Source organism: Dipodomys spectabilis, unplaced genomic scaffold (genome assembly GCF_019054845.1).
Source record: "Dipodomys spectabilis isolate Male_0828 unplaced genomic scaffold, ASM1905484v1 ptg000783l, whole genome shotgun sequence".
Classification (NCBI taxonomy): Eukaryota; Metazoa; Chordata; class Mammalia; order Rodentia; family Heteromyidae; genus Dipodomys; species Dipodomys spectabilis.
The window spans coordinates 13,112,905-13,234,800 of NW_024871460.1; the positions used below are offsets into that span (position 1 = coordinate 13,112,905).

General features: G+C 39.0%; 2 protein-coding genes across 4 annotated transcripts; one reads left to right on the top strand and one right to left on the bottom strand.

Annotated features, from left to right (window-relative positions):
- Positions 1 to 25,774: 25,774 nt before the first annotated feature.
- On the top strand, positions 25,775 to 91,231 carry Sybu (syntabulin). 2 transcript variants are annotated; one of them, XM_042673016.1, is made up of 7 exons: positions 25,775 to 25,835; positions 27,513 to 27,717; positions 49,594 to 49,797; positions 79,196 to 79,298; positions 85,030 to 85,233; positions 86,781 to 86,930; positions 89,391 to 91,231. In XM_042673016.1, the coding sequence occupies exons 1-7, from the start codon at positions 25,812 to 25,814 to the stop codon at positions 90,493 to 90,495; spliced, it is 1,995 nt and encodes a 664-aa protein (XP_042528950.1). In that variant the 5' UTR covers positions 25,775 to 25,811; the 3' UTR covers positions 90,496 to 91,231. The 2 variants fall into 2 exon arrangements, with proteins under 2 accessions (XP_042528950.1, XP_042528949.1); XM_042673015.1 differs by having other exon boundaries at positions 25,806 to 25,835; positions 27,516 to 27,717.
- Positions 91,232 to 98,381: 7,150 nt separating this feature from the next.
- On the bottom strand, positions 98,382 to 120,063 carry Ebag9 (estrogen receptor binding site associated antigen 9). 2 transcript variants are annotated; one of them, XM_042672934.1, is made up of 7 exons: positions 119,983 to 120,063; positions 112,260 to 112,357; positions 110,408 to 110,486; positions 109,474 to 109,632; positions 107,205 to 107,312; positions 103,367 to 103,458; positions 98,382 to 100,969 (listed from the first exon to the last, which is right to left on the bottom strand). In XM_042672934.1, the coding sequence occupies exons 2-7, from the start codon at positions 112,340 to 112,342 to the stop codon at positions 100,849 to 100,851; spliced, it is 642 nt and encodes a 213-aa protein (XP_042528868.1). In that variant the 5' UTR covers positions 112,343 to 112,357; positions 119,983 to 120,063; the 3' UTR covers positions 98,382 to 100,848. The 2 variants fall into 2 exon arrangements, with proteins under 2 accessions (XP_042528868.1, XP_042528869.1); XM_042672935.1 differs by lacking the exon at positions 119,983 to 120,063 and adding an exon at positions 119,570 to 119,587.
- Positions 120,064 to 121,896: the final 1,833 nt, after the last annotated feature.

The window sequence follows — 121,896 nt, forward strand, 5'->3', positions numbered from 1 at the left end:
TACTGTCAAAAGTTCTCCTAAGTAATAATGTGATTTAGCCAAGTTTGCAATCCAATTGCCTGAAAAAAATCACATTGCTTGTAATGGGAAGATGGCTCAGTGGTAGAGTGCTAGCCTTGAGCTGAAGAACTCAGGGACAGAGCCCAGGCCCAGAGTTCAAGCCCCACGATAGACAGAAAAGAAAAATTATTTTGGTGGTGGGCAGGATGAGGAGGGGAAAAAACTGGGAGAAAGCAAAGGAAGGGAGTGACATTGTCCAAAAAGAAATATACTCACTACCTGACTTACAAAATGGTAATCCTTCTGTACATTACCTTAATAATAACAATTTTTAAAGCAAGAAACATTCTCAGGACTCTGATCTTTGGATCCCCACTCCATGGGGAGTTTATTTCATTGCTTTTCTTTCCTTGCTTTCATTTAACTTTTATTTTTTATTTTTTTTGGTTGGTCGTGGGGCTTGAACTCTGGGCTTGAGCGTTGTCCCTGGGTTCTTCAGCTCAAGGCTAGTGCTCTACTGCTAAGCCACAGGACCACTTCCTCCTTTAACTTCTAAATAAATTTGCTTTATCTGCTTTAAAAAAATTCCAACCTGGGCAGGAAATTGCATGACATGCTTATCTCCAAAAACCAGAAGTGAAGCTGTGGCTCGCGTAGTAGAATAGCTAGCCTTCCTTGAGGGACACACACACACACACACACACACACACACACACACACGCACACACACACACACACACACACACACACACACACACAGAGCAAAACAAAAAACAAAAGCAAACAAAAAAACCCCATAAAACTCAGGGACAGCACTAAGGCATGAGTTCAAGCCCAGAACCAACACACACACACAAGCGCGCTCTTGCACTTCCTTTAAAAATGTTCTTTCTAACTCAGATTGAAATAGTATGTACTAAGTGATTTATCTACTTTCAAGACAAATCAGGGATTAGGAATTAACAATAAACCCTCCAATCAAGTTCCAGAACAGGATGATACAATACAGAGAGATGCAAATACACTTAGCTTTGAGAATGAAAAGAAAGATACTTTATCTAATCATCAGTGCATTTGCAGTCAGCTTTTGAAAAATAAAATGCCTCTTTGCTTTTTCTTAAATAGAAAAGATTTATTCCTGTTCCATATCTAAGTATATCTGTATCTATATATAAGAAACTAGTGTTTAGTTATTCAGAAATGTGTATCGCACTTCTGTCTTCTAGACATCTCAGTCTGTAGCTTAGAAAATATCCAATCCAATCTCCTCACGTAGAAATAAAAATGGTTAGACAACTCTTACATGTACAGGGGTACTGCAAGAATTCAAGGGATAATGCATATTAAGATTTTGCATGGTACCTGACACACAGTAGGTCCTTAATCTAAGCAAGTTTTCACTTTCTTCAGCATACTGATTTTAATATGAAAACATCCTGGGTTTCTGAGTGTAGTGACTCAAGTAATCCGAGCCAAGTGGGAAGTAGAGATTCAACATGAGGCCAACCCAGCACAAAAGCTCTTCAGTCTTTTGAGGAACCTCCAAACTGCTTTCCCAAGTGGTTGAACAAGTTTACACTCCCACCAACAATGCAGTAGAGTTCCCTTTTGGCCACATCCCCTCCAGCATCTGTTGTTTAATAATTAGAGTTCTTGATTATAGCCATTCTAACTGGGGTGAGGTGGAATCTCAATGTTGTTTTGATTTGCATTTCTTTTATGGCTAGAGAGGTTGAGCATTTCTTCATGTGTCTATTGGCGATTCTTACTTCCTCTTCAGAGAAGTCTCTCTTTAAGTCTTTAGCCCACTTATTTATCGGGCAATTGTTTCTTTGAGGATTTGTTGTTTGGGACTTAATTTTTTTGAGTTCCAAGTATATTTTAGATATGAGACCCTTATCCGTTTATGGGTAGTGACGATCTTCTCCCAATCCGTGGTTTTTCTATTGATCTTGCTAGCTATGTCCTTTGCCATGCAGAAGCTCTGCAGCTTCATGCAATCCCATTTGTCCAACCTTTCTTTGATGTGTTCAGCCTGTGCCAAGGAAACCTAGGGTTTCTCCTATTCCTTCCTGTAATGTTTTCAGGGTGTCTGCTTTGACTCTGAGGCCTAAAGAAACATAGGTCCCATGGTTTCCCTTATTTGCAATAACTAGTGTATGTCTGGGACAAGCAGAAAAGGTCAAAAGCTATGTACATATGACCAGATAAGATGATGTTAAGTGAAGTGAACAACAAGATAGGGACACAAGTGGTTTTTTATTTTCTTGCTATTGTTTATAATGTATTTATAATGTACCATGTGATTTTTTTTGTTGCTTTGTATGTTCCTCCCCCACAGTATAACCCCTATTTTCACTGTATTCAATGTTGGTGCCCTGCATCTTGTATGTACACTTCGCTAATTTGGGGAGGGGAAGGGAAAAAAACAAAACGCTTAAATAGAGATATAGGTTGACTCATTGTAACAATGAGATGCACAAGACACTATGTTGAAAAACGAACATTACAATTTAGGCTGGGGCTGGGAGTATAGTTGTGGATCCCCTAAGGGATGGTAGGGGAAAAACAAAGGAGGAGGTAGCAATGCTTGTTAGGAAATGTAATCATTACTTTGCTCATGTAACTGTAACCCCTCTGTACAGTATTTTTACAATAAAAATGTATTAAAAAAGAAAAAAAGCTCTTGAGACTCCATCTCAATCAGTGGCTGGAAGCTGTGATTCACACCTGCCATCCCAGCTACAGAGGCACAATGGCTTGTTGCAGTAGCCTGCACCTGCCCTCCAATGACAAAGGGAAGCACAAATAGGAGGATCACATTTCAGGCCGATCTGGGCATAAAAGCAAAGCGATAACCAACACAAAGTAACTAACGCCAAACAAAAACAGGAGGAGTGGCTGAATTGGTAAAGTGCCTACATAGCAAGTGAAAGCCCTGGAGTATGAATTCCAGTATCACCAAAACTATTAGGTCTCAATTTGTACTTTTGTTCTTTTTTAAGAGGATTAAATCAAAGCTTTGCCTGGAACGTAATGTGTACTCTTCTCCATTCCTTTTAAAATAATCAAGGCATCTAAAGTGATTGAAAATCAGCTGAAACATATGACTTATTTTTATTTAGAAAAAAAAAGGTCAAAAAAGGTAAAGAGCAACAGCAACCTTTGTCTTTATTTTGGTAATTGGCAAACGTGCTGGATATAGCAATCCATATCATCTGAGTATTCTCATTTTTTAATTGAATAGTGTCTAGGGATTCCCTTACATGTATTATTTTTAAGCTGTCTTGAATTCTTAGTCCTACTGTATGACCATTGTCACCTATTAAGACAAAATCATGAAAGAATCTGTGAACTGATAGCATATGCATGTAACACTTACATCTGTCCAAGCATATGCACACTTGAAGCTCTCCTTCCCCGAAACTCTCACAAAGGAGGACAGAGTTTCTCCATAACATATCCTCTAAAATCTTAGCCCATTCAAATGTTTTTAAACAGTTGGCTACCAAAACAATCCAATAAATGCCAAACTGACACTATCTTAATTGTATAGAAAAGCTCATTACTTCCCAAGTGCTATGTCCACAGCTCAACATAATAAATAAACATCAAAGTTGGCCTGGTGCCCATGGCTCATGCCTATCATCCTATATATTTAGGAGGCTGAGGTCCAGAGGATCATGGTTCAAGGTCAGCTTGGGCAGAAACATTCATGAGATTCCATTTCAAAAAAATCACTTGCCAAGCCAGGCACCGGTGGCTCATACCTGTAATCCTAGCTACTCAGGAGGCTGAGATCTGAGGATCGCGGTTCAAAGCCAGCCCAGGCAGGAAAGTCTGTGAGAGTGTTATCTCCGATAAACTACTAGAAAACCAGAAGTGGCACTGTGGCTCAAGCGGTAGAGCACTTGCCTTGAGCTGAAGAGCTGAGGGATAGCACTCAAGCCCTGAATTCAAGCCCCATGAACCACTAAGTTCAAACCTTTGTACTGACAAAAATATGCATCACAATATATTTAAACAATTTCTAAATTCAATTATTCTAGTGAATGTTTTCTTACAGTAACAAGTATGAATATAGTTTCAATATATGTCCATGTGAGATAGTGGAAGAGGTTACTTCTACACTTTTATCTCTTAACTTTTTAATATTTTGTTCGTTACTGAAACTTTATGAAAAATGCAATCTAGTAATACAGCAAACGAGCTTTGTATTTCTATTTTGAAATCATAGCATTCACATTAGTACCCTTTCATTTTGATTTCATAATGAATTTTTCCAAAAGATTTATACTAATAACCCATTTTTAATTAAAATAGTGGAGCAGCATGATATCCTCACTTTTATGATTAAATATTTATGAAGCATCAAGAGCATTTCAGTGTCTATTACTTAACTCATAAACCTTAGACAGCTATGTGTGGTTGCAAAAACTCTAAATTTAACTTCAATAAGTAAATGAACAAAGTGATATGACCTCTCTCAATAAGTAAATGAACAAAGTGATAATTTAGTTTTGTGTTTCTTGAAAAAGCACACATTTATGAAACACACAAAACAAAACTAATTTGAAACATCTCAAATGCTGTAATTACTCAAATTATTTTAGGGTGATGTTGTAGAAGCCTAATTCATGGGCCAAGAATTGAATCTGAGTGGAAGACAGAGCCCACTGTGGCATTACTGTAAGAACTCAAGAAAGACCTTGTGTCATCTTGCTGGAAGACACTCTGTGAGGTTCAAGCTGAGTCTACTTCTCAGAGGAAACATCTGAGAGAATGTGCTTGTGAATATATCCCCTCTATCTCTAATGGTATGTATGAATAATGAATAAGAAGCTTATGAAATATGCACTCAAATAGCCTGCTCCTTGAAAAAAAAACTATGCCACACCCATGATTAGGGGGAAGGCTGCTGAAATAAATTTGTCTCAAATTTAATTACTTTACAACAAAATGTAATGTTCTGCATTCAGATTTGGTTTACGATATCAAAAAAGACTCATTTCAGGAGAGGAAAACTAACAGTTATGAGAGATAAATTTTGAAAGTGAAATATTCCTTCTTCACGTCTTCATTCAGTAGTATCCACAAGAACAAAAAAGAAATTACACAATAGTCTCATAAAATAATATTACAGGAAATATTATACCATAATAATAGTCAAGAGGCACTTAGAAATTGAGGTTGTACATATGAACATATTTTACACTCACATTTTTTTACTTTTTGCTAGAAATTTTATAAACACGAAAATCCTGATTTTTAATTTTTTTGCTTTAGAATAGAATTTAAACTACTTAATATTCCATCTTGACCTTTATATTGTTATATTGATGCACATATATGTCAACTAATAATAAGAATAATAAAACAGAATCTAATTTTAACATCATGAAAATGAATAATGATAATTCTGTTACCATTACTAACCTCTTATTTCTTTGGGCTAATGCTCCATACATTTAACTAAAAACAAATGTGAATTGTGATGATGAACGTACACCAATTAATTGACAGGTTAAATCTCCTTTGGCTGCACATGCACAGACTGATTTCATAGTACACCCATGTCCCCAGGATCCAAGCCAATCTTATGTATACAAAGACAGTTATAATTAAGGAACAGGCTCACAAATAAATGTATATATGGAAACTCTAAAATCAATAAGTAAATTCTTAGTATTAGCCTCTGGGTGTTTTCATTTTCCTTCGACAATTAGTGGAAGAAAAGTGAAGAGGAAAGAATCATCCCAAAGCACTTTTTTGTTGGCATAAGTCGGTACATATTTCTCTTATTTATATTCCAGACATAAAACATGCTGTTTACATAAAACCAACAGAGAGCTAAATCTGATATGACAATAAGATGTCTCCCAGTTCAGGTTCAATACATTGATATATTTGTAGTAAGCTACTTAAATCCACTGTATTCAATCTTATTTTATAGTTGCTTATGACAGAACAAATATGTTCAACCTTATAGATCAGTTGTTTTTATAGAGTAATTAGACAAGTCAGACAAATGAACTTGCTTTCCCAGGGCCTGCAAATATTTTGCTCTCTTTCTAGTACCTTTTCTTTCACAGGCACTTTAAGTATTTGACATGTGGGTGAATTTCACTCCATTTGTTCTTCAATTTTGATGTAATTGAATTAAATATATACTAATTATTTTATAAAGTAAATGTAATAGAAATTAAGAAAATATTCAAGTTAATAAATAATTGAGATTGGGTTACCAGCCATTCTTTTGAAGAATTATACAAAAAAATAAAATATTTACCATTCTGTGTTGCCCTGGCAGAGTCTGAACTGCACTCACCTTGAGACCTTCTAAAATACCTTCATCCTTGCCAGCAATAATCTGAAAGCATAGGATACTGTTTTACTAATTTTAAATAATAACATGAAAAATATGATTATTCCATTTATATTTCATGTTGGAAAATCATGGGATGATATCTTCTTCCTACTATTCTCCTAGTATGTGTACATACTTAAATGGTAGAATTACATTATATATATTTTTACAGTATTTTGTTTTGGTTTATTGGCGGTACTTTGGCTTGAACTCAGAACCTCACTCAGCTTTATGGTTTGGGCGGTCTTCTATCCCTTGAGCCATACCTCCAGCACTGCTTTTTTGTTGCTTATTTTGGAGATTGAGTCTCACATAATTTTCTGCCAGGGGCTGACTTTGAACCACAGTCCTCCAGATCTCAGAATCCTGGAAGCTAGGATTGCAGGCATTAGCCACAGCACCTCATTTGTTTAAAGTCTTAAAGAAAGCACCTGATGAAAAATCAAAATAATAGTAAAAATAAAATAGTTAAGATGTGTTAGAGAAAATTCTTTAAATTGGCCATTTAGTTGACCATTTAGCAAGAGTCCTCATATCATCAGAGCATACCAGTATTCCCTTTGTGCCAGATGAAATTGCTGGCATGTAACTAGAGCCTTGTTCTAAAAATATTTGAATCTTTAAACACTAGAAGTGCACATAATTCATTGAGCTGTGAAAACCAAGGAGACAGCAGATCCACACTACCCATCTACTTTTACCACCAGGCCAAGCCTGGAAAAACTATCTGTCGCTCTGTTAACTTGAATAAAACCCTATCTGTCTCTCTCTCAACTTGAATAGCTGTTTAATTAAACTTTCTCTCTCTCAACTTGAATAGCTGTTTAATTAAACTTTCTCTCTCTCCCAACTTGAATAGCTGAGTTTTATTAATCTAAATGAGAACATGACAAGATTCCGCAGTTTTGCCAAAGAGTCCATTAGCCTCCTTGAATTAAGAGAGCTGTATAGTGTTGGACCAACTCTCACTAGAGTTGCCCAGAGAGCAGAATGAACTTGAGCCTTGGCATTAAAAATGTATGGATATAAATGCCATTGCTTTCAACAAGTTATGTGAACATTTTGCGTTTCAAGTACCTTAACTATCAGATGTAGGTCATAATATCCACCTCAAGCGAGTGTTAAAAATTAAATGAGAGAACATTCATTTAGCAATAAAATGGTAGTTATTATCAGTGCTTAGAATAATGACTTCAAGGTGCATTTTTTAAACAGATAATCCAAAAATAATAGAGAACGGTAGTTTTATATATTGTACCAGAGCCATCCATCTGGCCCTTCTCATTTACCATGTTTCTTCTCCTCATATTAAACTTGTCTGTTTGTGTAGTCATTTCAAAATAAGCTTATAAACTAAAAATCTGAAATATGCTTGTAATACTTATAACTTATTAATCTTACCATTCTTTCATTTGTGCTTGTGTGTTTGTGTGTGTGTGTGTGTGTGTGTGTGTGTGTGTGTGTGTGTGTGTGTGTGTGTGCGCACGTGCGCATGTGCATGTGTGTGTGCACGTCAGTACTAGACTTGAACTCAGGGTTTCTCACTTTTTCAACTTGCTTTCCCCATGTGAGTCTACCACTTTATCCACATCTCCAACTCACCTTACTATTCATAAATTTTCCAAATTTTATACATGACAAAAATAGATTTTGCTAAAATGCTTACTAGTATGTATTTTAAGAGACAAAGAGAAATAAAAAATTTGTTGAGGATTTTACTTCACCATAGCATTTTATACAAAGAGAGGGGCCTTAGGACCTATTTAAGATACACATTACCACATTTTTGTGGCGTTACTGAAAGATACCAAATTGATGGCAGTGACATTTCAGTAATCTTCTTTATGTGGGGATCACAGGTCAGTACAAAAAACAATTTCAGTAACACCCTTGAACTGTGTCCAAAGGGTTCAGGCTGCTGTATCTTCCTATTCTCTGTTGTAATAAATGATTTTGTATGAAAGCTGACATTCCCTTTATGGTACAGCAATTCCCGGTAAAAATGAGGTAGGGTATTAACCTGGAAATCAGAGAATGAGCTAAAATAAGATCATTGAAAATGAGAAGGCAGGACACAAAAGAAATCTACAATCCACTTTCCAAAGGCTGTGAACTCTTCGAAAAAGAAGATATTGGGTTTGTGCTCCGATATTAGAGCTCAAATGATACTTTGAATATATAATTTTTGGACATTGAATAGAGTACTTCTTTTCAATTGAGGATAATCTTGTCTCCTAGGAACATTGGATAATGTCTGGAGACATTTTTGACTTGTCATGACATAACAGAGGTCAGGGGAGGTGAATGCCAATGGCTTCATGTAGGTGGAATCTGGAGATGCTACTGAATGCCCCACAGTGCTAAGCACAGCCCCCACACACAAATTACCCAGCTCAAGATGCTAATCATGCTGAGATTCAGAAACCCAAGAATAAAGCCAGGAACTTTCCCAGAATATGTTGTGTTATTGGATTTTTTCCATTGCTAACCCAAGTCCCCATTGGTGCAATTGCACGCTCTACTTAGGAAAAGGCGCCTTGGCATCGATCTTCCTTTCTGAAGCAGCAGCTTCTCGGAGCTTCCATGTACAGAATGTACCATCGACATTCAGTTTCTAATGGAGGGTTAACATGTGCTTTGGAAACTTAACAAGAAATGTGCAAGCTCTCTGTGAAGAGAATTGGTGGAACACAGAAACTGAACAGCAGGCTTGTAGTTTTTCCTCTACCAAAATGGCCTTAGTAGATTAAAAAATGAGAAGTGTGAATCAAATTGCTTTATATTTTAAGTAGAAGCATTTGGGAAGCATTGGGAGAATGCCTCCAGGATATGAAAACTTCACGGTTACAGGATGACTTATTTAGAAATGTGATGAAGTGTGAAGAAATTTCACTAGCAGGAGGAATCATTTAAATTTCTGAAAAGCAGGAATAGTTTCATAGAACTACATGGTTACAGATGAGCTGCCATAGACATTGGAGCCTTTGTCTAACCCACTAACTTTTCTTAAGTAATTAATAATCCAGAAGAGCTTGACTACAATTAATTTACATTAATTAACTGCTTTGCAGAAGAAAACAGAATGTGTTACCTTTAGTCTAATTTGTCTCTTCTAACTCTGATCAAACCATGAAACATAAAATTTAAAAGAAGGAAGTGTGTCTTAACTACTTCATCTTAAAGAAATTCAAACTTTGGATCTTGGCAAAAGCTATTAGAGAAGTTTCTCCAAGTCAATCCCACTCAGTCCATCTGAGTAATTCTAATGTATAATCCTTGCCACCCAGTGGAGACTCACTAAACATGAGCTCAATGTGCACTTGAAATTCTCTGAGTTGAATCCTACTATGAACTTGGATGTTGAAGAGCAACCCCCCCCCCCAAAAAAAAACCATCACTTAATCATTTTTAAATTAATTATGTGTTTAAAATACTATTTTCTTGGTGCTAGTCCTGGGGCTTGAACTCAGGGCTTGGCTGCTGTCCCTGAGCATTTTTGCTCAAGGCTAGCACTCTGCCACTTGAGCCACAGCTTCACTTCTGGCTTTTTGGTGGTTTATTGGAGATCAGAGTCTCATGGACTTTCTTGCCCAATCTGGCTTAGATTCACAATCCTCACACCTCAGCTTCCTGAGTAGCTAAGATTACAGGTGTGAGGCACCAGCACCTGGCTAACATGGTAAAATTTTGAATGTTTTAAATTAAATAAAATTCACTGTTCATTTGTTCCCTTTGTTTTTTTTAATCAATGTTTGCACTTTAAAAATGTGGAAGTGTATGTATAGCTCATCGGGTTGCACTGCCCTGGACTAGTGAAGGTTTAAATGAAGTAATCACTTTCATGGTCAAGAAAATGTTTAAGAAATGACACGGTGGAAAAAAAAATTCTCAGACTTGGTTTCCTAGTCACTTTACTGTGGAGCATCAATTTCTCAGTGTTAAAGCCTGGTTGCTCCATTCCTGCCCCATAGGAACCTTTTGATTGCTCTACAGGTTCTTCTAAATCCAAACCACTCCTACCGGCACTGTACATTTTGTCTTTCTCAGGTCACGGTGTCTGTCCCTTGGGTTGGAAGACCTCATTGGCTCATCCTCATCACCTTTCTGAAAATCTGTCTTGAAATAGTCCTCCTTCATAATGGCTTTCCCCAATTGCAAGAGGCCTCTTTCTCTTCAAACCGCAGCATTGAACCTCCTTTTCTCCTACCTCCAGGATGACAGATGTTACATTTCCTCACAAAAGAGAAAGGCTTCTTGGTTAAATAAATCAGCTAAAGAAGAAAATGTAGTTAAATCACTGTCTTTCGTGAAGGATAGCTTAGGGCCCATGATAGCTTAAATCTAGAGTGAGAACTTTAAAGACTTGTATAATATGCACCATTTCCTAAATCTTTTTGTCTTCATTGTCTTGACAATGAAGCACATTGAGTGACTTGGCACAAGAGTCCCTTTCAGCAGGTAAAAATGTGAGTCTATCTACATCATTGAAAAAGTCATCAATGACCACTTCTAATGACCACTATATTTATTGAACAACAGTACCTTTCCATCCCTGATTTAAAAACAAAAACCAAAACTTAAGGGTTTTAATCATACAATTGTTATATGTGGGTAAAATTACTTTATTAAAATTACTTTATTAAGTATTACATTATTTGGATTTAAGATAAGCCAAGCAGTAAATGCAAAAGGTTCTAAGATTTTTTTCAGTGCTAACATGACTCATGGAGCCTTGTACATGCTAGGCAACCACTCTATTACTGAGCTACATCACCAGCTAACCACTGTAATTCTTCCCTTGGGTGTGCTTATAATCCCAACTACTTGAGAGGCTGAGACAGGATGGTGAGTTTGAGCTGAATCTGGGCAAGATAGTATTATATCCTCATCTCAAAAACTGAAAAACAGTTTCAGAGATTGGAGTGGAAATGTCTTTTTCAATTTCCACATTGTGTCTCAATTGTTTAGAATGTTACTAGCTATGACCACATTTAAAACACTAGTTTTTATATACATTTCTAACATACATCTCTCGATAACTTATATTGAATCGTCCCTTTTGGTCTTTGTGAATTAAAAACCACAGTGGAGTTTGCAGAAGCAGGCTTAACAATCGCAAAGAAAACAGATGGAATGAATTTTTACATAATAAAAATAGGACAGGCAAAGCCTATCTTCATATCTTTCCATTGTTAGTATTTCAGCTTCAAAAACTATGATTGGTACAAAAAAATCCCAAGTCCAAGTCCAAATAGAGTCTGGAGTTGCCTGAGGATGCTAGCCAGCCGAAAATTTATTGTACACTTTCTACTCATCAGTGAGCTATTAGATCTATGAAGTTCAAGACCAGCTTTGACGATGGTTATGAAGACCCTATCTCAAAAGCAAGTGAGGCCTGAGAGTCTATACTTACAATCCCATATACATAGGAGTCTATGGTAGAAGGATCTTAGCAAAGGCTTAGATTCTATCTGAAAAATATTAGAAGCAAATGAATGGAGGTATGATTCAAAAGGTATATTACTTGTCTAGAAAGCATGAGGCCCCGAAGTCAGTCCGCAATACAGGGAAAAAAATTAGAATTGCTCTCTCCAATGGCATCTTTCAGAGTGACAGAGAGTCTGGCTATTGGCCACATCCCTTCATGAAAAGTGCTGTAGTACCCTCCAGAGGATTAAGAAAGGGCTACACCTGGTACATTTAATGGTCTACTGTAAAGGCAGCATCTTCCAGTAGGACCAGACAAAAAGATTCAAGCCTTTAATCCTAGCTACATAGTAGAATTGAGGACTCCGTTCATAGTCAGCCAAGACACAAAACACGAGGCTGCATCTTACTCAATGCCTTGGCATGGTGATGCACTCCCCCCATCCCAAGCTACAGACGAATCACAATGGCTGACACAGTGTTGTACCTGTGTCATCCCAGAAACAAAGGAAAGCATGAAGAAGAGCATTACACTCCAGAGTGGCTGAGGTATAAAGCAAAACCCTATCTAGAAAATAAGGAACATAAGAAGGAACTGGCAGAGTGGCTTAAGTGGTAGAAAACCTACTTAGCAAGTAGAAGGCCCTGAGTGCAAACCCTAGTACTACCAAAAAAAAAAAAAGGAAAGCATTCTCCATGTATACCAAAGCTTTTCAAATCTGTGCATGACATTTGTAGGGTCTATATAAAGATTCATCTCAGTGTTTAACTTCATGGGTTATAAACATATAATCAGCAAATAAACAAGACTTTAAAAGATACAGAGATCTTAACGGGTATGTTTATTAATCCCTCTGAAGAGTTGCTACAATTAAATCATGTGCATGCCTTCCCAGTTGGCAAGAGAATGGAATTGCTCAAAGGCTTCAGATTGAAAAGCCTCACACAGCTCTCTAGGCATGAAGTTTGGCAGTGGTGCTGAAAAAATACAAAGACAAATTCCCAAATATTTATCATATGATTTGTATTCTGCAGCCATTCCCAGTTTCAATGGCAACAGTGGAAAGGATGAAGTCAGATTTCGGGAATAGAATTGCTTGAGCAAGGACATACATATTGAATACACATTTCCAAGGAAGGCCAGAGCTGCAGATCTGCTGTCAGCCTTCCTTACTAATGCTTACTACAACAAACAAGTTTCCTTTAGGCAAAACCCCACCAGAAAACCCTGGCTTTGAAGGAAATATTCCTCCTGGTTTAAACAAAATAGAATTTTATGCTTAAATCTCCACTGCAAATTCTTTCTCACCATATTTTTTTAGAGAAGTGACCATATAGTACACAGTGATAGCAGAACTGCAATAGAAATTAGCCTATTTCATACCATTAGGGAATTGTTTGTCTACTTAGTTTCTTAATATTTATAGAAACACACTCTGAACAACAAATTCAAGGAATTCAGCTAAAGAGGAAAACAAGATGTGTAATTTTTCACTTGATCACATTCATAACAAAAAAATAACTATTTTTCTGTATTAGTAAATGGGGTTCCTTTGTTATGCTTTTATGTGTACTTATTCTTGGTTTATGCTATAATTTAGAGCTGGAAATAGTGATATCTCTATATTAATATTAAATAGCTCATGTATTAAAATATTTTACTTTTAAAATAGCCATAAGGATGAAAGTATGGCTCAGTGTTTGGTGAGGTTCATTATTTACCCTTTTACTCTATGCCCCTACTACAGTTCAAACATTGCTTAAGCCACTGTGAAAAGGAACAAAATCAAATAAGAAATCACCTATTTCCATAATCAAGGCAAACTATTTCAAGTCTCCCCATATTTACTGGACTTCTTGGTAAATAACAAGGATTCCGTTTACATCAGTTGAGTCAATAAAATCACTTATTTACAAAGAGTCTAGAAATGAAGGGAAGAGATTTGAATAGCCAAAATATAATAAGACAATTCTTAGGTGAACATCAGGGAAATTATGTATTTATTGTTTGCTTCATCCCACACAAAATCGAAGATACTTAATTCTGTATCAGTTCCCCATCCTCCACAGTTTGGTCTCCAAAGCATTGTCTCCTGCAAGAACCCTACCATTTCATCCCTTTGGGCTTTAGGGCTTTGTTTTTTTTTTGGGTCTCACACTTTTGCCAAGTGTCAGCCTCAGACAATGTTCTTCCTACCTGTCTTCCCCAAGAATGCCACCTTGCCTAGCCATATTGCACACATCACAATCTTCCCATAAAGATATTTCTGAATTTAGAATGCTGAGAAGAGAACCAATGACATTAGAGCAGATAGGAAAAATAGTAACTTATGTGTAAAATTTCCAGGTATTTACTATGGGAACTGCACACACATTGAACTTAAATACCCCACATCTCTATACTTAGTATCTAGTATCTCAAGCATAAAAAGTTGTTTTCACTGTATTTGATGTTGGTATAATTTGTGGAGGGGAAGGGAAAAAATTGTTTAAATAGGGATACAGGTGGACCCATTGCAACAATGAGATGTACAAGATGTTATGTTGAAAAATGAACTTTACAACTTTGGCATGCAGTGGGGGCAGGAGGAGGGGGGAGATGGGAAGGGATGGGAAGGGGAAACAAGGGAGGAGGCAGCAATGCTTGATAAGAAATATACTTATTACCTTCCTCATGTAACCCCTCTATACAGTATTTTCACAATAAAAATAAAATAAAATAAGAAAAAGGCCAATCTCAAAGTATTTTTAAAGCAGGTTTATAGTACGAGGTTTGCCAGCATTCTCCTGCTTGAATAATAATTTATTGTTCCAAGTTTCAAAATAGAGCTACTTAAATCATACATACATTTGAAAATGCTGCATTATCCCAAGTTTATTTAAACAATAAACATACGGCAATGTTACTCTCCAAGTAAAATACAAATTTCAGTTTCTTTTTGGAAAAAAATCCTTCTCTGGAATTTTTTTTGATACTAACAGCCTAAAATATGTGTCAGGATAAAACAGAAGGAAAAACTGTAATAAGGAATCATGGGAATAGTTTTTCAAACAGTATTCTTTGAATTCTCTCTCAAGAGAAATGAATCTATTAAAGATAATGAAGCTAAAATTAATATTTTATAAAAGAGAAGATAAAATAAATATGTTGTTTCTATGTCAAAAGCTTTTCAAGTTATATCAAGCTGGAGATCATTATGTCATTTGGTCACTTCAAAATTATTTTGAATTGTTGTCCAACACATATTATAGACACAAAGTCATACACAGCTTTTCTCATATCTTTAATATGACTTTACCCTTCTGTCACAGTACACCCATGTAGTTCCAGAAGAAAGTGTTTGTAAAGCCAGAATTCACTCTCTCTTCACCTTTATTTTTGTATTTTTTAATTTTTTTAATTTTTTATTTTGCCAGTCCTGGCACTTGAACTCAGGGCCTGGGCACTTGAGCTTCTTTTGTTCTACCACTTAAGCCACAGCCCCCTTCTGGCTTTTTCTGTTTATGTGGTACTAAGGAATCGAACCCAGGGGTTCAAGCATGCTAGGCAAGCACTCTACCACTAAGCCACATTCCCACCCCCACATTCTCTCTTACCTTATCTTCAATATAGGAGTAAATTCTCTGACTCTAAGGAAACCTAATTTAAAGAGTCTAGAATTGAAGGGAAGAGAGTTACAGATAGCCAAAGTATAACTCTGAAAGGAAAAAGGGACTAGACACTTAGTGGTGGTAAAGACTGAAACCTGGAAGGAATGTTGTAGGAAGAAAGAACATTTGTAAAGCCTGAAGAGGACTTAAGCATAGTAGAGCAGGGTGTGTGTTGGGGGGGGGGGTGTTTTTCGTCCATGCATGTTTATGAACTTTACCTTGAGGATAGTTAGTAAAGAGTATTGGAATATTTCAGGTGTGGCTGGAGAAGGTAGGGTAGGGAGAAGGCTGTGATCAGATCTGAACTTTAAAAGAGGCGGTTCTGCCTACAGTTTAAAAACTGGAGTAAACAGACAAGGCTGGAGGCCAAATTAGAAATCCAAGCAGGAAGAAATAGTAAAGAAATGAGCATATTCTAAAGATAATTAGGAGGTAGGATAGATTCTTAGGTTCCAATCCAGATATCACCTTCCTGAGAAGCTAGGATTACAGGCAGGAGCCACAGACTCCAGCATTCTTCCAAGTGCTATATGTGCATCCATTCACCTCATCGTACTGACAAAATGTTAGGTACTGTGGTAGGTAGTAAAATTACTCAACTTTATAGGTAAGGAATTTTTTTAATTGGTAATTTCCCTTAAAATACAGAAAATTAAGCTGGCGCCGGTGGCTCATGCCTGTAATGCTAGCTACTAACAAGACTGAGATCTGAGGGATGTGGTTCAAAGCCAGCCCAGGCAGGAAAGTCCATGACACTCTTATCTCCAATAAATGACCAGAAAATCAGAAGTGGACTGTGGCTCAAGTGGTAGAGCGCTAGCCTTGAGCTGAAGAGCTGAGAGACAACACCCAGAGTTCAATCCCCACGATGGACAAAAACAAAAACAAAAACAGAAAATGATGGGATCCAAAATTCGAGTAAAGAAAGAAACAAAACTTCAGTTCTAAGGGGTAGGGAATAGGAAGTATGGGACAGTGCCACATGAATTTGTAGGCATGGTGACAAGAGTTCTCATATCTTTGGTTTGATCTGTCACCAGGGGGGCACCTGCACTGTGTGAGGAGAGAGGCAGAAGGCTGATGGATTTCAAATGTGAGAGAGTCTTAAATAAACCCTGTGGTAAACAACAGAGAACACTAACTAGAGAAGGTAGAAGAATAACTTGGGGCCAGCACTGTAACAAAGAATGAGCAGCAAGACCATCTGTCAGAGGGCTGTGAGGTTCTTCCTGCAATGAGCCTCAGGTCAGATGAAAGACAGTGCTGTTGAGAATCTCCAAAAAAAGTCCTCAAAGTCAGCATGCGGGATCCACCACTGACTGAAACACAGAAAACCTTGGAGGCACATGCAACAAGTTGGAAGACGGAGAAGAGCCAGAAAGATAAGGTGGGGGGCAGGGGAGGAGAAAGTAAAGGTGTGGATCCATTTAATTAGCACTTATTAGCACTTTCTTTAGAAGTAGAGTATCATTATACACAATAAATCAAGTAAATGGGGAATGAATTGTTTCCAAAGGTATTTTTAAAACAGAGCTTGGTGAGCAGGGTATAGGAGAATTCTTTGTATTTTCCTTCTTACTTTTTCTATACGCCTAAAGCTGCTAAAAAAATTTAAGTCTATTTATGTTTTAAGTGACCAGAAATGTGACAAGGCAGAGGCCATTTTAATATCATTTAAAACCCCAGAAGGATTAATCTGCTATTTGGAGGAGGATGCATGTTATTGTCTTGCTCAAATAGAATCATAGCTTATCCTCTTCAGGGTCATTGTAAATTGAGGAGGGGAAGGAAAAAGGAGGGAGGACAAGAAACCTGTGGATGAATTCCAAGTCTGTACCAGGACTACACTGGGCCTATTGTGGGTGTTAGACAATTTAATCCACAAAACAATCTCAACTAGACGGATGGATGGATGGATGGATGGATGAATGGATGGATGGATGGATGGATGGATGGATGGATGGATGGATGGGTGGGTGGATGGGTGGGTGGATGGGTGGATGGGTGGATGGATAGACCGACATATAATGACACAGCAATGCAGAGATGCTACCTAAAACTTTTCTGGACTTTACAGGAAAGCAGAAGCAAAGCATTTGGGGATCATAGTCTACTGACAATAGCACCTGCTTCACACCTACCTACATAATAGCTATTCTGCTCATTGGCATCCAGTTAATAGCTTTGTAGCCTTACATTTTGTTTTTTTCTTTTCTGAAATAGTGCTAAGAAAGGTTGAATAAAGGCACTATTAAGCCTTGCACAAAAGAATTCTGAAATACCATGATAAGCACTTTGGTACAATTACGATATACTAAAAAATGAATGATAGGAACGAAAAACATTCTGTGGGCTGGGTATCAGCTAGAGGAGGATGGTAAATGAAATGAGGATGAATATTGTGGAGGTACTTAATTTTATTTGTATATCTGAAAATGGAACAATGAGACCTGTTAAGATTATTTTAGAAGTGGGGAGAAGGATGAGGAGAGTTGATGAGTGTACAATGTATGAAAATGTCCCAATAAACCCCCATTTTACAACTTACATGTAATCATTTTTTAAGATCTTTAAAATAAATCATCTCCAATTTTAAAAGCAGAGTTGTGTTATTGGAAACCAGTGACTGTACAGTGAAAAGGACAGTTCACTAATGAACCAATAGGTGGCAGTGCAACATGGTGGTCTTAATTTTTTTAACCGTATTGTTGATTAACCAATACTTATTTAAACACCACATATTTGTGCTTGATGCTGCAAAATAACCTTTTCATCTTTCAAAATTCATTTCAAACCTCGCCCTAGGAACCTCAGACCCTAATTTATAAACTGGCAAGTCCTCAGGATCTATCACCATGATACCAACACACTGACAAACCATTTCCATTAAGACCTTGAAACATGCAAAAGACTGTGGCTCAGAATAGGAGCAAAATAAACACTGATATATAATTGGATGAATGAATGAATGAATGATGTCTACACATTTGTCATGCCATCTACTATAACTTTTAAAAATTTTACTTGTGGAAGGAAAAGTCCTATCAACACCTTTTTCTAATGAGAAATGCACTTTCCTTCTTTATCTGTCATAAGTCATAGGGAGAAGACATAGTTTCTTTTAACAAAATGAAAATGAAAGTCTTTAGAATGAAAACAATGATAAACAAATAGGGGGGCATACATTGTGGTTGGAATAGTTTGACCCTGAAGGAGAAGGAATATTTATTAAGCTCTAAACATGTGCCAGGCAGAAATATGAGGCTTATCTAATCCTTATAACCATATTATAAGCTAACTACTATTATTAAGCCCATTTTATAGGTGTGAAGATGAAGCTCAGAGATCTTCATTTGCCTAAAGACATTAGCTGGTACAATGAGATCTTTCTTCCTTTTTGGCTAACCTGCCCTTACCACATGCTGAGTCCAGGAGGGGTTAAACAACCTGACTAAGGTAGTACTGTCAGGAAGAAGCAAGAGCAATTTATGTCTAGATCTACCAGCCTCAAGCAGGCTTAGTGTTTAATCTGACTACATTTTCTCATCACAGTTCTCTTCATACAGTTGCGATGCTCATCTCACTTTCCTGCTCTCCTCTGGGTTAGCATTCTCAATAGCTAGACTTCTTAATAGAAAGGAATCATGAGTGCCTTTCTCCTAGTCCCTGAGATGAGGTTGCATCTTCAGGCCTAGCTATGCTAATTCTCCAATAGAACCTCACTCTGAAACTTCAGAGCTGTTCAATCTCCATCAAGGCCATAGACCCAGGAAGCCCTGCAGGATATTCCAAGCTTCCAGTAACAGCCCCAGGCATCTGTCAACATGATATGATGGCTATCTCTGTCAGAGAACAGACAGAATGAGTTGGCAAACAGGGGACATTTGAGTCTAGCACAATCATAGAAAGAGCCAGAGGTGATGCCATCAAGAGGCCTCAGATGTCACATGTCACTTAGAATTTTATTCTCACATTAACAGTGTTGTTTTGAGGTACAGTAAATAAGCCTGAAAGAAAATAAACAAAAATATTAACAGAATGAATATGGAGTCATTGATGTTAGGACAATGAATAATGAGATTTTTTTTATTTTCCAAAATATTGATGATGTGATTTCAGAGCCTTAAAAAAAAGAGTATTAAATTTATTTTTAAAGCACTATTTTTTAAGCAAAAGAAGACGCATAGATGAAACAACATAGGCCAGATTCCCAAATTTTAGATTTATTTTCCTACATTGTTTTCTATAGAGGAGTAGCCAGGAGCCAGGAGGACACAGCAAACCTGTTTGTTTGTATGTTTTTCAGTGAGAAGTAAGGTTTCACAAATAAAGGAAAATGGTTCACAGAAATGGTCCAGGATGTGAAAATAAAGTGGCAATTAGAACTGTCCTCAGCAGGGTGGGTGAATGCATCCATAATAATTCAGTGTACATATGTGAAATTGGAACTAGGTAAATTGAAAGGATGTTGGGGTTGGGAGAGATGTGGGAGAGGATGAAAGAGATGACATTGACCCGGATGTATTGTAATCACAGACTGACATGTTCCATTGAACACCCCCCCCACTGTACAACTACTTAAGGATAATAATAACAATAATCATAATTCAAAAAGTACCTGTTCTTAACAGGAGGTCACAAGTTCAAAGTTAGCCTGTTCCACACAGCAAGACTCTGTCTCCATACCCCACCTCCACACAAACAACAACAATAATGGCTGTCTTCAGTTCTCCAGCTGCAAAAGTCATCTTGCTCTCCCTCTCCTTCCTGCTGCCTCCTTATTCATCATCCTCTTAGCCCCCAGCAACCCAACTGGTCTCCTGTAGATGCCATTATAGCACTTGGTCTGTAAGGAGCGTTTTCTCTGCTTCGCTATAATGCTCTGGTTCTTTGAATAGACAATCTCAAAATCACTCTCCCTCCCCCTCCATCTTTAGCAGCAAAATAAAATACAAAACAAAACAAAACTAAGAGTATTTGCCAAAAACGTGGTTTGAGGACAAGCATAAAATCATGGTCCTGAATACATGATGGAGAGCAGATCATTTTCAAGTCGATCAAATCTAGTTATAGGTCTGCTTTCTGGCAAAATAAGAGTATAAATCTCCTTTCTAAGCCTAGACTGCTATGGATGCTAAAGGAACTCCTGAACATTTTAGCTTTAGGTACTGGCTTTGCTTCTGCTGTATCTAACAAGAGTCCTGGCCTCCTCTCCTCCTCTCTCAGGGTAGTTTGCCTGCTGGGTGTAGGCAAATTTCCACTGCCCTTTTCTTACCTCTAGATCTGTCAAGGAATGAAGATGCTTCTCAATAAGGCCTAAATTCAAACTTGTGGATTTAGGCCTTCTGTGCCTAACTCATCGATAACTTCCTTTGCCTTTTCCGTCACTCTGTGAGGCCAACAGATTGTCTAGTCATCCTCAGCATTTCATTAGGTAAATGGCAAGACTCAGTCTTTCCTGCCTAACAGTAAGCCCCACGCTTGCACTGTCCAGAGACCTTAATTAGCAATCATGCTAATCTATCACCCCGACAAAGCTTTACCTATTTGATCCACCTGTGTTCCTATTTCATTTAATACAACCATTGCACCTATGTTTTGGCTAGTTCCTTGCCCTGCGCTCACCAATGGACAAAAGGCCACAAACATCAGATAGCATGCTTTGGGAAACTACCTTCCGTCTGCTTCCCGATCAGACAAGCAGAGAAAGATACCCTCACTATCCTTCAAGGCCCCGAGCCCCAACCTATCTTCCCCACTTGGACTTTTTCTTCATTTCTGCTCTTCACTGAGAAGTGCCTCTGACTAAAAACTCATTTGCAGAGCGGAGATAATTGGCACACTCTGAACCCAATGAATGTTCACGACGCCCTGCCTCAGGTTACCCACTCTTCTTTCTGCCCCAAATACTCTCTGGGCCCTCTCCTCAGGGAGTGATCTTGCATAATCCTACTCATTACCAGTTTTGCAACATCAAAATATCTTAACCACATAGTAACAATAACACACATACAATAAGAGGAGGGATGATCACTCACACATGCTCTTACGTGAAAACAGGCAGCTCTCTCCCTGGTAAGAAAAATATGGGTCTCCACCCCACCACAAAAAAAAATCCCAGGATGCCCCAGAATGCAGTTTCTTTTCTTCGTGACGTGTTGTAAAGCACGTCAGCTGCTCCCTGTTGCTGTGCAGATCACCCAACATCGGGTCACTGAGAGAGACGGCAGCGCTTGCTCGCACAGCTGATAGGATTAGGAGATGGTGCTTTGTCAGCCCTGACTGAGTCCAAGAAAGCTCCAGCATACGCAGGTGAGATGTGAGGATGGGTGGATGTAGAGGACTAGGATGTGTTTCGGTTGTGTGGTACAAAGACTTCCTCAATGCATTTGTATTGTCTTTTTGTGAAGTTTCCAGTTGTGGGGGGTGAAGGGTTGCCAATAAAAATCCTGTCCTTTATTGCTCATCTGGCTTCAGGGATTAGCCACTTTTAGACCTCATAGAAATTTCAGAAGCCTTATATACGATTATATATATATATATATATATATATATATATATGTACATATGTGTACATAGAGAGTTCTGAAAATAGAAAGTTTTGGGCATCTGAAAAGGTATGAATCCTAGAATTACCAATTTTGTAAAAAGAATCATATAACTTATCCCACATTTAGGGCATAATTTTATAAAGACATTTCTTTCCTCCAAACCTATAATGATCCCCTGGTTCCCTTGTTTCTTGCAGGGTCTGGATATGTTTGTCAATTATTATCTTTAAGGGCTCAAGCCTTTTAAATAGTTGATAGACTCTATAACCCAGCAAGACACTCATTTTTCAAGAACAGCCAGACAATTAGAATGAAAAGACAGTAGGTATTTAACTAGAGAATTAAAATTATGCATAAAAATATTGTAACGCAGATGAGAAATGAACACATTATGCTGTATTGGATTATATCCCTTTGATGATGCAACCCAGATGTTACAAGACATTGCTCTTAATGACATGAGAAACACTTGAATGAAATTAAAAGCAGCAGAGATATTATCATTTGTAAAACTTGCCTTTTAGAACAGCAGAAAAACAGGCTTGGGTTCCAAAAGTACAGAGCTAAGAGACGTCTGAACACTAAACCATCAGCCTTTCCCTCGGCGAGGTTGCTATGGTGACGGCAGAGCTACTGCACAGCCTCTCACAGCCTGCACTTCTGCAGTAAAGGCTTTCACTGAACACATGTTGGATTTTTTTTTTTTTAGGAATACACCCCATCTCCAAAATACAAAGACATTATTGGTATCTGAGCATTTGTTAAACACAAGTTGTATCTATGTTCTTTATACTGTGCTCACTGGCCTCTGCAGAGGATCAGTGCTCATGCAGTCATTCCTCTGAGAGTTGTACATTGGTGCCTACTGTATGGCAGGAACGATGCTAGGCCTACTTAAAATCAAGATCATGACACCTCTCCTGGAGGCATACACAGGTGTCTTATAAGTAGGGGTGGTTTCTTGGGAGGAGCTGTCTGAAATAAAACTCATTTTTAGGAGTTGAGAAGAAGGGTGGAATGACTGGAAGAAACACTCTAACCAATGGGACAAGCTTGGGCAGCAGTCTAGTCTAGACGGAAAGAATGTGAATCAAACGAAGAGCAGAAGGGTTATAGCTTCAGCCACTTGGCATTTATGTGTGGAGGAAGACCAGTGGGAGAGGGAGGAGGAGCTGGGGAGAGGAAGGAGTATTTATAGCGAAGTAGAGAGGAAATGAAAATGGACAGGTAAACAGAGCATCCAAATCATTAAAGGCCTTGATGCTACATTAAGGAGGATAGATATTACCCAGAGGACAACAGATTAGTGTTTGAGTGGAGAAATGGGACTTTATTTGGCCTTCCATAAGTCTTGTGGAAAAAATAAAACCAATTGGAAGAAGGAATGAGAGGTAAGATTGGAAGTAGGACCACTTTAGTTAGACCATTATTGAAATAATCTAGGGTGATCACAGTTTGACTTCTAGATGAAGATGATGGAGATGGACAGTGGACAAGAGATCAGATTCAAGTTTTTGTTGTCAAGTTAGCATGAACATCACAGTACAGGCATGTTGTGGATGATGGAAAGAGAGAGATGAGGTAGAGTGAACAGGAAAGATGTCAGGAAGGAGCCTGAGGGTCTGACTTTGACAACTTAATGCAGTATTTCTGCCACTTGGTCCTCGGACTGGACATTTTTTTTACCTTAATAATTCATACCTTGCCCTGTGAGGGCACCAGCACATAATTGTGTGTATGTGGTGTGTGTGTGTGTGTGTGTGTGTGTGTGTGTGTGTGTGAACTCAAGCCATGGGCACTGTCCCTGAGCTTTTTTGATCAAGGCTAACTCTCCCACTTCAGCCACAGTTCTACTTCTGGTCTTGTTTGTTTGTTTTGCTTGTTGTTTGGGGGTTTGTTTGTTTGTTTTTTGATAGTTTAGTGGAGATAAGTGTATCACAAGCTTTCCTTCCCTGGCTGGCCTTGAGGCTTGATCCTCATATTTCCTTTCAAATTTCCTGAGTAGGTAGGATTAAAGACTGGATCCACCAAAGCCTAGCTCCTGGCACATAATTTTGAAATAATACAGTCTATTATGCTATCATCTTGGATCATCATTTTCATGAGATCCATAATTGAAACAGATTTGGACGTACAAAGGATGAATTAATCATCCTCCCTCCAAGTAAACAATCCTAAAATTTCTAGTCTTACCGCTAAAGACAGCTGATTAGACTGAAAAGAGAGGAAGATTTATGGAATTACAGGCAGAGAGCAAATTGATTCTGCTAATCCTGTAGGTTTAGGATCTCTCTGGCTGGACTCACTGCATGTTCCAAGGTTGGGATTGAGACACAGAGAAAGGGGTGGTAGGGATCAGACTGTTTACTGCCCACACTGCTAATGAGAATAAAAGAATTTGTAAGTTATTTTACATTTTGAACTCCATTACTAGAAGAAAAGATTGTTAAGTCAATCAAAAGGGATCCATCAATCAATGGGGTAAATCTACACCCTCAATTGGACAGGCTTTTTAAGGGCCTTTTTTTTCTTTGGGCAAATTTATCTACATCACAAATGCTTTTTCTGCCTGTCACATAAAAGGCATCAGCCAACACCCGACCACGTGGACCTGACCTAACCATCCTTTGGAAAGCTCTCAATCTGCTGGGTACAGCTGTTTGCTTTCCCTCATCTAATCCTCAGCTACCCTCGAGGTGGGTATGATCATTTTCCCCCACTTCACCCAGGAGAAACTTGAAGTTCACAGGGGTCAAGACCTTACACATGAAGGCCCTCAGCCTGGAGGCTGTGGCATGCTGGCTTGAACTTGGCTTTCTGAGCTCAGGAGCGGTACACACACACACACACACACACACACACACACACAGAGAGAGAGAGAGAGAGAGAGAGAGAGAGAGAGAGAGAGAGAAAGAGAGAGAGAGAGAGAGAGAGAGAGAGAGCAGGGGCTGGACTTCTTCCAGGCGGTGGAGGGCGACTGTGGGCACAGCTGGGTGAAAGGCTGTTGTCCCGGTAAAAACGGCCTGGCTTCCCCAAGGCGCAGGGAGCCTTGCCAGCCTGGTTCCCCCCCCCCCCCCCCCCCACCGCGTCCTGCCTGTGTCGCTGGGCTGCGCGGCCAATCCCCAACCCCCAAGAGACCCACAGGCCTTTCAAATCCCTAATCAAGATGCCAGGTCAGCCCCGCAGCCAGGGACTGGGCTGGGGTCCGGGAGGGAGAACCCCCAGACTGGGTAATTATTGTAATTTACTTATAAATGGAGATGAGCCGGAGGAGGGGAAAAACAAACAACTTTCCTTCTGTCTCCATGTTGGCTGTGGGTGACGTCGCAGCTGATCTCAGCCTCGCCATCCAAAGAGCACCCCCAATCACACCTGAGACCAAGGGTGGGTGCAAGGCGCAAAGTGGGGGTGCGGCACCTGTGGGCTCCTGGGTGTGGGGGGGGGGCGGGGAGGGACGGGGTCGGCTCTCACCCGGAGGGAGGGCGCAGAGGGGAGGGGCCGGGCCGCACTGCGGATCCCCGCGGGTGGGGCGCAGCGGGGTGCGTGGGGCGGCTGACCCGGGGACCCACAGGTGAAGGCGCGGGCGGGGCGCGGGCGGCCGGGACACCACGTGTCCGGAGGGCGGGGCGGGCGGGGCGGGGCGCGGCGCCCGCGGAGCCCAGCGCCACCGGTGGCGGCGGCGGTGCGGCGCGTCGGGACCGCAGCCGCCGCCCCGCAGCAGCCCCGCGGCTGACACCCGCGTCCTCGTCCCGCGCGCGCAGGTGCCTCCTCCTGGACGGCGGCGACGCGAGCCGGCGGGCGGCGGCGACGGCGTCATGGGGCCCCTCCGGGAAAGCAAGGTAAGGAGGACCCTTGGCGGGCGGTGGGTGGCAGGGTGGCGGGGTCCGAGACGGGAACGAGACGGCAGGTGAGTGAGCATTGCGGGGCGAGCACTGGGGCAGAGGTGAGACGCGGAGGGCTGGGAGAAGAGGGAGGGGGAGGGCGGGCGGAGGGCGGGGCGGTCATTTGCTTATGGGATGGGAGGTGGCCCTGGGTGCGGAGATTTGGGGAGGGGAGGTCGAGTCAGGGATGACTTCAGAGGGTAACGAATCCTATCTGGGGAAACTGTGGGATGGGGGGGGGGGGGCAGTGTCGGCGATCGTAGGTGTGCGTGTGCATCTAACACGTTGGTGACTGAGGAGCGAGGACTCCAGCCCGTGAGTGACCCAGCATTGCTCGGACTCGGCGCGGTGCCCAGCCCGAGCGGCCGGCGTGGCATACCTGCTGCGCGCCTGCTGCCGGACGTGCGGGGCGGGTCCCGCGGCCGGTCCCGCGGCGGGGCGCGGCTTGGCGGCTCCGGGAGAGCGTGAATGCCTGAGCGGCCCCGCGCGCGTTCCGCGCGCGCCCGGGGGGTCCCCTCCGGTGCCGGCGCCGGGGCCGGGCCGCCTCCCAGCGGGCTTGACTTTGGCCGTGACCCCCGGGCGGGTGGTGACCATGGAAATGAGCGGGAGGTCGGATTGAGAAAGGGCGTCTGTGACCCGGGCCGAAGCCCTCTCTCCTGCAGTAGCAGAGGTTGGAGGGAGCCTGGAATTTGGAGAGAGGGGAGGGGAAAATACAAAGCTCCTCTGAGGAATTGGTGTTCGCAAGGCCGGGTGGTGGTCATCCTGAGAGGCTTTCTCTGTTCTAGATCATTACAGCAAGCTAGGCTCCTCTGGGCCTCAGTTTCTTCATCTGTAAACAGGGACATGCATTAGTCCAGCCCCCACCCCACCCCACCCCACCCCGCCAGTGTTGCAGCCTCAGCGGTGGAGAGCAGAGGAGAAAATCGGAAAGCCTGGTCAGAATCTGACTTTTGGTGCCTGTGTTTAAGGCAACGCGGGGTATTGAATGTTACTTTTTTTTTTTTTAAGCAGAGGGAGACATTTTTATTTTATTTTTATCTCGTGGGTACCTAGCAAGGAAAACAAAGCTACATGTGATGTAAGAGCTTGGGGCCATCTTCCTGGGTATTGGATTTGTGTTTGCTTTTCTCTTGGCAAGGAGCCTTGTATACCAGGATATTAATGAATAATTAAGGTCCTGTCCGGAAGAGGAGGAGGGATTTTAAAGTGTGTGTGATCCACCAAGAAAAAAAAGATGTTTCGATCTAGGAGTCTTTATTTATTTATTTATTTTGAGAAGATGGGGGGAAAAAAACACCCAAAAGTCAAATTGTCACTATTAATTTAGGAAAAGGCACACTAGAAATCTAAAGGAAATAACTTAACTGGCCAGAGTGTGATGTGAGTGGGTGAAGGACCTAGGGCGGGTGGTGATAGATAGAAAAACCCGATGTGGGGAACGCCCTGGGGCGGGGAGTGGGGGAAGGGGGGGATGCTGGGGGAGGTATACACACAGAGGAGTAATGGATTTGGGGGGAACTCATTTCAGTTATTGAGATAAGGATCACACTGAATCTTATTCAGAAATGTGGCTTCTTGGAAACTAGACAGGAGTGGACTGTGGGAAACAGAGTCTCTTTATTTTCTAATTTTGAGAAGGAGCAGAAAGCACAGCATCATGAGAAGGAGATTTCCCGAAGTCGGATTCCTCGCTTGATTCTTCGGCCTCATCTCCCTCAGCAGCAGCACAAAGTATCCCCAGCCTCCGAGTCTCCCTTCTCAGAGGAGGAGAGCAGAGAATTCAATCCCAGCAGCTCTGGGCGCTCAGCGAGGACCATTAGCAGCAACAGCTTTTGCTCAGGTACAGTAGCCACTGGAAGACACCATAGCAGGAAGCATATGCCTGTAGGTAGACTGTAGGTGGATCAGGCCGGACCACGCAGATGGTTAGAACTTCCACTGTTAGGATGACTTCTGCGGTGAACTTTTCTGATTGTTTTAACCTACACATAAAACAGGTTCCTAAGGCTGAGATCTGAGGATCTCCATTCAAAGCCATCCCAGGCAGGACAGTCCTCATGAGACTCTTATCTCCAATCAACCACTCAGAGACTGGAAAGGGCACTGTGGCTCAAAGTGGTTAGAGCTCTAGCCTTGAGCAAAAAGAGCTCAGGGACAGTGCCCAGACCCTAAGTTCAAGCTCCATGTCCAACAAACAAACAAACACTCACAGATTCAACCTATTGGAATTTTGTACTTGTTTTAATACATTATTCTAGTTTATAATTTACACTTGAAAATCTAACTTTTTGTTTCTGTGACTGCTTAAGCAATGTGTTTTTTTGTGAAATGTACAAGTGTAGTAGACTGAATTTTATGCTAACCACCTTCATAAGTCTTTGTGTTTAATATGAAGTCTCCAACATGAAGTGACATCTAATAAATGAGGTCAAGGACTACAGAGGATGTGATTAAATGGCTGGTCTTGTAGTTTACAGGAGAAGAACATGGGTGTTGTCATGTGGGAGGCCTGATTGTGGGCAGTGCTGGAATCCTTGACTCTGCTACTACTTACTGCTATGTCACTTGGAGCATGTCGCTTAAGCTCCAAAGCTTCAGTTGTTACAACCATAAAATAGGATATTAGTGGGTTAGTATAGCATATACAGGTTGAATAGCTCTTATCAGAAATGTTTGGAGACATAACTGTTTGGAATCTCACATATATTTTTTTAATTTCTAATTTGGAGTCATTTTAATAGGTGATGAAAGTCTTAGGGATGGGAGCCAAGTCTAAATACAAAATTGACTTGTGTTTCTTATACATCTAACATACATGGCCTAAGGTAATTTAATGCAATATTTTGCCTGGAATCTGTGACATGTGTCAGCTATAGAATTTTTCACTCATGGCCTTAGGTCAGTGCTCAGAAGCTTCCCGCTTTAAAGCATTCTTGATTTAGGGTTTTCCTATTAAGGAGCAACCTGTAGAGTTGTTATGAGGTTTCTATGAGACCAGTTATCCTAATGAACCCCTCGGCAGAACCTGGATTATAGAGGTGTTTAATAAATGATGGTTTTTCATAGGCTGAGCTATGATTTCCATTGGCAAAAGCTAATGAAGTTTTACATAGCTCCTCGAGGCACCTCCAAGATCACTTGACAGGCTTTGTCAAGAGAATGAAGCATATATCTTACAAGGATGTGTATTCTTTGAAAACTCTTAGGAGTTTGGGTAGTATCTGAAGGAGTCATTGGCTTATAGTTAGTAAAGGGTGTCTAATAGTGGATAAGGTTTATTTAGAACTAATTTAGGGAACATATTGTTTGAAGATGAATGCCCATAGAAGGCTCCTGTGAATGGAGATGCTGTGATTAATGTTCTAACTAAGCAGATCCAACATTCCACAGCATTGAGTGCTAAAAACTACATATTTCAAGTCCTTTTATAAGTATAGCTTTGGATTTATGGCATATTTCCACAGAGTAATTTCCTCCTACACACAAGTTGTATTTTAGAAAAACTGTGCTGCCTGCTTTTATTTATTTATTGCACTATGAAACCTTAAATTCTCTGCTTGGTTCTGGGGGGAAAATACAGTTTTAAATGTTATTGTCATTTAAATGATAGAAATCTAGTTGCAAATATTCTTCCAGGGGGAGCAAAAAATACATAAAAAGAAACCAGTATTCCTGACAAGCTGGAGCAGTTAAAGTTTCTAGAATCATGAGCTACATTTACAGAATGTAGCTGTTTCCTTTAACTATGTTCTAGAACTCAGGACTCAGTCATTCAAGCTGATACTGCTGTGTTTACATTACACAGTTCCAAATTCATTCTTGATATTCTCTCCACATAATCAGTTTCTCTGTAACTAACTCCAGGGTGAGTAGAGTTATCAGATTATAGAAAGTTGACTGAAACAATGCCAAAAAGAATCCAAAGATATGATCAGAAGCTATAAATGTAAACCAAACTGGGCACCAGTGGCTCATACTTGTAATCCTAGTTACTCAGGAGACTGAGATCTAAGGTTCATGGTTCAAAGCCAGTTCATACAGGAAAGTCCATGAGACTCTGATCTCCAATTAACCACTAAAAAGCCAGAAATGGAGCTAGGACTCAAATGGTAGAGCACTTGCCTTGAGCAGAAAAGCTCAGGCCTTGAGTTTAAGCCCTAGGACCAGCACCACAAAAAACAAAAGCCAAGTAAACCATTAAAATTATTAATTTTGGTTATGAATCATTCTCTCCTAGACCCATTTCCTAAAATCCTTCCCTCTTCCCAGAAGACTAGCCTCCCACCTCATCCATAATGGTGTACATGAACATCGAAAGTAGATATTGATCCATCTGCCATTAACTAACTGAGAATTCAGTGGCAGAAACATATAATTATGGGTGTCTGTAAACCAACCTTTCAATTTTTAGCTTTGCACTCTGTCTTCAGATAGGCTTCCTTCTGTTCCCAGACCTCTCTCTCCATCTTCCTGTGTTGGCCATTCCCCAAGGTTTGGCTCTGATACCTTTTCCTTTCTTGCTTTCCTTTCCTGCAGAGCTCTGATGAGCCCTACAAAGGCTTCTGAATGCTGAGCGACTAAAATTGACAGCATCAAGGCCTTTGGGGGCATGTTAATGATGCTTTAGGAGGTCAGTCAGTGGGTGGGAAATAAATGGGTTTGGTTCTATGGGGAGCACTAATGCTGCAGGCAGTGAGGTAGAGAATGTAAAACATGTCCAGCCAGCAGGGGGAAACAGCTGGTTTTATTCCAGCTCCCCAACCCCGCCCCCAACACTGAAGCCACAATATGCCTTGCTTAATCATGGCAGTTAAAAGAGACAAGATACAAACATTAACACAAATGTTAAAAATGTCATTCTCTGCCAGAATGAGACTAAAATAACTTAGAGGTGTCTGCTGGCACCAAAGCTTCATAGTCTTGTAGGTTCAACTCCCCCTAGCTTATGTTCACTAGAAATCACCACACTCACCACTGTGAAGGGGGGGGGGGGGGCGGGGAGGAATGTGGAGAGTTAATGGAATTCATACAATCAGAGAGAGGAAATACGGAAGATGTTACCCACACACTCTGAAATTTAATTTGAAAACTACATTATCTCTTCCCCAAATCTGTCTCGAAGACACGAATTATAATAAGCATCATATGTTCTAAAATATCCATTTTTGAAAGAAAATGTCATGAGTGAATAGCTAAGGGTCTGACATTTCTATTACATACAAATAAATATTCTTATAGTAGATGATACTTACACTTTGACCAAATAACTGACAACTCTGTATCATCTAGCTCCCCAATCCCATAGGTTTGGTTTCTTTTTCCTTACACTTTTACTGATTTGTGAAATTGAAAGACTGGCACCATTTCCAAGTGACCTGTCCATCTTTACCTACTTTCTCCTATCCCTCCCCCCTACTCCACTGCCTCCTTCTCTTCTTCCCATGGGAGCCCAGGCAAGGAACATTTAATGACTAGATATTCTATATGCTAATTTGTATGTTGTGTTTATCTCATTTCAGAGGGTAGGAGTTGTGTGTGACCTTTTGCAATACATTTGGGGTGTGTCCCCAAAGAGCTCTCCTTTGAATAGCTGCTTATTGGCAGATTCTCTGGGAAGATTTGTGTACATTGTGTGCATTTCTCCAGCCTGAGAGTTTTTGCACTTGAGCCTCATCCTAGCATGAAAACAGTCCATTCCTTACGGCTTCTATTCCATCTCATCACCTTGACCTTAATTGGATACAGTGAAGTTTATGTTTTACTGGAGATCCGGCCTTATTTTGTGTGGATAGCAAGTACAATATGATATGTAATATATTATATATAATATATATACATATATACACATAGTATATAATAATAAATATATATCAGAAAAGGATGAGGGCTTTATTTAACTTAAAGAATGTATAGGAAGTCCTGTGAGTAATAACTTAATAAAAATAAAACCCCTCCAATTACCCAACATTTATTCCCTCATCTTTCATGAGAAGTAATAAGTCTCACACTTATAATGTGTGTTCTGGGTGTGGTCCATTGAATGTAGACATCTATTCATATTTTTCTTTTCTTTTGTTGTTAGTAATGAGTTGTGTTTGTTATCAAACCATGACCTCAGCCTCTATTAGAAAAGCTGGTGACCTGGTGAGCATGAGCGGTAAACATCAGTCACCTGGCGTGGTTAGCAGCATGCTGTGCATTTCTCTTTGCTTAGTTGAGGCAATAATTACCCCTTGGAACTGGGAGGCTGATGGATTGCTGGGTTTTAAGCTCATTCTCCTTGGGGTGCCTTGTAAACATGGCAGGTGGAACAAATTATGCATATAGAACCCTGGTTGTTTTATGGGAGACCAGTAAATTTCCTGAGTTATTTTCATGTTTCTAATATGCTCATACAGATACATGGGCAGGTTTGTCAGTTGCATTCCAAAAGCACATACCCAGTCAAGAAAAAAAAGTAGTCAAAATTAGAAATACTTTTTTTCTTTGCAGTCTAATCTCCATCAAGGTGTTTGTGGAACGTGTCTTGGGGAAAAAAAATCTTTCTTTAAATGCCAAAGACCTAGAGATAATTGTTGTTGCTGTTTGTGGGCAGAACAATTAAGGCAAATTATAACCTGACTGCTGCCCTGCTGGGGCATGACAGAGCCTCCAAAAACCTGCCGGCTTTGCCAACCAAAAATACTTCTGCTATGCTTTTGTCTAGTTGAGGAAAGTTGGCATTGAGATGGAGTGAATGTACTCGTGAGGACTGAGATGAACTGCTTCAAGTGAAGAGAGCTGCCGTACCAAATTATCTCTAATTGAATGACTGCCAACCTACTGCAAATTGGAAAACAAAGACTCTAAGAATGTAGTATCACCCTTTGAGTGAGGGACAGAGGTGCTTGTGCATTAACGTAATATGCTTCAAGGATTTCATTACTTCAGCCACAGAAATACATTCTTGATGAGACAGGTTACAGGTGATGGGTGCATAGGAAGTATTTCCTTGAGACTATGGTAACTGCAATTAAGACAGGAACAAATTCATTTTTCCTTTCAATAAAATGAAAATCCTCAGCGGTGGGGACTGTGAACGATGAGAGGGATGGAGGTTTGCCCTTATCTAAAGGTAAAGTATGATTCTTAATCTGAAACTCATTTGCATTATAAAACATGCATCTTTTTATTTGCATGTCACAAACATTTAATATTATGGACATCAGGATAAACTTTGCCAATATTTTTAGTATGTCTTAGCCAACTAGCTTTCTTATTCCCTCACTCCTAAACAACAAATGTCCAAATAAATGCCAGCTCTAGGATCTCTACTTTCACCATTTTGTACTATTTCTTTCAGAAGAAATCCTAGCCAAGTTTATAAAGTGATGACTCTTTTCATGTTTGCTCTCACTACATATATATATATATATATATATATATATATATATATAATTTTACTTTATTGTTATTATAGAGGTGATGTACAGAGGGATTATAATTATACGAGTTAGGTAATGAGTACATTCCCTTTCATATACTCTTCTGTTTCCTCATCTACAATATTCATCTTTATGGCAGTGTTTCCTTGTTTCAGAGTATGTGGTCTGTCTACTGGAGAATCATTAGCAAATCATTGTTAAAATTTGTATAGTGCAGCCTCACTGTAAATCCATCATCTTGGAACGATTGTCCACATGCATGCTAAAGTCTAAGACTCACTGCTTTGTAGTTTTTGTGTTTAGGGTAAAGTATGAGGAAGATGAGGATTCTACCCAAACTGGTACCACAGGATGAGTGAAGATCAAAGATGACAGAAATGCTGGCAACAAGCTCTTTAAGCCAGTGGCCAAGGGGCAAGGAGAAATTTCTCTGTATCCCTGGAACTTATAACTGTTGACTTTATAATGATAAGTTTTAAGTCATTTCTCATGGCAATGATATTATTTATTTCTACATAAGGGATTTGTTGCAAGTGATAGAAAGGTAAAGAGAGAGAGAACAGATATTCTTGCTTTACTTTCTATGCAATTCTCTCTCTGGATTTACTATCTCCACCCACACTTTACTGTACCATTTTCTGTCTTTGATATTGGGATGACTTGGCACACATTGCTGTGAGTACATTGGGCACACTAAGAGTAGATTCTAAGACTGGATGGCTAGATCTAATAAAGGAGAAACTTAGACCTGGAAGTTTTAGGACATTCCACATTTTACAACATTGTGCCAACACATAGTTGTACAGTAAGTATAAATTAAGTTCCTGCTAAAGACTTTGGAATTGTTCTAAGACTCGAAAGATGAATGAAAGAAAAGGGTTGGAAAAATCATTCATCTTACTGCCTTGACACCTGACAAATGGAATAAGAAATCTTTGAATGTGATGCCCACACTGATACCTTTTATTCTTGTTTTATGTCCCTGTCCCTTTCACTCACACCCAGTATGCAAACATCACACACACACACACACACACACACACACACACACACACACACACACACACACACACACACATTCTTTCTCTGTAATTTGAGCTTGCTGCTCTGCTCATTATCAGCATTGACCACTCACATTACGTAAGGCCAATGATGCAAAGACAGAGCATTAATTAGCATTTTTCGTAGATGAACTTACACAATGGCATCAGCAGATCTGAGTTAACAGCACAAAACAGACTAATAGGACTAATGGTATAAGTACATTTGTTGAGCATCTTTAATCTGAAATCTTAAGTATTCCAAAATTCCAAACTTTTAATAGTCTTTAAACATTCCAAATTTCAGAAAAATACAACTAACCATCTTGGATAATAAATGCATAACCTATCCAGATCAGAGTCAAAAGCAAAGGATCCAATTCAACATCCAGGTTCAGTTTGCCTTGCTCTGTTTCCTCCATCGTGGTTAGCAGACCTGGTTTTATGTCTTCTTGTGTTACTTGGCTCCTCAGTAGATGGCACACTCATAAGGAGCAATATTGTCTCCTGTATGATAAGGGACTTAGAAGTATTTGCTTCTGAGTTCTCATAGTACAAGAGACAATAAGTGACTTGAAGCTTTGATTAACATTAAGGAGTTTGTAGAGTTTTGTGAAAGGCAGAATTCTGAGAACAGGACAAGTTAAGAGTTCTTATTTGATAAAATGTATTTAGAATGGGCACTATCATAGTCATTTGACAACACGACGAGACAACAACTCAGTATCCAATTTAATAGTTTTCTTAAATAAAGGAAATCTTCCTATCTTGATTTCAGCCTGCCAAAATGTCAAGAACAGCCAGGGCCCAGTGCTGTGGAAGCTAGGAGAGAGACCTCTTGCCAATAAGAAAATCAGGGTGGGGGAATGCTTTCCTGAAGAAATGGCATGTAGGTGAGATTTTTAAAAGACTTATAAGAGTTTGAGAAGCAGAGTGTGTCATGAAGGCAAAGAGATCCACGTGTGAGAAAGTGTAAAGTTTAATGGGGACCTATTTAGGAAACCATAAGGAATGCTGCCTGATTCCACATAATCCTTATTTCACAGTCATGTAAACCATGAGAAAATCTAGCAACCAAGATTGCCTGCTTAGGTGCAGGTCACATATCTGTGTTTCCCAGGCTCCAACCTGACGCCAGCCACCGCCCAGTTCCACCCTCCAGGCAGGTTTTATTCTGCGAAAACCTCAGTCTCCTCCCACTGACCTGGGGAGATGGATGAACTTCCAATATATAACTGCTGAGTAGGTTTATGTAGGATGATTCAGGGGCATCATGTTGACCCAGAACCCCTGCTCTTCTACTTGCTGACAACACCTGGCCCTTCTCCTGCCTGATCAGACAGTTCCTGGCTTCCGGGTAAGCTGTCCTGTCCTGAAGCCCCCATCTGCTGGGAAGTCACTGGGGGTCCTGGCTCAGGGAAGAGGTTCATCATTTCCTGTGCACTCCTCTTTTGACAGGGACCCCAAACAAGTGCATACCTCTGCTCGTCCTTGGGGTTATGCAGCATTCACCCCATCCCAGCAGAAACCCACATCGTTTGTGTTTTCCCTGCTCAAGTAGGTTTTCTCTGGGCTCCTCCTCCTCTATAGCTGGCCCAGTCTTCTTTCCCTTTACTCCCTGTGCCTGTAACATTCTCTACTAGGTAGCATTCCTATCAGAGACTGACCTAGACTCCCTTCTATTTATTTTGTGGTGTTTACGAGTGCTCTATTTTCTTTTCATGGGAATTACATTTTACTTTATTCACAGGCATCAGAATATGTTTGTTATAGATGTGCAAGGACATATGTCAGAATGGATAGCATCACATAGGATTTATTTTCCTTTGTGCCAAAGATAAGCTATATAAATCTGTGGTTTTATTTTCTGTTTATGCATCCATCCTGTAGATATCTAGAGAAGACACTAGTCTAGTAGCTGGGCCAAGCAATGAGCAGACCTGACATGGCTCCTGCCAGTGTCTCTACCTCCCATTGCCAGAAGTCCCCGTCATTTGTGTCCCTCAAGTGACATATGAACCATCATTTATTCAACCATTCTGTGGGTGGACATTTTGTCTGTGAGGCTCAGTTCCAAAATTACAAAGCTTGTTTTATGAATGTCTTTGAGCACATTTCTTCTTCTTCTTCTTCTTCTTCTTCTTCTTCTTCTTCTTCTTCTTCTTCTTCTTCTTCTTCTTCTTCTTCTTCTTCTTCTTCTTCTTCTTCTTCTTCTTCTTCTTCTCCTCCTCCTCCTCCTCCTCCTCCTCCTCCTCCTCCTCCTCCTCCTCCTCCTCCTCCTCCTCCTCCTCCTCCTCCTCCTCCTCCTCCTCCTCCTCCTCCTCCTCCTCCTCCTCCTCCTCCTCCTCCTCCTCCTCCTCCTCCTCCTCCTCCTCCTCCTCCTCCTCCTCCTCCTCCTCCTCCTCCTCCTCCTCCTCCTCCTCCTCCTCCTCCTCCTCCTCCTCCTCCTCCTCCTCCTCCTCCTCCTCCTCCTCCTCCTCCCCCTCTTCCTCCTCCTTCTCTTCTGTCTCTCATCCCCCTCTCTCTCCCTCTGTTCTTACATCCATTTTGCAAAAAGAAGTAGGCTAAAAGTGCGAGCTAGTGTGTTGTATAGTACATAGTTAGCATGTAGAAGACCCTGGGTTCAATTCTCAACCCTTACAGTCCTAGAATGAAGTAACCACCACAATGCATATTGGCTTTCCCAAACAATTCTTTGTTGACAAATAGAAAGCCCAAACGTCACAATTGTATAAGCTGTATAATAAGCAGTTCCCCTTTTTTTCCATTCTTATCTCTTATTCTGTCTTAACTATCACTATCTTTAGTTTTCCCATTATGGAAGGGAGAAGGAATGTTTCCGTTGCTCCAACACTGCTAACAGTAATCCAGGGGTTGTTAGAGGGGTTTGGAACTTTCACAATGTAAGCATTTGATGTAATAGAGCTGCTTTCTTGGACTCTTCACTGCCTCTGCTTTGTCTTCTCTCCCTTTTCTTCTGGCTCTCCTCCCTTTCCCTTCCTTCTTTCCCCCATCTCCTCCCATGGGGATGGGGGAGACTTAAAGAAACTGAATCTTTTTTTTTTAAGGCATGGCCTAGAAATTGAAAATAAACTCATATTATGAAGGGAGAAGGAATGTCAGAAAAGTGACTTGCCTATTTTTGGACAGCTCATAATCCTGCAAGAGAGTGAGAGAAACAAAAGCTTCTGTGACAGGTGAATTCAGGACCTCTTGACTCATGGGAATGATGGAGCCTCCCTGTACTGCGAAGTCAGCATCCTTCCTTCATCAGAACGTCTAGGCAGAGCTGGAATTCACGCCACTAAATACTTGAACAATGATACCCCTACCGCCAATTCCTTCTCCAGGGGCAAATTAATTAATTTAACTGTGTAGGAAACCAGATCCAAGGCCCTTATTTCAGAGAACACTTTGCATCCTCTAGGGAAATTGAGCTCAGTTCCAGTGGCTTGACTCCACATCTATCTGTCTGTTCCACCAAGGGCTGCACCAGAGACTTTTACAAGAGCATGCCAGGCTACAAAATAGCTCAGAAATCCTTAAAATGTTTGCTTATGAGATGATTGTTTCATCTCCAAGAAACAAAAGAGGCATCCACTAGATAATCAATCCACTCTCCAATTCTTTGCAGAGATGCAGGCTGAGGTTGCATATTTTAGTGTAAGGTGCTCCTCTGAGTTCCTTCATGTACATACTTCCTCTGTGCCAACTCATTCCCACCAGCACACGGGCAGCTCCGATGGGAAGAGAAGACTTTCCCCTCAACATCTCATCTTTGCAGCTACCATCCATGCCTCTGCTTCTCCTCCCAACACTATTCACCAAGCTACCTATTTTTCTCATGATTTGCCCTTGTCCAACACAAGAGTGGCTTTGTTGCTACCTGGGACATTTCATTGTCTGCTCTCATGAGGTTAGGACTAACCTCTTAGTAGCACTCAGTATGTTGAATAACTTCTTTCTAGAAAAGGTTTTCCTCTTTGGCTTTCCTCTCCTCCCCTGAATGTACATCCTTCCTCTCAAGGCACTGTTCTCTCACCCTTCTTGCCCCATTTCTTTTTCTGCCATCCCCAGGGATTTTTCTCCATGCCTTTGTCTTTAATTAAGAAGTCTTGATTTCATCTTCTGTATGAACTCATACGCTCATTTTTCTCTAGATAGGCCCACCATATGCCCATTTGTTTAAGGGGAAAAAAGCCCTAGATAACCTCTTTGGTAATTCACCTATCCAATGAAGTCCTTCCCACTCCTGCCTGCTTAGTCTACATAAGATTAACCCAGTTGTTTTGTCAATAGTCCATCACAATATAAACATACCTATATGTGTGGTTTTTTTTACTTGTTTGGTAACTGTCACTCCTCACTACTCAAGTGCAAACTCCTTAAGGAGAAAGATGAATACTGATTGCCATTTTATCCGTGAAATAATACCTGACACACAGAGGAATCATGCCTGACACACAGAGGAAATTACTGATTATTATAGAAAGAATAACTGGATGGATAAAAGAATGCATAGAGGCATGGGTGGATGTGTAGACAGATGAGATTTTTCCACTTCATAATAAATAAGTGCTTTCATTTATTTTTCCAAGTGGATCTAAAATCTGTTTTCTTTTTGTCAATTTTTACTACTACTCCTCTAGTCAAAGAACTACCACTTTTCATTGGTCACAGGTGATGATCTTTAAATCAGTTATTTATTTCTTCCCTTTCATTCCTATATGGGCAAGGTAGAATAGTGCTTGTCTATATGGAGTTAGCCTATCTAAATTCATACTACTTGCCAGTAAAAGCTTGAGCAGATGACTTAAGTTCTACATCTATGCATCTGCTAATCTGGATGATAATGGAGTATTGTCGTCACAAATGAGTATTAAACTATTTAAGATATGTTAAGTAAAATTTTGTTTTTTAAACAACATTTGGTGCTTAGTAGGCAGCTAATACGTAACAGTTAAATGTTATTACTAATTCAACCCATTCTCCTTTATAAGCAGAAAGTATTTGTTACCTTTTGCTTAATACACATGATTTTTTATTGCACTTAAGATAATGATTGCTAGTCTATAATACTGTATGGGCTGGGGTCTCTGCCTAATCCCAGCCTCATTATTGATCATTCTATTCTTGTCACCCTACGCGCTCCTTCTTATTTTGCAGATTGTTCCCCTTGCCTGGAATTCTTTAAAATGCTTTCCTCTCATTAGTTGCTTCACATTTTTTTCCTCAGTTACTCCAAATTATAATTTTTTTTAAATTTTATTGTCAAGGTAATGCACAGAAGGGTTACAGTTATGCAAGTAAGGCAGTGATTACATTTCTTATCTATCTTATTACCCCCTCCCTCATTTTTCCCTCTTTCCTCTCCCCCAGTCCCCTCCCCAAATTGTACAGATCATTTCTAACATGTTGTCTTGTGAGTATTACTGTTGCATAGGTTCCTCCTTTGTTCTTTGTCTCACCGTTTAGTTGTACTCCTTCCTTCTCTAGTTCAGATAAACATATATACAATACCCAGGGTACCAAAATCAAATGCAGTAACAACAGGGGATAAAGCATAAGGGGGAAAAACACAAAAGATTTTGTGTTCTCAATTCAAGTTACCTCTTTAGCATTATATGGCTACCTATCTAATTATGTACTTCTTACTTTCCATCTATTTAGTGAACATAATGTCACCCAGTTTGTTTCATTAACAATATATCACATGATGCAAGGAGTGGTATCCAGCAAGATATGCTGTACTTATAAGCTGGTAGGCTGAATGCTAATTCCTTTGTATAACTACTTAAAAATAATTTTTATAAATAATACATTAATAATCTAAAATATTATCTTTATATATTTTCCTACATGTTTCTTAACTGTTCTTATCACTATTAGATTGTAAACTCCTTAAGGAAAATAAGAATCTTGATTATAATTTCATCCACTCTACATAGAGGAAATCAGTCATTATTTGTAGAGAATAATGGTTGGATGGATGGATGGATTGATGAGTGGGATACATGCACTTCAACTTTAAATTGTAGTCATCAACATATTGTATATTTCTGAAGCAAAGTAAGTGTAGAGCCTTGCAGACTTGTGAGTTTTTACTCTGAGGAGATGTTTAAGTGATGGACTAGAAGTCTAGATGTTGCTATTGAAAACCTAGAATGCAAAAATATTCATCCTTCACATATGGCTACAAGTGTGTGGCAGAAATACTAGGAACAGCTAGAAAGTTTTTGCTTCAAATTTTTGTGGTCTGCTTATTATGGGATAGCTTCTTCCTAACAGCTTCCTTTGTCTGTTTTTAATTTGCGCATTCCCAGAATCACTGATGTTTCCTCTTGGAATAAGCATAAGTAGACTAAGTTAAACACACACACACACACACACACACACACACACACACACACACATAGCTAGCTTAGAGTAGTGAGCAAACCGCACTTTGGTCTTGCCAACCTGAATTTGAATGCTAAGGAAATTACTTAGTAACTGTGTACCCATGAGATTCTCAGCCTTTCCAGGCCTCAGTTTTCCAACTGTATTACATATTGAAATTCTATAATAGCCTTTCGTGTGCTTGCCTTATGATAGCTATTTAATAAATACCAGTTTTTGTCATCTTCCTGTGTCCTTTCAGGACAAAAGGGTGTTGCATGGTAAGGATTTCATGTGGCTCAGATTAATCATGAGTTTAAACTTTCACATTTTATCAGTGTCCATCATACTTCCAGTATCTGAAGTAATAAAATTAAAAGCAATAGCAGTATCTTGCATATTTTGTAGTCAATTAGTATTGAATGAATGCCAATAAATGTTTCTTCCCATCATGAGAATCAACCAGATTTCATATTGTTCAAAGTGGCAATGATTTTTCTCCCTTAAATTATGAAACTGAACATCTAACAGCATCAAACCATAACTGAACGTTTCAAGATATTATGGCACAAAAACCACATTTTCCTTAGCCTGATGTTATTTTTAAATGAGTCTTCTGGAATAGTTTACTTTGTCATTTTGGAAAATGAGTAAGTTCTGAGGTCTAAAGTCAAAGGAGATGTCTCTTGGATTGTGAAAAAAATCTTTTATTTCTAATCTTTAAAATATGGTATTTTATTCTTGTCAGATTCTGAAAATTCTGTGTAATTGATGCAAGAAGATGTGAGTAGGACTTGTCTGTCATAATTGCTGCCAATGTGTTTGAAAAGTAGCTGTTGGGCACATTTGTTAAATATCAGGAAATTTTGTAATACACATTCATATGCACATGCACACATTTTGGAAAATCTTAACATAATATAAATGTAAGTTAAGTATACAAAAATATTTATTGCTTGCAAATTTTCACATTGGAAATTAATGTAGAAAGAATAGATTTCATCATCATAATCATCATAAAGTTAATGTTTAATCCTCATATTGCATTTTATAATGAATTTCAAGTAGTGTTAATGTTTATCAAGAGTAAAACCAGTCACATCAATGAAGAAGTATAGCTTTTTAGTTGATCTTTAAGTAAAAAGAAAAGTGTTTTACTTAAGCATAAAAACACTGGATGAGATCACAAAGGAACACATCAAGATATTTGAAAAAATAAGAAAATATTTGCATATCAAAAACATTTTGTAGTTAAAAACAACCAACCAAATGGATGAAATATGACAATGAGTTATACTGTTTATATATGTAGTACAGACCGATAAGAAAGAAATACTAAAAGTCAATTAACATGTAGAAGACATTAAGAATTATGAATAACTAAAGCATGCAAATTAAAATATCAAAATTAATTTTTAATTATGAATTTGATAAAATAGGAACAAGACCATTATGGCAGGAATTTAGTAAATGTGATATCTTATATAATAAAAGAAAGAGACTTCTTGGAAGAGTAAGAAATTCAAGTTGACATATATTCTATGAGCTAATCAAAAACTAGGCCAAAGTTGTATGTATGAAATGTGTTCTTAAAGCAGCTTTAATAATAGTGAGAAAAAATGGAAGCCTAAAATATCCTAAAAGATGGAATTTGTCCTTAAAATCCCATGTTCATATCTACTTTAAATGGATACTTATTTAAAATAACATTTTCAAGAGCTTAAATATTTTGAAAATTTTGAAAACACATTCAAAATCAGAGTGAATAGTATGATGAACTTGGAGTTTCATGTACATTTTATTCAGATTAAGTGATAGCGAACTATTACGTTTACAACATTATCTATTTTTAAACCTTTATTTAAGTATTTTAAAGCAAATCTCCAGACATCATTATTTCACTATTTGCCTACATACCTTAATTTCATAAAATATACATTTATCTAACATAATCATAGTGCTATTTAAACAACATAATTTCTTTGTATGGTAGAGAACACTGAAATATCTATTGTCTCAAAAGTATTTGTTTGCTTTCTCATGGTATCAATTAGCCTAGGGATCCACGCTTGTTTAAAAAAACAAGGGCAAGATAGTAACTATTGTGGATTTCTCAAACCAGACAGCCTCTGTCACAATTATTCAGCTCTGCTATTATTGCTAGAGAGCCAGCACAGACAATGTAAAAAATTGGAAGTGGCTGTGATCCAGTAACACAGGCCAGACTGAAGTTGACCTGTATTTTGCAGTTTAGCAACCTCTGATTTAACTCATTATTCTCCATGCACTGTTGTAAGATGGACATTTATTTTAAGCCATTTTAAGGTTTGGAGGCATTACTGTGTGGGGGAGGGCAAAATTATGGGTTTTGTCTATTTTTTTTAAGTTTTGAGTGTCTAGTCTCCTGTCCTGTCAAGAGGTATGAACTTTGTATTGTCCAAGATTGTGGCCGGTGCTAAGAATATTCAGTGGGTGTATTTTGGTGAGACCTTACCTCCCCCCTCCAGCATCAACTCACCCTAGTCTAATGGTTTCATTCACTAGAGGTTGCAAAATATCAATCTATCTACTTTCATTAACCAGAATATTTTTGTAAGGAAAACCCATTCACTATCATTGATAGATTCCCATTACACTAAAAAATACATAGTTCATATAGGATATTTTTTGCAGTAAGAATATATGCCATTTCTTTCTCTTTAGTTGGCAATTTTCAATAGGAATAATTATTTCCCATATTATTTTCAATGATCCTGCAGATTGAATTTGAAAGGGGAAAGGGGCTTTTTCTCTGTTTTTGCTTGAAAATGAATGTATAGAATTCTTCACTACCTAATGTCTATTAGTTGCTTGCATCTGTTTCTTCTTTTTTCCCTCTGGCAGAACTCGGCTTTGAATGGGCCTCCCTCTTGCTAAGCAGGACTCTACCATTGACCTATGTACCTAGTCCCTTGCTAATGAGGTGCCAACGTCTCACACTTGTAATCCTAACCATGTGGGGGGCTGAGAACAGGATGATCAAAGTTCAAGACCAGCCCAGGCAAAAAAGTTCACAAGACCTCTTCTCAACTCAGAGTTGGGTACAGTGACATATACATGTCATCTCAAGTGATATGGTAGGCTGAAATCGGGAAGATCATGTATCCAGGCCAGCCAGGGCAGAACAATTCATTAGACTCCAAAAGAGGCTGGAAACAGTGGCCTGGGCCATCCTCTGCTCTCTAGGACACTAAGAATCATAAAGTAGACCTGATTACAACTCAGGAAAGTGTAATAGGCAAGAAACAAGACCTAAACTCAAAAATAGCTAGCAAAAAACAACAATGAAAAAAACAAAAACCGTGCTAGAGGTATGGTAGAATTCCAGGTTAGCAAGTATAAATTCATGCAGCACTAGGAGGGAGGGAAATAAATAACCATATATATATATATATATATATATACATATTTACACATATATATGTACACACACTAATTATACAAGATCCTAATACTAACTTAATTTAGAGCATACTTTTACACATACTTTTCAGAATTATTATTAAGTATATAATTTTTAAAACTATATCCCTAGTTCTCAGAGTGCTTGTCATGTAAAGACAGAGGAAAAGTGATTTTAATAAATGAAGGTTTAACAACACCCAGGTATAGAATTATAATAATTGAAGGACAGCTATGGCTCAAGTCGTAGAACACAGCCTTCAGTGCAGAAAAGCTAAAGGACATCACTTAGACCCTGAGTTCAAGCCTGAGTCCTGGGACAAAAATGAAACAAACAGATAAAACACAGAATTATAATAGTTGCCTGTTTTTCCTAGCTGTCTATAAACCTTAGGAACCTTTCTCCCTTAACAACAATGCAGAATCTACTCAGATGGTATCTTTCTTAGAGTACTTCTTAGTAACAACTTCTAAGGTTCTAGGTGTGGAGTACCCTTTCTACAGTCTTTTCTTCTTATATCAACAGAGTGTAAACAAATGACCAAGAATAGCAACAGAAGAACCTACTGCTGAGTATAGGGGAAATGACTACTAATTAGTCTCCTCTTGTTGTACAAGGTGATTTTTTTTTTTTTTGGTTGGTAGTGGGGCCTGAACTCTGGGCCTGGGCGCTGTCCCTGAGCAGTAGTTCAAGGCTAGTGCTCTACCACTTGAGCCACAGTGCCACTTCTGGCTTTTTCTGCTTATGTGGTATTGAGGAATCAAACCCAGGGCCTCATGCATGCAAGGCAAGCACTCTACCACTGAGCCACCTTCCAAGTCCCGATGTGACCATTTAAATTACACCTTGGTGATGGTTGCTTTTGCCTGAGTTCCTCTGGGGGTAGGGGGACCTTCCTGGGCCCATCAAATACCAAATAGAGATACCAAATACTTCTCCCTATAAGGAAACTACCTCATTTTTTTTTTAAATGCATCACACTGCATAAAACATGTAGAATGCCCCTGATTTTTTAAGTAAAGTTATACTTACCATAAACAGTGGAGAAAGAAATGTAAATTTCCAATGGTAAAAATCTGGATGTTTAAATTCCTCTCTCTCCAGTAGACCAAGTCTTTTATATCTTCTTTCTAAAAATCTTGCTGCAAAGCTTTCCTCATGACAAAACCAAACTGAAACGTCTTTACCTGCCTAACCATTCTTCTGGAATTGTGAGGTACCATACGCTTCTTGGACAGATCATTTAGGATTTTTTCTCATTTTCTGCCCAGAAATAATTCCCTCATTTCTATCCAATTAGAAGTTTTTGTCTTTGGATAACTTTTTAACAATTAATATAAACTTACAAATGCCAGAATTATAAAAGCACCATGCTTGCAAAGCCACAGGTTCTGTAGGTAGAAGTAATAGTCAGGGTAGTGGCAGGAAACAAGCACACTCAAAGAGTGCATCTCGTAAATGTATTCTCAGTCTACATGTAGTTTATCACATGTAAGTTCTAAAGAGAAACTTTTTGGTTTCAGTAGTCTTAGAAGCTCAGAGTAATGTGAACTGAGAATTTTTTTTACCTGTGCTAGGAATCAAACCCAGGACCTTCCATGTGTTAAGCAAGTGCTCAAGCACTTGAGCTATACTCACAGCCCTTCATTTCCCGAGACAGACTCGCTGTATAGTACAACCTGGCCTCAAATTCTTCATCTCCCCTCTTCAGCCTCTCAGGTGCAGGTCTCAGGTGCAGGCATTACTACAGCTTCCCTGAACTGAGAATATTTGTACAGAATTTTGAAGAGGACTATTATCTTCATCTGAAATGATGGTCAGTTTCCACCTGTGCCACGAAGAGGCGGGGATGGGAAGGGATGGCTGAGAAGGAGCCTAGATAAGATTTGTTGAAAAGATAACCACTTCTTCAAAGAGTAAAATCTCCCATGGGCTAGGGATGATCAGATGACTAAAGCATGAAGTTCTGTGTCTATGTTGGGGTCTTACTTTGCATGATTTAAAGTGTGTCCTCTCTAGTAAGACAATTAACGATCCTGCCTTTTGTGAGCTAGACTATTTTTGGTTATTGTTGGTCCCATTAAACAAAACAGACACCTATCCCAGACTGTTCTCAGAACTCATTGATTTTCTTGGGTACATAGATGTTTAAATGCTAACTCCTCTGGCTAATTTATAAGCTCCACCAAGATGGGACTTGGGTACAATACTGGTCGGCTGCTTGAGCTTCTGAACTTGATACATATTCCTTTAAACAAAAAAATAAACGATTGTCTTCCTGCTTCATCTGAAGCACAGTAGTGGAAAGTAAAAAGAGACATACATGTATGCAGCAGCAATTCATGTTTTAATAGGTTCCAAAAGTTCAATATTGATTTAGATGTCATACTCTCATTCCCTGCCCCTGGGGAGCATAAATACCTGCAGCAGGTAAGGCATGTACCCTAAGTGAAAAATCGCTGTGGCCTTTCGCATGCTGCTACCACTCAAAGCTAAACTTGTCAGTTTTTATCCAGACTTTAAATACCTAATGCTTGACATGACTAATGCTGAAAATTCAGGGTAACATATTCTTATTTAGGGTAATTTATGGAACTGACTCCTAAGGAAATAATTTTAAGGGCAGTAGGCAAATCTTTTTTTAGTCTAAGGTATTTATTTTAGGTTTTGTAAATGTTCTTGTAAAGGTGATGTACAGCGAAGTTAGTTATATAAGTTAGGTAATGAATGTTTCCTTTTGAACAGTGCCACCCCTTCCTCCTTCTCTCTCATTTTTTCCCTCTCAACTTCCCTCCCCACCGTGTTGTATAGTTCATTTCCAATATAGTGTCTAGTGAGTTTCACCTTTTGTTCTAGTGGTTCACCTTTTGTTCCATGGTAATATTGACCCATGAGATCAAAGGAGGATATTCTTAGGAGAGGATTGCAGGAGCTCAAGAGCTATGTGCATATGATCATAAAAATGATGATTATTGAAATAGGTAAATGTTTGAATGATTAGACTTCATTCAAGTTTTGGACTAGGAATCAGGAAAGAGTTCCTCTCTGAAGCCATGCACAGACTTGTCACACCTTTTAAAATTTCAGGAGTGTGCCTGAATAATTAGCAGCCTTGCACTTTTAGATTCAGACCTCTTGGAGTTGAAGCTGGGGCCTGCAAAAGAGAAAGAAAGGCAGGGATAGTAAAGAATGAGTCATAGCCACCCACAGAAGGCCTCGCCACACTAACCCTGGACCAGATGGCCTTCAAGTGTTCAGGAAGTTCAGAGTATATTTAAAGGAGCAGCACATTCAGTAGCATGAGTAGTATATATCAAACAGCATGTCCAGAGACAGACTAATGGAGCTCCTATACTATGCCAAAAACTTAAAAAGAAAGAAATAAATCAGGATGTGAGTGCCAAGTTCACTTTGATCCAGGAACTAGGATATTTCATAATAAAAAATGAAATAGAAACCAAATATGAAACAGTAGCAATTCTTTTTTGCGTGGATTCTAGGCATAATTCAGGTAATCTATATTTTATTCATATCTACTTCTGTTTCAGCCATGGAGTTTTAAGATAGCCCTGGATAGCTGGCAAATTATTTCAGTGCCCTTCATATTCATAAAAACACAATAGTTCTAAAATTATTAGTGCTATATATCTTTCTTCGCATGTCTAGTTAACACCTGTATAACTGGCAGCAAAATATTTTCATAAATAAAAAATATGAAGAACAACAATTTACCACTAATTGAACATGTTGAGTAGATACATATTGGCTCTAAACTTCTATATGATTGTCCTTATTTAAGCACATTTATCACATTTATCTGAGCAGCCTGGGCTGCGGTGCTCATAGCACTAATCACTTCCCTTTGCTGGGCCTGCGGGCCCTCACTGGCCAATCTGCCTGTCTGGGAGAGAGGAGCAGCTGGAACCTCCTGTTGTGTGTCAGTGAGCAGAAGGCGGTCCGGTAGGGCAGGGGCTCCGTGGTAGGCTTGGGTCCAGGTGGGGGAGTGGCTCGGGTTGCCTGAGTGTGCCCGGGCAGGAACTAAAAGCGGGAGCAGTAGCGAGGCGGGGTGGTTCTTGAGCAGGGTCTGGGGCCAGGGGTGCGTCTGGATGGCGCATCGCGGGGCTGGTAGGAGCAGCGGCCACACGCTGCCACTGCTAGCTTGACTGCAGACGGGCCACACATGGGAGAAGTGGCTGAGATGGAGACATGGTTGTCAGGAAGACCAGCTGGGCCAGTGAGATGGCCCAGGTGAGCATCAAGCCACTTTGATAAGTTCGGAAATTATTTGTAGACACTGGCAGTATGAATTTGCTGTTGCTTAAGAAGTATCTAGTGTTTTGGGGTCACTTCATACCATATATACTGAATTAAGATAATGATCCTTTTTAATAATCATCTGAAACTTGAAAGTTAGAGGAGTGTTTCTGATGTAACATTTTCATTTTATCACTATGCTAGACAGAAATGGCTGTAATTGATGTGTATGTGATGTGACTTCTTTGAACTTCTAAAGCCAGAGTTCTTAATTGAGAAAACTCTATTAACCAACTGATGGGTCAAGGGATGAAAAATTGGGTAAGGTCAGCAGTATTCATGTAGCTTTATTTTCATAACTAGTGATCTTGAATTGTTTTAATGAACATTTTACTTCTAACTCCATACAAAAACCTGTAGAATTATATCACCCAAAATTATACCACATATCCAAACACATATTCTTATTTTATTTTTTGCCTGTCCTGGGGCTTGAAATCAGGGCCTGGGCACTGTCCCTGAGCTTTTTTTTTTTTTTTTCTCAAGGGTAGCACTTGAGCCACACACCACTTCCCACCTTTTCTGTTTATGTGATGCTGAGGAATTGAACCCAGGGCTCCATGCATAGTAGGCAAGCAGTCTACCACTAAGGAACATTCCTAGCTCCAAAATAAAATTTTTTGACCACCAGAAAGCTCATTTATTTTACCTTGAAAGTATCCCCTGAAAGAAGAAGGATGAGCAAATGCAACATGTTATTTAATAAGACACTATGTAGAAAATTATCTATGTAATTTGTAGGCAGGGATAGGAGGGGAAAACTGAGTAAAACAAAGGAAGAGTGACATTGTCCAAAAAAGAAATATACTGATTACCTGACTTATGAAATGTTAATACTTTTGTGTAATATCTTAATAACAACAATACAATTATATTTTAAAACAGGAAGGGAAAGTATTCCCTTAAAATAGTTGATATTTTGTTAACATGAGTGGCTAAAATTTGGAAAAATGAAAGGAGAGTCATCAAAGCAGGGTCATGCACTGTAGTTAACCTGAACTTCACAAGCAGAGCACTTGGGTGCGTGTGTGTGTGTGTGTGTGTTACACATGTGGCATCTAATTATCATCTTTGATTTTCTCCTCCATATTAAATACACAACAATTGCTCTCTCTTAGATGACACAGGCTGTCCTAGTAGCCAGTCAGTGTCTCCTGTGAAGACGCCATCAGACACTGGAAACAGTCCCATTGGCTTTTGCCCTGGAAGTGATGAAGACTTTACCAGAAAGAAATGCACAATTGCAATGGTTGGTGAGGGAAACAGCCACAGCCAGACATCTCGACATAAGAAGGAATCAAAGGCAGGCCTTGTAAAGCCAGGTAAGTGTACTTATTATTCCATAGGTATTTTTTTTAATCAGATTAAAATGCTGGGAAGACTTCCCATTGGAAGCAAAACACCTGTCTATCAAGATAAAGATCACTGAGACTATACTAGTACTGAGACATACTTTTCAGGGAGATAGAGAATTTGCTGTAATATTTGTTAGTAATTAAGCATAGTGAGGTGTGCATCCATTTTTAAGAAATTTCTTTTTTAAAAAAAGGAACCAAGTATAAAAAGGCAGATGGCCTATCAGATGTTTAAACTCTATAACCAATTCTAACAAATTATAAAATAAAAAGACATTACTTGACATTATCTAAAGTTACCATAAGTTGTAAAAAAAAAAAAAAAAAAAGCAATGGGAATCTGTAGAGCTGGGCATACATGAATTTTTTTTCTTTTTAAGTGATGTCATATGTGTTTACATTCAGTAATTTAAAATCCTTAGATGCCATAGGTGAAATGAAAATAACTACTGCAATGAATAGAATGCTATGAGCATTAGAATAGGTGAGTTGTAGCTGGGCGCTGGTGGCTCACGCCTGTAATCCTAGCTACTCAAAAGGCTGAGATCTGAGGATCATGGTTCAAAGCCAGCCTGGGCAGGAAAGCCCGTGAGACTCTTATCTCCAATAAACCACTAGAAAACCAGAAGTGGCGCTGTGGCTCAAGCGGTAGAGAGCTCGTCTTGAGCTGAAGAGCACAGGGACAGTGCCCAAGGCCAGAGTTCAAGCCCCACGACTGACCAAAAAAAAAAAAAAAAAGAATAGGTGAGTTGTCAAAATCTGAAATATGTAAGTAAATGTTATGCATCTCAGAAATACAAGCAAATATAGTCTTATTGATTAAAGTCAAAAGGCCTAAGCAATGACATTTAGGTACAACCTCCCTATTATATTCTTTTAACCATTACAATTACACTATATGTATATAACGCATATACAAGCCTGAGGAAAACAGATCCGTAGCTTACAGGAGTCTTTATTTCTCATTTGTCTTCTAAGTTTTGTCTCATGAAACGTTATATAAGGAACGACAGATGGTTTTATTTAACGAAACCAAGACTTGGTTCATTGTCCTCTTAAACTGGATGCTAGCATCTCATGTACTTTCTGAAGAATTGCTGTGCACAGTTTTCATGAGGAATTATTCTTTGTCTTACTTTTGGCCAAACACAGACAGTGTCATTTGATCTAACAGAAAAACCTAAACTGTATGACCCTTTGGTGTACTATGAAAAAGTAAAAGCATAAAAAATAATGAGGAAGCAAAGATGGCGTGTTAAAGAGGAAACTAGGGAATGTATACAGTCAGAGGTATCCTCAATCCTTAAAACAGAATGAGCTAATCAGTTTGTTAGTTTATGTATCCAAAGCCCAGGACTGCTTCTGTCTCTTCTCTCATTCTCCTACTTGCTCTCACTCTTGCTCTCCTGCAAATTAATTATTAAATTGAAATTCAGTCTTCTAAAAATTGAGATATAGTTTACACATCAAGAAATTCACTCAGGATGTACAACTCAGTGGCTTTTAGTCTATTCACATGCCTCACCCTTATCCAGCTCCAAAATATTCTTCTATGTGCCACACAAAGCCCCATATCCATTAGCAGCCCCATATCCACTTTTCACTCCCCTCTCCTCAGCCTTACTGCCGCTAGCCCATGCCCTATCTCTCTGGATTTTCCCGTGCTTGGTATTTCATGCAAACACCATCATACATTATGTGGCCTTTTGTGTGAAACTTCTTGAACTTACGGTCATGTTTTCTAGTTTACCAGTGTAACATGTCTCAGTACTCCATTCCTTTCCACAGCTGGGATAATTTTCTACTATATCAGTATTTTATATTTTAAAATACCTTGTTGGTTTTTTTTTAAATCAATTTTAGGCTTACTAAAAGAATAACTGAGTGGACAATATGGAAAGTTTTCCAATACCCCTTCATTACCACTATCTCCATTATTTGCTATAATTTCCAACTTGCCTTATAAATGTGGTGGTATACCATATTTTGTTTATGTGGTATACCACATAAACAAAATGATGGATCTTTGGGTTGTTTATCAATAAACCATAATTTGTTGATTTGTTACTTTCTATTTATTATGTGTAATAGTGCTATGAACTTCAGTATATAAGCCTTTGTTTGAACACATTTGCAGTTCTTTTGGGTATGCAGCTATGAATTCAATTATAATGTCATACAAAAATTCTCTGTTTAACATTTGGAGGAACTGTAAGACTATTTTCCAATGTGCCTCAACCATTTTATTTTCCTACCAGCAATGTACAAAGATTCCACTTCTCTAATCCTCTTTAATATTTATTATGTATATCATTATTTTAGCTATTATTATTGTAGACCTTTGATTTTAGTCTGTTGGTGTTTCTGCAAGCATTATGCCCACCTTTGGTCCTCAGCTCCACCCAATCCTGGAGCTTCTCCCTGACCTGGAGTTCCGCCATACAGCTGGCCCCTCCCTCTCTCCACCCAAACCCACCTGAGCTCCCACTTACCACACTTCCTACCCCAAGACCCTGCTGCTACCTAGATAGTGGAGGCTGTCATACGCTCTCTCATCGGGAGAAATATGGCTCCTCTAATAAACCTTGTAATAATCTTTCTCCTGTGCCTGCCTGCCTTCACGTGGTCACCTGGCAGGGATGTGGTAGATCCGTTCAGTTTCTATAACAGAATACCTGAGATTGGGTAACCCAGAAAGAAAAGAAACATTTCTTATAGCTTTGGAGACTGGGAAAAATCTAAGTTGTGGATGAGCCTCTGGCCAGGGACTTCTGGCTTCACCATAATAACGCAGAAGAGGGCATCACATGTAAGAGAGTGGAAATGTGCCAGCCTACCTCTCCTAATCTTCTCAAGTCATTGATCCCATCATAGGGTTAAGTCCCTACATCCATAAAAATATGCCCTATGGCCAAACAGTGGTGTTGTGTATCTCCTTCATTAAGAACTATGAACCCTCCTCTCTTAATGGTGCATACTTATAATCGTAGCAATCAGGAAATTGAATCAGGAAGATCACCAGTTTTAGGCCAGCCTATGCTATGTAGGGAGTTCCAGACCTGCCTCCTACAACCCTGAGTAAAAGGAAAAGTAACAACAAAAGTGGTGAATCCTAATTTAATCCCTCTAGCCCAAAGGCAATGCTAACCATTTGTCAACTGATTAAATTAAACTGCTTAGCTGATCTAGTTATTTGTGTAGAACTAAGCTGAGGGAATCTGTGTTGTTTCTACCATTGCCTTTGAGAAAAACAACAACAACAACAGCAATAACTCACTACAGCTTTTGAATGGAACTCAATTCTTTCCAGTATGCTCTTTGTATTTGAGAAAAAGCTGCACAGTGACCTATAGTTCTCTGAACTTTTGACTGAATAAAGCTGTCAATCTCATAAATATAATGGGAGGAAATCCTGGAAGTGAAGCCCCTACATGACACTAAAATTTAGAAAATGCAGACACACAATCTGTTACTCCACAAGAAGGTACTGCTCTCAGGTGAAAACAGTTTGCCTTCTTTACAGCCCCAAATGACCCGCATCTCAGTCAAAGCTGGTTCTTCAGCTTTTGACATGCAGTCTAATTTAAAAAAATAAATAAACAAGCCACCTCATTAAAACTAATATTAATGTATTAAAATAGCAAGCAATTAGGAGCTCCGCTCCCCTCCCCCCATTAAGTAATTAAAGCCCATTTAATTTTAGGTCCATTGCTCTAGATTTGGGAACACTGCTACTCAGCTCCAAAAGAGGTATTGAAATGCCCCGGAGGTCAGTCAGATGAAGAGCTAATAATGTTTATGGAGCCTGTGATGCAGAGAGAAATGAGAAATATGTCACAGGCTGCTGGGAAGGGCTTGGAAGGATGAACTGAGCAGTGAGGAAGGCCAGGCTGCCAATAGAGGCCTGTGGAGCACCCAGCAGGGATCCCTTCCTGCCAGGCGGGAACTCCTTCTGGAAACTTGTTGGAGACAGTGAGCCTTCTGTCACTTTGGCTTCTATCACTGAATACCTGCACAGACTAAAAAATGGCCAAAAAGGAGCAAACATTCCTGAAGACCAGTTGGATACCAGTGGTATATTTTTTTGTTTACTGTTGTTGTTTCCTTTTATCTATAATTCAGGGAAAAAAAACATTCAAGGCTGAATCTCCACAACCTCACCTTTTTCCCAGATGGGAAATAGAGGGCGTAATTTGCACAAGTGATTAGGTTTAGAGTGAGAGAAGTATGAAGAATTTGGGATAAGCATGACCTTGTTTTTTATTTTGTAATGGGAGCTAGTTATATATCTGGGAGAGAGAACAGAGTAAAAACCAAAGGGATGAAGACCTCCAAGGGAAACTTTTCATTTTCTTTTTATTATCTTTAAGTAACTCCACAAGGGGGTTTCAATTCAACGTATGAATTTATGAGTCCAGTGCATCCTGACCAATGCCACTCCTCCCATCCTCCTCCTCCTTCTCTGAGGGGAACTTTTTGGGCAATCCCATTGGAAACATTCCTTCGGCTTGTAATGCCCCCTAGTTTTTTGATGACATTACTTTACCGTAATGAAAAGTGTAATTGGATTACTATACTAGTATATCAAATGGCATTCCTGAGCCAACTTTAATGCCAGATTTATTACTGGGGATTGCCTTAACCCTGGGAAGGAAAAAAAAGCCACTATCTTTGTTTTACAAGTAGAACTATTAAATCCTTTGTTCACCTTACGGGTTGGAGTGGTGGGGAAACAATTACACTAGTTAAACAAGTGATTAGAATAAGGGAAAGTAGAAACAGCGCTAGAGGAGATTAAGGAGATAAGTAAAGAGCTAGAGCCTGGGGTCATTATAATATAAAAGAAATCCACATTTAGAAACTAAAATGTTGAAATCTGCATTTGAAAGGTGTCTGTGTACTTCCTCAGCCTTCTAGCCAAGTTAGTATCCTCTTGTTATCAGACACCACTTAGGCAATTGAAATTGGAGACTTGGCCAAGCTGAACTCTAATAACCTCACAACAATAGGGCAGAATTGGTTACTGTCACAAAGAGAGAGATTTCCCACATTCAGATACATTTGCTAGAAAACTCAGAAGGTACCAACTAGGTTAGTGATTAGTCAATACTGGTTCCTTTTATAGACATAGCCCCACAGGTGTTTCCACTGCTCTTGTATCAAGCGTCCTTTCTACTTCAAAGTCAGTTCCCTAAAACAAAACAATAGCTATACAACTTACCTGGATTGAACTATTATTATGATAACTTGAGCTACATAGAGGAGAACTGATTGCTTAAACTCACTCAGCTTCTCTACAATTTAGGTGATCTAAACTGGCCTGTCTTGGGGCTAGAATGGTACGTACTGAGAGACACAGAGGGCATTTTCTAACCACTAGACTTGAGGCTAACATAATAGATTCAAATGTTCATGTCACTGTTTTATAACTGAAGCTTTTTAATCTGAAGCTGCTCCTGGTCTTTTTGAAATCTTGTGTTTTCATCTCTTTTTTTTTTTTTTTAAGTGGTTGAAAAGGTGAGTTGATTCCTCACTAGATGTTACTGGCAGTTGCTTAGCTCTTTATAAAGATGTGACAAACTCCATGCACATTATTTATTTGTTTTTAATTAATTATTTCGTTTATTTTGCTGTCTTGAACTCAGGGCCTAGGTGCTGTCCCTGAGCTTCCTTGTGTTCAAGGCTAGCACTCTACCACTTGAGCCACAGAACCATTTGAAGTTATTTCTGAGTAGTTTATTTGAGATAAGAGTCTCACAGACTTTTCTACCCTGGCTGGCATCAAGCCACGATCTCAGATCTCAGCCTCCTGAATACAGTTAGGATTACAGGTATTAGCCACAAGCACTCGGCTCATTTGCCCGAAAACTTCTCAAAGTTCCACGCAGAACTTTTAGTATTTTTTTGTTATCCCAGTTCATGGAAAACAAGAACAGCTGATATAAGAGAAGACAGTGACAGCAGTATAAATTATTGCTTGACAATGAATAAAGACATAGGAAAGACCACTATATGTCTAGTGGATTTTTTGGGCCATTGTCAATTTTAAATGCTTTGTAATTCTTAATGCAGTAACTGATGCAAAAGCAGATGAAGTCATTGTGGTGACAAACTTGGCAGAAAATGTTTGAAGCATTAGAAATATTTCCAAGCAGTGGAAAAAATAAATTTAATTCTGAAAATGAAGGTCTGGGTTGTGGAAACTTTTTATGTTCTTGGGCAAGGCATTATTGCTCACTAATGATGAGCAAAAGCATTCCAGCAATAAAATTCAGCCTTATCTATAGGATGTAATCTGTTTCTGATATTGAATTATGAAAACATTTAGAAAGGAACTATAAAAGTAATTATAGGCTCAGATAACACTGAAAAAATGGCTGATTTTTGAAACTGATAATTACTGAGTACTGACTGTCCCAGCCCGAATTCCAAGCCTTTAACTCATTCAATCCTAAATATTAGTATAAAAACAAATGTTCCCTCACACGTGGGAGGGTCTGGAGTACACTTGTGCTGACCAAAGCAATGAGAGAAGAAGGGGAAGATAATGTCTGTGTAGTCAAAGTGACAGGAAGCCACTACAGAGAGAAGAAATGATTTGATTTATGTGTTGGGATCTCTCTGTTGCCTCTGTAGATCTTGGTTTCTCAAAAAGTAAAACTGGACATTAAAGTTAGCCTATGGAGATGGAGGAAATAGCAAAGTTACAGGGGTACAATGTCTATAACTTACTATAAGGTCTTCATTTTCCTAAAGAAGTTATTTTATTTACAAGCTCCAGTAATCCTTTAGAAATATGGATGAATTGCCAATAAACTCTGAGTTTATTATTTTAGTTAAATGTATTTGTAGCATTATTAATTTAGAAACACTGTGCTCTACTCATATCTTTATCTTTGCTAGGACTACTGTGTGTCTGTGTGTGTGTGTGTGTGTGTGTGTGTGTGTGTGCATGTGTACACATGTTGGTCATGGGCTTAAACCCAGGGCCTGAGTGCTGTCTCTGAATGTTTTTGTTTTTGTTTTGTGCTCAGGACTAGCACTTTACCCCACAGCTCCACTTTTGACTTTTTGGTAGTTCATTGGAGAGTTTCATGGACTTTCCTGCCCAAGCTAGCCTCCAACAACAATCCTGAGATCTCAGCCTTCTGAGAAGTCAGGATTACAAGCATGAGCCATCGATGTCTAGCTACTAGGGCTACTTTTTAAATCATCTAACTTTTCCAGAGCAAGTAATCATCATCCTCACTCAATTTGTTCAAGATGAAGCAGTTTTGAATCCATTCCACATACTATTACTAGTCAATTTTCAAGATTACAAGTATTATGAGGATATTGATTGTTATAATAAAGAGATCCGACGTGACACAGGTTTAAATTAGACAGGTATTAATTTGTGCCCTGCAAATAGCACATAGGTATTTGGGAGATGTAGGCTGGTGGTAGTTAGGCCACTTTTTCACTTGCCATCTAGCAGGCAGGAGGAAAAGACTGAGGAGAAGTCCTCAGCCACATTAATGGCAGGATGAAAAAGTGGCATATGTCATTTCCAATTCTATTCCAGGTCATCTTACTCAAATGGAGACGATCTGTTATTATGGAAGAAGGGAAGAATAGAGGTGGTCACTGATGAACCCACAAGCTGTCCCAGCACCCACTGCATAGTGGAGGGACTGCTGGCATTTCAGCCGTCGGTTATATGAACATCCGTCAGTAGGCAGAGCTATTTAATGCCTGATTTCAGCCAAAAATGTAGGATTTGTGATCTCTCCAACTTAACTCCTAACTCTATTACAATTGAATGCAGCCTTTAAAAGGCTGGAGGTGTCATTCTTTAATTTAAAAAAAACATTCTGTTATTTAATTTCTGTCTTTCTTCAGTTGGCCTCTGAAGGCAGCTAAAACTCGCAGAGACGGAGGCCACTTTTCCAACTAGCACTTTTAGTTTAAAGAAAGTAATTAGGAGGGAGCCCTGCAATGAGAGGTTGTAGAAAGGCTCTAATAGAAGATTTCTTCTTTTCTGAAAGGTAGTTGTAAGAGAAGGAGGAGTAACCACCCTATGTTTATAGACATTGAGACAGGATACAGAGTCACCTGAAGGTCATGGGCGGATGGGGGGGGGAGTTTGCTTTATCACAGTCAGATATGTTTTCTCTCTTTTTTATTATGTAGGGAAATAATGAATACTTAGCTTTGGTACATTGCTGTGAATTTCACAAATGATGTTAGATATATGTGAATATAGCCATCCCATAAATCCTGCACAACAGAGAGGTAGACAAGTATATCCTCTAGCTTTGGAAAAAAAAATCAGTGTCAGCATTTGATAATATTTGCCTGAAGTACAGTATCTGCTCCATGACCACTCTCTTTATTGTTATAACATGAGAAATGAAGAAAGTTTATGAAAACCACGTGAAGGTGTTTGAACATCCAATCCTTTCACGTGCATTGGTCCTATTTTACCATGAGTGCCTACTTATTGGAAACCCACCTGATATGATGAAGGAATTTTGTAGAAATGTGTTTACTTCAAGAAAACTTCTGCTTTGGAAAAGAATTTGTCTTCAGTTTTTTTCCACTGAGCCCCAGATTCCATCTTGCTTCTCCTCAGAACAATGGCTTTTCCTCTATTCCTGTCTTTCAGCCAGGGCAGTGAAGTGCCTTGCATATTTAAATAGCTTTAATTCATGAAATAACTAAGCAATTTCCTTAAAAATGCCACAGGCTTACCATTAAATGTAAGAATATGTGAGATTTTGAGGTACTTTCTTTCCTGTTCATTGGGACATTATAATTAATGTGAAATTGTCTACACATTTGTTCCAGTATTGTCAAAGGATTAATCTTGAAGGTTGTGTAGGCATTTACTTGCGTTTGACAATTTGGCATTTCTAGAAAAGCTTTGTGTCCATTCATGAGGGCGATGGTTCCATTTGAAACGCTGCAGTCACTAGGGAGAAGGCTCTGCTCTTTGCTGATAGGCCAGCTCTCCCTCTGCCTCCTGTTGCTATGGTGCCCAGCAGAGGAACTTCCTTGCCCTGCACATGCAGAAGGCTAGGTCTCCATGGATACCCTATTCTAAGACTGTACTCTGTAGAGAGATGAGCTGAGCTACACACACTGTATTTCTGCAAAAAATATACCCCAGCCTATAGTGGGAGGCTATTTGCAGAGGCAGTGTTTGCCATGAAAGTCTACGGAGCTTACCTTCTAAGTAAGTAGTATTAGTCACAGTAAGTAAATAATTATATTGAATTACAAATTGTGATATGCTCTGTTTGTGTGTGTGTGTGTGAGCATGTGTTTATGTATAAAGTTGGTTGTAGCAGGCTAAGAATGCATACTGAAAATTCTTCAGCTTAGCCTTTTGAAATATCCTAAATGTAGGAGTTTCAGAATTTCTAAACTTTTGAAATTACACACATGTATTGTTGAAAATGCCCTAGTCGTTTGTGAATCTGTTCATGTAAGTTGCTAAGAATTTAAAGAAGATGGACCATACAGTTTAGAATATATTTTGATGTTCTACGTTCGACTTAGCCTCTCATTCTTGAGCATTGCATATTGCACTTGTAAATACCACTGGTGCGCTTGAGAAATAAATGAGCACATCTCACAATTAAGGCTAATTGGCACTGCACAAAGCTTGCATTGGACCTCTGTGTAGGCTGAGATGCAATGTATTTATTGTCAAGAGAAAGCCTGCTCATATGGCTAGCCAAAAGAAAGCAAGTTCCTCGTGAAAATTATTCAGAGCATGTGTCTCTGGGACATTTTATCATTTCTCCCATGGCATCTAGTAGAATCTGTGAAATTCTTTTTTTTTTTTTTTTTTTGGTCAGTTGTGGGCCTGAACTCTGGGCCTGGGCGCTGTCCCTCAGCTCTTCAGCTCAAGGCTAGCGCTCTACCACTTGAGCCACTGCACCACTTCCAACCTTTTCTGCTTATGTGGTACTGAGGAATCGAACCCAGGGCCTCATGCATGCAAGGCAAGCACTCTACCACTGAGCTACCTTCCCAGCCCCTCTGAAATTCTTATTATCTGTAGAGTTGGGGTGTATTTTTGTCTACCACTTTATTTTTCAATACAATTCAAGAGCACGCACAGCGTTGGATTCCTAATGTTGTGAGACACATGGGTCACCTTACAGGATTTGTTTCATTGGCTGGGCAAGTGGAGAATGTCTGTGGCATTAAAGTCAATTAGTAGAAGCACAAGGAAGAGCATACACATGGTAAGTAGAATGCTAGCTCAGTAGCATTAAACTGTAAAATTGAGATTTTAGGTGGTTTACAGGAGATCGCTATCATATAGCAACACCAAACAAAAAGCAAAAGTGGACTACAGTTGTATAAAGAAACTCACTGTTAATCCAATGAAAGAGTGAACGCAAAGCATTATAAATTTCTTTTTCTAAACCTCATGATCATTCAAGCAAAGGGTCCACTGTACAGTGTGCCATCTATGCTAACAGTCATAGTGCAATCGTAATTCTCCAGAAGAAGTTAAAAGAAATCCTACCCATTTAGAATGTAAATGTACAAGCTAGCGGCCAGTAGATCACATACGTAATCTTAGCTATTCAGGAGGCTAGGATTTGAGGATCAAATCATGATTTAAGCCAGCACAGAGAAACAAGTCCATAAAACTCTTATCAGAAATTAACCACACACACACACACACACACACACACACACACACAGAGCTAGAAGTGGAGTTGGAACTGTAGTACAAGTGGTAGAGTGCTAGCCTTGAGCACAAAAGCTCAGGAACATCCCAAGTCTCCAAGTTCAAGCCCTAGGATTGGCACCCACACAGAAAAAGAATGTACATGTACAAATAACTACATTGTTCTTCATTGTATCACAAATGCCAAGATTCAGGTCATTGGACTTAATATTGTACAGATATAATTTCCATCATATAAAACATTATACAGAACATCAAACAGACATGATAAATTCTATAGGGATCTTGATTTTTGTTATGTGGAAACATTACCACATTTCTACTACTATATTAGTAGTAGAAAGCCCATATCCATCTCTCAAACTATATGATAAACTCCTCCCACTCATCTCTGAAGACTGGTGTATGGTGGGATTTTCATGCAACTTCAAAATGTCTGCGTCTTCTTTGGAAAATTCTTCCCTCATCTGTGTCATGCAGATGATTAGCAACACCTGCCTGACAAGACTACTTGAAAATCCCTTGGCACATAGCATATAATAAATATTAGCTGCTACTGTGCTTTGAATACTGTAAGTATCATCATCATCATGTTTACAATGCATAAGGGTCAGAGGTATCATCTACTCACAACTTTAACAATTCTTTCTTTATTTTTATTATTGTGAATTAATTGTACAAAGGAGTTGTCATTTAACAAAGCAGTTCATGAATACCATGCATCTTGCTCAGTGTCAATTCTTGATCATCCTATCAAATTTCATATTAAATGCTTAGACTCTATATGCACTTGGGCATTCTGAAGGGAAATTTTGGATTTACTGTCCATGGGAATATAACTAAGAGAAAGTAAAATTTTCCTTCAGCAGCAGATATATTTTGCTTTTCAAATGTGTGGTTTTATAGTTTGCTAAATGGCTGTAACTGGAATATTTCCCAGTGAATTTTGTTGCCACTAACACCATGGCTATGCTAGATACCACAACGCCTGTGTTTGACAAAAAGCAGTTAGGCCTAATTCTGATCAAAATTTATAACATGAATGAAGTTTGACCATGAAAATGTAGGTTCAAATTTTCAATCTGACATCCTTTCCTGAAAGGATTTCCGTTCAGAGTGCTGCAGCCCATGACAAGTATTGAAAAAAGTAATTTCATTAAGCTGAAAGTTCAGTGAATGATGAGAGAGGAAGAGATGGAAAATGATTGATTCATCTGTATAAAAATAGGCCCCATGCTGGGATTTTTCCTTTTGCACTAATCCTGTGTGACATCTGAGCCAAAAAATAAATAAAAAATTAAAACCAGTGCCATATGCGCAGTGCCTGCTGGTGCTGATTTTAAAGCACACAAAGAGTTGACCTAAATTATATTTTGCAGCTTTCTTTTTATTTTAATACAATTTTTTACTTTACACTTCTCTACTTTCAATCTGTTTGTCCTGGAAAAGAACATGACAAGAAAGACTGCACCAACTCCTTTGATTGAGAAAAGGTGGACATTTGTAGAAATGTTGGTTTAAAAAAGATGAGTCTTCTAACATTTTGGAAACTTGGAATCAACATACGTCCTGGATGGATATTACTTAACATAATTCTAAATAAAGTATCTCTGGGATGATATAGTTAGAACAGGCTTTCTTTTCTAATCTTTCATAGCATTCAATAGCATCTTCATGCCTCTCTTGGTGGTCTTTTCTTTATATTGCAGTGTTCTGTGAGCACAATAATTTCCCCCTTTCTTTTCCATTGTTGTTGGTCATGCATGTGCATGCTGGGATTATGCACCATTTGTCAAGCATTTGTCAAGTACTTGGGCTGCTGTCATGAGTTTTGGGTCATATTCTTTTGTTAAAGTCTGGGGAATTTTTTGAAGTCTCAATTAACACTTGTATTGGCTGAGTCCTCTTTTCATTGGGGAGTTGGTGGAAGTTTTGGATGGAGGGATGTTCCTTCCCTTGGCTTGTGGAGCAAGAACATTTTTCAGAGAAACTAGATCTCCCAAATTGTTCTGCTTCTCGTGCTCAGAAGCTGTGGTAGGCAGTTCTGCAGGCTTTGCCAGGAAGATCTGATTTCTGCCCAAGACTCTGAGTAGACCTGACTGTCCTGAGAGATGCAGGCCTGATACTGGTTTACACTCTGACATGCAATGCTTTCCCCATTAGAGTTAGTGGAAGTGAAGGATCCAAGCCACAGGCTTAGAAGCACTCATTCAAACTACAGCGATTGTTTAGGATCTGCAGATTATGCCATCTTCTCGCGTGTTGCCAAGCTGAAGAAGCAGGGACCATAAAGGAATATTGCCTCTGCCTTGAGGTTTGGCTAGGAGTCTCCTAGTTAGCATTTCCACACTCCTTTGTCCCGTCATTCATAGCCAGGCCCCTGCTCAACAGTGAGTAATGCTACTTGGTTTTTTTACAACAGATATTTTTTGGATTCCTGTCCTTCTGTGATATATTTTTGGGGGAAGTAGAGGTCTCATAAGAGAACAGAGGAGGGTTATATAACCAGTCTGTACAAGTCTGGAAAGAATCCCAAAGACATAATTTAATATTGACATTTTAAGAAGGGTATTTGTGTTTTGTGTTTTGTTTTGCTCTGTGTGTGTGTGTGTGTGTGTGTGTGTGTGTGTGTGTGTGTGTGTGTGTGTAGTGGTGTACACGTGCGCCAATACTGGGGTTTCACCTGAAGGTCTGGGTACTCTCCTTAGCTTTTTTCACTCAAGGTTGGTGGCTCTGTGGTGGTTAGGCAGACCTTCCTGCCTAAACTGGCTTTGAACCATGATCCTCAGATCTCAGCCACCTGAGTAGCTAGGATTACAGGCATGAGCTATCAGCACCTGGCTAACATTGGATTTTCTTTTTTAAGTGCAGACTCTTAGGGACTTTCACTTTGCACACTAGCATTGTTAAATAAAATGCTATGTATGTATTCCCTCAGAGATTTGTTTTTTCCATGTTCTGTTGCAATGGTCACTATATTATGTTTAACAATTATTTTTGGATGGCTCGTTGCTAAAAGTTAGCTTCTCTAGGACAAGGACTATGGTTCTTTCCTCTCTCTTTTTCTCTTGTTATCTTCCGTTTTAAATTATTTTCTTTTAAAATATTAAATATAATAGATTGCATAGAAAGAATGCATATGACATCCATGTAGTTAGATAACATAATACTACAGGAAACACTTGTGTACCTGTCTTGTTGGTTAAGAAAAGCCCTGCATTCTCTTCTCAGCTTCCAATCTCTCCTCCACCCAGGGGTAACCACTGTACTGAAATAGTAAAAGACATCGTTTAAAAAGAATCCTTTGTTTGCTTGTATATTCTTAATTAGCACAGTACCTAGTAGTTAGTACATTCTAAGAGATGTGTATAACTGAATGAATCTGACAGAACCTACATGATATTGTTGTGGTACTATTTGCCAAGGTGGTATTAACATTCAACTTAATAGGCTCAACCCCTTTGAGACTTGTTAGTTTTACCTCTTGGAGGTATTTATAAATGGAGTGTACAGAAATTAGTCACATACTCTTTGATTATCTGGGGTATTTTCAAGCTTGCATTTCTACTGCCTACTTATGTTCTTTTTACTGCTACAACAGCATTCTTCAGTGATCGTAAGAGGAATGGCTTTGATTCATTTGTAATGCTCTGCTTTGTTTTTCCATTGCCTTTTGATTTTTTTTTACAAAACACTGGGGTGGGGAGGGAAAGAGTAGAGAAAGTACATTGAGTCCACTGACATGTAAAAGTTAATTTGTGCTGGAGGTGGGGCACAGTAGCTGGACAAGCAAAGGCTTGGCCTGGGAGCAAGTCCTCGATGCCAGGCATCATTGAGGCCTGAGATCCTGGGCAAGGTTCCATTAAAGGAGCCTGTGGAAAGGCAGAGTACAGTTGTATGCAGAGCTTAACCTAATCGTGAGTACACTTCATTCTTTTTAAGTGCAAAAAGAGCACACTAGGACAAGGAGAGAACTCTTACGGAGAGGAAAGAACCGGGTGAAGGGGAAGTCCAAAAACATTTTGTTCAGAAGCTTCAAGGCTGAAATGTGGTTCTCGTTGGATGGATGGCATTGTGAGGTGAAATTGCAGCCTGTTGCTAGGATGGAACACTCTGTGTTTCCCTGGCCTGCTGCTCAGCCCCAGATGGGAAGCTGAATTGGGAGCTCAGCATCCCATGTGCAGGTCCCTTCCCAGGCAGACGGTGGGCTCATCTCTCCTCAGAATCTGCATTTAACTCAACCTTCCTCTTTGGGAGCAAGGACGAAAGCAACAAGCAGGTGTAGAGTTCTTGACAGATAGACTTTAAGCACACAGTGGCTAGTAGCATTATTATCTGATTCCCACATTTATTGTATTTGTTCTCCGTGTAAGGCTTTTATAATCTGTAGTCTGTTGTTAGCACCATAATTTAAACAGGTGTCTGGGGGTAGGAGAGCAAGAACCATGCCACCTGCCATGCACCTGCTCTCCTGTGAGCCCAGCCCAGGATCCAGAACCTCCCGTGACTTTTTAAAAATCCCACCTCTTCCCTTCTCAATTTTAGTCCCTTGAACATATGTCAGAATGGAAATGAATTCTAGCCTTTCCATTTCTCCATTCGTTTTTGTTCCCACAGTCCATACAGATGCCCCAAAGTGCCAGAATTTACCCAGGCTATTTGTTTTAGTTTGTCGATATATGTGCTTGCAAAGTTTTTTTTTTTTTTTGCATTAAAAATTACACAGAGGTAAATCCAGCATTGATCTTGGAACACTTATCACCATCTATTCAGATCAGATTGTTCAATGGTTTGCAAATTCCTCCGGGAATATGTAAGATCTGTTTTTCCCTCTATTCATTTGATCATTGTTGTCCTGTTTTTTCTTCCCTGTGCTTGTGTGGAAAACATACATAGCTCCATTCATTACAATCAGGTATGTAGCCCAAGGGAAAGGTGTATCTTAATTTGTAACATACTGGATACACCCCTTGCTTTAAATCATTTTGTTTACATGGTGATATAATTTTGAACAAATGTATATTTTTATGAGCTTAAAAGATACAGACAAAAGAACTCTACAGTCATCTCTTCTCTTCTTCCCATGTCACCCATCTCTAACTGTTAGCACCCACCTGGATTGCTGTGTGACTACCAGTTGCTCCACCAGAGCCTGCTGTCATGTCTTCATGACTTGGTTCATTTCCACTTTGTTCAAAACTTGTCCTGTTTCCCTCTTCTTTCAATGTGCTCTGCTTGTCTCTGGCTTGAAGCATAGCTTTCATGTGTTCTAACTCTGGCGACAACTCATCGTTTTGGCTATAGTTTTCCCATCTGATCAACTATTCTCCATCCAAACCAGAGACTCAATTCACTTGGTACTTATCCTGTGTTTTCTTTCCCCCATGCTATCATCCTCTTTACCAGAGCTCAGCTCTTCCACACCCTAAGACTTGTTTCCTTTCTTCCTGGTACTCCAGGTCCATCTTAAGTGGCCATCTGTCTCATGATAACCTCCTTTCATCCTCCTCCCTTCACACCGGCTAAGAATACTTCCTTTTCTATGTTGCCTGTCCCCCACATTGTTCTCCTCATGTTATTACAGCCTTGTTGTTAGACTATGTAGTTCAATCCCTTTAAGTAATCCAAACTGGGTTTTTCCAAGTCGCTGTCCAGGCATATCCTCCATTGTTGAAGATCCACACACAAGTGAAATGGACTGACTTTGATGTTAAATTCTTAGATCTTAGATCTTTGTGAATTTTGATCACAAGGTACAAAGGAGAGGGAGGAGAGAGAAGAAAGCAGACTCAAGTCAGACAGATCACCTGTGCTGTTTACTAGCTCTGTGACTTGGGATGTGTCTCATTACTCTCTCAGAACCCCAGTTTCATTGCTTTTATCCTAAATGTCTTTGGAAGGAAGGAGGGAAGGAAATAACAGGTGCAGGTAGAGCTCTTGACAGAAGAGTCTCTGAGGACCCAGTGGCTAGTAGCATTTTTCTCTGACTCTGTCATTCATTGTGTTTGTTTTCCCTTCAGGGTTTGTGTTATCTGTAGTTTGCTGTCAGCACCAGGCCTTGCACATATTCATTCATGTCGCTCATTAAGCATGTTAAGTGGGATACAGGCAAGGACAAAGCCAGGTGACACATTACTAGAGATTTCCCTGGGGTTTGACAGACAGTCCGTTAGTCAGCATCCGCTGGGTACTGAACTGTGCTATCATCCAATGCACACATGTCAGCCTTGTTTGTCAGTGTATCCTAAGTGTTTGTATTAAATGTGTACCAAATTCCAGATCTGTGATTTGTGAGGCAGTACTGCATAAGCTTGTCAAAGGATGTGAGGATTGTTTTTCATGTCTAGTTCTCAGTGAACTGCTGGCTCCTTCTCGCTTTAATAAGAGAGCTTTTCTACAATGTGCTGGCGATTGCCACCAAACTCAGCAGTTTGTGATTCTCAGACTTTATTTTCCCTGCATTAATAATCCACATGGTTTCTGTCCATTCCCAACTTGTGACTTCCCTTTCTTTGTGAGTTCTCACAAGTTTGTACTATTTCCAGAAGAGTAGAATCCTTTAAGTTCTTTCAGTACCTTTCTTCCCTCAATCACAATGATGAACAAAATAGAGGCATTTCCAGTCTTCCTGGTTTGTACATACTGATTTCCTGGGCTGGAAACTTGAGTTTTAAGAGATTTTGAAATATGAGATAAAAGAGTGAAGATTTATTATTATTCTGATTTATTATGTAACATCAGTCTGTCATCTCAATCTAAAGGAGTAGGAGAAAGAGGAAGGAAACTGTGTCTAAATTTCTTCCATCACTGAATCCCAAGAATGGAGGAACCCTTGCTAGGTTTGACATTTTTCAAGGCAAGAGGACCTCCTGTTTGCTAAACTCTTCATTGGACCTAGGAATGCAGTGATAAACAGGCCCTACTGGGGAAAAGGCCTTAAAGCCAATCTCAGTGCAATGAATAAATGCTTGTTAAATTCTGGGCATGGTGAGTGCACCCATCCCTTTCCTGAAGGAAGTGAAGGTCAAGGTTAGACTGAGAACTGAAGAAAAGTAGTACTTTGCCAGCCTCAGAAGGAAAAAAGATAATCCTAAAGGAGTGTACAACATGAGTGAACCCTGCATAACTACTGATTGACAGATCATGCTGAGGTGCATTGGCTTTGTCTTCAGGAAACAGGTGCCACTGAAGGTTTCAGGGAAGGAATCACCAAAGGAAGTTCCTGCTCCAGAACAGTCTGGAAGACAGGACCCAGGGCCACACCCAGTGGCTGGGCAGAGTGTGAGTCACGTCAGTAATTGTGGCTGAGAAATGATGATGGCCTCGGGTGAAAGGCTCAGGATGGAAGGAAGCAGACAGGGTCAAAAGACAGGGTTGAGCAGTGACTGCAATGTGAAGTGACATGTGAAAAACAGGAATCCATTATTATACTGCTTCTGCAACTTTCCAATGCATAAACACCAACCGAGCTGTTCGTGTAAGAAGTGTGGATGATGGATGAACACCTTTTCAGTCCCAGATCCAGTGAATGAGTCAGAAATATGTATTTTCAACTAATAGTTCAGGTGCTACTGATGCAGACCATACCGCGAAAAGCACCTATCTAGTTGATGATCTGGTAAGGCATACTTCTTCTAAGTATATTTATAATATGTTCACTTTTTTCTTTTGTCTGGGAATGAAGGTTGGTTTGTTATCTCTGTTGAAGGTGATGAATGGCTCAGCCTTAAATGTTTCTGTACAAAACAAAAAGGCAGTCTTCTTGCTAGTGTGGTCTGAACCCACAGTTTGAGTGGAGTACAGAATGGAGTGATGCTAGACTTTTTGAAACCCCTGCTACAGATTGCAAACGCTTTTACAGCTTTTAGCAGTGCCCTTTGTATGACCAAGCAAGAAAATGCTTACTGGGAGTAAAGTATGCAGGAGTGTTTTCTTAGTGGTAAAGACATATTTTAATTTATTCTTGTTATTTATTCTTATTATTTCCCTTCCCCTTTTACAATTTTTGACATTCTGTGACCTTGAGCAACTCATCAACCTGTCCTTACCCTCTTCTGTGAAATGGAAATAATCATTGTGCCTATCTCAAAGGCTTTTTGGAGATTCACTGCAGATCTATGTAAAGTACTTTGTGTAGCATATGGATATAACAAGCCATTGTTCCTGAGAGAAGCCACACATCTCTAATAATGTTATCACTTCAGTTCAAAGTCATTTCACAGTGTTTTCCCTTCTTGTGTGAGACACATTAGCTTCTTTTAAGTCTGTTTTGTATCTATCCAATAGTCCTTAGAGAAACTGTTTAACAGCATACTTAACAAACAGATGGGCTATTAATAATAATGATGAATACCTATTGTGCATCAGTGAAGCAATATGGCATTCAGTTCTCACAAGAGTCTCATGCAATAGACATGCTTTCCTTCCTTCTGTAGACTGAGGCGTAGCAAGGTCATGCTGTCACCAAATAAGACCTAGACCTGCTGTTACAAAGACCTGCTCTTAAGCACAGCTATGAAATACATGTTGCCAGTTACATGAAGTCGAGTGAGTATCACTCAGTATCCTGCCAAGCAAGTTAAACAGTTGACTCATTTTGGATGTGAAATATGTAAAATGATTTCCAAAATGTATACTATCATGTGTATCTATACTTGAAATAATAGCCAAGCCTTCTGCTCCCACTTGATCAGAAGCAGCTATTGAGAAGAAAACTGAGCGCCTCAGAATAGTGATTCTTAAACGTCCATATTCATATAAGCTGGAAAACATATTGAAACCTCCATTACCAGGCTCCTGCCTGTAAGCTATTGAACTTCATGAAGACCATTCCCAGTGAGTCAGAAATGTGTCCCAAGGGACTGCTGTTGCTGTTGCTACTGCTGCTGCTGCTGCTGGTGGTGGTTCAAAACTAGACCCTGAGAATTGCTATTTAGAAAAAATGAGATGCTGTGTGAATTTAGGAGTAGAGGATGATTTAAGATCTATTCCATAGTAGCCACTGAATGTCATGAAGACATTTTAAAGTGACACATGAGCTCTATGACATGGCTAGTTAGATGACCATCAGAATGCAGAAGTGTTCACTTTGACTTTAACAGTTCTAAAGCAATGTGATTGCTTCGGAGTACAGATTTACCTTGTGGTGGCTTTAAACTAGGAGGGAGTTCTGTGCTGCCTTACACACCAGAACAAACTCACAAGTGTCTACCTATGTCTCTCTTCCTTACCTCCAAACTGCAAAGGTGGTCTCCATCTTTGAGGTTGTCATGTGGTATAACTCAGTCACTTCCTCTTAGTCATTGCTGGTCTCTTTGTCAAGTCTAAGGGTAGAGTTATGGAGTGACCAGAGTTGAGCCTTGCAGTGTATTTGGGTAATTTCTGATCTTTTAGGGCAATACAGGTCAGAATTCCCATACGATTTAAAGCCATATCTTAGTTGTATTGGACCCTAAAATTAAGGTAGGCTAAAATATATATTCTGATTTTACTTTTGACTCTTGGTTCTCCATACGACATGGGAAGGGGATGTAAAGATAGATTATCCACAAAGCATTTGGTTTTGTGGATGAAATACATGGAATTAAAGTGAATTTTCTTATTTTTTTTTATGTTCTGGAAATTCATATAAGAGTTTATCACAATAGGAAATTTAGCTAAGTAACTGAAATCAATTCAACTTGCTTCCTTATCATCAGAATGAAGAAATATATCTTGTTACTAATGATATACTAATAAAACATTATAATTATGTTCATGTACTACAACTGTATAAAATACTTTGAAAATTGTCCCAAATTACCCATCATGATAATCCATCCTTAAACACCTTGAAAAGCAATTTGCAAATACCTGTAATTCCAGCTATTGAAGCAATAGAGGCAAAAAAAACTGTGAGTTCAAGACTCAAAAGCCAAAACATTGGTGCTGGGGCATAAGCAGGTAGAGCAGCTGCCTAGCAAGTACAAGGTCCTGAGTTCAAACCTCAGAAACACAAAAATAAAATTTAAACCAAAAATTAAAAAATCTATTGTTTTCAGAATATTTATAGATGTGATGATACTGTAAAAAGTAAAAGCAAGAAGAGATAACAAAGGCTAGGTTGAGGAGAACACATAGGTAGATATAAGGTCATGTTAGCTGTTTTTGCTGATGGGATGGTGGTGTTTCTTCATTTATTATAATATTAAAAATAAATTAATCAAGAGGATAAAGGAAGCTGAATACTGTTGACATAGATTTTCGCATAAAAGCAAAACAAGGAAAACTTTTGGTGGTATTTGTATGGGGGGTAAAGTGGGGCAGGGAGTGTTATCAAGGGACAAGATTGATTGGAATACAGTGTAAGCATGTGTGCAGATGTAACAATGATGCCCCCCACCATATAACGAATAAAATACAATAGCCTAATTAGTCAGGATATAAGCCAATCAATTTTTAAGCCAGTTCTCATAGCCAATGGAGAGAATAAGTAAAATATTCAAGGATTATGACTATAGTCCATTTCTGTGTTTCTGTGATGTACAAATAAAAAAAGGAGGAGAATTAAGAAAATAGCTTTCTGGGTTGCAGAGAAAATAATGAAATGTCACTCTTCTGTGGAAAATAGCATGCTTTGTTTCCACATGATACTCTGTGACCTGAGCCTTTGCCTCTTTCTCCCATCTGTCCTGTCAGTTATAAATGAAGACTGCTAGGCAGGGTATCAGAAGACCATTAATGGCTGTCAGGAGGACACTTCGGAAGGAATTTTGGTTGAGGTATCCCTGATGTACAGAAAATAGATATGTTGCTTTGTATCACCAAAGGAGAGGGAAGGAGAGAGAGAGAAAGCAAAGGGAGGAAAGGAACAGAGGAAGAAGAGGAGGGGAAGGGAAGGGAGGGCAGGTGAGAGCAGGGGAGGGGGGGGGGAGTTGTAACCATATGGGGTTGAACTGGTATGAAGGTAGGAGTGCATGCTACTGAGAATGTAAAGGAATGAGCCAATGTGACAATGTGTGGATGGGCTGAGGACTGAGACTCTCCTAGTGCTGTTGCCATGGGTGGAGAGGAGCCTGTCAGTCCAGAGTGAATTGTGACATGGTGGCCTGCCAGCAAAGACAGTGATGGGGAGAGACAGTCTATGCAGTTCCCTTTACAGCAGATTAAGAAAAGAGCTTCAGTTCACAAATGAGGGAAGAAACCACATTACTCCAGAGCCCTGTTCAATACCTTGGCCGTAAGATTGTGGCATCTCTTTCAGACAAGTGGGAAGGGGGAGGTAGTAGCCCATCCTTCCCTCCGCCCTGATATTCTGAACTGAAGAGTTACAGATCTGCCTGACAGTCCACAGGCTTCTCCCGCACCCACCCCCTCCTCACCCTTTCTCCTCGATGCCCCCACTATGTGGCACCTCTACTTGCACCCACTATCACCACCTTTTGTGCTGCTTTTCCTTGATTTTTGAGCCTTCCTGCCAGACACACAGGACCTTCATCTCACTTTGGTAAACACTGATAAACACTTCTTAAATAGAAGCCACCAGTTCTCCACTGAGCTTTGTTAAAGACACAGCAACCCAGCTCAGTTGGGCAAACTTGACTAGGGAGCGAGCAGAAGGAGCATGGAAAAGTCTGGAAAATACTTCAGGGCACATGCGGGCATGTGGCTACCAAGTCCCTCCAATAATTAGGATGCAGATTCTGGTCACTGTGGGCGTGAACCTCCCCAGGCTTGTTCAGTAAAAGGTTGCACCTAGAGCCTGCTTTCCCCCGGGTCCCTTGCCAGCGATGATCATATGAGGAATCTGTGTATCTGCATGTGCTTCCTTCCGTGCTGTTCAACATGGCTGCCATGGACAAGTGGTCTACCCTGAAGAAGCAGGTTAGGACTGATAGATTAGCTTAAATGTAGCACCAGTTGGATTGTTTAGTGGGGTTTCCTTTGGCTGAATGGTAGTTAACACCCGAAACTGCATACTGTTTGCCCCCTACTTTTAAAACAGGGTTATGAGGACCTCAAACCATGCATGCATCAGTTGTGAAGTGTTACACTTATGTCTCAATCCTCTCTTCCCATCTTCTGAAAACACATTTAGCCTGGGAAGGGATTCCTCTGAGGGCCCAGCAACTCCACAAATTAAGTTCTTCTCCTGAATGGTAGTAGGCCCATGAACAAATTCTTTCCTTCAGTAGTAGCCTCTCTGCTTTAGTTTCTGCTGCCCACTGAAGAAAGCGCTGAGATTGGGCAGAAGTTGGAGTGAAATGTCCAGTGTTTCTTATCTCTGAAGTTCTCTTCATTACAACATGGTCCATGGACTACCTGTTGCCCAGTCATCTACAGCAATTGTTAAGAATACTGATTTCTGGGGTTCCCTTTCTCATGGATGTTCTGAACTAGAATTGCTGTCAGTGCTGTCCAAAAGGATGCAGCTCTTAAAGTCCCCAGGTGGTTCTTCTGCATAGTAAGGTGTAGGCATTGTTTTATCATTAATAGTATGAGATGAGTAGTAATGAGCATACCACTTTCTATGCATTGCATCATTATATCTGCACAACAACCACACAGGATGGATTCCTTGTTCTCACACTTACAGCAGGGCCTGCCACATGGCAGATTCTCAGTAAATACACAATAAAAATTTTGTCAAATAAATAAATTATCCTCATGTATATATATACATTTATATGTGCACATGCATAAACCAATACCTAGGATTAAAATAACTTAAGCAAGACCAAACATCTAGTAAGAGGTAGAAGCAGGCTTCATAGTGACTTTTGGTTAAACATTTTCACTTTCTCATCTTTTGTGGAAGTCTCCTTAAACCCGCTTTGTGTCTGTCTTCTTTCATTCACTCTTCTTGGTCAACAGGTAGATTGTTTGTATTTCTGCCAAGGACAAGTAGCCGAGTCAGACCACGATAAAGGAGTGATAAAGGAAAGCCAGATCTCCAGCATCTTTGTTTTTCTCTTGTTTTGGAGACAGGGTCACCCTACTACTATTGCCCAGGCTGCCCTTGAACTTGATCCTCTTGTCTCTACCTTCCAAGTAGCTGGGATTACTGGTGCAAGTCACAATTCACAGCTTGTTTTTCTTTTTGGTCTAATCCTCCTGTTTGTGGCCTTTATCCATTTTTTTAACTAACATTTTTGTAATATGGATGTTTGCAGTAAAATAAGGAAATTAGCTTGTTATCATGCTGTAACTATTTCCTTTCAGTACATCATTTATCTTGACATTTCTATTTTACCATGAGTAATTTTATTTTTATGTAGTTAGATCTTTCAATATTTTTAATTCCTAAATATTTTGAAGTTCTTATTTACTTGTAAATATTTACATGGATTTCTCTAAGCATATTAAAAATCCATTGGCTGGATGTCAATCATTATTAAGGAAAACTATTTTGCAGTTTATCATAGAAATAGACACTGTTTAAAATTTTTAAGAAGCCCTCTGTTTTGAAATACAAGAAAGCATACAAATTTTATAATCAATTTCTTGGTATTTAGATCAAATTTCCCTTTTTGAGATAAGCACTTACAATAGATTCAGGAAAGTAGCTTGAAAAAACTTTCAAAAAGAAAAGAGGAAGGAAGAAAGGAGGGAGGGAAGGAGAAAGGAAAAAAAGGAGAGAGGGAAGGAAGGAAAAGTAAACTGTTACATTGTGAAGCATTTTTGAGGAGTTCCATGGCCCAGTCCCCAAGTCTCCACAACTAAGAGTCCATCCCACCAAGTAGACATCAAGTAAGTCGTTTTAATAGTTTCTGCCATAATTGCATATGCTCTGCTCCAGCTGTTCCTTAGTGTTAGCTGTGCTTGGCTTCAGTGAAAGTAGCTCCTCTCTCCTCCCTAGTGGCCTTTAATGAAAGAGCAGTATATCTGTGTATGTGGGGGTGTTGGGGGGAGGGAGGATAGAAGATGAAGGGGAGAATTAATGTTTCTCCTTTAGGTTTGCTGCTTCTACTTGAGGTAGGATATAGACAGTCAACCTGAATTAATTTGATGGGCTTTGCGATGACAAAGGATAATGGAGGGTTTGGGCTTACTTAAATCAGAGGTTTAGAATGGCTTAATATAGCTTAGGAGATGACAGAATCGCTCTGTTCTCAGAGGTCTGGGATGTAATGACACTCAAGGACAATGAAAGCAGGCTAAAACAATAGCACCCTATGCGACCCAAATACAGCGTTGGAAAAGTAGGTCTAGTTATCATCCTGGGCTTATATTCTTTTTGTTTCCATTTCTCCTTCTCTAATTATCTGGCCTTACCAAACTTGGACTGCGTTCTTATGATTCTAACAGTATAGAGAAAAACAAGACCTCCCGAAAAGTCCAACAGTGCCAGCATATAAAAGCTCCAGAACTTCCTGGAGTCTACCAGGTATAGCTTGATGCCTACAGCTGGGTTTTCTGCTTCAGCACGAAAGGCATCACATCCATGCAGCAGGTGCAGGGCTGCAGTCCTGGCCCACAACCTGGGCAGCTGATCAAAGATAATTGTCATGGAGGGCAAAGTACATTTCCTATGAAACAAAAAAAATGGAGGGGGTAGAGAGTTGAGTGAGATGGGGAGAATGAAAGGGGTAACATTGATCAAGAGGCACTGTACCTACACATTGACACGTTGAATGGCAACTCCTTTGCACAAAAAGATAACACCAATCAAATAAATGGTGTTGATGAGCATGACTCTTTAAATTCCTTTCAGATTTTCAGGCACAACATTTAATGCATAATCTGCATTCTTTGTTAGAGTGTTTCCAGTGATATCATAGATTTTCCACAGTTGAGTATCCACAGACAAGCAGATGGGGTGAATGTTCTCTTCATCATAAAATCTACTTTAGTTCAATGCTACATCCATATTGCTGTGGATGTAGGAAGATATGAAATGTGTTTCATCAGGCAGATCCTTTGGTTTAGAACATGCTTGTAGGAGTTTACTCTGAAGAGATCAGGCAACAGATAAGTATATTAATTTGCTGAAGGATTTTTACTAAATATTGTCCTGAGTTTACAGCATGGTCCTGGATTCTTAATAGTTACATCACTTTGTGCCTATCATTCTCTGCATTATCTATAGAAAAGACTGATAATTATCCTTATTTCATAGAGCTTATATATTATTACCAGAAATGAATATCTAAAAGTACTTAAGATAGTATCTGATATAATGTATTTGTTTTTAATAATATGACACATTTGAAATATCCTACATACTCATTTCATTCAAAGAAAAGGGATTATGTTTAGGGGAAAAATCAAATAGGCTGCATAATAATGTTGCTAAGCCTCAGTGCTGAATGGTTTTATATCAAGGATTGTTTTGGATGATAGAACTTCTTGAGTATGGCTATTTTCTCAATTTTCTACAAAAGACATGTCTAGTATAAATGAAAGTTGCCTCTTTAACTGCTTTGTTAAGTGGCAGCTCCTTTGTACAACTACTTAAAAATAATTTTTAAAAGTTGCCTTTTAAAAGGGTCAAAACCCCTGAATGGTAATGGTAATCACATTTAACATTGATTCAGAGCTTATGATGGATCAGATGATTTTCTCCATTTTATATCCTATACATATTAACTGATCATCCTATAAGGTGGTATAATAACTTTATAAACCTATGAAGTGGCTACTGTGATTTTTATCTCCACTTAACAGATAAAGAAAATAAGGCACTAAATTGTCTGATGTCTTCCCCTGGCTAAGTAAAGGTAGGACTCAGGTTCTTCATTCTTAGGTTAGGTGTTCTTTGTATGATTCTACAATATTAAAGAACCTCACTGATCTATGGTAACTACAATAAAGTCTGATTGTATATGCTGCTTAAAGGCAATAAACAAAGGCTCTCTTCTTCATTCTATCTCTGCTAGTAGCTAATAAATAGTGAGTTTTCAGGTTTCCAGTCTTTGCCTAATAAATTGGGATAGTATATCAAGTGATCAATTAAAAGCAACTTTATGAGTGAGGCACATTGATGTAAGTTTGGGCTACTTGAGAGACTGATGTAGGAAGATCATTTTAGCCCAAGAGTTCAAGGCCAAACTGGGCAACGTAGCAAGACCTTGACTCAAAATCAAAATGAAATTAGCTTTTCTGAAATGTATCTTCTATAAAAAGCTCATTAATTTTTTTCCATTGTATTCACCAAGTTGGAAATTGTTTATCCTTCCTAAAATCATAAACGGAAGTAGTTGTGGAGCAGCATAGGTATGTTTTCACTAACATATCATTTAGACAGTTCTGAATACAGCTTCCTGGCACCCCCTGAGTATGTTTTCTAATCCTTTTAAGATGTGCAGAATATAGAAAAGCACTGAGACCAAGAGACCTCCGGCTCTGCACATACATAAAAGTCAATATATTGAGTTCCAGTTGCAATAAAATAGAGAACAAAGTTACCCTTTTGGTTTAGCAAATGTAATTACCACAGAACAAAGCATCCTGGGAGTAAAGTGGATCTTCAGCAATTTTCCATTTCTGTTGTAGAATTTTTATTTGTATGCAGACAACCTTTTATGAAAATTATATACTTGCAAGTAATAATTTTACCTTAGAAATGAATATCTTAACCTGGATGGGCTATAACCAAATCATCTATTTTGAAAAATCATCTTCCTTTATCTTTTAATAATCTGCCTGTTAATTTGCTGACAGCGTTAGTCAAAAATAGTGTGTTGCTGAATTAAAAAATCAGGCTTGAATCCTTGAGATTGTAAAATATTACAATCCAAAGAGTACATTACTCAGAAGCAACTAATTAACTTCCAGAAGCTATTGGAGTTCATTACATATTTAGACAAATTCTCTGAAGTCCAGAAGGTCTGGTTCTTGATAAATTACCTCCCTAATCTTCCCTGAATTCAGCTGGGAACTGAAGTTCACAGCTGTAAACTGAACAAGAGACTCCACCCCTCCCCACCCCACCACCCTGCTCTCTGACTTTCCATGCACAGTCCTACTTCTCCTCTAGCAGAACTAATGAAAGCTACATAGAGAGGATCCGTATGCCAGTGTACCAAAGTCTCTTAGGGAAATGGCAAGGTATAGTCTGTCTAGGAATCTCTCAGCTTCCTATTTCCTCCACTGCCTTCCCAGGACAAAGCTTGTTGTCACAAAAGCATCTAAGGATTTGGTTCTATGCAGGATCCATCACCCGCAAGTCTTGGGTACATCAGCTTTGGTTTCCATAATAGTACAACAGTGAGATTAGTATCTGTCTTACCAAAAGGTCAAGTTTAAATAATATAAAGAACAGAAAACATCTCATACAAGTCCTGGGATATAGTGGGCACTCAGCAGTTATTTTTATAATGATAGCTATTGTTCACTGCTTGTGAGATTTTCAAGGATTTAAATTCTTATTTTCCTGAAGCTTTGCAATGGAAGTTGGCTGGCGCTGGTGGCTCAGACCTGTAATCCTAGCTGCTCAGGAGGCTGAGCTCTGAGATTGTAGTTCAAAGCTGGATGGAACAAGAAAGTCCCTGCAACTCCTACTTACAAATAAACAGCAAGAAATCTGTAAGTGAGGCTGTGGCTTGAGTGGTAGAGCTTAGCCTTGAGGAGAAAAGCTCACGGATAGCATCCAGAACTATGCTCAAGTCCCAGGACCAACACACACACACACACACACACACACACACACACACACACACACACACACACACACACACACACACACACACACACACACAGAGAGAGAGAGAGAGAGAGAGAGAGAGAAGTTGTTGGCTCAGAGTTCTAGACCAGAAGAATCATAAATAACTTTATTTTATAGGAGCTTTGTTACACACCAAATAGAATTTTATTCTTAGATTTTCTTTTCAAAAATGCATGAAATTTCATCTTTCTTTTAAAATTTCCTTTTAGTTTTCCCTGTTCTATCTGGCTTCTTTTCCCCTGTCCTTACTTTCCCCAGGGCCATTTTTGGGACTATTTTCATTATTACTATTTCAGGACTATTTCAGGATAGTGTCTTTTATTTATGAGAATAAACTTACACTATGTTAACAGACAACATGTATTTCTTATAATCACACACTCAACTCCTGCTTCAATTCCATATTTCAGTATATTTCATAGGTTTCCCTCACTGGCTAGATGTCAGTTTCCTGCTTTTAGTACAAGTTTTGTTTTTGTTTTTGTCTTTTTATAGAAACCAAAGCTGCAGTCAGACAAAGTGAGCCCTGTAATCAGATAGTGTAGGTTCAAGCAGCGTTTAGCACCCAGCCTGTCCTCCTGACCGCTTCTAAGTGGCCAACCGTCTCCAGACCTGAGATGCCAAGTTCAACTATGACTAGCTAGCTGACTGCAAAAGCCCAAAGATAAACTCTCTCAGAAAAGCTAGCTCAGAACTGATAACTATGCTTTTCCTTTTGCTTACACTTGGGGCTCACACTGTTGTTGGGTGAGAGCCTTGGGTGGGCATTTCTTGCCCTGCTTGGGTCACTGTGGACAATCTGCTGGAGACTGGCCTCTTTATGAAAGCAGCTTGCCTGTAGTTCTAGCCTGTGTTTAGCCTTCTCTTGTCTGCTTTGAAGAAAATGCTGAGAGCTAAAAGCTCTGGAATCTTGGTACTGGCAGAGTTCCCAATGCAGGAAGCCAGAGACGTAGAAGGCTGGGGACGGGCCAGCCAGCTCTTGGGTTTTGTTTTCTTCATGCTTCTTTCTCCCCTGTTGTTTTTTTCAGGTAGTGAAGCCGATTTTAGCTCCTCCAGCAGCACGGGCAGCATTTCAGCCCCCGAGGTCCACATGTCTACCACAGGAAGCAAGCGGTCCTCTTTTGCACGCAAGTAGGCATTGTGTCTAGCTTAGTACTTTGGGCGCTTTACACAGTTGACATACCTGCACTTTATGTTTCTATGGAACCATCTTGTTTGTTGATTATTCTTACCATCAATGAAGGGGTTTATATGATTTGCAGTAGGGTCTTTCCCTACTTGACTTATTGTGGTCACATGACTCAGTCTGAGTTATCCCCCACAGCTATCCCCCATCGAGACCTGGGCACTCTGTCCCCTCATCCTTCACTGTCCTCTTTCCCTCACTCACCCATCTCCTCGCTTGGGTATTAGGCAGGTAGTCATCTCTTCCTTTCCTCTAGTTCAGCTTCTGTTTTTCTTTGTGAACAAAGCAGTGGTCCCAAGAGCCCCCAAATTCTACTTTGGTAAAGAGCAAAGAAGTGTGAAGTTCACAGACATGAGGACCACCACTGCAAGAGCAAAGCATCTAAATGTGGTAGCTATGAGCCAGGCTGTCCTAGTCTGAGTGCTATAGTACCACCCTGAGCAAAATGCTTAACTTTTCACCTCCTCCATTTCCTCATCTGTAAGAGACTTACAGTGATACATCACTCACAGAGTTTCTAATTGGCTCAGTACATACAGCTTAATGTTTTGGATTAAGAGTTCATCACTGATGTGTGAAATTGGAGAAGAGGACTGTGGGCATATGGAAGCCACCATTTACATGTAATGGAGGATAATGTAAGCTCCAGAATTCTCTACCTGCCACCAGTATAATTCCTCCTTCTAGTATTCAGTCAGCATCTATTGTGATTCAGGGAACGAACATACAACAGCAAGGAAAACCCCACAAAACGCACATTCATCCTTATATGGCAAAAAAGACAATAAATGTGAAATGATTATTTAAAAGACATGCAGGGAAAGGATACAGAGTAATAGATCATGTGATAGAGTCTAGATGGGCTGGTCCCAGGAGACCTCAGTGATTGGGAAGCTCAGAGCAAGACCCTGAAAAGAGTGATCGAGTGAACACAGCACACCTGGGGGCCACTTCCACTCTGATTTTATACAATCATTTGAGCATAGTGGGCTACAGTATCTAAATTGGAAAATCTGTAAAAAGAAAAAAACATGGGTGGTAGGATGGGAGGGATGATACAATATAGGAGGTGCTTTCCTAGAGGTAAAGGGATTTAGTTTCTAGAAACTTGCATTTTCAGGACTCAGCAAGCACATTTCCTATTTCTCTTGGGTGATCAAAGGTTTGGCTGATGTGTATAAAAGGACTGGAGATACCCCCAGTGCACATTCTTATTATTAGAAATAAAACTGAAGCCAGACAAATCTGAAGGAGAAGAGTAAAGTCCACTGAACAAAAGCACAATGGCTCTATCCCCACATCATTCTGTTCTAAGGAAATAACGTGTTTGTGGGTCACAGAGCATAAATATGGGCTTTCTCTGTATAAGTCAGATGTGTCTGGCCCTGAGGATCTAACTCATCCAAGAAACTAGCATATACCCATGGAACAGGTTATCTGAGAATATGGACTTTTTAAAAAGCCAATTTGATTAAGCATTGCAAAGAAACTTGGGTTAGTGGATAAATCCCAAGGTCAATAATGCAGAAGGTCTTAGAGAAAATGTTCTGGTCTAGAATTTGTTTCTTTATATGATCAAAAATAATACATTAAATATGATACATTGAAGTTCATACATTAAATCAAAATATTGAATGGATACATAAAATGGTTAATAATAATTATATGCAAATCAAGTATGTGCATACATCAGAAACAACTATTGCCAAGGGTTAATAGACCTTCAAAGACTCAGCAACAATTAGCCAGGTATGGTTGTGTAATCTTGTAATTACAAACTACTTGGTAAGTGGAAAATGGGATGATTACAGTTTTAGGCCAGCTTGTGGCAAAAAAAGTCTTGAGATCCCATCTCAACCCCAAAATGGCAGCACATACTTGTCATCCCAGCGACCAGGAAACATAATCCAGACCAGCTTGGTCCAGGCCCATGATCCTATTTTTTTTGGGGGGGGGGTCTGGTCGTGGGGTCTGAACTCTGGGCCTGGGCGCTGTCCCTCAGCTCTTCAGCTCAAGGCTAGTACTCTACAACTTGAGCAACAGCACCACTTACGGCTTTTTTTTTTTTCTTTTTGCTTATGTGGTGCTGAGGAGTCGAACCCAGGGCCTCAGGCATGCAAGGCAAGCACTCTACCACTTAGCCACCTTCCCAGCCCCCATGATCCTATTTTTAAAAGAACTAAAGCTTAAAGGACTTGAGGCATGGCTTCAGTGGTAGAGCCCCTGCCTAGCAAGTACAAAGTTTAGGAAAAAATAGTTGAGTAATTAAGTTTGGATTCTTTTCTTTCTCTGACCCAAGCATAGAATAGCTCAGGCATAGTCTATATATATATATATATATATATATATATATATGTTCTGAGGCTTCTCAAGTTTTGAAAGTTAGGGTTTTAACCATACCTGAATAATATGAGAATGGGGCAAATTTCATCTCATGAAAATGATCATAGTGAATAATGATGATGATGGTGGTGATGAAGAAATGGTGATGATGGTAGAATTACCTGAAGTAAGGGCCATGGTTAGAGTATAGGAATTTTCTTCCTCTCAGGAGATTAACTTCTATGTTTCTCATTTCTCTTTCCAATTACTCTGGAAATGGGAAGCATTGTTATGTCCACTCTCTTACTTTGTATTTTATTTGAAAATTATGAGAAATGAGAGAGTGATGGTGGTGGCTATAATGATGATGTTATAGTGTGATAGTTTGTTCAGTATAGTAGGTGAGTTCTCTGGAAATTCTCATATAATTAGCTGGTCCTTAATCATATATCTTAGCTCTTCATTGAAGTATGGATGTGAGTGGTGAAACCTTTAGATAATAATGACATAAACAGCCAGTACCTAACATGCCTATTTATTATCTAAAACAATGTACTGCATTTGTGTAAAGTAGGAGACATTACTGTAAAGCTAAAAAGATCCAACCTTAGCTGTGTGTTCTTGCACCATTTCTTTTCCCCAAGCTTCAATTACGTTATGTGTAGGCAGGAGATACTAATTGTCCCAGCCTTCTGGGATGGTGAGCTCGTGATGTGAAAGTGCTTATAGCCCATCTGGATCAATCCCTATGTCACAGAAGATCCTCTGTAAAGTTACATTCTATTCTAGTCTACAGTCCCAGGTCAAAATCAGGAATGAGTGTCCATATTCTTTTGCAATTTAAACGGGTTAATCCTCCATATGTCTTGTAGTCACATTAAGAAATAGGCCTGTCGGTGCCAGGCTTTAGAAGTGAAGCGTGGAGAAGAAAATCGAAGCCAGAGTTCATGTTCCTTTCAGCTACCCATAAAGTTCTTCCCACTCCTGGACTGCTCGAAGTTGGTTTGTCACCAAGCCATCAGCCCATCTGTTCCATATAAAGTGTCCTTTTCTTGCAAAATGAAGAACAAGTCTTTTGGGATGATTTCAGGAGGAAAGAAGTTCTAACTTCAGAGTTTGGAGGTTTCATGTATGTGTGATTTCCTGGGTTGACAGCTAGTTGAAATTACATCTGATTTTAAATAAGTAATTATGGTGACTGTGCCAGGTTTACCCACATGCATGCTCGCCTTCACATTTACACACGTTTACCACTGACATACATGTCAGTTGGATATGTGCCGTGATTAAAATTGCAAATAGAAAGAGACATCAAAAGGCAGACCTGCTATCCAAAGGCATCTTCTTCATCCTCGTTTCCTTGAAATATCATCAAGAAATACTCCTGAAAGAACTGTTATCCTATTTAAGAAATTTTAGCATTCTCTAGATGCTTCCCTACTTTGTTGGAAATCAAATCTCTGCAACTAGATTAACTGGAATGTCCAAACTAGATAATCCTGTAATATCAGTCTACAATTGAGTTACTCTTGGTTTCTTGGGTGCATTTGATTGTTTTACGTACATGTTTTTTGTATTTAATTCTGTTTTTAGGTAATACTTGGATCTGAATATGAGGTCTTGTGCTTGCTAGCACATGCTTTACTGCTTTAGTGCATTTGATTTTGTTTCTTGCTGGTGTTGGTTGTGGGGCTTGAACTCAGGGCCTGAGCACCATCCTTGAGGTTGGTTTTTGCTCAAGGCTAGTTAGTGTTGTACTACTTTGAGCCGTAGTGGTGGTTGATTGGAAATATGAATCTCACAGCCTTTTCCTGTGAGATTCTTAGGCTCCTGAGTAGTTAGGATTACAAGCATAAGCTGCCAGTGCCTGGCAGATATTTTTGGAGGGTTGGAGCTTGAACTCAGAGCCTGATGTTCTGTTCTTTAGCTTTTTCACTCATGGTTGGTGCTCTACTGCTTGAGCCACAACTCTACATCTGCCTTTTTGTTGGTTAGTAGTAGACAAAAGCCTCATGAACTTTCCTGAATAGGCCAGCTTTGATTGTATTTGATTATGATTTGATGTTCTTATGAATTCGGTGTTGAAGGCAGGAGGAGTGTGTGTGTGTGTGTGTGTGTGTGTGTGTGTGTGTGTGTGTGTGTGCATGCACATGTGCATATGAAATGGTTTATGGCTTACCTAAGGTCCAAGTATGTGGTAGTACCAGGACTCAAATCGAATTTATTCTTTCAGCAGCCATGTAGGGAGTACCTAGTATGTGCTGGGAAGTGGTGGGGCTGTAGAAGGTCAAGCTGTGTTCCTTCCTTCAGAGATGCCCCAGTGTAGGAGCAAGACAATTAAGTATTCACTGGCAATTTTGTTCAACAATTCCACACTGGCAGTTTGTATAGGGTATTAGCACCAAAAAGTGGTACTGCCAATGGCCTAGAAAAAGAATTCAGAGAAGGTTTCTTGGAACAGCTTCCCATCATTCTCAAAGTGGGAGACATCTTGGTATTTAGGGGCTTAGAGAAGGCAGACGGACAGTTTTAGGCCGGAGAAACTGTAGCTTCAAAAAGATAAGGATGATCACGAGCATGTATCCTTCAGGAAACTAAATCATTTGGAATGATATAGAGCAAGGAATGGTGGAGGATGGGGTTGGGAGGGGTGGTAGATTAGACCTCTAGCTACTTCAAGGAGTCTGGCCTTTATTCTGGAGGGAATTGAGAAAGGTGAGGATATTCAAATTCTATTTTAGAAAAGGTACAAATCAGACTCCTGCTGAAGAGGACAAAGCAATACACAAGATGAGGCTGTGTGAACATTTTTGTAGTTAAATGGGAAAGGCTATGATAAGTTGGGAATGGAAAGAAAAGCAAAACATTAAATAGCCTCTCTTAGTCTGTTTCTTCCCCACAATGGGAAACGCCATCATCTCCATAGATTAAATGAACTAGCTTAATTTTCTTACCCCAAAATGAACCAAAACCAAATATTTCTAAACCAAAGCAGGTGCACTGGAACAAAAAACATACTTTCAAAACAGCCTCCCAAATGAATCTAAGCCAAATCAATATTTTACCTGGTATGTGTTCTTAATGGGCAATTGGGTTTAATCCAAAACAAGCTTTATGGTCAGAATCTATTTGAAAAAAGAGCAGAGAGTAAGGCTTCTTGTGCTAATCTATGAGGAGAGGGAAAAAAAAAACCAGGTAAGCTAGGAAAGGCTATTCATCAGGACAGTTTGCATCAGGAATTAGATTGCCCCATTTAACTCTAAGAATTATATTTCCTTAGTTGGAACTGGGTTTTGGAAGGCAAAGCCATTTCTAGCCACAAGGGCTCTAACATTTGTTATGTTCTCCTTCTAGTCGAGGTCCCCATGGGCGGAGTAATGGAGCTTCCTTGCATAAATCTGTCAACAGCCCACCGTCCCCTAGGGAAAAAGACCTTCTGTCCATGCTGTGCAGGAATCAGCTGAGCCCAGTTAACATCCATCCCAATTATGCACCTTCTTCCCCAAGTAGTAGCAACTCAGGTTCGTACAAAGGAAGTGACTGCAGCCCAGTGATGAGGTGAGTTCCATTCCTCTCCTTAGTTCAGCTTTTCTCTAAAAAAGAAAAACAATGCACAGCACTTAATCTCCTGCTTTATTCTGTAATAAGACACTTCTCTTCCCCATCCCACACTCAGATAATCCTTCAAGGATTGCTGCAGAAAGATCACAGACCACAATGTCTAGCAGGGTACAGCAGTCCAAGCAGTGCCTTGATAAGGAAAGCAATGGCATAGCAGCAGCAGGAGGGATGTGGGCATTAAATCTGCTTGTGTTCATTCATTCATTCCAACATCGTATGTTTATGGAGTACCATGTTCTGTATGAGCACTGAGGACAGAATGCCTAATAGTGAGCCTGGATCTCAATGCCCAAAGGAGAAGACATTAACTATCTAATAACAAATCAGTCTAAGGTTATTCCACAGCTTTTGTGGTGATATGAAGGTACACAACATGGGGAGGGGCCCATTCAGAGGAAGTGAATAGAAGCAACATCTGAAGGGCAAGCAAAGAGTCAACAGTATGGGGAGAAGGAAGAATGGAGTGCACACCCAGAAGGGCAGGGAGGAGGAGGGCCAGAAGGGAAGGAACTGGGCATAGGCCATCTTGGGCGGAGTGCAGGCCCAGGCGCAGGCAACACAGTGGCTTGGATTTGGTCCAGCAGCAGGGGAGAAGCTGGCTGCTCTCCTCAGTCCTCTTCTCCCTGAGTGACTTGTTTTCATGAGTCAGCTCTTACAGCAGGGATGCCCTGCTCTTGGCTAGGATTCTAGCTGGGGCTGTTTGCAGAACATCGAGTGCCTCTCTCACAAAACACAACTGATGTGAGTAGAGCAGCCTCGTTCAAGAAGAAACTTTCCATTCCCATCAAAGCAGTACACTCACACCAGGGGCTGAGGTCAGAACAAACTGCATTTAACTCACATCATGCAGGATCTTCAGACAGGGGTACGTTGTACAGAAAGTTAGGTCATCTTGCCCCTTTCTCTTCATTCTTTCCACCCTAATTGCCCTTTAACTGTAACTATGAATACACAGCAGGGCCCTGTGAACAGTTCTAAGAGATCATGACTCTTAATTCAGAAGAAAAAAACCTTGCTTCACTCTCCCTCCTCTACATACCACTCCCTCAGTCTTCGATGTCATTCACAGCCCTGAGATTAGCAGCTATGTTCTAGTCTGTCTTCTTAGGTGAGCTCATGTTACTGAGGTCTAAGACCCCCAACACACTGCTGCAGTTCCTTCTCAAGCGTTGGATTATGTGTTTTAGTCTGATACAGCAAAGATGGGGTGGTTATATGGTGTGGCTAACACACAATAGAAAGCTTTTCTCAGAAAGTTTTTCTGGACACTGTGTCTGAGATTGGGGTCGGAGATATGTCAGAAAGGCTAGGTTCTGCGGAAGGCTCTCTGCTGCCTTTTTATATTATTCTCACAAAGAGGCCATCAATCTAGGTAGTTTCCTAGGATCTCTTAGAAAGGGAGTTAGCGTTTTAACACTTATTTTCTACAGTGGGGGGGGGGGGACATAGGGCTCAAAGTAACTTCATTACTTGGATTGTTTCAGGCGGTCTGGAAGGTACATGTCTTGTGGAGAGAATCATGGTGTCAGACCCCCAAATCCAGAACAGTACTTGACCCCTCTGCAGCAGAAGGAGGTCACAGTGAGACACCTGAAGACCAGGCTGAAGGAATCAGAGCGCCGACTTCATGAAAGGTGAGTCTGCATTCCTCCTGTGGTGTTCCTTACGCAGTGTGATTTAGGACAATATTGAGACTATGCTATACTAAGTATAATCATCCAAACCATACAGAAAAATAGAGAAGAAAAACATTTTTGGTCAAATTATTTTTATTGTGAAAATACCATACAGAGGGGTTACAATTACATGGGCAAGATAATGAGTACATTTCTTATCAAGCATTGTTGCCTCCTCCTTTGTTTCCCCTTCCCCTCCCTTCCCATCTCCTACCCTCCCTGCCCCCCACCCCCAGCCAAAGTTGTAAAGTTCATTTTTTGATATAACAACTTGTACATCTCATTGTTGCAATGGGTCCACCTGTATCCCTATTTAAACGATTTGTTTTTCCCCTTCCCCTCCCCAAATTATACCAACCTCAAATACAGTGAAAGCAGGGGTTATACAATGGGGGATGGACATACAAAGCAACAAAGAAATCATCTTAAAAATGTGTTAGAAACAATCGCATGAAAGAAAAAACATTGAATACTTATCTTGGGGTTCATTTCACCTAACATCAGCTTATCTGGCCTTTTCTGCTTGTCTCAGACATAAACTAGTTATTGCAAATAAGGGAAACCATGGGACCTATGTTTCTTTGGGCCTGGTTTACTTCACCTAATATAATTTTTTCTAAGTCTTTCTATTTCCTAACAAATGGGACAATGTCATTCTTTCTGATGGAGGCATAGAATTCTTAAATCAGCCTCTGAAGAGATCTTTTTCCTTTTTGTCAGTTATAGAGCTTGAACTCAGGGCATGGGCACTGTCCCTGAGCTTTTCTGCTCAAGGCTAACATTGTACCCCTTTGAGCCACAGCTTGACTTCCCGTTTTCTGGTGGTTAATTGGAGATAAGAGTCTCATGGACTTTTCTGATCCTCAGATTTCAGCCTCCTGAGTAGCAAGGATTACAGGCCACCAGTGCCCAGCAGTATTGCTATTTTTAATGGGTAGAAACATGTGCAGCAACAATTCATCTAGCAGAATAGGCCACAAAGGCCCCATCAAGTCCTGTTTGTCTCTACCGAAGAGTGAACATCTATGTGTGCATTGTGATTCCTGCAAGCTATTTCTGTGCTGAAGGAAGAGGTTCATTTTTCTTGGCCAAGAGTTCAGGTTAAAAAGAAAAAAAAATCCGACACATGCCTAAGAGATCTTATCTTGGAGAGAAAAGACCTTTGACATTCTGGGAGCAAGCCAGTTTTTCTGCATGATGATTTTTTTCCCTGGAAATTTTTGGAACAGACTAGCAGAGGGAGCTGGGAGCTCAGTAAGGGTGGTGTTTTCATTTTCTGGGAGCTTGGGGTCTGATTTAGCACATGGCTACTTGGCTAACACCTCTTCCTCTGAGGCCACAAGGATGTGGTGAAGACCAAGAGACTGTTTTGTTGGTAAAATTGTGGGCAGATAATGGTGCAGGAATTGAGAAGGGACATTTTTCATTTTCTAGATTAATTTGTTTCTTCACCTGACTGAAATAGATTTGAGACCCAAACTCCAATATATGATGAGTTCGACTTCACTTTCTGAAAGTATTTGACTGATTAACTCTGGATTTGTAAGATTTGTAACTTTAGAGGAGGGAGAGGTGTGAACAAGCAGCACAACTTGATAAAATATTCAAGTGCAACTTTAAGTACTGGTAATGGCTCCTCACATCCATGTGGATCCTGGCTATCTGGTCTACATATCCAAAACCACTATGAGAACATATATTTACATTGATCTTGGAGAAAAATACATGTAAGAAAGAATAGTTTGGCAAATGTTTTGTAATAGTATCCTTTGAGGAATCTAAAAAGTATGATGGATTCTACTCAGGGGCGACAGATCCCTTATCATCTTATCTGAGACAAGATAGAGTACGCAACTTTTCACAATGCCTTTGCAAGATGTAGCACTGTAAGATGTCAAAATATTATCATTGAATTGTGGTCAGAGACCAGTTTGGGAAGGTTCACATCATTCCAGCTTCTGTCTTTGATAACTAATTAAAAGTGAAATAGATTGTCTTTCAAAAACGCTTGAGTATGCATTGTGAAAGATTAGGCTATGGATATAAAAGCAGACAATGAGATTAATAATAAAAACACAGATATCTAAGTATCCACTAAGTAACACAGATATCTAAGTAAACTACTTAGTGCCTGACACATAGAACGAGAGAGAGAGAGAGAGAGAGAGAGAGAGAGAGAGAGAGGGAGAGAGAGAGAGAGAACAATGGTAGCTATTTTGATTCTGTTTCTGGTTTCTATTATTACCTTAGCTATTTTACAATTAAAGGGGGGAAGTGCATAGCTACTCCCTGCCAATGAAAAACATTACGAAACTGTGTTCCAAGTGGAAGAAGAAAATGGGCTTTGGGCTGTGTCTGAACTGCTTGTTTTCTGGTTCGGATGGGACTGTTTTTAAACTGTGCTTGCCTTCCCTCTAGGGAAACTGAGATTGTAGAGCTCAAGTCCCAGCTGGCCCGGATGAGGGAAGACTGGATTGAAGAAGAGTGCCACAGGGTAGAGGCTCAGTTGGCTCTCAAAGAAGCCAGGAAGGAGATCAAGCAGCTCAAACAGGTCATTGAAACGATGAGGAGCAACCTGGCTGATAAAGACAAAGGCATTCAGAAATACTTTGTGGACATAAACATCCAAAACAAGAAGCTTGAGTCCCTGCTTCAGAGCATGGAGATGGCACACAATGGTTCCCTGAGGGATGAACTGTGTCTAGACTTCCCATGTGATTCCCCCAGGAAAAGTTTGCCCCTGGCCACCAATTTGGGCAAGGTGGCAGATGGCCTATCTCCAGAAGAGCAAGTCACGGAGGAAGGGGCTGACAGTGAGCTGCTGATAGGTGATAGCTTGGCTGATGGCACAGATTTGTTGGATGAGGTGGTGATTGCTGCCACCCAAGAATCTGGTGACCTAGAGCCTGTTCACTCTACTCCAAAGGCAAAAGTCTTGGAGGCCCTCCCTCTGGTGGTGGGGCAGGAGGAAGAGGTCAGTGTGGTGATGGAGCAAGCTGTGCAGACCGATGTGGTACCCTTCAGCCCGGCTGTCTCTGAGCTCATTCAGAGTGTGCTCAAGCTCCGGGACTTCTGTCCCTCGAGCTCAGCATCGCCTGATGAGTCTGGGGCTGACTCAGAGACCTTCCCAGAGTCCATCTCTCCCTTAATGCTTGATTTAACTCCAAGAAGTCCGAACTCAGCCATTCTTCTGTCTCCCATGGAGACTCTACCCAGCAAGGCAGCTATGGAAGCCCGTGCAAACCGCCTCATGAGAGAGCTGGATTTCACCGCTTTTGCAGAAGAAAGGTTGGATGGCATCAACCCACTGTCTCAGGGGGGTGTCATGAGGCAGTACTGGAGCAGCAGTTTCCTGGTGGATCTGCTGGCTGTGGCTGCTCCCGTGGTGCCTACCGTCCTGTGGGCATTCAGTACTCAGAGGGGTGGAATAGATCCCGTCTACAACTTCGGAGCCTTGCTCCGGGGTTGCTGCGTAGTGGCCCTGCATTCACTCCGCCGCACCACCTTCCACAGCAAAACCTAAATAGAAGTTGTTTCTCTGCCAGTGTGTTCTGTGTGACGTTGTGCCCGGTAGAGAAACACGAAGTCGATCTGTGGCAGTCTCTATTCCGTCGTGTTGCTCCTCGGTATTTGATTTGCACTATAGTTAGTTGAAGCCTGTGTCACTGTTTAAAACCGGAGGTATCTTCCAAGACATGGAGACCTCATTCCAGTAAACGTCCCACCAGTATGGTATAGAAAGCATGCTAATGACCCTGCCCTGTCGTCCGAGGTCCCCCGATCTTAATCTAGTGGTTCAGGAAGAGAGAAATGCAGATTTTGCACTTTCAAGACAGCTTCTCCAAGGCTGGCATGTTATCTCCTTGCTTTGCTTTGTGCCGTTTAAAAAATGTGTAACTGTTCCAGAATTCCCAATGGTCTTGTGCATAGCAGGGGACTGTAACCAAAAATAAAAATGTATTTGCATAATTGGTTTGAAGAAGTCTTGAATAGCTCTTTAGTGTCTTACTTGGGGTTGATAAAGTTGAAGTGTTGGCAATTTTTTTAAAACTAAGTGTAGCTGCAAAGTCTTAAATGGCTTAAGTCTGTCCTTAAATCTGTTGATTGATGAAGTTGTATGTAAATTTACAATGTACTAACTTATTTTTTGCTTATTATATTATATATAGTGTTTTATTGGAAATTGTTTGTAACCACACACATCTGCATGATGAAAGTAAAGATTAGTGTTTCCACTTAAATAAATGTTTTATCCTCCTAATAAATACTCTGTGGGTCTATTTCCATGCAAGGTCTAAGTCACTGGCAGATCATCCATGGCTATGGAGAAGGTTCTATAACAATGGCACTAAGTAATGAGAGAGAATAATACTGCAGGTGAAGATTCTCTACCTTGACTATCAACACATCATTTCTTAAATAAAAATACTTCCACTAATTATCTAACCACATACTGCATGTTGAGCCTTCTGTAAGGGAGGTGATTTTCAGTGAGCAGGAAAGGAAAGAGTGGGAGTGCAATGTCTTATTTCTCTTATGGTAGTGAGCAGGCGGTGGTGGGAAGGAATGAGATAATATTTGATCAGCATTAATTCATTCAGTGCTAGCAACCTTGTGAGGTGAGTATACTTACTTTTCAAAATGGGAGCTAAGCCTCAAAGAGGAAAATTGCTCAGAATCCATCTCCAGGAGGATTTAAAATGTCTACAAAGCAAAGGCCTTTTCCTACTTTACCTGCAAAGGGAAGAGCCATAGCAAATAGTGTTTAACCTTGAAACTGCTACTGCTACAGCATTGTAAATATACTTTAAAAACAGCTTTCTGTACCTTGCTTCTTACCCACATCCCTCACTAATAAATTAGCTGTATGAACAGAGCCAGGATCGGTGGTCTGTTTTGCTCACACATCTATGTCAAGAATTTAGAACAGGACCTGGCACAGTCCTATAGGAAATCTAAAAGTTATTGTTGAATACATTAAATAATCCAACAACCACTTATTGGGTTCTCCTGTTCTAGTTAGGCACTACTGGGCCGGTCATCTTTGGTGAAAGACATGACAAGATCTCTGTTCTCAGAAAGCTTCCATTCTTGAGTCTGTGAAGCAGTGGTTTGGTGATGAAGTCATTTTAGATAGCTATGTTTTAAAAGAAGTAAGGGTTTTTTTTTTGACATAGTGTAAGAACACATCTTTAATGAAATATCACTGATGATGAAGAAAGAGTCTGTATGTGAAATTATGGGTAAAGTATTGCAAAACAAGCAAATGAGAGACAAAAGGGCTCAATATGATACAGGAGAACCAAGGAGGTCAGAGCTGAAGTGAGGGAGAAGTAGACATACATTGTTTCCTATGGCAGCATATTAAGCATGGTAAGGATTTGCATTTATTCCCAGTGTAAGGAGAAAATATTGGTGGACTTTGAAGAGGGAATTTTTTTTTTCTAAAAATAAAAACCCCACATAGTCACAATACATTCATCATAGGGGGGCAATAGCGTGAACAAGACCTTTTAAGACCTATTCTAATAGTGCAGATGATGGATCATAACTAGAGAGGGAAATATTAGATTAATGACCAAATTGAACAATTAAAGAACAAATGGGATCTGCTGATAGCTAAGAGGTAGTAGGGTGAATGGAAAAGGTAAGGATAGCCCCTAGATTTTTGGCTTAAACAACTGGGCCAATGGGAGTGCTACTTGCTGAAAATTGGAAGAGTTCAAGAGAAACACAATTGGCTGGGAATAAAAATTGAGGTGTCTATTAAAATACCTATGTGGAGAAGCCAAATAAGAAAGTGCATATATGTGCAATAAAAAAGAATAACAGGAGCTGACAGTTATAAGATTGGATCTCAATTCTGTGTAGTAGTTAAAACTACAGGAACAGATGAGATTTTGAAGAAATAGTACAAAGAAAAGGAAGACAGAAACTGAGCCCTGTCATATTTCCACATTTAGCTGTAGAGGACAAAGAACTGACATAAGCAGAGGAAGAGGTAGTCTAAATGCAGGAGGAACTAAGCACCATGAAAACCAGGCTGAATGAGTGAAGAACAGTATAGTGAAGAACCAAAAGAAAACATGAAAACATTTACCAGACACAGACTTTGGCAGCAAGGTCTCAGTGTCCTTGTCAAGACTTCTTAGAAGAAACAGGAATGGAAGCCAAAATAGAGCAGAAAGAGTGAATGGGAAAAAAGCTAGACAGAGGTGGCTCATGCTTGTAACCCTAGCTACTGGGGAAGCTGAGAATGTGGATTGTGGCTCAAGACCAACCAGTGCAGACAAACTGCTGAGACCTCTTCTCAACAACACTTGGGAGCGGTAGTGCATATATGTCAGGCCAAGAACCAGGAGCTGAAGTCTGTGAGATTTATTCTCGATGGAGGGAAACTGGACACAATGGCACAGTGGCAAAGACCTGTGATTTCAATGATGACAGAAGCTGCTGGATCATATCTCAGGCACATGCCCCGTGGGAACAAAAACCCTATCTCAAAATTAATCGGTGAAAAACAGGACTGGAGGTGTGACTCAGTGGTCTTTTGCCAGCCTAGCAAGTATGAGCCCTGAGTTCAAGCCTACAGTACTGCCAAAGAAAAGAGTGAATAGAAGAAAGTAGGAATAAATGTGCAACTAATTAGAGGTGGTTTTATTTCCCTTTTAGTTTTGCTGTGAATGAAGAGTGAGAAGTGGGTAGTTGCTGAGATATGAAAGTAAAGGCTTATTTTACAATATAGAGAACTGAAGAGATAGAATATGTTTATACACATCAATGCTTGAATCAAAGAAGAAAAATGATTGCATTAGGAGAAACAGGTTAATTGGAGAAAGGAAACCCTGGAGATGTGAAGGGCTGGACTCCAGGACAGAGGATGCATGTCTGGAAGAGGTTTGTCTCTGTGAAGAACATTTCTGTGGGAATACACATGTGCCTTAGGTACACACATTGGTATTTACAGAGCACACATTGGTATTTACACTGCTACATCATGCAGTTCTAGCCAGCAGTTGGAGGATTGGGCTGAATTGGAAAGGGAACTATTTCTGGAGATGAATATTTGGAAGTATTCCAAAATAATTAGCCATACTGACTCAGGTCTTTCCTGTGGGCCAGCCCAGCCCAAATGAATATTTAATATTAGTATCCACCATAAATTAAGTCCCTCCTTATTTACTTTTAGTTGCTGCTAAGTTAAAGCATCTTTTTATACTTTAATAATATGATAAAAAGGCTGATTTTGGTATATGCTGTTGCCACAGAAAGAAATATCACCTGAGTATTGCTTAGTTAAAACTAGATTTTTTTTTTTTTTTTTTTTATAAAAAGGGACTAATGAAAAGGAATCATCATGAACCACACTTACTTGTGTAATTAAATTGGAAGCATTTAATCCTGGAGACCCAATTGTATGTCTTATAGTCATCTTTACAAAAACCAAATCCTTCAAAGGTACCCAATTGTATGTCTTATAGTCATCTTTACAAAAACCAAATCCTTCAAAGGTACTCATTTGAGACACTGGCTATAGCATTTCCTTTCCATGTGCCTAAGGATAAAGCAAGAAGTCCTGTAGCAGTTATTCTATTTTCTTTTCCTTCTCTTTCTCTCACTACTCCAACACCCCCTCCTCTTCTTCAGGGTTTCAGCATGTAGTCTGTGGAAAATTACTGCCTTTATTCTCAACAAAGTCTCCCTCAAATGAGTCCCTTGGAATAAATAAAGGATGGAACATACTCGCCTTTCGGAAGCCCAAGGCGTTGGCTGCTTTTGTGGGCAGGACGATCTGATCCCATTGAAAGAAGTACCTCAAAGTTGTGTTTAGTCATTCGGGTGCCTGTAATGTACAAACAGGCAGGAAAATGGAAAAAAAAGAACAATTCCATTCTATTGAATAAGTTGCTGTCCCATCAAAGCAAATGTTAAATGTTTCCTACAGTTATGAGTGCAAACATTCCAATTTATAAGAAAAGATTTTTCCCAAAGGGATCTGCTGATCTTTCCAAGTTGAGCTGTTCAGAAATGAGGGAAAATGCAATTCATTCAGATGCCAAGCGTTTTTGACATTTGCTGCAGGAGAAAAAGAAAACCCGTGATTCACACTTGTCATTAGCCCTCCCCAACCAGTTGGGTCTGACAGGTTTTTTTCTTGTGAGGGTTTTATTTTAAAAGATTGTGGTAGCTCGCCACTTCCATTTTGGGTCAGCAAGTACTTTTTACAAAATCCCAACTTCAGCTGGCACAATGTGCCCAAGGAGGCAGTAACCTAGGAAACTTGGTTCATAGCAAACTATCTGTGGCCATTTTAATAGGGTCTCAACAAACTCCCACTGAAAAAAGGCAATTACAAAATCCATGTCCATGTATCTGTTACCACTGATATTCCCTTACACAAGATGACTATAAGGATTCTAATAATTCTGAGTAACTTAAAAATTCAAAGGTTTACGCACTATTCAGAAGAAGAGTTTTGTTGTAAGTTAGAAATAGGTCAGTAGCATTCAACGTTGTTGAAGTTGTGTTGTTTTTTTTTTCTTCCGGTGGTGGTGGTATGGAGTTTGAACTCAGGGCTTCACATTTGCTAGGCAGGCACTCCAGCATTTGAATTATGCCTCTGAGTTCCCTTTTTATTTACTTTTCAGACAGTCTCCTTTCTCATTTTCTCTTTCTTGAAGATCTTGCTACAGATTTTATAAACTATTGTCACAGATCGTGGCCTTGGCTACCCTCGAACTATTATTCTCTTGATCTCCATCTTAAAAAGTAAATGGCTCTCAAAAGTGTTTTAAACATCAAATACCCAATATATAAGACACATTACCCAAGCAAAGTTTTTGGAATAGTCCCAAGCTTGGAACCCTGACACTTGCCCTTCCCCTTGGCCTTGCAGTGATTTTTGTAAATCACCTTTGAAAATGGTTTGCAAACATTTTTTTTTGGGGGGGGGGGCGGGGGGAATTGCCAGTTCTGATATCTCACACACAGAAACTGGGTTAACTGGAATAGTTCTCTGATGGTGCTAAATACTGAGATCTCTCCGGCATGCTATAAATGAATGCTGAATGAAATTGTCTACTAACATTTTCTTTCCCAAAGACTGTCGGCTAGTGTCCTGTTGGTTCAACTGGAGAGAAAACTCCCTATCTCCTGAGGCCATGGAAACGTCAGGGCCTATGGTAAAATAAAGTGTGCAGCCAGCATCCTGACTCCCGCTCTCTGCTCTGAATATTAGAGGTAGGCATTGCAACTTAAGAACCTGCATCCCTTCCTTGTAGTCAAAATAGATCTGTGTTTGAAATGGTTTGCCAGTTTCTCTTTCTACAATAAACAATAGGTGCTGGCATTTTAAACTGACCTTTACTTCTTAGGAACCAACACATTATTTCTGGCTTGTTGGTTGCATGGAGAAAAACTAAAAGAGGAAAGTATCTTACTAATTTTCTCTACTGAAATTTTTCATTACTGAAAGCAGTACATAAAAGAGTTCTGACATGATCATGCATCTCCTAGCACTTTTGTGTACTTCAACTGAAATATGGCAAGTCAAATATATCTATATCCTTAGGCACATTTTTCTTTACTTAGCACTATAATAAAATGCAGTCCAATGAAGCCAAGAGGCAGTAGTTATCTTACAATAAATCAAAACTGGCCTAAGTCAACCTAACACTATTCTAAATATATCCTTTGAATTTTCTATGACTTTCTCTGTTATACAGTCTTACAAGTTAATCCTAAAGACATATGTTAATGAGGTAACTGGATAAGCTTAGTTTTGTATTAGATCTTTAAGTATAATTCTTGGCTGTAAATGCATGAAACTGTGCCACTGCCCTCAATTATGAACAAATCAAACAAGCTAATTGGCCTATATTTGCAAGTGTTTAAATACAAACTGCATTTCATTTTGCCCCGATTATAATATTCATCCAAAGAAACAAGGAGCATGTAATTATGTAGCATTTACATTCAGCTATTTTCAGAAAAAATAAAAATATAAAATTCCTTCTGATTAAGATTTTAGAAAATAGGTGTTATCTACAATAATGTATAACACTATTTTCAATAGTAAATAGAGAACAGCTAGAAGATCAAAGATGCAATAGAAACCATAGATTACACGGACTGCTGATTAACCAGCAATAGAACCTGCTTGTCAACTTGCTATTTTTATTTTCCCTTTCTCTTGCTCAAGCAAAACTAGATTTGCTAAGCATTGTCTTCCTTCCTTGTGAAATAAGTATATCTATCTTACAAGATTGTCAGGAGTCATTGTTACAAACACTATTAAACACATGAGATTCCTACTGCTGTGACAGAATACCTCATACAACCCTTTGTCATGGTTTCGGTCCATGGTCTCTTGGTCTCCTGGGCCTGTAGTGGGGCAATACACTATAGTGGGAGAACGAGGTGGAGAAAACCTCATTATAGGATGGCAGAGAAGTGAGAGGAAGGGGTTGGGGGTCCCAATATCCCCTTTAAAGGCACATATCCAATGCTCTACCTTCAATTCATTGGCCCTACATTCTTCCCACGCACTACAGACTAGCAACTAAGCCTTAGCACAGGGCCTTTTATGGGACATTTAAGATTCAAATCATTAAGCACATAATATTCATTTTCTTACTAAATTTAGAGTTCTAGTGAAGGATGTACTAAAGATGACAAGATCAGCCCCATTTTTCTTTTGCAAGGAAGGGACTATCAGTACTACTCTACAGAGAGAAATAAGAAAAGTGGGTAGAACCTCATAAAGAAAAGCATGTACAGGGTCTCACAACTGAATAGTTACAAGCAGTACCAATAAAACACAAACTCAACAAGCTGCTTAATGTTGCACCACTTCTGCAGCAGTAGAGAACTCCGAGACTCTCCCAAGTTGCTGTAATCAGATCAATATGTAATGTAAGTCTGCAAAAATAGCCATAAAAGTCTTTTGAAGGAGAGGCTCAGACTATTGTGGATTGGTTGCAGATTTTAATTAAAACATTCTCTGCAAAAGTGAGTGCTAGTGACGTAGCAGTGTCAAAGGAAAATACTGCATGCAAGGGCATTAACAAAGAAAACCTTTGCATGAGTGGGGGCAGGGAGTGGCTTCCGAGTGTCTTTCCAAGTAGAAAGGACCTAAGACCTGTGGTGAAAAGCAACTTAGTACCTCTCAAAATTTAACTCCTGTGATAGTGCACACTCCATGGCTACGATAAACAGTAGGAAGCAAAGTAAAAACAAAACACCTAAGTGACTTCAAAAGAAATATAACCATAAAAGCATATAAAATATAACCATATAAAAGCAGCCTTGGTTAAAATTAAGAAAATTATGAAAATAAATGACTTATATTTGTCTTTAGGACAAAAACAAACAAACAAACAACAACAAAAAACAAATGGCACAAAGCAGTTTAAGTTATTAACTCAATCACACTCTTCAGATCCAGCATCTTCTTCAGCCCTCAAATTAGCTAAAAGTGCAGAAGTTTCTTCCTTGCAACAATCCATAGACACTCTCCCCAGCAAGCTTCTGCAAGAACTATTCAACTTATAACAATTGGCCTCTCTTCTACACTCAGTGAGAAATCTTTTGAACAAGGGGACAGTATAAAAAATCACAGCAGTAGATTATCACAAATTCAAACTACATAGGATTAAAAAATATGTATCATCAACTATAGGTGGCCCAGACCTTAGATAACAGACTATTAACAAATATTTAGGCTTTTTAAAACTTTGACTATAGTTATCTATGTTACGGTAGTAGCTGGTTCCAAAGTAGTGTTAGAAACCTAATACAAATGTGGATTCTGCCCAACAACAAATCTATAGCCAGAAAACTCTTGCTCTGGCCAGAGGCAAGTGAATGTCAAAATACAGAATTCATATGAAGAATTTTTAAATTGCAAGTTCTAAAATGTCCAATTAAATAGGTTGTCAGAAGAGGCTAAACTAAAGCCTAATAGAAAAAAAAATGGCTGGAACCATTAAATGTCTGTCTTTACGAGTATGAAACAAGTTTCATACATCTTTGATTTCTTTTTTTAAATCTTAAATGCACATTTCAGATTATGGGTAGAACTTCTTAGTTAAGTAAGCTTGCCCAGATTTCCTTTTATACATAGTAATTCTTCATAAAATTAAAAGCACTTAAAAAGAAGCCGTAAATCCAGGAGCAAAGACAGCCACGGTATGTCTACCATGGGATATTTATCATATTTAACTTAATGATTTCTTTTGGGGCCACGATCTGTATATCCTTAATAAAAGACTTTAGTTTACATAGCAAAGATGAAAATAAATCTTCAGAGTTGTTCTTTTTGTGAGAAAAATCTATTTCTTCCTATTTAATCATGTAAGCCATAATTTCTAATAGCTCTTTCTACAATCAAAATCCAAAGAGCCAAAAAGGACTACCTTCACAAACATGAAAATCATGCTTCAACACATCTATTAAAGAAAGCTTCAGTGAAAGTAATTAAATGGGTTTTCCTTTATGAATTTCAAATTTAGAGAAATCTTGTGTGTAACTAAAGGGACAAAAATAACGAAATAGGTAAGTAGTAGACTTATATTAAAATTTTGCGTCTAATTCAATTTGATTACACGTATAGCTTCCAGCTATAACCAGCTTTCCACCAAAGCTCTATAATCACATTTAGTCTGGAAGTTTGTTTTAAAGATTTAGGAAACTCTCATTGCATAGTTAATGATTTTACTATGAAATACTAATTTGATTCAAATATATATTAATTCTGGTCAATAACTTTTAAGAAAGTAAAAATCTTCAAAATTTGAAATGCATAGAAAATCAGGCTGTATTTTAATTGTGGTAAATTATCAGATGTTTTTACTTCCTTACAAGTACAGTGTGCAATTATTTCTTCTAGTCAAGGTATTCAACACTATTAATAAGAGATGATTATTGTTAACTTGATTAGAAATTTGATGAATCAGTGATGTCAAAAGGCAGCATTATGTCAGATATATAAAACTGATATAGAAATCATCTAAGACCTTTGAAGTACTAGAACTAAAGGCTTTCTGCACTTGTAAATTAATGGCTTTTGAGTAACTATGGTACTTAAGGACCCTAAAACATCTTTAATCTGTAACAAAGGGTAGGAGTACTAATACTAGTTCTTAAAACTCACAAGTTATAATAATTTAAGACAAATTGGACATGTTGGTCGATTTCAATGTTTATACATGCAATATAAATTACAAATATGTATAATATCACATCATTGAAAGAAAATGATGTAAAAATATTTGATAAATAAAATTATTGCATTTAATGTCATCTTAAAAATTCAAATCATCAAATTCCTTAATGATATATAAAACAATACCAGTTCTCACTAGAGTAAATGTATGCCAACATAGCTTCTTACAATGAAAATAAGGAAGTGAAAGCCCTACCTATAGTCTGTCTAATTTAGGTCAGGTGATCATGGAAACAAAAAAATAGCAGAATTATTTATTTTATAATTATACACATTGAAGGAAAACATAATAGATAGCAGAGTTCTTTTCCACCATAAAATTATTTACACCCATTTATTTAGCTAGAAACATTAGCTTGAGAGGTACTGGTATATTCCATTTGTAATAATTTTTCTACAGCAAACAATGTTGTATGTCTGGAGAATGTTGAAGAAAATAGTTGCGTACATCTGTTCTGTCCTTTTGAGTCTCAATCACTAAGAGTTCCAAGTACTTTGGGAGAATCTTGGTCTCCTGAATGGCCTGATGAATGCATTAAAATCAAGCAGTGTATTTGTATTCCATAAATACTCTTAAATCCATACAAATGTTGTATGGGCTGTGGAGCTCAGATTTCTCCTACTGGCACAATGACATTTGAAGAGTATTTGTTACGAAAGTTTTACACCAATTTTGTTCTGTTCCTTCTTCATTAGCCTCTGTGCTTCCTTTTCCATTTTCTTCCTTTGTTGTTCTGCTGCTCTCTTTTCTCTGTCTGCTATTTTTTGCTGCCTGAAAATTTTAGAAAATACAAAATGGGTAAAATGGCAAATAAAGCTTCAAGAAGGAGTGCCATGTCATGCACAATGGTAAGCCCATCAGAACAAGACATTTTTTTTTTTACTAGAAGACCTTTTAAAAGCAAGAAAGGTATGGAATAATGTATTTATTTGAAGCACTGCAAGCAAATAACTGCCAACCTAGATTAATCTACTTTACAAAGCTCCAATAACTGAAGGACGCAGAAAAACCTTCCCTGATAAATAAAAGCTGGAGCAATTTATGACTACTAAGCCAGCACCACAGAAGATACTCAAAGAAAACCTGCACATAGAAAATATAAAACATAAAAATATAACCATGAAAACAGAAGAAAAAATAAGCCCCATCAGATAAGCACATAATCAAAAGAAGAGTAGGAAAGAGCCAAACACTACATGAACAGTAACATGACAGGGTAATAGCACTGAACATTAATGATCTAAATTCTCCAAATACTACCGGGGAGGCAAAGAATTATGGACCCTGAGGATATCAAGATCATAGTTTGAAGTCAGCCAAGGCAAAAAGTGAGACCACATCTAAACAAATAAACTAGACAAGGTAGCATATACCTGCAACCAATCTACACAGGAAGCAAAGGTAAGAAGATTGTAGTTCTAGATTAGTCGGGCAAAGTATGAGATCCTATTATAAAAACAGTAACTTAGCTGGATGCCGGTGGCTCATGCCTACCTATAATCCTAGCTATTCAAGAGACTGAGATCTGAGGACCAAGTTTGAAGCTAGCCCAGGCAGAAAACCCCCAGTGAGACTCTTATCTACAATAAACCACTCAAAAACCAGATGTGGCACTGTGGCTCAAGTGGTAGAGTGCTATAGCCTCGAACAGAAAGAGGCTCAGAGACAGTGCCCAGGCTCTGTTCAAGTCCCACAGCTGACCAAAAAACAAAACAAAAAACAAAGCAAAAAAAAACCCCTAAAGCATTCATGACTCAAGTGGCAGAATGCTTAGTACAAAGTCTTGAATTCAAAACCCAGTACCAACAACAAAAAAAGGTGAGGGAAAAATCTTTTGTGAACAACTGAATTACTGACCCAAAACTCACAACTTTAGTGGTATATTTTAAAATATGAACCCCTTCCTCCTTCAAAAAACACAAAACAAAAATGCTGAAAAAGAAGCCCAAAACAAGAACTGATTATCAGCAAGAACTTTCAACTAACTGCACCCTCTGCTGGTTATTCAAGGTAATTTTAAATTATGGATACTAAAAGACAATGAATTCAGTTCTTAAGGTGGTCAGGTGAAAGGTACTTTATTTTCTAGCCTCTTAAGATGGTCAGGTGAAAGGTATTTTATTTTCTATCCCTATGTTAAAAACAATTTTATTTTAAACCACAAAAAACTGTTATCATTGTATTTTAGTGTAAAATGCATGAATTCAATACATTTTTTTTTTTTGGGTCCGGTCCTGGAGCCTGAACTCTGGGCCTGGGTGCTGTCCCTCAGCTCTTCAGCTCAAGGCTAGCACTCTACCACTTGAGCCACAGTGCCACTTCTGGCTTTTTTCTTTTTGCTTATGTGGTGCTGAGGAATTGAACCCAGGGCCTCAGGCATGCAAGCCAAGTGCTCTACCACTGAGCCACCTTCCCAGCCCTCAATACATTTTAAATGTGAGTTTTCATCAGTAATCATAGTTATAAGCTATCCTTTAAATTAAATTTTGTTCTTACTTCTGACCTAATGTCTTAAGTAACAAGAACGGAATTTATTGCTAACATAAAGGAGGACAACAATCAAAAATGAACTTTAGAAAGCTGCAGAATGTCAAGCACTAGTGGCTCATGCCTATAATCCTAGCTACTCAGGAAGCTGAGATAATGAGGAATGCAATTCAAAGACAGCCCACGTAGGAAAGTCTCTCTGACTTTTACCTCCAATTAGGTGCCAAAAAACAACCCTATAAGTGGCATCCAGGTCCTGAGTTAGAGCTCCAGGATACACGGACGGATACACACACACACACAAAGAACAAGCTGCAGAATAATATTGACTTTTCTGTAGAATAACTAGTTTATGACTTATCTATTTCAAATTTGGCTAATTTGGCTATTCCTAGAGATATTAGTGTTACATTAGTTATTTTCATTCAGATATGTAGTGCTGGGCAATATCCTCAGTCATGAGGAACTAAAAACAGTTGTAACTGCTGATCTGGAAGGGTATGTAGTGGTGGTTCTTTTATTATTAAAATATGCAGCCTGAAATGCAGAGCAAATCCAAATTTTCTAAGGTTCAAATGATAAGAAAGATCTTTGGCAGAAGACACTTCCTTGACCTTCAACATTACTGGGAACAAATCTAGTTCTTCTACTCAAGTGGCAATGTAAATAACACTCAAATACCTCAGAACTTCTTCTGCTTGCCAGGCTGCATCTTCCTCCTCTTCCCATGCATTAGTATTTTCTTGCCAAGTGTCTAAGTCACCCAATTCAGACTGTAGTGAAAAAAAAAGCAAAATTAACAAGGAAACTCAGAATCTGTCACTCTACCCTGGTATCTCAGCTTCCAAACCAAGTGAGGTACAAGTGGCTGTGCTCCAGTTTGCCTAGAATTGAAGGTTTCCAGACAATATTATGATGCATGACTTTCAGAGGTGTAACCAAGACCTAGGCAAATCCAGTTTTCCTCGTGTTTTATACTTAATTTTCTGCTTTTGCTTACTTAGTTTGGAAGAAACAATAGAGCATTTCTTCTTTCTGCCTCTCTCTTCAGTAAGAGGTAAAAAAGAAAAAGAGAGAAAAAAGACTGCTCCCAGATAATCAGAAATGCTTGACTGGACTAAGGTATGCTGAGAGTTTCCAAATGAATACACTCATCTTCATTTAAGCATACTTAATTCATAGACTTTTTTTCTTTTTTTGGTTGTGGGGCTTGAACTCTGGGCCTGGGTGCTGTCACTCAGCTCTTCAGCTCAGGGTGACTGACCACTCTACGACTTGAGCCACAGAGCCATTTCCATAATTCATAGATATTTTTCCACTGATACTTCCTGTTTCCATCCTATTTCCACCCAGTAAATGAGCAAAATTCATCTTTACTGAAATGCTTTTACCTCATACCTCCTTATCCTGTTCCCTAAGTTGTCACTGGATCAGTTACTGCTTCCCATTACTGCCCAGGTCAGACCACTAATAGTGCTCTTCTTCCCTGTTTCACTGTAAATGGTCATTCTAGCATGTCTATGTAGATATGGAATTGACAGTGTGTAAAATTATGAAAGAATTCTTTTTAAAAATTTATTTTGTTATTATACAGGTGATGAACAGAAGGCTTACTGTTTTATAAACAGACTTCTTCTAATGTTAAAATAATTGAGTTTTCTTCCTGACTGCAATTAATATATGCCTTGTTAGTACTTCTAATGATTTGATTAATATGTATTCCCAAAGGTAGAGCAGGTAAGTCAGAAGGTGCACTTTTAAAAAGTACTGAAATAAAGTATTATGACTCTTAAAAAGTTGACACACTTATTGTCTCCACAACAGCAGAAGTCTTTTCCTGTACGTCCATCAGCACTGATCATGGCCTTCTTTTCTATCTTTGCTATTCAAGAGAGCTTTAGATGTAGTGTTTCATTACTTTACTTTGAATTTCTTTAAAACCTTAACATATAATTTTTCTTCATGCTATTAGGTTATGTCTGTTTTTCTTTTTGTGAAATAAATTTCCATTCTTAAAATTTACCCATTTTCCACTGAAATATGACTGAACATAAAACATTTAGATATAAAAAGTTAAAGTATTCAGACCACCAAAAAAGGAAATAACTTTAGTAAAGATGACCTTTTAAGAAAAAAAAAGCTAGAAAGTATTAAGACAGAAAAATTTAGTTACATAAAAAAGTACATCTATCCACCCATCAAAAGCATCCAAAGTTAACAACTTGAAAAAGTGACAATGACAGAAAAAAAGTGAATAGCCTTAGTGCAAACAATTCTTATAGCACAAATGATGAATCTCAGGAGAAAATGGCATGTTTAGTTTAAAAGAAGAATGTAATTTACTGAATGAATGGTAATTCATAAATTGGTGCAGTGAGCAAGTTCACTGGTTTACTCTTCTTTCTCACATAATCAGTGTTCCTTTATACTTTGTCTGAGGGGAAAAGTAATAAAAATAGTATAGAAATGTTCTCCATCTGCCCATCAATCCCAACCCAACTCTGTGAGTGGCTATATATTTAAAATAAATGATATTAGAACTCTAATAACATAATGTGATAAATATTAAAAATCTTCTAGGTAGAACTGAACCACATGAATATGGATTAAATTGATATGAATAAAGTTTAAAATTAAGAAATGTAAAAGATTATTGTTGTTCGGAAAAACATCTAGAATGCTGTGATGTTATGTTCTCATTGCACTATATAATTGAAAAGTAATAATCAAAGTTTATAATTACATTTTTGTGTATCATTTATTTAATATTGTCTCCTCCCAATAAACTCTACTTCCCTTTCCATCTCACTCTTTTTTCTCTCATTATCTGATCACTTCTAAGTGATGACATGAGAAAATTCAAGCAGCCCTATAAAAAGCCTTATAAAAAGGTACATGGAGCTGGGCGCTAGTGGCTCATACCTGTAATACTAGCTACTTAGGAGGCTGAGATCTGAGGATCAAGGTTCAAAGCCAGAAGTAGCGCTGTGGCTCAAGTGGCAGAGTGCTAGCCTTGAGCTGAAGAGCTCAGGGACAGTTCCCAGGCCCAGAGTTGAAGACCTACAATCACCACCACCACCACCAAAAAAGGTACATGGAAACAAAGTGTAGCTCTGTGTGTGCAACCTTTTTTTTTTTTTGTTCAGTCGTGGGACTTGAACTCTGGGCTTGGGCGCTGTCCCTGTGTTCTTTAGCTCAAGGCGAGCATTCTACCGCTTAAGCCACAGTGCCACTTCCTGTTTTCTAGTGGTTTGTATTGGAGATAAGAGTCTCATGGACTTTCCTTCCTGGGCTGGCTTTGAACCTTGATCCTCAGATCTCAGCCTCCAGAGTAGTTAGGATTATAGGCATGAGCCAAAGGCGCCCAGCCAAACCTTTAAAGAGAAAGAGCCACCTTTAAAACAATTCCTCCAAGCACAATCAAGAGTAGACTACTGCCCTATCCTAGTGTTTGCATACACAATAGGAACCCTGAACTAGAACCACCCAGTCTAGTTGACCTTTTGGTCGGTTCCTGATTAAATAAATACTTATTACTTAAAATCATTAAACTTGGAGTTGGTATAGAACACAGATAGAAGAGGCCTAGATAGGTATTTATAGGGTTTTTGCCCTTGGTGCAAGTCCTAGGGCTTGAACAAAGAACCTGGGCACTTTCCTTGAGCATTTTTTTGTTCAAGGCTAGCATTCTACCACAGCTCCATTTCTGATGTCTTGGTGGTTAATTGGAAATAAAAATCTCACAGACGTTCCTACTCTGGCTGGATTTGAACTGTGATCCTCAGATCTCTGCCTCTTTAGTAGCTAGGATTAGAGGCATGAGTCATAAGTGCCTGGTTGGTACTTGTGTTTTAAAGCAAATTCTGACATGGCTCCAAGGTTGTAAATTCAAGCTGTGTAATTTCTGTATGATTTTTCCTTTAAAAAGTTTAATTTAATGTTGAGCCAGGCTCACACCTACAATCCCAGATGCTTGGGAGGGATAGCTAGGAGGATTGTGGTCTGAAGTAAGTCTAGACAAAAAAAGCTTAGTATCCTATCAGAAAAATAACTAAAGCAAAAAAGGGTCAGAAATATGGCTCAAATGATTTTAGAGTACTTGCCTAGCAAAGGTAAGACCCAAAGTTTGAACCCTAGAACTTAAATCAATCAATCTTAAATAAAATCACACTTATATTCCATGTGTGAAACAAACAATAATTCACTTAAAACTTACCTGCTATTAAAGCTAAGTCATTTTAGGTATAATCATATCAAGTTTTCATTTCTGAGTAACACATTTTCTCTACCTTTCACACGCATAATGAGACTCTTATCTCACTCAGTATGTGACATAATTTGCAACTTCATAAAAATGTTAGGATTGGATAAAACTGTGCTCAATTTCTTGAACTGCTAAAACTATTTCAAAGTCAAAGTAGTTTAAAGATGAAGTCTAATTCATAGTTATTTTTCTCTTCCATAAAGAAAACAGAAATAAAACGTTAGGTTTTTTTCCTACACTCTGTAATGTACTTACCGACTGATGAATAAAAGGCATATCTTGTGTAGCTGCTAGTCTACTGGAGAAACCTGTGCTACCATCTGGGATGCCAAAATTTAACGGTTCTCTCTTCTTAATAACAATCTGAAAGATTAGAATTGAAAGGATATTTTACACAAAACTACATAAAACAGACAAATTATTGATTAATGTATTTTGTTAGTGCTTAAAACATGCTGTCTTCTTTTTAAATGTGTATCAAACAAATAGTAACAATCTGTTGAGTACTAAAATTCCTAGCCAATTGTTTAAACAAATGACTCTTTTTTTTTTGGGGTCCGGTCATGGGGTCTGAACTCTGGGTCTGGGCGCTGTCCCTCAGCTCTTCAGCTCAAAGCTAGCACTCTACCACTTGAGCCACAGCGCCACTTCCGGATTTTTTTTCTTTTTGTTTATATGGTGCTGAGAAATCGAACCCAGGGCCTCATGCATGCAAGGCAAGCGCTCTACCACTGAGCTATCTTCCCAGCCCCAAACAAATGATTCTTATAGCAAGAAAAATTATATCTCACTTAAACTGTTATTTTTTAATCTATTTATATAATTATCTTTATAATTATCTTTAGCTACTGAATTAAGCAATAACATGTTCATCTTGACAAAAGTAGAATTACCCACCACAGCATGTATTGATATATTCATATATTAACTCAGGCATAGTATAAGAATATATTTACTTGAAATTTTATAACTTTAAAAGCACTTCCACACTAATTAATTTAGCAAAGCACTATTACAGTACATTAAGTTCCTAGGAAGAACAGCGATATATTTCCACAACATAAGTTATTCATCTAATAAGACAACCTAAAAGATCCTTGAAAATATGTAATTTAATCCTTTTCAGTACTTAAATATTTGGATGATACAACAGAACAGGACCTAAATGTTTTCTACCTAAATAACACAAAAATAAACAGACAGTTGAAGCTGGTTAGGAAGATGCAGAATAAATAACACTCTCATTTTATAAAGTATACAATGTTTGAACCAAACATTTTTTATATTTAAATGAATAACAAATGAAACATTGCTTTTCTAAAACAGAGGATATTGTAATAACATTACTATATTTGAAGGAGCTGGAACAGAGGTAAGGTAGTAAGAAATAAATCTTCATTTACCATAACTTAGTGTTAATAAACATTATCTATGATGGGCAAATCAGGAAATATGTTTATTATGATTAATGATGATATAACTGATGATCATTAGTAAAAGCTGAAATAGTAAAAGTTGTTGTATGGTTGTTTCTGGAAAGTAGAATTGGCTAGAAAGAGTGATGGGAGAGAAGTCTGTCAAACTTCATTCTAAACCTCTCCTTTAATTAAAAAAAAAAAAAGTACACTGCTAGGAGCCAGTGGCTCATGCCTATAATTCTAGCTACTTGGGAGCCTGACAATGCTAAGATCACCATTCAGGGCCAGCCTAGGCAAAACAGTTCACAAGATCCCTTCCTTCTCAATCTATATAGGCAGGCACAGTGGTATGCATCTGTCCTCCAAAACTGAGGGAAGCTAAGACTAGGAGGATCAAGGTGCCAGAAGCCCAGGCAGAAAATTCCATCTCCATTGCAGGGAAGCTGGATGCAGTGGCCTGAACCTATAATCCCAGATACAACAGGAAGTCTGAAGTAGGCATATGGCAGCCCAGGCACAAACCTAATGGGAAGCAAGACATTATTGTAAAAATAACCAGTGAAAAACTGGGCTGAAGGCATGGCTCAGTAGTACTGAACTAGCCTAGCAAATAGAATACCTTGAATTCAAAACTGAAAAAAAATCACATGTATAATTTTCATATAAGGAAGAGATACTATTGGATACTGGACTTTATCCAGTAATTCTCTACATCTTCCATATTCAACTCAGAAGAGATTAAATAAAGTATGTATGACTATCAAAACCATAATAATTACTCTAAGACCTGAGAGCCCAGGAAGCTCTTTGTTGTATGAGTACTTATTCGAACTGTTACTTATTCAACCTATTCTCCTATAGCAGAGACTAGAGTCCAGCATCTGAGAGACAGCAGAATTCCAATAAATGCTTATAGTACTAAAAGACTTGGGAAAATAATTTATTAGATGTATTTAAGGCATCAGAATATATGAAATTCTTATATAAAATGACAAAAATAATTATTAGTGATAATTGGAAGGAGGCCAATGAATACTTCTTATATTGTCTTAATTTTAATTAAAGGAAGTTGAAGTCTTCCAAACCACAAATCTTTAATAACATACTTTCTGAGTTTTCCTTATAGTTGGTGTCATGTCCTTAAAATAGTCAGGTTCCAGTTGTTCCAAAGCATTTTGTTGTGATGCCACATTGCCATTCCCTCCTTCAATCTTTACACTTGTGGGTGCATCTTCATCCCAGGAGGTCCACTCCTCTACATCTGTCTATGTGATTAAGATTATCAACAAAAAAGGAGAAAGAGACTTAATAAACATCTCATTAATCCATTATTAGAAAACTAGACTTTTAAGAACATGTTTTCAAACTTTTTACCCACAGAAAAATAGGTATTTCAAATCACAAACTAAATCAAAGGTTTAAAAAACAAACTTGTACTGTGGGCTAGACATTATGACATTATTATTCTGTTCTCTTTTGTTTTGTTCTATTCATTTTTTTCCTTAAGTAAAACAAAAGTATATGCTTCGAAAAGTAAACTAACATTACAATTTTAATGCATAGAAGGAAGGCTGGAATTCATCCAAGTCAAATCAAACTGATGATCTGATTAAAAAAAAAATTATCCAAAAGACTGAGTCTCAGAAAATAGTATCTAAAAGGTTTATGAAACAATTAAAAAGTAATTATTCAGTATCTATGGAAACAATACATCTTAATTTGCATGTAAAGTTCATTTCTATAGAACAACTTGAACATGATATAAAGGTTAGAATTACCTTGCCTAAGACTTTAAGACAAAAATGTTTCAAAAAATAATAGGAAACACTTGAAACCACTCAAAAATATAAAATATCATCAATGAAATAGCAGATAAAATGAAGACTCAGAGAGGTTTTAGAACTTAAAAAATGTAAGAAAAGCAACAAAATTCTGAGGGCCAAATTAATTTTATGACTAATAATATATAATCAGTTTGAAAAATAATATACTGGAATAGTTTGGAATTTTTCCAAATGATTGAAAATTCTCAAAACTTACCTGCTTTGGAACTGAAGAATAATCAACTGTAGTTGGCAAAGTTATTTGGTCTCCACTTAATTTTCTTCCTCTGCCAGACCTAATATAAACATTGGAGAAAAAAAAAACCCACCCAAACAAACATGAATGAAAAGCATTATGGACAGCAATTAAAGTTTTATATAACAAGATCTTTCAATTTTACAATTATTGTAAAATATTTCATGAAGCTATTATGAAGAGATTTCAAATCAAGATACCTTGTTTTGGGTGAGGACTCAGAACAGACAAGAACATAACTGCAAAGTAGTTTGAAACCATGCTCCCTGGGAGTGCTTTGGTTTCTAAAGCTCTGGGTCAGCCATGCTATTTTAAATATGGTAGCTCAGACTTTTATGTCTAACAATAAATTTCATGGTAAAATTAACTGCCAAATTGGATTGAACTAAACTGTATTGAGATCTAAGAATTAGTATGAGAAAGACTACATTAGTTAGGATGTACTGTTACATCAGTTAATAATGTGAGATACGGAATCTATTTAAATCATGGATTTCAATGTCACATCTACTGAATCCAGTTAGAATCACAACTTTAATATCTTTGTTATAATGCATATATTCTACTTAAGGCTCTTGTGAACAGTTAATTAAGAGACATAGTTAAGTATGTAGAGTTTGATACATAATGAAGTCTTGGAAAGATGATAGCTATTAGAAATGAATAGTCATTTACCTCAGTTCAAGAATTATAAAGCATTTATTGTTAATTGGTAAAGTCAGTTATTTTTATTATACATTTAGAAGTTATGTTTTCTTTAAAAGATAAATATAGAAATATTTTCATGTTTAAATTAGATTGCATTTGTTATATAAGGAGCCTACTACAAAATTTACTTTAAAACACATAATTCAGGTTCTTTATGACACTGAAGTTTGTCCTAATGTAAGGTTGATGTTCTTTAAAACAACATGTAATCACTCCTAACTATATTTACATTGACCACAGAAATTTATAAAAACAACAAAAAGGTCCTTTATATTTGTTAACTCATATGCAATTTCCATTGTAAAGCTGACCTGTATTGAACAGCATTTTAGAAAATATAGATGGAAGAAGAAAACAGCTATTATTTATTACTGTTAACATAATGCTTCTTTTAATCTTTTGCTTTCTGGCAATTAACACTCACTCTTATTGCAGTGAACTTCTGGCCATTCCTCTTCATTCTCTATGATCTAAACAATCAATTCATTGTTGTTGGGTTTGTTTTTTTTTACACTCTCAATCCTGTCTTCGTGGGTTATTTAAACAGCCTGTCACCAAATTTTTCCATTTCTTTCTTCTCTCCCAATGATCATTTCAATTCTACTTCATATACCTATTCCCAATGAAAGAGCCTAGATCTTAACCACAAAAATCCCAAACCACTGTATTTTTAGCAATAAGCCCCATGGCACTTTATTCTACTTTAGTTTTGTCAGTATATGTTTCACAGTACTTTTCAGTCAAAACAAATACCTCACAGTTCTATTGATGAAACAGTCCCAAATAACATATATATGACTGCTTAGTAGCCATGTGGAAAACAAAGTAATTATCTTTATATTAAATGTCTTACTAACAAAAGGTGTATACCTGAGGCAAAATGTATTGATAGCTTCTTAAACTCTGGAATTGGAAACTGCAGACCTCATTTTCCATCCCACTTTAATTTTTGGGTAGTACTTGCTTTTGATTGTGCCCATTCTAATTTTTCAAATACATCATCAAAAATACAAAGACACAAAAACTTTTTCAAGCATTAGAAACATCCATCATGAGGAATGTTATCAAATCTACTGTTGGAAATATGAATAGAGAATTTATTTACCTGCATATTAATCTCTTTAGGAATGAGAATACTGTTGCTAAGCAGGTACAAACTTTAAATAGCCGAAACTGAGTGATGGCCATGGTGGGAATCAAAACCTGTGGAAAAAGTATACACAAAGCATCACTCAACTGATTCCACAAGCCATCTTCCTGTCATTGAAAATAATTGGTCATTTTTGTTTTTCTCTAGAAACCACAAATACTTTACTAAAACCCAAACCATAAAAACTAGGTTTTTGAAGCATTTTAATAGTGAAGAAACTCTTCATGTTGAGTTGTTTAGAAAAAATGTTCTGCTTAGCTACTCAACAGGCTGAGATGTGATGGTCATGGTTTGAAGCCAGACCCAGCAGAAAAGTCCATGAGATTCTTAGCTCCATACAATTAACCACCAAAATGCTGGAAGTGGTACCATGGCTCAAATGGTAGAGCATTAGCTTTGAGCGAAAAAGGCCAGGGACAGCACTCTCACCAAGAGTTCGAACCCTAAGGACCAGCACCAAAAATAAATAAATAAAAGCCAGCTTGGATAGGAAAGTCCTTGAGACTCTTATCTCCAAATAGCCACCAGAAAACTGGAAGTGGCACTGTGGTTCAAATAGTAGAGCACTTGCCTTGAGCTGAATAGCTGAGGGATAGAGCCCAGGCCCAGAGTTCAAGCCTCATGACCAAAAAACAAAAAAGGTATATATAAGAAAATATAATATAGACCCATGACCCAAAAAAAGTATAAGAAAATATAATATAGTTTTTTGAAGTATGAAACATATGACCATGGTTCTATTAATTAAATGTAAATAATGTTAACATTTATTTTTTTATAATGTAACATTTATAAAGCTAGATTTTATTATTCCCATTTTATAGATGGAGAAAGTCAATGAGGAAGATATGTTGTGCAAAGTAATGAATTAAAACTAATCAGAGAATATATCAAGTCCGATAATTTACAAATCTGAGGAAATACTGGCAAGTAGGCATAATTTTACTGAGTCAATTAAGTCATATTTGATAAAGGATCTAGCCAATTAGCTAACAAAGAAGATGAAAATGCTCATTAGTAGAGGAAGCAGAAAACAAAGAAAGGAGGAAGAACAATGGATAAACTGAAAATAAACTGCAGGATGAGACTTAGCCTAATCATCATAGTAACCACAATAAATGCAAATTGCTTCAACTAATAAAAAGGCAGGTATTATTAGACTGGTTAAAAGAAAAACTATATGCTGCCTAAAATAATACATTTTAAACATTAAGTTACAAATAAAAGGATAGAGAAAATACACTTATGCTTAAATGAATAAAAAGAAAGTTAATGTATCAGACATTTCAATGTCAGATATGTTAGGAAAATATTACTAAGAAAAAAAAGCAATCATTTCACAATGATAGAGGGGTCAATTAACTGAACATACCTAATAACACAAAATATACATAAAAATTTTTGCCAGTTATCATAAATGAAGGAGGTGGTATATATACTGAAAAAATAAACATTGTAAGCAACTTTATACCTATTTCACTTTATATAAGGAGATAAAACAGGCAAATTCTCTGGTAGACAAAAGTTCTCAAAGTACAATAAGAAGAGATAACTTAAATCTCTATTAAAGAGATTGTGTGTCTAAAAATTTTCCCAGCCCAAGTGGCTTTACTGCTGAATTCTACCCAACACTTGGGGATTCTACTGAACATTTGGGAATACTAATTTTATACAAACCATTAAAGACCTGGAAAAAAGGGAATATTTCTCATCTTACTATTCGATGCCAACATTACACTGAAACAAACTCAGACAAATGTATTATTCCTTCCCCTCAAGAAACAATTCTAGAAGATACCATCTTAAGGATATAGCAATAAGACGCCTTAAAATATTAGTAAGTTAAATCCAGTTGTGGACTTCAAATAAGTGCAATTTATTCTATCTCAAAAAGCTGTTAAAACAAGCCAGGTGCTGGTGGCTCCTGACTATAATCCTAGCTACTCAGGAGGGTTAAGATCTAAGGAGTGGGATTCAAAGCCAGCCTGGGCAGCAAACTGTGAGACTCATCTCCAATTAACCACCAAATAAAGGCCAATGAAGCTGTAGCTCAAGTGGTAGAACACTTAAGCATAAAAGCTCCAGGACAGTGTCCAGAACTGGTGCAAGCATGCGCGCGCGTGCACACACACAAAGCTGTCAAAACAATGTATATTGAGACATTCTTAAATAATCTTGTCATTTAGAAATTTTTTGATTATAATTTAAATTTTAATAGATGTCATTAACACCATCATCAATACTATATTATTTTTTTTTTCTGGATAGCCAATTATCATTAGGAAAGTAGGGCAAATAGTAACAAAAACAACAGATATACCTCAATATATTGTAAAAGCTAATTCTTTTTATAAACATTCTTGGTTAATGCCTTCTATATAGTAACTCATTTAATATCTACAATGTCTCTGTGAAGAACTTAAATCATATTCTATTCCAAATTTAGATAGTGAAACAGAGATAATAGGAAGGTAAATAAACTGATCACACATAGAATTGATATTTCATTTTATTTACATATTTTTGTGTGTGCTGCTCTTGGGCTTAAACTCAGGGCCTGGTCATTATCCCTGAGCTTTATTGCTCAAAACTAGTGTTTTACCACTTGAGCCACAGCTTTACTTCCAGCTTTTTGGTGATTTAATCAGAGATAAGAGTATCAGAGACTTTCCTGCCTGGGCTGGCTTTGAACTATAAGCCTCAAATCTTAGCCTCCTGAGTAGACAGGATTACAAGTGTGAACACTGGCACCCAGCAATGTTTTTGCAATTTAAGTACAGAGAGAATATCTACAGTATCTCAGTCCTTAAAAATTACACTCATACATGCCTTCCTATGGTCTAAAGAGATATTTCCATATTTTAAAAATGTTACTGAGGGCTAAAGCCAAATAGAAACTGAGGACTAATTATTACCTTTTTAAAAATGCTCATTATTTCCAAACATATACATATTACCTTAATAGATACATGTAATGCTACATATACATATACATGTTATACATATTCGTGCTACCTTAATAGTTACAATTAAGTAAAAAATAGCTGCAGAACAAGGGAAATTAAAATTTGTAAATCTATGAGATTGTCATTTCCCCTTACTGAGATAGAGATTATATGTTAAACTAAGTTGCAAGAAATACAGAGGTACACACGTACACATGTGCGTGCGCACACACACACACAAACACACACACCATGATTTTCTGATGAAAGAATTTCAAGTCTGAGCTTCTTGCATTTTACTTGTCAATGAGGGATCACTGAGTAAGCATTTAGAATCATACAGCTGCTGTATTGGAGTAACATGATCCAATTTCTTACTTTTCTAAATGCAGAAGATGACAAACTGAAGTTAACTGTTTTATTCAATGAGTAGTGGTCTAATAACAAAACTTACAATGAGCCAGGTACAGGTGGCTCTGCAATCCTACTCAGGAAGCCTCTGCTTCTCAGAGGATTGTGGTTCAAAGCAGGCCTGGGCAGGAAAAGTCCATGAAATTCTTATCTCCAATTAACCATGAAAAAGCCAGAAGTGGACCAGTGGTTCAAGTGGTAGAGCACTACCCTTGAGTAAAAAAGCTCAGAACACCACCTAGGCCCTTTGTTCAAGTCCCAGGACAGGCACAAACAACAACAACCACAACAAAATAACCTCACAAAGAAAACATACTGGCCTCACAGTCTCTTGTCAACAACTTTAGAAGCAATTACTTGTGTTTTGGAACATTTTTTCCAAACATGTTAACTATGCCTAAAATACAGTTGCATACATATTTACTTAAAAGGGAATGAGATACAATTTCAGTAGTAACTACATTAAAGAAAAAATATTCTTTTTCAAAAGTGAAACTTTATTTTTGTGAGGTTACCATTTGAGATAAATAGTAACATTTGTAACTATAACAAAAAAATTAAAACTATTCTGGACAGACTGGACATGGTGGAATACACCTATTCAAATCCTACCTATTCAAAGATTGGAGACTGAAAACTCATAGTCTGAAGACAACACAGGTAAAAAAATAGTGAAACTAAAATATTCCTTGATATGTTAACATATTAATATATTCACAAAATAGTTAATAGCTATATGGGAGATAAAGCCTGTTCAGGCAAAAAACCCCCACTAAACTGTAAACAACAACAACAAAAACAAACAAAAAAACAATTGAAGCACCAGAGCTGAAGATGTGATTCAAATAGTAGCATACCTGCTTACTGAGTAAACACAAGCCACTAATTTCAAATACTATACCACCAAAGGGAAAAAAAATAGCAATAAAAATAAATCAACTTCCAAGAAAAATACATCATCCTTACTAATAGTAACATGCTGTTAAATTTCATGGGAATTAAAGCAGAGAATACCTGTTTTGATTTTAATTAATAGATACAAATTCAGCATCTCTAATGTAAAATATGAATGAGTGTCACAAGTAAAATTTCATGTATGAAATTTTAAATTAAATATATTGTTTAAATTTACTATAGGTGTATATGAAATGAATGATTTTCGTCCTTAGTGTAGAACCTATTCTCAAGATGTCTCTTTGTGTAAATGTAAATATTCTAAGACTCTAAAAAGAGCTAATCTGATATTTTAAATACTTCTGATGGAAATTTTTTGAAAATGGGATACTCAATCTTTTTAAAAAATAGTATGTCTTGAATATAGCTTATTTTACAATTTTTGCAATGAATCCAATGAAATTACACTGAGCAGATTTCAAGTTAAACATTAAATGGTCACCTCTGATGGAAAGAGAAGGAAACATTAGGAAACTAAAATCTTATCTTCATCTGGATGGTAGCAATATCATACACTCTAATTGTAAATATTGTATATATAATACTTCAACATTAAAGTTCAAAGTTATATACAACCAACAAACCAGAAAGCACGGAAAATATACTTAAATGTACTTAGTAAAGCCACTGTGCATATGGATAAAGAGTACCACTGTGCATATGAACAAAGGAGTTGAAGAGGAGTTGAATGATTTACTAAATGTCTATGCCTCGAGATGATATACTTATTGAGAGGATAGAAAGAGTAACATTGAAAGAAAATGAAAGAAAAAAATACTGAAAATACATTTCACTATTCAATTGATATATCTTCAATTGTTTTATTCCAGTTCAAAAAGTGCAACAATACTTATATCCAAACTGCCAAAAAGATTTTTCAATTTCCCAAGGCTTCTCATTGCTTTCCAATATGCACTGCAATCTGCCTGGTTGCAAGCCTTTGTCTCTTGCTAATGCTAAGTCTTTTTAATTCTAGTATTCCCTTACTGAGAAACTTACATCTTCAATTTTGTAATACAGTTATTTCCATGTACAATAATTACCCTGAAGATATTTCCCCAGAGGATTTTGTTCACTTAGTACGTTCAGTTACCCTTTGCAAAGACTTGAAAGGTGTGATTGTTTCATTACAAAATGAGCTGAACAACTCAAATGGCAAGTTAAGAGGTTTATTTCATGCTGGTTATCAAGAACCTAAAGAAAAGCAAAACTCCCTCCAAAAAAAATTTAGCATACTTTTCAGAACCTATACAAAAAATAGCTAGAAGACTTACAGCATGTGAAACTGGTGACTCTTTTTTTTTTTTTTGAAAAGCATCCATTTAATATTTAGGGAATAGACGGGTCAATCTCAAGATATATATGAATAAAAATTAGCAAAAAACTTCACACAAAAACTTGGTAACCACAGCTATCACTTTCCCACAAATATTTTTAGTGCCATTATTCAATATATAGTTATCATTCTGAATGACTATAATAGTGTCTGAAAATAAAATTTCAAGCATTTTTTCCAATACAGTAACAAAGACATATTATTGATGACAGAACAAAACCCTCTTCCTTAGCAATTAAGAGTATTTCCATTCTGTAATTTGCTTTTGTGATCAAAGAAAGAGAACTAATATTTACTTATCATCTACGATGTACCAAGCAATATAGAGTAGCTCACTTATCCCACAGCACCACCTTATGGGGTAATTTCTGTCATCCTTTCACAGAATTGAAGCAGAGTAAAGGACATGCTCCCATGGTCCTCTACTCATGTATTTGGATTCGAACCAAGAATTCAAAAACCAAGAACAACTTACTAATAATGAACATTCTTAGTAATTCAACGGAGATATTATAATCTTGAAGAAAGAATTTCCAACTGATAGCACTGAAGGGGAAATATGATTAGACTATCAAGTAACATCTGATTCTTATCAGTTGTACTATTTTACAGGAATAAACTTCAGACCTGTATTTACTTAAATGTTCTATTCAAAGTATAATTCAGTATTATTGAGTAAAACCTAGACCCACTATGTAATGAACACTACAGTATGTACTGGGAAGTACTTCCCAACACTTTTAATGGTACACAGAAACCTTGCCTGAGCCACTCAATTGTGAGGAGTTTCTTCCTACACTTGGTCTACCAGAATGTAAGTCCATAACTCAGTTTGTTGTCTCCAGATCTCAGCCAATGCCGGGGACATAGGTGGAATGAAAATACTTCTTGAATTAATATTCCTTGATCTCTTGATATGTTCATGACATAGTTCAATAGTTTTCACTATCCCCACTTAACAGATGATACCCCGAATTGGCTTTATGAGTGAATCACTCAAACAGGATCTTGAAGAGACTGGTCTCAATCGAGCCTTACACTCTTTCTTTATCATATTCCACTTGAGAAACCTTCAAATGCTTTACTGTGATTGTTTAAAATACCCTGGAGGTCACCAATCTGAGACAACCTAGCACTATAAATAGTCAGGATTTTCAAATACTTTCTAGAACTAGGCAATTTAACATAGTCTAATTGTAGAGTTAGAGTTTCCTTAAAATCAGTAGGAAAATACAGCAACTTGAGGTATAGCAGACTTAGGTTCAGGACTGGGAAGCAATCTAACCCCAGGGCTTCAGAAAAAAGATATCCCTAGAAAGTGAATCGGAATGGAAGTTGTGCTTCCAATGAATACTTTCTTACAATTAAAAAAAAAAACTACCTGTATTAAAAACTGATAGCTCGAATGTACAGATCCATGGTATGACCACTCATGAAGGCGAGCCAATCTAAGGCAGCACCCTAAGGTGGCCCAGGGCCTAATGTCTACACTTTTTGAATCTTTGCATAGACCAGCATCTGGCATGCCTCTCTGATCTACTGGGGCGCAGGCTATCACCAAATACAAGTCTGTAACTCTCTGAAGTAGGCTGTCACCAAGTCCCACATTTAAGTTTTACCTGGAATTTACATGTGAAATTAAAAGGTTCGGCAGCGACGTGACAGATAAGGGGAAACAAGTGGAGTTCTGCAGGCCGGCGGTGAGCGGGAAGGAGCCGCACTGCCAAGGGCCGGGCCCGGAGACGGGGGGCTGCGTGGGGCGCGGGGCGCGCGCGGGAGAGGGCTCCGGAACGACCCAAACCAATCTCCCAAGGGAACCGAGTGTGGCTGCAGATGACCCGACCTCACATCGGTTGGTGGTAGAAACGAATCACACCCACTGCACAGATGAGAACAACAACGCGAGCGCGCCAGGTCACAGCACCCCACGCTCGCACGCGCCCCGCACGCGCCCCGCACACGGCGTCACGTGAGCCGCACCGGGTGGCTGCCCCGAGCGCCCGGTGGGCTCCGATCGGGACTGTGGACGAACCTGCCGTGAAAGGTGCGCGGCCTGGAGCGGGACGGCGGGAAGGACCGGTAAATTTCAGGATTTGGGGGTCCCCGGGCCTGCGCCCCACCAGCCCGGCCCCCTGGCGTGGCGAGGGCCGAATGGCCCCGCGCCACCCCGGGTCGCGCCTCGCTGACCCCAGAGGGCACCCTGACCCGGAAGCAGTACCCCAGAGCGGCGGTCGGCTGTTCAGGGAAGGCCCAGTGAGAGGGATGAAAAGGCAGGTAGGAAGGTGGACCGTGGGAGGCGGAGGACTGAGGTGGGGAAAGGCCGGCGTCATCCCTGAGGCTGAGGTCGGGGAAGGGGTAGGGAAGGGGGGGGAAAGCCACGCGCGAGGCGCAAGCAACGTGCACAGACTCACCTGCCCCTCCCCCTCCCCGCCCGCCCGGCGGAGGCTCCGAGCTGCCGCGGGACGCGCGCGCGCACACGAGGCGCGCGCACACGAGGCGCGCGCACGCGCCGCCAGTCGCTTCCTCGAGCTCGCGCTCGACGGCGGCGGGCTGCGTCTCAACCTCGCTCATTCAAAGCCGGGCGCGCGCTCCGTGGCAGCCGCCGTGGCAGCCGCGCAGCTGCCATAGCCGCCCCCTCGCCGGCAACTCCGCCCCCCGGGCCCTCCCGCTCCGCCCTCCTTGGAGGCGGCTCTTGGTTGTTTCCAAGGCCTTTACTTCCGCATCCCGCCCCACGTCTGGTTTGGCCCAATAGGCGAGAGCTTCCTGGTGTGACGTCAAAACTGGGCGCCAATCAGGGCCGAGAGGCGAGGCGAGCCTGGGAAGGCTGGTCGTGGCCGTTGGCGTGGAGGTGCGCCTGGGCGAGGGCCGAGCTGTCCTTTCTGTGTGTATCTTTTTAAAGTGTCCGGTGCCTTCCCGGCAGCGGAGCCCCTGACTCTTCCACCCGCAGAACCCTCTACCAGAGGGGAATAAGAGGCAACGTCTATATTGCTAGAAATACCTCCCCCGCCTCTGTCCCCTGTGGCGGGACAGGTGCCAGCCATTCTCCCCCTTGAGGGATGGTAAATGCTGTGTGTCCTTGAGAACGCAGCCCTTCCCGCCAACTTTTAATTGCGTTTTCTTACTTGGGGTTTCGAACTAACCATTCTTTCCATCTGTGTTCTTTCAGTGGTCTTCTCTGAAATCTGATTCCTATTACCCTTCCTGCTATTAAAAGGCTACCGTCCTTTGCTGTGGTGGGCACGGGATCTCTCTTACTCAAAGTGACTGATGACTATATACACCTGCTAAGACTATAAAAATTGTTTATGTAAATTGCCCCGGCCCATTCCTTTAGCTTTTTTTTAAAACTACCTTTTTCTTCACTCACCCTGACTCCCCCCACCCCACACCTATACATTTAACTTTGTAGTATTCTCCCCCACATTCCCCACTCCAATTTGCTCTATGTTTCTATTAGTAGTTTTAATTTTTTGCTTTTGTTAAGATTTCTTGCCCAGGCTTGCCTCAAACTTGGGATTCTCAGAGAACTGCGTCCAGAGTGCTGGACACCTAGCCAATAGTTTTATGTTTATCCGTGAAAAGAGACTCGTAAGTTAGGACTCCTAGAATTGTAGATAAACATGGGCACTTTCTCTGTGTGTGTGTGTGTGTATGTGTGTGTGTGTATGAGAGAGACAGAGAGAGACAGAGACAGAGACAGAAAGAGAGAGAGAGAGTATCCTGGGGCCCTGTCCCCAGGACTCAAAACACACTTTACCACTTGAGCCACAGTTCCACCTCTGGCGTTTTGGTTTTTAATTGGTGATAACACTTATCTGCCTGGTCTGGCTTTGAATGAAGTGCCTCTGATCTTAGCCTTTAGAGTTGCTAGGATTAAGGCTTGAGCCTCTGGTGCCTCTCAAACATAGATAATTTCTTAACCTAAGTTAACTTATCAGTAAATTAG

Excerpts from the sequence above, each read along its gene's own strand:
- Ebag9 (XM_042672934.1), bottom strand. The coding sequence starts at position 112,342 with ATGGCCATCACTCAGTTTCGGCTATTTAAAGTTTGTACCTGCTTAGCA. Across the intron at positions 110,487-112,259 it reads CTAAAGAGATTAATATGCAG|GTCTGGCAGAGGAAGAAAAT; the intron begins GTAAATAAATTC and ends TGTTTATATTAG. Across the intron at positions 100,970-103,366 it reads CAAGCAGAAGAAGTTCTGAG|GCAGCAAAAAATAGCAGACA; the intron begins GTATTTGAGTGT and ends TAAAATTTTCAG.
- Sybu (XM_042673016.1), top strand. The coding sequence starts at position 25,812 with ATGGGGCCCCTCCGGGAAAGCAAG. Across the intron at positions 27,718-49,593 it reads CAGCAACAGCTTTTGCTCAG|ATGACACAGGCTGTCCTAGT; the intron begins GTACAGTAGCCA and ends GCTCTCTCTTAG. Across the intron at positions 79,299-85,029 it reads CGGTCCTCTTTTGCACGCAA|TCGAGGTCCCCATGGGCGGA; the intron begins GTAGGCATTGTG and ends TTCTCCTTCTAG.